The following is a 144,179-nucleotide window of genomic DNA, read 5'->3' as shown; positions in this document are numbered from 1 at the left end:
GAAGGAAAAGAAGTTGAACGCAGGCAGCTGTGGCGATAAATCTTCCTATCTGTTGTGGTTGTGAAGCAGGAAAATCTCAAGTTAGCTGTGCTGGTGAATCGTGCACATTCATTTCTAAGTGTTTAAATATCTTTTCCTTTGTTTATACAGGTCTGGCTTGTAATAAAGCTGCCATTGAACTCCAGTGTCAGAAAGCCACCGATGAGAACTCATTTTTTTAGCATTCATAATATTAACACAGATGCCAATTCAAGGCATGTAGTTCACCTTTCTCTGCACAAATATTAAAATAATATTTCTACTTGAAGTGCTTAAAATATTATTGCCTCCATCCAAACCCCATAAAAATAAATTAAGATGAGTTTTTTGATTATATGTGGAAATTTTTGAAACTTTTATTTGTCTAAAATGTATACTTATAGATAGACCTCACATATATAATTAAGTTCAAGAGAATCCACAGCTCAAGCCCACTGATGCAAAATCTTGTGGTGATTTAAAAATTCATAACCTTAGTCTCAAGTTATGTTTCTACTTTCACATGCAAAAAAGATGTCCCTGCTCTGAAACTGAGTTGTGTAATGCACAGGGAATTGAGCTGGGGCAAGAGTGTGGGGGAAGAGAAGAGGAGAAAACCATGGTGGTAAGACAGTAGACAATTGATATTCTTGACTAACAAAAGGAGTGCTCGCTTTCATCTTGAGTGTTCAGTGAGCATTTCCAAGAATTCTTTCACTAGATATGCCTGCAGAATTTAGGTCTGATCTTCTAAGAGAAACTTTTTGCTCCTGGAAAGTTTTTCATTCATCCATTCTTGATGAGTATGTAGCTAAATATATCAGTAGTACCATGATGAATTGTACTAAGATTTGTGTTCAGTCTGGTATGGTGGCACAGTCTTTAGTCCCAGAATTTGGGAGTCAGAGACAGGCAGATAGATACCTGTGAGGTCAACGTTGGCATGGTCTACATAGTTAGTTCCAGGCCAACTAGGGCTATATGGTTAGGCACTGTCTAACAAAAAATCTGTATTCAATCTATCATTATTTGAGTATAATTGACAAAAATATATCTGAAGTGTTATGGCCCAATCGTTTTATGTACATTCTGAATAATTGCAATAGTAAAGCTAATAGATAGATCCACTGCAACATTTTTAAGTATTTTTTATTTAAATTAGAAACATGCATGCTTCAAATGCCAATCCAGGCTCCCCCTTTCTCCCTCCACCAACCTCACCCCCACCCCCCACCCCCACCCATCCCCACATCATTCTCTAGGGAGGGTGATGCCCTCCTTGGGAGGATCTCCAGAGTCTGTCACTTCATCCAGAGCAGGACCTAGGCCCTTCCCCATGTGTCCAGGCTTAGAGACCATCCCTCAATGTGAAATGGGCTCCCAGAGTTCATTTGTATGCCATGGTGAACACTAACCTACTACTCAAGGCCCCAGAGATTTCTGAGGCCTCCCCACAGACACTATATTCATTGAGTCTGGTTCAGTCCCCTGTTGGCCTCTTAGTCATCAGTCTGGGGTTCAAGAGCTCCTCCTTGTCCAGTCAGCTGTCTTTGTCTTTGTGGGTTTCACCAGCACGGTCTTGACTGCTTTGCTCATCACTCCTCCATCTCTGTCACTGGGTTCCAGGGGGTCAGTTCAGTGTTTAGCTGTGAGTATCTGTCTCTGCTTCCATCAGTCCACTGCAACTTTTAACTGTAGTGATGCTATTTAAGGTATACCTTCTTGATGTACTTCAAAATATAATAGTGTTACTTTTATAGAAAGGGTTTTTTTACAACCCAGGCTGGCTTCAATTTGCTATGTAACTGAGAGACCTTGAATTCTTGATCTTCCTGTCTCCACCTTCCAAGTACTAAAACGATAGGTGTGAATCACATCACCCCACAACTGCCATGTTATACTCTAGACTTCCAGGACTTATTCATCCCACAAAACTGAAACTGTAGGCTTTGAACTACCTCCTCATTTTCTTTATCCCCCAGCCCTTATACATTATTATTCTACAAACTCCTATAAATTCAGCTTCTGTAGATTCCATATATAAATGAAATTATGCAGTATATGTCATCAGTTAGTTCATTATAATGCTCCATAAGGGTCATCGATATTGTCACAAGTAACAGGTTTTTCTTCTTCCTAAAGGCTGGCATTTTACTGTGTGTGTGTGTGTGTGTGTGTGTGTGTGTGTGTGTGTGTGTGTGTGTGTGTGTGTGTGCGTGCGCGCAATTTTTAGAACTAATTCATGGGCTTATGGACACTGAGTTAATTTTATATCTTTATTTTTAAATTATATACATATGTCTGTTTTGCCTGAATGTGTGTATTTGCACCATGTACATACTTGGTGCCAGCAAAGATCAGAAGAGGGCATTAGAGACGCTCATCTGGAATTACCGATGGTGTGAGCCTCCATGGGAGCACTGGAAACTGAAGCCAAGTTCACCCATAGAGCCAAAAAAGGCTCTTAACCATTGGGCCATCTCTCCAGCCTCCAATAGCATATCTTGACTATTGTGAATAATGTTGAATATTGAGTATAGTTATCTCTTTGATATACTGATTACCTTCCACTTGGATATGATACCCAGATGTGGCATTGCTGAATCATGTAGAAATTCTATTTTTAAATTGTTTGTGGATCTTCCATTCTGTTTTCCATAATGGTCATTCTAATTACATTCCTATCAATAGAGCACAAGGATTTTGTTTTCTCTGCATGCGTATAAGCACTTATTAGACAATGTTCTCTGTATTGACCATTGGTACTAATATTTAATTGTGGCACTGATTCAGACTTTTTAGTGATTTGTGATGTTGAAAATTTTTCATACACTGGTTAAACCTGTGTTAGATTTCTGAAAAGTGTCTATGCGGTTCGTTGCCTAATTTTAAAATGAAGTCATTTGTTTACTTCTTGATGAACTGTGTTGCTCATATATTTTGATGTTATACTATTACTAGATATACGATTTACACATATTTTCTTCCTTTTTGTAATTTTTTCCTCATAAAGCCAAGAGCAGTGGTTCATATCAGTAATCTAGAATTCTCCTAGGGCAAAATGGAAAATGGATGTCATGATATTTTTTGTGATCTTACAAATAAAGCTTGCCTTAAGATCAGAGTGCCAAGCTAGCCACACTAGTTAGCCATACAGGCCAGTCAGTGGTGGCACACAACTTTAATCCCGGCAGTCATGCTAGTTAGTCATTAGAAGGCAGGCAGTGGTGGTACATTCCTTTAATACCAGCAACCACACTAGTTAGACATAGAGGCCAGGTGGTGATACTGAGGACAGGATCGTCCTAGCCTTGGTAGAGGTAAGAAATCTCTAGTGGTTGGCTGCTTTGCTTTTCTAATCTTCACCTTGAACCCCAATATCTGTCTCTGGGTTTTTATTTTTAATGCTACAGGTGGAAACCGTAGAGATCCCCCCAGAAGCTCACATGTCATCTAGCCTGACATATGCAGCTTGATTAACACATAGACACCATCTCAGACAGATCGGAAGGAAAAGAACCACATACATACCATGCCACAAATGCCTAGACTTTCACATTGGAACACGCAATGCCAATGACATTGGGCTTTTATGTATGTTTACTTCTTCTGTGTTTTACCATCCCAGATCTTATGGTTATATCTATAATCAATTTTGAGTTGGTATTTTCTGATGTATTTAGTTTTTAAGATTTACTGTTTTATATATGTGTGTGTTTTGCCTACATGTATGTATGTGCTGCCTGCTGCCTAGGAAGGCAAGAAAAAGATGTTAGATGACCTCAACTGGAATTACAGAACTTTATGAACTGCCATATGCTGGGATTAGAACCTATGTCCTCTACACGAGCACCAAGTACTCTTAACCACTTGAGATTTTTTTCTGTATGTTCAGAGTCTCTACAAGCAAAAAATAATGGCACTGTAGTATATTTTGAAGTATGAATAGTATCACCACAGTTAAACAGTCAGTATATGGTGCAATGGCTCTTTCAATTTCATTCTGCTATGAATTTAAATTAATTTTTTCAATTTAATATTTATATTTATATTTAAGAGACTGTCTTTTCTTCACTATTTGTTCTTGGCACCTACATGAAACATCAATTGACTATAAATATGTGATTGGTTTCTAGACAGATTTTTTCTGTTTTATTAATCTATCTGTATGTGTGTGTGTGTGTGTGTGTGTGTGTGTGTGTGTGTGTGTGTGTGTGTGTGTGTGTGTGCCATGCTGGTATGACTCCTATAATATTGCAGTATATGTGGAATCAGGTATACGATGACTTCAGCTTTGTTCTTTTTGTTCATAACTGGTTTGGCTATTCAAGGCCTTTATACTTTCTTTCAAATTTTAGGGATTCCTTTTACAGTTCTGTTAAAAAAATATATAGATGATATTGTGGCAGGGATTGAATTGTATCTGTAGACCACTTTGGGCAGTATGGCATTTAAACCCTATAATTGTAGTTTATGAACATGGAATAGCTTCCATTTGTTTGTCTTAGATTTCTTTCAATAGCATTTACATTTTTCACCATGTATATGGTATGACTTTTCATGAGAATTCTACTTCTATTCACTCTGGGCAGAGAAAGCAATGATACACCATATACAGTTCTACACTTACTTGGTGAATCAGCGAATAATTTGGCCTATATACAGATGCATGAGTGAGGAGATCCTTCTAGGAACATGGGGTAGTTATGGGCGACCATGCCACCAAAGAAAAGTCTCCATCCTCCAGGAAGTTTTGACTGCTTATAATATCCAAAAGCAGCTTGAGGAAAAAGGATTTATTCCATCTAATACTTTGTACCCCATCATCCAGGGAAGTTAAGTAAGGTAGGACTTGGAGGCAGGAACTGTTGCAGAAGCCATGGAGGAGGGCTGATTATTGTCTTGCTCCTCATGGGTTCTTTGGCTTGATTTCTTGTAGGACCGAGGATCACCTGTCTAGGGATGGCACCACACCCAAGTGAGCTGGGTTCTCACAAATCAATCATCAATCAAGACGATACACCAAAAACGTCCACACAGGCCAGTGTGGTAGGGGAATTTTCTAAGTTGAGGTGACTTCTTCTAAAATGATTTTGGCTTGTGTCAAATTGACATAAAATTAGCCAACACAATTGATCCCTAGTCTACTTGACACATAAACATGTCACAGTTTAACCACAACACTTCTGTTTTTGTTGTCCTCAACATGTCATATTAATATCAATATAAAACATTCTAAACTTTTAAAGTCCTATGATGTTTAAATATTCAAACATTTTAAAAGTTCAGTCTCTTAAAAACATCCAACGTCTTCCACAATTCAGTTTCTCAACTGTGGGCTCCTGTAAATCAAAAGCAAGTTAAATACTTTTGTACGTCAATAAGGAAGAACCAGTTTACAGTCACAATCTGAGGAAAGCAAAATCAAACTGTATCAGTATAGACAAATCAGGGTTTAATACCTGGGATGCACTCATGATCTTCTGGACTTCTCCAAATGGTCTGAACCATTTCTCCAGTTTCATCTCCTGCAACACACAGCTTCCATCCTAACCTAAGCCCAATGCCCCAACTGCTGCTGTGATTGTCTATTGCCCTATGGTATTGGCATCTCCAAAATGTTGGGGTTTTCTGCTGAAACTGGGCTGCAGTTTCTTGGGCTCTCTTCAAGGACTCCAACTATGCTGCATAGTGCCATGCCTCAAATTCTGTCCATGATCCCTTCAATCCTAGGGCCTCAACTGCACAGAGGCTGAAACTTCACCAATGGCATCTTTCAGTGCCTCTTTAGGAACTCCAGACCTGCCATGCAGTACCAAGTCTCAGCTGCTCTCCATGACTTTCTGTGCCTCCAAATCCTGTACCACCAGGGAAACATACATTCCTCAGTTCTGCTGCTGACATGAGGTACATTCTGGACCACCTCTGAACCAGAGGTTTTGTATGATGGCACCAAGGAAACACTTCCCTGAAGATTCCACCACAATGATCCTGGTCTCTTCTTAATCACCACTAATTTTTCAGCTCCAGATGACCAGCATCAATTGTCCCAGAAAACAAAAGGTTTCACCTTAGTGGTTTTTATTTCAAAATATAAAAAACCCTAATAGAATTCTTAAGGAACTCAAACTTCCCTCTGAAACTTCATAAGCCAGGCCTCTATTGTATGATCTAAGCACCATTGTCTAAGTTCCCATGCCAACACCTCATTTATCTCTGATCACTCAGTGGCTTTTCCAGTCTGCAGTTCAGAAGTCCTTCTACAATCCTCCCCAAAATGCATGGTCAGGTATTTGAGAGTAATACCCCATGAACCTGGTACCAATTTCTGCCTTATTCCTGTGATGAAGACCATTAGCAAAGCAACTTAGGGAGGAAAGAGTTTCTTTTACTTTTCATTTTCAGGTCCACAACTGAGGAAAGTTAAAGTCAAAACTCAAGGCAGGACCTGGATGGAGGAGCTGAAGCAGAGATCATGGAGGGGTGCTGTTTACTGGCTTGCTCCCCATGGTTTGCTCAGACTGCTTTCTTAAAGAATCCAGGACCACCAGCCCAGGAATGACATGACTCACAATGATCTGGGCCCTCCCACATTAATCATAAATCAAGAAAATGCAACAGTCCAATCTCCTGGTGGCATTTACTCATTTAATGCTCCCTCTTCTAAAACAACTCTAATTCATGTCATTGTTACATAAAACCAGAAACAAGACCACACAATGTGAAATACTATAATCCCTAATGAAATAGACTCAGTCATCCAAAGTCTCTCAACCAAAAAAAAAGCCCAGGGCCAGATGACATCAGTCTAGAATTCTACCAGAAATTCAAAGAAGAGCTAACACCAATACTCCTCAAAATGTTCCACACAATAGAAGCAGAAGGATCATTGCCAAACTCTTTTTAGGAGACTACAATTACCTTGGTAGCCAAACCACACAAAGACACAACTAAGATAGAGAACTACAGATCATCTCCCTCGTGATCATTGATGCAAATACACTCAATAAAATACTGGTAAATCAAATCCAAGAACACATCAGAAAAATCATCCACAATGATCAAGTAGGCTTCATCCAAATGATGCAGGGATGATTTAACATAGGAAAATTTATGAATATAATACACCACATAAACAATCTGAAAAAGAAAAACCACATGATCATCTCACTAGATGCTGAAAAAGCCTTTGACAAAATCCAACACCCTTTCATGATAAAGATCTAGGAGAGATCAGGGATAGCAAGAACATAACTAAACATACTAAAAGCAATATACAGTAAACCAACAACCAACATCAAACTAAGTGGAGAGAAATTCAAGGCAATTCCTCTAAGATCAGGAACAAGACTAGATACACAGGGGAGGGTCTAGGCCTTGCCCCAAATGACTGGACAGATTTTGATGATTCCCTCATGGAAGGCCAGACCCTCCCTGGGGAGTGAATGGGAGATGGGATGAGGGTTTGGGTGGAGGACATGGAAGGATAGGAGGGAACTGGGATTGATAAGTAAAGTAAGATTGTTTCTAATTTAAACAAAAAAATTTAAAAACAGAAAATGTCGAGAAACACCGGAGACCTGGGGACTGAGCACAGTGGATCCAGATCCTACACCGATGGGATTCAGCCTGCCCAGGGACTGCCAGCTCCCAAGGCCATTCTCCACTCACAGGACAGGCAAGGCAAGGGTCTAGCCTACCCAGAGTTTACTAAGGTCCTGATACTAGGATGGCCTCCATCCATGAAAGAGGAAAGCCACCAGGGTATTGGACCTGTTCCCACCCACTGGAAAAGGGTCACATACCCACCAGGGGGAGGAAGAGACTCCTTCTGCACCCACAGGAAGAAATGATGGGAAGGAGACTATACAAAAAATAAAACCACCAACAGAAAAACCAATATGACACCACCAGAAACTAGAGAATCTACACACGCAAGACCTAAACAGTCCATTGCGGAAGAAGCAGATGAGAAAAACCTTAAACGCAACTTCATGAAAATGGCAAAGGCTCTCACAGATGATATGAGAAAATCCCTTAAAGACATGGAAGAAAAAACAAACCAAAAAATACAAGAATTGCAAGAAATGGAGGAAAATACAAAGCAAAAATTACAAGAAACAATTCAAAAAGTACAAGGCTTGAAAGCTGAAATAGAGACAATAAAAAAAACACAGTCTGAAGGAATGCTGGAAATAGAAGAGCTGGGCAAACGGTAAGGTACTACAGATACAAGTATAACCAACAAAATACAAGAGATGGAAGGCAGAATCTCAGGAGTTGAAGATACACTAGGGGAAATAGATTCATCGACCAAAGAAAATCCTAAGTCTGACAAATACCTAACACAAAATATCCAGGAAATATGGGACACTGTAAAAAGACCAAGCCTAAGAATAATAGGTATAGAAGAAGGAGAAATCCACCTCAAAGTGGCAGAAAACATATTCAACAAAATCAGAGAAGAAAACTTTCTCAACTTAAAGAAAGACATGCCAATGAAAGTACAAGCAGCCTACAGAACACCAAAAAGAGTGGACCACAAAAGGAAATCCCCTTGCCACATAATAGTAAAAACCCTGAATGTACAGAATAAAGAAAGAACATTAAGAGCAGCAAAGGAAAAAGGCCAAGTAACATACAAAGGCAAGCCTATCAGAATCACACCTGACTTCTTCATGGAAACTCTGAAAGCCAGAAGATCCTGGATCGATTTTCTACCAACACTAAGAAGCCATGGATGCCAGCCCAGACTGCTATACCCAGCAAAACTTTCTTTTCTTTCTTTCTTTCTTTCTTTCTTTTTTTTTTTTTTGGTTTTACGAGACAGGGCTTCTCTGTATTGTTTTGGAGGCTGTCGGTCCAGCCCGGCCTTGAACTCACAGAGATCTGCCTGCCTCTGCATCCTGAGTGCTGGGATTAAAGGCGTACGCCACCACCACCGGGCCCAGCAAAACTTTCAATCACTATAGATGGAGAAAACAACGTATTCCATGACAAAACTAGATTTAAACAACACATATCCACTAACCCAGCCCTATAGAAAGTTCTGGAAGGAAATACCCAGCCCAAGGAAGTTAACTACAACCAGAAACACATAGGCAATAGATAATCCCACTTTGCCAACAGCCAAAAGAGGTGGAAATCCACATATAATTCCACCACCATCAACTATTCCAAAACAAACAAGAATGAGCAATCAATGGTCATTAATATCCCTCAATATTAATGGTCTTAACTCCCTCATAAAGAGACACAGGCTAACAGAATGGATTCGAAGACAGAACCCATCCTTCTGGATACAAGAAACACACCTCAGCCTAAAAGACAGACATTACCTCAGAGTTGAATGTTGGCAAAATATTTTCCAATCAAATGGACCCAAGAAACAAGCAGGGGTAGCAATCCTAATATCTAACAAATTAGATTTCAAAATAAAACCATTCAAAAGAGATGAAGGAGGGCACTTCATACTCATCACAGGAGAGATCCACCAACATGAAGTTTAAGTTTTGAACATCTATGCCCCAAATACAAAGGCACACACATTCATAAAAGAAACATTACTAAAACTCAAATCACATATAAAGCCCGCACACTTATAGTGGGAGACTTCAAAATGCCACTCTCACCTCTAGACAGGACTACCAGACAAGAACTTAACAAAGAAGCAAAGAGGCTTTTTTATGACTCAATTTTGTTTAACAGACATCTATAGAACATTCCATCCAAATAAAAAAGAATATACCTTCTTCTCAGCACCACATGGAACCTTCTCAAAAATTGACCACATACTTGGCAACATATCAAATCTCAAGAGGTACAAAAAATTGGAATAACTCCATGCACCTTACCAGATCACCATGCGTTAAAATTAGAATTCAACAACAACACAAATTACAGAAGCCCTACAAAATCAAGGAAGTCGAATAATGCACAATTGCACCATCTCTGGGTCAATGAAGAAATAAAAAAGAAATTAAAGACTTCCTAGAATTTAATGAGAATGACTACACAACATACCCAAATTTATGGGACACTTTGAAAGCAGTGCTAAGAGGGAAATTCATAGCATTAAATGCCCACATGTAGAAACTGGAGGATAGTTACACAAGAGAATTAACAGCACAACATAAAGCTCTAGAACACAAAGAAGCAAATTCACCCAGGAGGAGTAGATGCCAGGAAATAATCAAATTGAGGGTTGAAATCAATAAAGAAGAGACTAGGAAAACAATATGAAAAAATCAACATAACAAAAAGTTGGTTCTTTGAGAAAATCTACAAGATAGACAAAAGTTTCTCCAAACTTACAAAATGACACAGTGTGAACATGCAAATTAACAAAATCAGAAACAAAAAGGGGGACATCACAATGGACACTGAGGAAATCCAGAGAATCATCATGTCATACTTTGAAAACCTGTACTCCACACAATTTGAAAATCTAAAGGAAATGAACAATTTTCTGGATAGATATCACTTGCCAAACTTAAATCAAGAGCAGATAAGCAATTTAAATAGACCTATAACCCCTATGGAAATAGAAGCAGTCATCAAAAGTCTCACAACTAAAAAAAGCCCAGGGCCAGATGGCCTCCGTGCAGAATTCTACCACAAATTCAAAGAACGGCTTATATCAATTCTTCTCAAAGTATTCCAAGCAATAGAAACAGAAGGGTCTTTGCCAAACTCTTTCTACGAGGCTTCAATAACCTTGATCCCCAAGCCACACAAAGACACAACTAAGAGAACTTCAGACCAATATCCATCATGAACATTGATGCAAAAATACTCAATAAAATACTGGCAAATTGGATCCAAGAATACATAAGAAAACGTATCAACCATGATCAAGTAGACTTCATCCTAGGCAGGCAGGGTTGGTTCATCATACGAAAATCCATCAATGTAATCCACCATATAAACATGATGAGAAACAAAAATCACAAGACCATCTCACTGGACACTGAAAAAGCCTTTGACAAAATCCAACACCACTTCATGATAAAGGTCTTGGAGAGATCTGGGATAACAGGAACTTACCTGAACATAATAAAAGCTATATACAGCAAACTAACAGCCAACATCAAACTAAATGGACAGAAATTCAACGCAATTCCGCTAAGATCAGGAACAAGACAAGGCTGTCCACTCTCTCCATATCTCTTCAATATTGTACTTCAAGTTCTAGTTAGAGCAATATGACAACAAAAGGATATCAGGGGGATACAAATTGGAAAAAAAGAGGTCAAACTTTCACTATTTGCAGATGATATGATAGTTTACATAAGTGATCCAAAAAAACTGCACCAGGGAAGTCCTGAAGCTGATAAATACTTTCAGCAATGTGGCAGGATATAAGAACTCAAGAAAATCAGTAGCTCTACTATATACAAACGATAAAAGGCTGAGAAAGAAATCAGAGAAACATCGCCCTTTACAATTGCCACAAACAACATAAAATACCTTGGGGGTAACACTAACCAAACAAGTGAAAGACCTGTATTGCATGAACTTTGAGTCTTTAAAGAAAGAAAGAAAGAAGACATCAGAAGTTGGAAAGAGCCCCCATGCTCTTGGATAGGTAGGATCAAAATAGTAAAAATGGCAATCTTACCGAAAGCAATATACAGATTTAATGCAATCCCTTTAAAACCCAAGCACAATTCTTCACACACCTTGAAAGAACAATAATCAATTTTGTATGGAAAAAGAAAAGACCCAGGATAGCCAAAACAACCTTCCTCAACAAAGCAATATCTGGAGGCATCACCGTCCCTGACTTCAAGCTTTATTATAGAGCTGTAGTCCTGAAAACAGCTTGGTATTGGCACAAAAATAGACAGGTATACCAATGGAATCGAATTGAACACCCTGATATTAACCCATACATGTATGAACATCTGCTTTTCGACAAAGAAGCTAAAAATATACAATGAAAAAAAAAGCATCTTCAACAAATGGTGCTGGCATGACTGGATGCTGGCATGTAGAAGAATGTGGATAGATCCATGTCTATCACCATGCACAAAACTTAAGTCTAAATGGATCAAAGACCTCAGCATAAATCCAGCCACACTGAACCTTTTAGAAGAGAACGTGGGAGGCACCGTTGAACGAATTGGTACAGGAGACTGCTTCCTGTACATAACTCCAGTAGCACAAACACTGAGATCAACTGATGTGGAAGGTCAATGCAATATGGAATATAATATATTTATTTACCAGAAAAAGAACTTACACACAAGCTGGGTAGTCAGAAGCTTGGAAGTCTTCCAATCGAGAAGAGAGAAGAGATTCGTTTCTCTTTCATTTCCTTTCATCTCCACCTGTCCTAAATTTCCTTATCCCTGCCCTTAGGGCAGAGAGCTTTGTGGGGCTCACTCCTACAATTGACCTCCTGAAATTGAGAAGCTTCTGTAAGGCAAAGGACACAGTCAGCTAGACAAAAAGGCACCCCACAGATTGGGAAAAGATATTCACTAACGCCACATCTGACAGAGGGCTGATGTCCAAAATTTACAAAGAACTCAAGAAGCAAGTCTCCAAAACACCAATGGATCCAATCAAAAAATGGGGTACAGAACTAAATAGATAATTCTCAACAGAGGAGACTAAAATGGCTGAGAGACATTTGAGAAAGTGCTCAACATTCCTAGCCATCAGGGAAATAAAAATCAAAACAACTCTGAGATACCATCTCACTCCCTTCAGAATGGCTAAAATCAAAAACACCAGTGACAGTTTATGCTGGAAAGGATATGGAGAAAGGGGAACACTCCTCCACTGCTGGTGGGAGTGTCAACTTGCACAGCCAGTTTGGAAATCAGTATGGAGATTCCTCAGAAAAATAGGAATAAACCTACCACAAGACCCAGCAATTCCACTCTTAGGCATATATCCAAAAGATGCCCATTCATACAACAAGAATGTCTGTTCCACTATGCTCGTAGCAGCATTATTTGTAATAGCCAGAACTTGGAAGCAACCTAGATGCCCCTCAACCAAAGAGTTGATAGAGAAAATGTGGCATATTGACACAATGGAGTACTATTCAGCAGAAAAAAAATGGAATCTTGAAATTCGCAGGTAAATGGATAGCACTGGAAGAAACCATTCGGAGTGAGGTAACCCAGTCACAAAAAGAGAAACATGGCATGTACTCTCTCATATATGGATTTTAGACATAGATCTGGGGAGTGCCTGTCTACAATCCCATGGCCAGAGAGTCTGGGAACCCGAACCTTTATTCAGTGGCTGATGGAAGCAGAGGCAGACTCCCACAACTAAACACTCAGCTGAACTTGAGAAATCCAGTGACTGAGAGGGAGGACTGATGAGCAAAGGGGTTAAGACTGGGCTGGTTTAACCCCCAGAAACAGCTGACCTGACAAGGGTTAGCTCTTGAATCCCAGAATGATAGCTGGGAATCCAGCATGGGACTGATCAAGACCCCCTGAATGTGGGTGTCAGTGAGGAGGCCTAGGTAATCTATGGGGCCTTGGGTAGTATTTATCCCTGGCGTACAAACAGACAGACGTTGAGTGACCCTGCCACAATATGGGAGACTCTCTCAGCCAGGACTCTTGGGGGAGGGCCTAGGCCCTGCCCTGGATGAAATGACAGTTACTGGAGATCCACCACGGAGTGCCTCACCCTCCTTGTGAATCAGACTGGAAATTGGGTGGGGGATTGGGGAACATGGTGGGGAGGGTGGGGAAGGAGGAGAGGGAGAGGGAGCTGGGATTGACATGTGAAACAAGATTGTTTCTAACCTAAATAAAAAAAAAGAAAATGTCGAGTCTGTCTTCTGAATAACAGTCTTCTGGTGTTCAGTGAATTAAGGATTTTTAAATATCTAGATTTCAATTTAAGATGTGGTCCTAATCTTGCTGCCATACTTTGAATGCTTCCACCAAGTTTATGTTAAATAGAATAATCATTGACAGTTTTAAGAGGTGGGACATCTTTGATGACAATTCTCAGTTTGAGGCCATGCTTGGTTACACAAGGTGGCCTGTTCAGGCTTTCCCATTACTAGAAATCTTTGCTGGGGTCTCACTCATAGATTCCATAGAGTTTCCATTGCACTAAGTTCCCACCTCAATCCTGAAATGACCCCCCCAAATATAGTCATTTTTTGCCAGTATTTTCTCCCTTCCTCCCCCGACCTGATCTATGCTTTTCCCAACCCCATCTGTCCTCGGTCCCTCTGAGAAATCTATCCTATTTCCCCTTCACAAGGAGACCTTGTGTTCCCACTTAAGCCCCAATTGCTCTGGGTCAGTGGATTATAGTATGATTATCCTTTACTTCAGAGCAAATATCCACTTATGAGTGAGTACATACCATTTTTGTTGTTCTGGGTTTGAATTGCCTCACTCAAGATGATTTTTTTCTAGTCCCATCCATTTGTTTGCAAATTTCATGATGTTGTTTTTATAATAATTTTTATGAAACTGTTTTACACATGCTACGCCCAGTTCCCTCTCCCTCCCCTCCTCCCCTACCACCCCAAATCCCTTAACCCCCACCCCATTTCCCCTCAGCTCCCCAGGGAGGGTAAGGCCTTGCATGAGGGATTTTCAGAGTCCTAGGTCCTCCTCCTTGTGTTCAGGCTGAGAGAGCATCCCTCCATGTGGAATGGGCTCCCAGAGTCTATTTGTATGCCTGGAGTAAATACTGATCTACTCTCCAAGGTCCCATAGATTGCCGAGGCCTCCTATCTGACACCCAGGTTTGGGAGGGGTCCGGATCAATCCCATGCTTGTGGGAACACCAGACCTTGAGCAGAGACCCACTTCCCCTTCTGCCTGGGAGTAGGCAGCTGTAAGACAATGTTTAGTAAAAACATGTTTACTAAAAACGATACAATAAGTTCCTGGCCACTTCCCCTTCTGCCTGGGAGTAGGCAGCTGTAAGACAATGTTTAGTAAAAACATGTTTACTAAAAACAATACAATAAGTTCCTGGGAAAGGCCTTCCCACGGAAACCGCCCTGACCTCGACCTTGTCAAAAGACTAACCGCACCTTCAAAAACCCACACACATCCACCTCTGGGGCAGAGCAGAACCAGCCAGGGGAGAGGAGAGAGCAGAAGCTTCTCTGGTGGGAGCTTTTCTTAGGAGGTTTTCTTGAACCTTTTTGGAGCCTGTTTAAAGTTTTCTTTATATCATTGAACGAGTCTCTGTGTTGTCAATCCCCGACACCCACTGCACGTTCTCGGACACAGGCTGCGCAGCAGACGTGACAATTGGAGGTCCCACTGAGATCGTGAAAGCGAGGTAAGTGGACGGGGTTAAGAAACTATGGGGAATAGTTCCGGGAAGCTAGAATCATTACAGTATCAACTAAAAAAGTTACTTAAAGAACATGGGACTGCAGTCAAGTCTAAAACCCTAGAAGGCTTTCTAAAATCGATCGAACGAGCCAGTCCATGGTTCATTACTGGGGGAAGCTTAAATATTCCAGATTGGGAGGAGGTTCGCCGTGATCTTCATAGACTTTTACGAAAAGAGGAATCTGAGTCCTTGCCCCCTACGACATTCTCCTTATGGAGATTAGTGAGGGGAGCACTTTTGACAGATAAGGTTCGTCACCGCCAGGTAGTTCAGGACACAAAAGAGGCTTTTTTAGAGTTACAAGAGACTGAGACTCAAGCCTCCTTGAGTTCAGGGGCAGAGAGTGATGATGAAGAGACCGTGCCTGAAACTAGAGGCTCCATTGTTAGTGAGGATGAGGGGGAGTCTCTTAGTAACAACAAAAAAATGGGTAGAGATCTCCGGGCATGACCCAAAAAGAAGGACTCCGGTAAGAATCGGTTATATCCTTCTCTATCAGACCTAGAAAATGGAAGTAGCTCAGACTCAGACTCATCACAGTCTGAAAAGGAACGGTTACTTGCTGAGATCGCGGCCCTTAAAAAAGAACTAAAAAAGATTCTAATTAAGGAAAGACAGGACAGGGAGAGAAACCCTTCCCCATACTCTGAAAAAAGGGACTCCTCCTATGAGATAACCCAGTCCTTCTCGGACCTGGAGGGAAGACCCAGAGGAGGGGTCCAATGCTGCCCGGTGGTGGCCCTAGTAATGGAAGTTCCAGATCCGAACAATTCTGGACAGGTCATTCGGCGTCATAACCCTTTAAATTTTAAGGATATAAAACAACTTAAAGAGGCAACTTTAAATTATGGAGCACAGGCTCCCTTTACACTTTCCTTAATGGAATCTTTTGCGTCTCTTAATTTGACACCTGGCAATTGGCAGCAGCTTTGCAAAGCAGCTCTGTCGGGGGGAGATTATTTGATTTGGAGAGGTGAGTTTCAGGAAAGATGCAGCCAGACAGCCCAAAGAAATGCACAGGCCGGACAGCCCCAGAGAAATGTGGAGATGCTTACCGGGAGTGGTCAATACGCCACCATTCAGCAACAAATACAATATGACATCGCAGTCTATGCCCAAGTGGCAGCAGTGGCCCAAGGGGCTTGGAAAGCATTGCCTTCCAAGGGAGGAGGGGATCATCTGTCCAAAGTCCTTCAAGGACCTTCCGAACCTTTTCAAGACTTCGTAGACCGTCTCACTCAGGTAGCAGAAAGAATATTTGGGGGCATTGGGCCTGCGATGCCAGTCATCAAGCAGATGGCATTTGAAAACGCAAATAAATATTGTAAGGAAGCCCTTCGCCCCTATCGCAATAAAAGTCTAAATGACTATATCCGGATCTGTAGGGACATTGATGGGAACTTCATCCAGGGCCAAGTGTTAGCTGCTGCTATTCGGCCCCAAGTGGGGAAAGAAAGACCTACTCTGGGAAGGAGAAAAACATGTTTCAGCTGCGGCAGGGAGGGACACTTCCGTAGAGAGTGCCCTCAAAATAGTACTACGGGTCTCAAGAGACCTGGTTTATGCCCCCGTTGTCGAAGGGGATATCATTGGGCCAAAGACTGCTACTCTAAAACTGAACGGGAGGGAAATTTCCTTCCTGCTAATAATAATCAGGGAAACGGGAGGAGGGCCCTGCCCCAGGGCCCCAAAACCAATGTGTACGGGGCAATGACCCCTGCTCCGGGCAGTGGCAGGACTCATTTTCTCCCCCAGAGCAAACCCTTCATACCATAGACCGTAATAATTTGTCTGCTATGGAGAGACATTGGAACAAACCCTCCCAGTCCTTGGGATGGGTCAGATGGAAGGATTTGATTACAGGAAAATGGCAGCCACCCACCCCCCTATTAGTTAGGGTCCGAGGGGCTGTTTGTGTTTTCCCTCCAAGAAGTGAGAAGCCTATTTGGGTCCCCGAACGGTGCATCAGGCATGTCGACCCCAATACTACTCCGGATACTAGGAATGCTCACCATGATAAAGATGATCCAACCATTGTTGAACACTCAGGTAAGGGAAATATGGGCGTTGGTGAGGATCCCCCCCCCCATGTTGATGCCAGATAGTCATTCCAGCTCCCTGTTCATCAAATTTTATAACACCAATAATACATTGGGAGCGGCTGCCGCCAATGAGATTAAAAAGTCAGAAACTAGACATTCTGAGTTTCCCCCTCCTAAGCCTGATACCAGGGTCAGGAAGTAGGGGAATCCAAGAGATTCCCAGCGGCATACGCCGTTAATCCCAACACACCTTTATGCAAGTTCCAGGACAGCCTCCAAACAATACAGAGAAACCCTGACTCAAAAAAAAAAAAACAAATTGGTAACAGTAAAGAGGTACTGGTAAAGAAAAAGAAAAGGACGAAGGTATATGGAATGAAAATTTTTGTTTACATTTAAGTTCTATTTTGTGAGTCATCTCTAAAAACTTTTGGCTAAAAGCCTGGCCTCTCCACCTTGCATCTACAGAATTACAAGGAGTATGTACAGCTGTACCCCATGACTATAGCTCAAATGGAGGAATGATAAAGAACATACAGGACTTTTAACCCTTTTAGTTCAAGGATTGGCTGGAGTTGTTCTTTTACATAGATTTCAATTAAGGGAGCTTCATTGCAACAGACTAATCATGACCTAGGGAAAAAGGATGACTGAAAGATGCATGTATGTTCTGAATGTATGGTGTGGCCACACCGGTATGTATGAAATGTGATTGAGAATGCGTGAGTGTGAACTGCTTATATGATTAAAAGGATACTTAAATCCCTTCAAAAATAGTTCAGAAGCTACCTAGATTGCTTTATATATAGCCAAAAGGAACATCCAGCCAGTCTGTTAATGTTTTAACAGAAAAATTTAAGATGCAAATGAGGCTTTGTCAGCTAGTGAGAGCTCTACAGGTTAGATTTGGAAAGACTGCTCACAGACTTCAAATAATTTTCAAAAGTTATTTAGACACAGTATAGTTTACAATCTTTGAATGATTTTCAGAAGTTTTTGGGAAATATTTAATGGATATGTCCTTTTTAATGGGCATCTACAAATAATCTAAGTAGTAATCCCAATTTACCTAGATAGTTAACCAAGGAGGGTAGACAAATCCTTCTACTGTTATGGTCCAGCTTCAACAGTTCAAAAAAACTTTTTTTTAGAAAATAAAAAAGGGGGAATAATGTCCCCAGTCCCCACATGACTCATCAAATAATACACTCCTCATTCAAAAATTTTATAATGTGAATGCCAGTGAGCTTCAGACAGATTCTGGCATGATGGAACTTGAGCAACCATTGCTCAGGTCAAATGGAGACATCCATATACTAAACAGTGGAGAAGACCCTAATTTGGGGTCGAGGGCATGTTTGTGTTTTCTTGCAGGAAAAGAATAAAGCTTCGGCAATTGTCAGACCATTTAGTGAGATGCATGGAGCAGAGAAAAACTGGACCTGAGACCATGGGAGCCTACCTAAGCCAGTTTGAGTGAGATCTCCTAAATCAATGTTCCTGATTCTTGATGTCATCGAATCTAGAGCCCAAGAAAGAAAGAAAACAGTCGGTTCGAGATTTCCAGTTTCTCAACAGACCTGCTGCATCAACCTTCCAGACCCATGAGTTTTCATCGTGAAGCCAACAGAGAAAAAAGGACCCATTTAAAGCATTTGGACATTGGTATGGACTATGATGAGTGGCAAAAGCCTCTTTTCAGTATTTGAACAGGACATGGTCACTTGAAATATCAGACTTGATGGTTCCTATTTCTGGAATCACGACTAGGCCAGTGTATTTTTCTGGAGAAATGCAACTTGTCCTAATGTGACAACTATTGTTCATATTTTTCGTTATGTTACATGTGTAACATCAATGATTGTACCTAATGTATCTGTGCAAGTGCACTTTCTAAATGCTTTCCTGAGCAGATCTTGGAACGATTGTAAACTTTATCAAATTGTAAATGTAAATCACATGCAGGTTACCCTTGTAACAGACGAAGGCTGGTAGAATGTTATGGCCCAGATCTGGTGATGGGTATGGTGATGGAGAGGCGCTATGTCAATGGGGGTCCTGGAAATGGTGGCAGTGGCGGTAGGCATTCTGGCTTTATGCCGAGCTCAAACGTGCCTTGTTCCAGAGACAAGAGATCCATAACCAAGTATTGCTTAGCTTAGCCCATGGCAATCCCGATAGCCATGAAGGTTGGTTACAGATGATTTAAGGTTGGGGTATCTCCGATGACGGGCAACCTGTGGGGAAGACCCCTCCCACCTAAAACAGGGGTTCAAGGTCCCCCAAAGACGGGAAATGGAGGGTGACCCTACTTGACCTAAGCCAGGAGTGCCTCATTTGAAAATAAAAAGGGGTGAATTGTGGGAACACCAGACCTTGAGCAGAGACCCACTTCCCCTTCTGCCTGGGAGTAGGCAGCTATAAGACAATGTTTAGTAAAAACATGTTTACTAAAAACGATACAATAAGTTCCTGGCCACTTCCCCTTCTGCCTGGGAGTAGGCAGCTGTAAGACAATGTTTAGTAAAAACATGTTTACTAAAAACGATACAATAAGTTCCTGGGAAAGGCCTTCCCACGGAAACCGCCCTGACCTCGACCTTGTCAAAAGACTAACCGCACCTTCAAAAACCCACACACATCCACCTCTGGGGCAGAGCAGAACCAGCCAGGGGAGAGGAGAGAGCAGAAGCTTCTCTGGTGGGAGCTTTTCTTAGGAGGTTTTCTTGAACCTTTTTGGAGCCTGTTTAAAGTTTTCTTTATATCATTGAACAAGTCTCTGTGTTGTCAATCCCCGACACCCACTGCACGTTCTCGGACACAGGCCGCGCAGCACACATGACACATGCTGTCCTCTCAGCCATCAGTCTGGGGTCCAAGATCTCCCCCTTGTTCAGGTCAGATGTTCCTGTGGGTTTCACCAGCCCAGTCTTGACCCCTTTGCTCATCACTCCTCCCTCTCTGCAACGGATTCCAGGAGTTCAGTTCAGTGTTTAGCTGTGGGTGTCTGCCTCTGCTTCTGTCAGCCACTGGATGAAGGTTCTAGGATGACATATAAGGTAGTCATCAATCTCATTATCAGGGGAGGGCATTTAAGGTAGCCTTAATGCCAGTTGGTGACATTCTTGTAGATCTCTGAAAATCTCACTAGTTCAAGATCTCTCCTCCAACCTATAATGGCTCCCTCTATTATGGTATCTCTTATACTGCTCTCCTCTATTCTGACCCGGACTCAACCTTCCTGCTCCCGTGTCCTCCTCTCCCCTCCTCTTATCCCCCTCTCTTTTCCCCATCTCCCTTTCCCATGCTCCCAATCCAATTAGGAGGTCTTGTCCCATTCCCTTTCTCCAGGTTACCATGTATATCTTTCTTAGGGTCCTCCCTGTTTCCCAGACTCTCGGGCAGTGATATTGTTTTTAACAACAGTAATAATTTATTGTATAAATGTACCATATTTTTCATTTGAGGGACATCTATGTTGTTTCCAGTTTGGGGCTCTTATGAATAAAATCTTCTGTGAAAATAGTTGAGCGAGTGTCATTGTGATAGAATGGGGTATCCTTTGGGCATATATCCAAGAGTGGTAGTTTCTGAGAAACTACCATATTGATTGCCACAGAATCTGTACAAGTTTGCACTCCCAAGAGCAGTGGGGAAGCATTCCTCTTGCTCCACATCCTCAGCAGAATGAGCTGTCACTTGTGTTTTTGATCTTAGCCATTATGACAAGTGTAAGATAGAATTTCAAAGGTGTTTTGATTTACATTTTCCTAATGGCTAAAGATGTTGAACATTTAAGTGTTCCTCAACCATTTGGAATTCTGCTATTGAGAATTCTCGGTTTAGATCTGTACCTCATTTTTAACTGGATAGTTTAGTTCACTAACATCTGGTTTCTTGAGTTCTATATTTACTTTGGATATTAGTCCTCTGTCAGTACATATTTTCCTAGTCTGTTTGCTGACATTTTGTCCAATTGAAGGTATTATTCTTTAAGATCAGTAAAGACCTGTGTTGGAATTCTGATAAGTTTGCCTTGAATCTGTTGATTGCTTTTGGTAGGATAGCCATCTTATTATGCTAATCCTGCCAAACCTAGTAATGGAAAACCCAGAGCCTAAACTTGCCATCCTCTGTAACCAGGCAAGACCTCAAGTGAAGGGATTTGAACACCAACCCTGCCACAAAGCCTTTGACTTACTGTTTTGTTTTTCCTGCCTACACAGTGTTCTGGGACAAGAGTCTAGCAGAATCATCATCAAAGAGAACAGAGAGACTTCATTCAGCAACTGATAGGAGCAGATGCAGAATCCTACATCCAAAAAATAGGTGGAACTCAGATAGTCCCTCAGAAGAGGGGAAGGAAGGATAGAAGGAACCAAAGAGGTTGGGGAGACCACAAGAACACAGTCCACAGAATCAACTGACGTGGACTCATGGGGGCTCACAGAGATTGGGGTGCCTGTAGGTGTCTGACTTAGATCCCCTGCATGTATGTTATGGCTCAATAGCTTGGTGTTCTTGTGGGGTTCCTAACAGTGGGAGCAGGGGCTGTCTATGACACTTTTGTTTACTTGTGTGACCCTTCTCCTCCTACTGGGTGCCTCGTCCAGCCTTTATGTGATGATATGTACTTGGTTTTATTGTAGCTTATTATTCCATGGTTAATGGATGTCCCTGGGAGGATTTCTCTTTTCTGAGGTGAGGCAGAGGGGATAGATCTGGGAGAGAGGTGAGATGAGGGGGAGAGTCTGGGAGAAGGGGAGAGGAAACTGCAATAGGGATGTAATATATGAGAGAGAAGACTAAGCATATAAATAGATCGATAGATAAATAAATAATAAATAAGAGGTGGAACCTCCCACTAAGTCCCTTCCTTTTCCAAGTGGGACTCTGAAAGATGGTTAAATAGGCCATGAGTGTCCTGTCCAAATGGATTAGTATATTAATGGCTTAAGGGTTTCATGAGCTATCTTTTGACAGTTGAATTTTTTGTTTTATTTTTTAAGACAGGGTTTCTCTGTGTAGGTTTGGAGCCTGTTCTGGAACTAACTAGGCTGGCTTTGAACTCACAGAGATTTACCTGCCTCTGTTTCTTGAGTGCTGGGATTAAAGGCATGTGCCACCGATACCTGACTTCCTTTTTTTTGGCAGTTGATTTTTTATTATTATTTATTACATTTTTTTAGATTAGAAACAAGCTTGCTTCACATGTCAATCCCAGCTCCCTCCCCCTCCCCTCCTCCCGCACTCCCCACCATCTCCCCAGCCTCCCACCCTATCCCCACTCCCTTCCACATAGGGGATATCTAGAGTCTGTCATTTCACTCAAGGCAGGGTCCAGGCCCTTCCCCAAGAGTCCAGGCTGAGAGAGCACCCCTCTTTGTGTTATGAACACACGAAGTCCATTTGTATGCCAGGGATAAATACTGATCTACTGCCCAGGACCCCATAAATTGCCTAGGCTTCTTCACTGACACTCACTTTCAGGGGGTCTGGATCAGTCCCATGCTGGCCTCCCAGCTGTTGTTCTGGGGTCCAAGAGCTCCCCCCTTGTTCAGGTCAACTACTTCTGTTGGTTTCACCTGCCCATTCTTCACCCCTTTGCTCATCACTCTTCCCTCTCTGTCACTGGGTTTCAGGGATTCAGTTCAGTGTTTAGCTGTGGGTAACACAATTCAGCTCTGTGTCTTCTATGTACTGTACTTTGCCATCTGATGCCCTTGATACCTTGAGACTCTTTAGAATCTCCACAAGCAAGGAGATATTTTCCAGGCTCCAGTGTTATAATACATAAATTTATTTCAGTTACAATTTACTCAGAATCAGGTGTTCTATCATGTCAACAGAAAATATATGAGGAGACATGCTGAGTTTTAAAACCTTTGGGATACTGAAGCTATTATCCTGGATTGGCCACTAAGGTTTCATCTGTGTTATGATCATGAGGTCACTGGTAGAATATCTTCACTTTTTAATGTGAACTGCTTTATACTCAGTTTTGGAAACAAATTTTGAATTCATAATTCTAGAAATTTCTGCAACTTGAATTTGGATACCAAATCTGTTTGATTTCTGTTCTGTATGTAGCAGATTCAAGTTTAGCATCAATTACATATAGTAGAGTAAAATGCTGGATGATTTTTTTAAGAAGGCAGGCAACTTACAGGCACAGTCTGTTAGAATCTCCAGGGGATAAAATCAGGGAAAATGGATAACAACTATCAGAAAAGCTGGATGATGTCACAAAATTTGTGCTCTGGATAACAAGGAAAATAGAGAACTTTACAAAGCAGAACAGGAGAGAAAGTCCAGAGTCCATCCTGGGGGGATTGGCATGTTAGGGGAGCTTTGGCCTCCTAAAGAGGGGAGTGAAACAACAGATGTTCAGACAGGGCTTGAAGTTTAAGAGAAAAGTCTTAGGAAATCTTCACTGTGCTTTCAATCACAGACATCTTAAGGAGCAGAAAAGGATAGACGAGGAGGAGATGGGAAAAACACTCTTTTCCAGGTTTGTCTGGCATAGGGTTGAGAAGCCATTTTTGTGAAAGACCCCTGTTGAGTCGGCAGATGGCCAGCCTAGATCTTCCCTGAATCACGTACTGTAGGAACAGGACTATTACACTGAAACCTGGGCAGCAGAGTATGTCTAGACAGTGGGGAAGAAACTTTGAGTCAGAACCAGGCAATATTTAGTGAGGTGGAAACCGGGTCAGAGCCAGCATCTGCAATGGAACACAGGCACAGGTTCCAAGGGCACTGGACATGAGACGGGACTGCCCAGGCGCATGACCAGCATGTGCAATCCAAACTGTGAAGGATCTCCCACTGAGGAGATCAACATCTGTGATTCAAATTTGGACACAGCTTTCCAGAAGCATGACCAGCGTTTCCAACCTCACAGGTATCAACAGCATCTGCTCCCAAACCAAAAAACTGGACCTGAGAGACTGAGAAGGAGCTCTAACCATGTTAAGACCTTGTATCGAATGCCCATTCATCACTCCCCCCTTCACTTTTCTTTCCCTTTCACTTAACCATGGTCAATTCAGTAGGCAAGAAAGTCCTAGTCCGTTCCTCTCTCCACTCTCCCATTTCTCTATTTGTTCCTCTCCCTACTCTTTCTTTTTCATTTTCTTCCTGGTAGGCTTTCCCAAGAAACATGGAATGGCATGGTTTCCTGGCATCCCTGCTTCAACTCCTGGGAGCTGATACTGATTTATATAATCAGTTTTCATTCTATCTTTAGAAAGAACTGCCTCGTCTTCCCCATGGTTACCCCTTCTGTTTAGTTTTCCTCATTCTGTGTCTTCTTTATTTTCAAACTTTATTATTATTGTGTGAATGCAAGCTTGTGCATGATATGTGACATGACATGGTGCGCATGTGGAAGTCAGAAAACAACTTTGTGGAGTTGGCTCTCTCCTTGCACCCTTACAGGAGTTCCAGGAATCAAACTCGGATCATTAGGTTTCATGGAAATTGCTTTTAACCACTCTTCACGCAACCATCTTTCTTGCTGCTTCTATGAACCAATCCTTTACAATAAAGGATCATCTGGGGGCATCACGATCCCTGACTTCAAGCTCTGCTCTACTATAGAGCTATAGTAATGAGAACAGCTTGGTACTGGCATCAAAACAGACAGGTAGACCAATGGAATCAAATTGAAGACCCTGATATCAACCCACATGCCTATGAACACCTAATTTTTGACAAAGAAGCTAAATATATACAATGGAAAAAAGAAAACATATTCAACAAATGGTGCTGGCACAACTGGCCGTCAGTGTGTAGAAGAATGCAAATAGACCCATATCTTTCACCACGTGCAAAACTCAAGTCCAAATGGATCAAAGCCCCCAACATAAATCCAGCCACACTGGTGTATATGTGTGACTTTATTTCTACTTTGTGCTTTTCTGTCCTCTCCCATATTGTCCTGATGTTTGGTTCAGTTCAGTTTGACTTGGTTCTGCTGATCTGTGTGTCTTTCCTTTAGCCTCTATACAGCAGCCTTTACTGTAGTTATACAGCCTATCTTTAACCAGCTCCCTTCTTTTTCTCCCCTTGTTTTTAAATTGTTTGAACTGGCTTACTTTGCATGTATTTCCATTTACATGTTATAGTAATCTTGATCACATCTACAAAAATGTCCTACTGTGAATTTTTATAGGAATTGTGTTAAATCAGTGTATCAATTCAGAAAATCTGACATCTTTTCTCTGCTGAGTACTCCATTCTATGAATATATGTATCTTCACATTTATTTTTTACTTTGGATTATTTGATCCATATTCAACAAAGTCATTCCAGTATTTTGTTAAATTTATGTCTAAGTCTGATGGCTAAGAGGCCAACAGGGGACTGATCCAGACTCCATGTATGTAGTGTCAGTGAGGAGGCCACAGAAATCACTGGGGCCTTGGGTAGTAGATCAGTGTTTACCATGGTGTATGAATGATCTTTGCGAGCCCATTCCAAATAGAGGGATGCTCTCTCAGCCTGGACACGTGGGGAAGGGCCTAGGTCCTACCCTGGATGAAATGACAGACTTTGGAGATCCCCCCATGGAGGGCCTCCCCCTGCCTGGGGAATGATGTGGGGATGGGGTGGGGGACTGGTGGAGGGACAAGGGAGGAGGGGTGGGAGAGGGAGCTGGGACTGACATGTGAAGCATTCATGTTTCTAATTTAAATAAAAACATATATTGTGGAAAAATTTTTATGTCAAAGTATATATTTTCTTTTGCTTTTTACATTTATTTATGGGGGACACTCATATGGAGTTCAGAGAACTGAACTGTGAGATTCAGTTTTCTTCTTCTACCTTTGGGTCCTGGAATCAAACCCAGGGAGTCAGGCTTGGAGTGGGCCCATGCTTGGCCATCTCACAGGTCCATATGTGTTTTCAACAACTGAAACAGTCTGTATTTTATGTTAACAAACATGTTTTGATTGGTAAGCTCATAAGAAATATGTTATTGTTTATTTTTATTTTGTGTGTATGAGTGGTTTGCCTGCATGGATGTAAGGTAACATGTGAACAGAAAAGGGCATCAGGACCCCTGGAACTGGAATTAGCGATACTTGTGAACCACTATGTGGGTAGTGGTAAACAAACCCAACTCTTGTGCAAGAGCAGTAAGTGCACTATTATTTTTATTAATTCCTTGGGATTGCCTACATAACTGACTCAATTATATTCAAGTAAGAACAGTTTTCTTTCATTCTGTCTGCTGTGTGCCTTGTATTTCCTTTTATAGTTTATGCTGTCTAAAGAGTTTCCAGAACTGTGTTGCATAAGAATGATTATCCTTGTCTTCTCCTTAATATTAGGGGAAAGTACTTAGTCTTTCAACACTAAGCATGTTAACTATTCTTTACTGAATTGGAGAAGTTATCATCTATTCCTATTTTCTGAGAGTTTTTATAATACATAGATGCTTAATTTTATCAAGTATTTTCTACATTGGTTAATGCAGTTGTGTCGTTTTTTTCCTTTTTCTGTTGAGTGTGCTAGATTAGAGTAGTTGATTCTCAAATATTAAACCAGACTTGCATCTCTGATACAAATCACATTTCATTGTGGTATGTTGACTGTATTCTGTGTGTTAATATTTTGCTAAGAATTTTTACTATGATTGGAGTGGGCCCATGTGTTCCATGAGGGACACTATGATCACACAGAGATATTCTTGATATGTTTGATTTATGGCACTGATAATATAAGCTTCTTTTTAAAATTGGAAAGTATTCCCTCCTCTTCTGTTTTCTGGGGAAAAAACTTGAAGAAGCAATATAAATATTTCCTTAAGTACTTGTCAGATTTCTCCACCGAAGCCATCTGGTGTAGGAAATTTATTTGGGAAGACTAAATGATAAATGCAATACCTTTAACAATTATAGGGCTGTACAAATTAATGCAGGAATATAGAGTCATGCATTATATTCCCTTCTGTTCTTCTTTTTGCATGTGTGTGTGTGTGTGTGTGTGTGTGTGTGTGTGTACTGTGCAAGCATATCTGTACATATGTTCTTTCATGTGTGTGGGTACACATGTATGTATGTATGTATGTTGATATCAAGTGTTTTATCTTAGTTCATTTCTACTTTAGATATTGAGGCAGTGTCTCTCACGGAACATAGTGCTTATCAATTTTGCTAGTTTTGCTAGGCAGGTTGCCCCAGGGATCCTCTGTCTCTACCTCCAAGAGCACTGGGATTACAAGCAGACCACCATCCCTGCCTGGATTTTTATATGGGTCTGATACATTGAGCTATTTATTTCCCCAGCCCTTATTGCTTAGATTGATGTTTGAGGATTCATGGTGATAGCAAATGTTTCTTCTTGATACTAGCAATATACCATGCCTCATTTTGTTAGTCATCAATGGTAAAAGTCTGCCAAACTTTTTGATGCTTACAAAGAAACTGCTTTTTGTCCAACTGATTTTTCTATTGTTTTCAGATTCCAAATCCATTGATCTCTCTTCTTTATTATTCTCTCTCTACTTAATGCTTAAGTAAGGTTCATATTGCTTTGTCTCTTTGCAAGTCTTTGCCATGAGAGCACAGAAAATAGACTGTAGACTTTTCATCTTCATAGGTTCATGAATTTAGTTCTATTAATTTCCCTCTCAGCATTGCTTTATCTTTCTCTCACAGATTTTGGCCTACCATATTTGCATGTCTATTCAGATTATTTTTTTAATTTCTCTTCATGTTATAAGTTATTTATCACTATTTTGCTTAATTTCAAATTGTGTATGCTTTTTTCTTGTAGTTCTGTGGCTAGATATGAATTTGATTCCACTTTGTCGGAGAACTACTGAATCTAGTTTCAAAGTTTAGGAATTATATATGCTTTTATTCTATAGCTTTTGGATGTGGCATTTTGGTATACATTTTGCAGTCACTTGTAAAAAATGTACATTTGCCTGAAAAATGATAGAGTGAGCCTGCAGATTCTTAAAAAGATTTAATTTATGTGTAAAAGTGTTGTGCCTGCATGTATGCATGGACACCACAAGCATGTATGGTACCCCAGAAGGCCAGAAAAGGGCATAAGCTCCTCTGGAACTGGAGTTGCAGATGGTTGTGAGCCACCATGTGTATACTGGGGATGAAACCCAGATCCTCTGCAAGAGCAGTAAGTGTACTTCACCACTGAGCCATCTCTCCAGCTCAGGTCTACCAATATTATTATATTTTATATCTTTGTAGTATTGTTAAATTTTATAGTGTGTGTGTGTGTGTGTGTGCTATAAATTGCTGAGAGGGGGTGTTGAAGGCTCCAAATGTAATTATGGACTTCTCTGTTTCACACATTATTCTATTAGTTTTTTTGCCCAAAGACATGACCACAGGACAGTCTCATAGAGATTTCTTAATTGAGGTTCACTATCCTCAAGTGTCTCTAGGTTGTGTTAAGCTGACCACAAGTAACAGGTACAAGGAACCATAGTTGGTTGTGGTGCTCTGCTCCTCTTACCAGATAGCCAATAGGATGACAATTTTAAGGGAAACCCAGAGTAGGAATAAGTCTTGCAACAAGTTCAAGTTTAAGTACATGCTCCCTGTCCTGGTGAACCCATGATGTAGTGAAACAAATTGTGTGAGAAGTATATGTGGCAAGGAGAAGATTATGGATTCCCAACACGTGAATCATGTCAGAGACATCTCGAGTTTGGAATTGGGCTACAGTTTCATTACTGTACAGAGTATTCTCCATTTCTATATCAGCTCCTGGTTTGTTGCTGCACTTAGTGCAAACTAAATATCTGACTATGGGTTGAAAATAACTATGTAACCTGAACTCCCCACATTGGGCTCTGTATTATTGAATATACATAATAAATCAATTGGATATGCACAGAATCAGTCACGAATAAAATGTAAATGGAGTATGTAAAACCATCCAAGACAAGTCCAGAAAGCATAAGAAATTGATATAATGAAGCCATCAGATTCATATTTGCTTGGCTGCCTCTTCCTTTCCTAAAATGTATGTCACTTCTAGTAATGCCTTCTAAGAAGTTATAAAAACAAAAATATTCATGGAACATGTTCAGGAGTGGGTCATCTCCTAAGGCAGTGGCACTATCAGTGGATAGGCATTAGAACCTGATTCAGTTTTGATGGAAAAGCAGAGGGAAATGAAAATTTGAGGGATGTCACGGTAACAGAATCACATGATCATTTCACAAGATGCTTAAAAAGCCTTTGACAAAATCCAACACGTCTTCATGATAAAGGTCTTGGAGATATCCAGGATAACAGGAATATACCTAAACATAAAAAGCTATATACAGCAAACCAACAGCCAGCATCAAACTAAATGGACAGAAACTCAATGTGATTTCGCTAAAATCAGGAACATGACAAGGCTGTTCATTCTCTCCATACCTCTTCAATATTGTACTTGAAGTTCTAGCTAGAGCAATAAGAAAACAAAAGGAGATCAGGGGGATACAAATTGGAAAGGAAGAGGTTAAACTTTCACTATTTGCCTATGATATGATAGTTTACATAAGTGACCCAAAGAACTCCACCAGGGAACTCCTACAGCTGATATATTAATACTTTCAGAAAAGTGGCAGGAAACAAGATCAACTCAAGAAAATCAGTAGCCCTACTATATACAGACGATAAAAAGGCTGAGAAAGAAATCAGAGAAACATCACCATTTACAGTTGCCACACACAACATAAAACACCTTGGAGTAATGCTAACCGAACAAGTGAAAGACCCGTATCTCAAGAACTTTGAGTCTTTAAAGAAAGAAATTAAAGAAGACACCAGAAAATGGAAAGATCTCCTATGCTCTTGGATAGGGAGGATAATGGAGTAAAAATGGCAATCCTGACAAAAGCAATCTACAGATTCAGTGCAATCACCATTAAAATACCAGCACAACTCTTCACAGACCAGCACAATTCTTCACAGACCTTGTGAGAACAATAATCAACATTATATGGAAAAAGACCCAGGATAGCCGAAACAACCCTGTTCAACAAAGTAACATCTGGAGGCATCACCATCCATGATTTCAAGCTCTATTACAGAGCTATAGCCCTGAAAACGGCTTGGTATTGGCACAAAAATAGACAGGTAGCCCAATGGAATCGAATTGAATACCCTGATATTAACCCATATCTGTATGAACATCTGATCTTCGACAAAGAAGCTAAAACTATACAATGGAAAAAAGAAAGCATGTTCAACAAATGGTGCTATCATAACTGGATTCTGCCATGTAGAAGACTGCAGATCCATATCTATTGCCACGTACAAAACTTAAGTCCAAATGGATCAAAGACCTCAACATAAATCCAGTCACACTGAACCTCTTAGAAGAGAAAGTGGGAGGTACCCTTAAATGAATTAGTACAGGAGACCGCTTCCTGAATATAACACCTGTAGCACAGACACTGAGGTTAACAATTAATAAAGGGGACCTCCTGAAACTGAGAAGCTTCTGTAAGGCAAAGGACACAGTCAACAAGACAAAAAGGCAGTTCACAGAATGGGAAAAGATATTCACTAACCCCACATCTGACAGAGGGCTGATCTCCAAAATTTACAAAGAACACAAGAAGCAAGTCTCCAATTAAAAAGTGGGCTACAGAACTAAATAGAAAATTCTCAATAGAGGAGGCTAAAATGGCTGAGAGGCACTTGAGAAAGTGTTCAACATCCTTAGCCATCAGGGAAATGCAAATCAAAACACCTCTGGGATACCATCTTACTCCTGTCAGAATGGCTAAAATCAAAAACACCAATGACAGTTTATGCTGGAGAGGATGTGGAGAAAGGGGAACACTCCTACACTGCTGGTGGGAGTGCCAACTCGTACAGCCACTGTGGAAAGCAGTATGGAGATTCCTCAGGAAAATGGGAATCAATCTACCCCAAGACCCAGCAACTCCACTCTTAGGCATATATCCAAAAGATGCACATTCATACAAGAAGGACATCTGTTCCATTATGTTCATAGCAGCATTATTTGTAATAGCCAGAACCTGGAAGCAACCTAGATGCCCCTCAACTGAAGAGTGGATAGAGAAAATGTGGTATATTTACTCAATGGAGTACTAGTCAGCAGAAAAATCCAATGGAATCTTGAAATTTGCAGGCAAATGGATGGCACTGGAAGAAACCATCCCGAGTGAGGTAACCCAGGGACAAAAAGACAAACATGGTATGTGCACTCATGTATGGATTTTAGACATGGATCAGGGGAGTACCAGCCTACAATCCCACTGCTAGAGAGTCTGGGAAACAGAACCTTCAACCAATGACTGATGGAAGCAGGGGCAGGTGGCCACAGCTAAACACTGAGCTGAACTCAAGGACCCCAGAGACAGAGAGGGAGGACTGATGAGCAAAGGGGTCAAGACCGGGCTTGTTTATCCCCCAGAAACAGCTGACCTGAACAAGGGGGGAGCTCTTGAACCCCAGACTGACGGCTGGGAATCCAGCATGAGACTGATCAAGATCCCCTGAATGTGGGTGTCAGTGAGGAGGCCTAGGCAATCTATGGGGCCTTGGGTAATAGATCAATATTTATCCCTGGCATACAAATGGACTTTGGGTGCCCATCCCACAATGAGAGATGCATTCTCAGCCTGGACTCTTGATGGTCTAGGCCCTGCCCTGGATGAAATGACAGACTATGGACATCCCCCATGGAGGGCCTCAAGCTCCCTGGGGAAAGGAGTGAGGATTGGGGAAGGGAGTGCGGGGGGTTGGTGGGAGGGCATGGGAGGAGGGGAGGTCAAGAGAGAGGGACCTGGAATTGACATGTGAAGCAACTTTGTTTCTAATTTAAATTTAAAAATAAAAAAGAAAAGTAAAAAAAAATGATCAAATACCTCCTCTGAGAAGGTTAATCTTATGACTAATACACTTGACCTCCCAGGGTTACATGAAAGGAACCAAATGGTCATCTCTAATATTATACCATTCTTCTGGGAACAAAACCATCATCTGGAGGCAAACTGACTCATTCGTATGGGCATGATATCTTCTCACATAATCAGATACATATTATGGATAAATATTTACTTTCACTGACAATAGGCTCCACTTTGTGTGATGTTAATTTCAGTTACCAACTTGACTGGATCTGGAGCAATTCTCTGCACACATCTGTGAGGTTTGTGTGTTTGTGTGTGTGAGAGAGAGAGGGGGGGGACAGAGAGAGAAGCAGAGAGAGACAGAGATACAGAGGGAGAGGGAGAGACAGAGAGACAGAAGGAGAGAGAGAGAGATTAGGTTAATTGAAGTGGGCAATAGTCCAATAGTCCCACCAAATGTGAATGCACCTTCCAATGGTAATGCAGGTGTGTAAATTCTAAGAGAAAATATTTTGCCTGCTTTCCTTCACATATTGCTGGTAAGTTCATCTATCCTGTTTGTGGGTTTGGTCATCCATCCCTGTTGCTGTTGTAATCTCTGATGAAATTGTTACTGTTGTCACTGCTGTTGTCATCCTTCACTGATATAGGAACCCAGATGCTTCTACCTTTCAATGGGAACTGAAGCCCAGCTTTGTCCATATTGGAATTTCTGACACATCCAGACTTGTGGACTGAGAAGCAGCCAGATTTGCTACCTCTCCAATGTGCAGACAATCACTGTTTGGCTATCCAGACTGTATCATGTGAGCTAATCTAACAATTCCATTTAATAAATACATTGTCATCTCTAAGAGAGAACCCTTAATAATACAGTATGATAACCTAAAACTACCTTGTTCATTGTGATACTTCATAAAATATCAGTTCTGATCAATGAACCTGTTTTATATAGAGAGAAGAATGACAATGGATGTAAATCCACAGAAGTCACTGCTCTTTTCCATTTGTTCCATTGCCTAAAGGACAGAATGGAGAATGAACTGCAAAAGGGTCAAGTCTAGTTCTAAAACAGCCTGTCAGATCAGTGTTCAACTATAAGACGCTGTGTATGCTGTAAGTCATATCTTCCCACAATGCTCACCTCAATATTGCATATATCTGCAGGTATATATACATATAATAAGTAATTTTTAACTTTTGGTCCTTATGTTTATTATCATTTTCTGTATGCATGAAGTGTGTGAGTGCAGGTGTACACATGCCACAGAATGCATGTGGAAGTCAGAAGACAAATTTCAGGAATCAGATTTCTCGTTCCATGGTGTGCACCATACATTGAACTCAGGTCATCAATCTTATAGGTGTCAAGAATTTTTAGCCACCTCATTACCCATCTTTATTTAATTTTGTATTTGATTGTTGCCCCATAATCCTTAGTCTTTATGGATTTGGAGATCCCCGTGCCTAAGAAAGTTATTCTTCAATAAGGGATGAAGATCATAACTAGGACAATTTGGGAACTGAAACTGTACTTTGACGAAGCAGGCTTATCTCATACTACACCAACAAGAAAGAAAAAGATATTTCTCTGTAGTCATGGTGACTGACTCAACTACTGAGGAGGAGAGGGGAAGAGATAGTCACTAATAACTAAGGCCAAAAAACTGTGTCTGGACCCTACAGAAATCATCAATATGTTTCGTAATATTTCTGTTTTCTGAGTGCATATTTGTTAAGAAGCTATGACCAGTCCATAAAGATATGACCACTAAGTTCTGAGATCCAGTTAAAATTAAAATTGAGATCTTTCTGAAATATAAAGGTAGAAATTATCGAGTCACAATAGGAACATCAGATGGGGTGAGAAAAAGGGAAACTAAAACTAATGGACACCATTTGGTCAGCAGCAAAACCTGCGATTATTGTAGCTATGCATTTTACTAAATTGCCTTGTTGTAGATATTTTAAGTACACAATTAGATAATATACGGATATTCATAATTATGAAATTATCTCCATAACTGAAACGAGGAATTTATCTTTTAGCATCCCCAAAGTTTCTATGAACCCTTTAGCAATTACTGCTCACTTTTCTTATTTGAATGTGGAGTGTCCCCCACAGGTTCCTGTGTTCCTGGGGGAGTGGGCCTTGAGGTTTATAGTCTATCCTCCTTCTTTCTCTCTGCTTTATGGCCTAGTGAGATGTGAGCAAGCAGTTGCTATGGAGCCAATTGCTGCCATGCTTTCCTCACCACAGTGAGCACTACCTTCTCAAACATGAGCCAAAAACATAGTTCTCTTCTTTTTGAGGAGTAGGGGGAAGTAGGGATTGCAGCAATGAAAGAATTAACCAATACACCTCTTTCCCTTGCTCCCTTTATCGCCTTAAACCTCCGGTCTTCCTCTAATGACACAGATTACTTGGAATTTCCCAGATCTTACATAAATGGAATGGTAGAGTATTAGTTCTTCCTGGTTTCTTTTTGTTTTGTTGTGTTTTGTTTTTGAGACAGGGTTTCTCTGTGTAACAGCCCTGGCTGTCCTGGAATTCACTCTGTAGACCATGCTGGCCTTGAACTCAGAGATCTGTCCACCTCTGCCTTCCAAGTGCTGCGATTAAAGGCACACACCACCACCCGGCTTCTCCTTGCCTTCTTAAAGTTACAAGTATAATCGTTTGGGGATTCATTTATGTTGCAACATACATTGATACTTCATTCATTTTGGAAAGCATTGCCTTGTATTGATTGAACTGTTTATCTGCTCACATTATGATGAACATTTGAATTGTTTACAGACTTGGACTATTACAAATAAAGTTGCTGTAAGGAAGCAAAAGGAGCTGATTTCCACTGTTACTACTCTGCCCACTACCTGCCTTACCTGCTAGCCCATAGAAGAGACTGGGCCCAAGGTCTCACCACCGCTGGCTCTGCTGCCATCAATGAGAAGAAGATCTGTGATCTGTACAGCTTGTGGCCCTGCCAGGCCTTATTGCTGTAGGGGGAGCAACTTCTTTGCTTATAGCACTAGAACAAAATTGTCTTATGTAGTAAGACCTGAGGTAATAAGCTACTATTGGACAGTGTCATCCTTGTACAGAAATAATTTTTCTCATACAAAGAGATGACATCATACTTGCCTCTCTACAGCGTCCCCCAACCCATAAAAAGTGATGAGATTTAGGGTTAGAGGTCAGAGTTCCCTTTCAAACTGATGATGAATCCTTCACTGTGTAGAATCTGTAGTCCAGTGCATGACTTAGAAAGATGCCATACAAGTCTCAAAGAAGTTCCTATCAGACTTAGACATTAGAGTCTCCAGTTCACAACTGGCCCTACCTACAGGATTTAGGTTTCAGTTCACAAAGCACAATCAAGAAACTGGATATTATTGTTGCAGCCTTGTCTGGCCGTTTAGACTCCCCTGAGAGACTCCACAATGAGTCCTACTTGCAGGACGTGAAGACAACTTTTAAGGAGGATGGAGCTCTCTGCTGCTAGGCTGTATGCCAGTGGCTGGCTGCACCTGCACTTCGTAAAGGAGATGCAGTCATTCTGAAAGTCACTATTCCCTGTGGTGAGATTTGTCAGTTGCATCATCCCAGAGCTGCACTGGTTCATGTGCTGCAGCAATGACCCATGTACCAAATTCCTGTTGCCCTAGAAGCAGCTTACAGACAATGGTGGAAGAGATGCAACAAATAAACTACAGCTCAACTCAAGCAAGCACCTAGCCAACTTTGTGCTGTCCAAGTTTGCCTGAAAGTCTCCAAATGATGTGAGCTGTGTCCAGATGCATGGCAAATACAACCCGGGACAGTGGACCAGGGAACCTCCAGGACTTGGGGCCATCTAGACTGAATAAGATCCATTTTAAGTTCTCATTCACCAAACAAGTGATAAATGTCCCAGAATACTGTCTGTGCTTTCCTGCTGGTCACTCTACTTTTGTTTACTATTCTCTCTGTGAGGTGATCCACTTGGAAGCCTATATCAGTTGTGTACAATGTTATTTCCATGCCTTCTGTTGTGAATTAGCAGGCAGGTGTATTTATAACATAATGAAAGAAAAAAAGAATCAGGTCCTGGGGCCTGAGGAGTGCAGGGACTGAAGCAGATGGATTCACTTGAGTTCAGGAGCTCAAACTCAGTCTAAGAAAATGTAATGTGGGGGGGGGGGACGGGTTGGAAGTGGGGGAGGAAGCTGATACAAATATTTATGTACAAATCACTGTCTGGATATGTATTTTGACTTTTCTTGGATGAGAGATGTGTAGAATGTCTGGATTATATGGCAAACAGATATTTAAAGTTTTAGAAACTGCTGGTTTTCCAAATCTTTGACATTTAACATTTCCACGGACAGTATATGAGGATTCCAGGTGGACCATATTGTTGCCAACCTTCGGTACAGTCACTTTTGTCAGTTTTAGCAGATGGAACTGGTGTGTGATAGAACACACACCCAATGTTTGTCATTTTCAATTCCCCAGTAAAGAATGAGTTTCAGCATATTTTTATATGCATAGTGCCTGCCATACAATGTCTTTGTGGGTAAAATGTCTATGCAAATAAATCCAATTTATATATTCTGGATATCCATATATCTGTGTGTGAAGCTTTATATAGTCAGGATATAAATCTTGTAACATCATATTATCTTTTTTTTCCAGCCTCTTGGCTGTGTGTCCTGCAAAAAAAGCTCATAGTTTTGATAAAGTTCGGTTAATCAGTTTTTTGTGGATTATGATTTTTATTACATCTAATAAATGGTTTTCCTAACCAAGATGGCAGAGGTTAATCCAATATTAACTTCCAGAATATTAAGAATGCTAGGTAATGGGGGGGAGGGAAAGTGAGCCAGGAAAAAGAGAGGGGAAGAAGAGGAAGGAAGAGGAGTACATGGGGTAGCAGGAAGGTTGAGTTGGGGAAGAGAGAAGAGCAGGATGAGAGATACCATAATAGACAGAGTCATTCTAGGTTTGGGGGGAGATCTGGCACTAGTGTGATTTCCAGAGATCTACAAGTATAACACCAACTGGGAAACTAAGCAGTAGTGGAGAGACTACTTTAAAAGCCTCTCCCTGATAAGGATTTTGACAACTATCTTACATACCATCCTAGAATCTCCATTCAGTGACAGACGGAAGCAGAAGCAGACACCCACAGCTAAACACTGAACTGAACTCCTGGAACGCAGTGGCAGAGAGGGAGGAGTGATGAGCAAAGAAGTCAAGACCTGGCTGGTGAAACCCACAGAGACAGATGACCTGCACAAGGGGAGCTCATAGACCCCAGACTGATGGCTAAGAAGCCAGCATGGGACTGATCCATACCCCCTGAATGTGGGTGTCAATGAGGAAACCTAGGCAATCTATGGGGCTTTGAGTAGTAAATCAGTATTTATCCCTGGCACACAAATGGACTTTGGGTGTCCATCCCACAATGAGGGATGCTTTCTCTATCTGGACACTTGGGGGTGGGCCTGGGACCTTCCCAGAACAAAATGACAGGCCTTACCCTCCCTGGGGAATAGAGTAGGGATTGGGTAGGGGGCTGGGGGCCTGGGGAGGAATGGGCATGGAGGGGAGGGAGAGGGAGCTGGGACTGACATGGGAAGCAAGCTTGTTTCTAATTTAAATATATAATAAAAAGTGTTTAAAAAAGAATGGTAGGTAATACTTTTAGTCTACAATAGGTAATTAATTTTACACAAGGTAAGATGTATACTGAAGCTCTTTTTACTGCATATGATTTTGTAATTATTTTGGCACAATTAGCCATTAAAGGTACCATTGGACATGGTATTTGACATTTTCAAAATTTGGATGTCAATATAAATATATGAAAGTAATTCCAAATTAGTTCCTCTTCCATTAATTCCTGTGGTTTATACAATATTAACATGTGCCTGGTGAAGGGACTCTGGCAAGCTTGAGCATGGCGAGTACAGCTCTGGCAGGCCTTACCTTTCTCCGCCATTCCCTTTGCCTTGCTAAAACTCATTAGAGTTCATTCATAAAGCCGGCCACCAAGGTCTAGTCCTTTATTTGACTACTTCCTCTTCCTGAGGCTGACTACCAAGGTCCAGTTATAAAATATTGAAGTCTCCAGCAATCAAAAGCCCCCTTTGGCTCATCTTGTTAACATGCCCAATTAAAATTAAACACCTCATCCTGGCATGGGGTTTCCCCTTGCATCTTTATAAACAGCAGTTTTCCTATGGGCCATACCTGTCTCCTCTCTATCCAGAGGCAGTCCTTTTTCATCCCCCCAACAAATATCCCTGTCCCTTTTCCCTTGTTCCCTTTCCCTTCTCCCTTGTCCTTTATCTTCTATCTTTGTCTCTGATTCTCTGTCCTCTGTACCTCGTGGGAAAATTAATTTCTTTTGTGGTATATTGCTCATGATCTAATAAAACTTGCCTGAGATCAGAATGCAAAGCTAGCCACATCCATAGATGCCAGGCCATGGTGGTACACACCTTTAATCCCAACAGCGATACTAGCTAGCCACAGAAGCTGGGAAGAGGTGGCGCATGCCTTTCATCGCAGTACCAGAGAGGAGTATAAGACAGGAGCAGAGTCCCAGAGCTGGCATTCAGGGTTGGGCAATTCCAGCCATGTTGAGGACAGGATCTCCCCAGCTTTGGTAGATGTAAGAGCTCTCTGATTGTTTGGCTGTTTTGCTTCTCTGATCCTCAGCTTGAACCCCAATATCTGTCTCTGGATTTTTATTATTCCTGCTATACCTTTGCACTGAGAACTTGGTCTTGGAGGCCCTTCTTTTCCTTTCACCTGGTGTCCCACAGAAGCCACTAGGGGGAATCAGATTCCCCTAGAGCTGGATTTATAGATGATTGTGAGGACCATGTATGTGATGGCTGGAAACCGAACTTGGGTCCTCTGTAAAGCAACAAATGCTTTACACCACTGAGCTATCTCTCCAGCTATCTCTGTTTTTCATTTTTTGAGCTTTCTTACTGAGTTCCACAGCAGATTTGCTAGTTTATATCCTTAAGAGCAGCGTGTGAAAATTCTTTTTTCCACATCCTCACCAGTATTTCACATAGTTGGGCTCTTTGTTTGCTGTGTAGCAGTTTCCGCTGAGATTGAAACATTCCATCCCCCAGGGAAGCTCCCTAAAACAGAAAGTAAACAAGTCAAAATAACTTCAGGAAGTTCCTGAAACTGACCAGATTCCCTAGGCCCCTTCTTCCCAAGAGTAAACAAGCCAAGCTGCCAAGAAGACCCTGAGAGCAGACCAGCCGCCTGGAAGAAACCAAAACCACAGAGCTGCCTGGAAGAGGTTTAGACCAACTGAGGCATCTGGAAAGGACACTCACCAACCTGTTGAGGGGACTTCAGGCTGTGCAGTGTGCTCCAGGTTCCCAACTTTATGAGCTGTCACATTCACTGGGGTGAACTTTGGTGATGCAGCTGTCTTTGAGTCATCTCTACTCCTGTAAGTGATCCCTCACCCATATTCCTGTAAGTAACTCCAATAAAACTCATAGGTCTACCAAGTTGGACTTAGGTGGTATCCATATCTGGGGTGAGTAGAATTGTATGTTGCATATCTCCAGGAAAATACTTAACACACAAAAATAGTTACAGTCATTCTGGGTGGGGAAGATAGACCTGCAATGCAGTTTTAATTTGCATTTCTCTGATGGTTAAGGATGTCTAACAGTTTTTGAAATATTTATTGGCCACTAGTGTTTAACTTATGTTTCACTCTTACAGGTTCAAAATTTCATATGAAAGTCTTGGTTCTACCCAATTAGATTCTGGACAATACTGTAAATGATCATAGGAATTCTGAACATTTTGACTTACAGTGATTTTGAAACAGAATCATTGTTTGGTGTCCTTTGTCTGTACACAATTTTTAGGTAATGTGAACAAATATGAATTTTCTTACTTGTCTTTATATCAAACTTACAGATTCAAGCACACAACATATACATAACCTCCACTGACTTTCTACAACGAAAGAAAACCATGCATTTCAGGTAAACTAAGTGCAGAATTTTCCCTCTGGCTTCAAAAGTGTACAATTAGGTGAATTATACTAATCCTCTTGTTATGGTGTGCTTACTGGAATACACTCAATCTATTCAGCACAGTGCTTTCTTCATAGAACTCTCTAGATGATCTCCATCTCTCAAATTCATGGTGCAATTCTCAGTGTTCATACAGTGTCCCATGCCTCATGCAGCTAGAAGAAGGAATAGCTAGGTGCTGCCCCATGGTCCTGCTCCCACAGACAGAACTCTGTCATCCAGCATTTCCTGTCATGGTAGACTAGAAATGCTCTGAAATGTTTAGCCAAAACCACCGTTGCTCTATCAAATTGACTTGTCAGATGGCTTCTCTGCAGTGAGGAAACATGATTAACCTGGGAAGAGGGTAAAACATAACCACTGCTATAATAAAAGTGGCCATGTCATCATTAGACTTCAGGAACTTATTCAAGGGCCTTTGAAAGAATCTGGAACTATGGTTTACAGAAGGCCCAGAATAAGACCATCCTAATGAGACATTCTGATATGAGCTCATGATATCAGAATGTCCATAAAAATGCAGACATCAAAAGCTCTGATCATGAGGGTTCGTGTGCATTTAAATATTCTTATTGAGAGTCAGTCGGAAGCATCCACATTACTTTCCGTCAGGGAATGTGCATCCATTCTCTGAAATGTTCACTGATGTGGAATTAAAAATAGCGGGATAGTTTATTGATTGGTGGAAATATTTTACAAATCATTACCCTTAAGGCTGTGACATTGTTATTGTTCATGGTTTTAGCAGAGTTTACAGTGATATTCAAGTGTAAAAATGTTGGGCATGAGAGATCCCATGCCTCGCCACACCTATCAATTCTTAAGGAGAGTGGGAGAAGTGTCCCTGAGGTCGTAAGGGCATAAGAGTAGGAGGGCAGCAGTCCCTGTCTCCCTGTTTCTGCCATCTGCAAAACTCAGGAAAGAAGACCTCGCCCCTCACCTGGGCAGCAAAATAGAGCTTCTGGAAGAGGTGTGTGAGAGAACTGCCCCCCATTAGTTATCTAACAGCAAGAATGGAAGACAGCTAGTCCTGAAGTCATAATGGTGAGAGAGCTGCCCCTGTCCACCAGCAGCTGAAACCCTATGCAGGGGACATACTGTACCTCCACTGGGCAGTACAATAAAGCCAATTCTTGGCAGAGCCATGTCTGTATCTGTCAGCATGGGAGAACTGTCCCTGTTACTCAACTATAACACGGTGGCTTGGGCAAAGGAGAAATACTCTTTACTTCTGTCTCAAACCCCCTATCCTGAGCCCATTAATTCCCCAGTAGAGCTGTCCTGCCCCTCATCATCTGCAGCACTCCAGAGACAGGCCCCTATACCACACCTGGACAACACGGTAGAGCTGCCGCTGCAGGTGTGGGTGTGGTGGATCTGACGCTGTGGACTTGAAAGTAGGAGAACTAGTCCTGTCTTCTGCTTATCACTGCAAGGGGTGAACTTGCCAGGACAACACAGGGAGATCACCATGGTGGTGAGGATAAGGGAGTGCTGGCAAGCTGAACAACCCAGTTGGCCCAACCCAGCATCCACCCCATTTTTGATCTACTGGGACAATTGAATGGACTGGTCCTGCAGACGCCAATATGCAGGATCTCCACAACACAGAGAAACAGCAGAATAATAAAGAGACTCTGAGTCCAGGGCCAAAGTGTGTTTCTTTGGCTCTGCTCAGGGTGTGTTTCTTTGGCTGGTTCTTTTTCCCTACACACTTGAAGCACCTAAATATATGTGCACACACATACAGACATACACACATACACATAATCAAAATTTTCAAATAAATCTTTCCAAAAATCAGAAAATGTAGACACCACAGAAAATGATAGGAAACTGGACAAAACTGCCAAGAATGACACTGTTTTGACATGACCAATGTCAACATTTGGACTTCCCCAAATGCACATACCTTCACAAGTATTATATCACACACACACACACACACACACACACACACACACACACACACAAGAAAATATATTGCCTGATTTAACATTCAAACATTTTCCCAGAGTAGTGGACAATAGTTAATGACTTTTAGCTCTGATGATTTCAGATAGATTTAATTCAATAGCTTTTTTCTCTTATGTATACACTATTTAAAAAATCACAATTAAGCATCCACTCAGCCAGATTCTACACATCCTTCTCCTGTTCTAGCTACATGTTCTAGCCTGGTGAGTGTTCAATCCTCCCCTGCAGAACCCTCCCCAAAACCCCAAAACCCCAAAACCCCAGATCTAGCCTGAGTACCATATCCAGTGCCCTGCCCTAGTCTCTTCACCACTGCCTGTGCCCCCAAAACTTCTAGGATTCCACTAGGGCCCTCCTTGCATGCACTATCCACAGACTAGTCTCATAATGTATTCAGCCTCTCCACCTAGCCATGTCTTATACATTGAACCAGGCGCCAGTTCAATGAGTTTACTTGGTCCTCTCTTCCACAAATCCTCCCCAACTCCCAGATCTACCCCTTACACTCCAGGCTTGGGTCAAGAAACGCATCCTGCACATCAGCTCAGTCCCCTGATTTCACATTGACCTCATTCCACCTAGGTCATTTCTAATCCAACCATCTCTGTTTATATCAGACACAAATGTAACAAAGGCATCTACATTTCCATATTTCATTGCAAAACTGCCAACTATATGATAGACCAAACCAGTATCTCCCCCTCCAAAATCAGCAGTTCTGTATAATACTAGCCAGTGAGAATTACCTAGATGAACTCCATGACACAGAATTTTAAATAATAGTAAAATTTATCAAAGTCAAAGAGTTTAAAGAAAACACAAGGAAACGGCTTAATGAAATTAAGGAGAATAAATGCTTGAGTGATGCCCAAGAAAACACAATCATAAGGCTGATGAAAATGACAAAGATAATCCAGGACTTGAGAACAGAATTCAATAAAACAGAAAAATTGAAGAGGATTTAAACTAAAATGAAGATGGAATTGAAAAACCCAATAATCTAACAACAACAAAAACTCATAGAAGAAAATAGACTACCAGGATTTGAATATAAAGTAGACAATCCAGACCAAATAAACAAAGAATATGAAAAAATTAAACCACAGGAAAAGAACATACAGGAAATGTGGGATGTCATGAAAGAAACAAACTTTCAAATTACAGACACAGAGGAGAGAGGAAAATTTCAAGTCAGACCAAATGTTCAACAACCATAGACGATAACTACTCCAAACTAAGGAAAGATGTATCAAATAGACAAAACCAGAAAATAAGCTATCCAGAACCTGGAAGCAACCTAGATGCTCCTCAACTGATGAATGGGTAAGGAAAATGAAATGTGGTATGTTTACACAATAGAGTACTACTGAGATGTAAAAAAAAAATGATCTCATGAAATTTTCAGGCAAATGAATGGAGCCAGAAAAAACATCCTGAGTGAGATACACCAGACTCAGAAATAAAAACTTTGTATGCACTCATAAGGGGATATTAGATGTAAAGCAAATGATAAGCATCCACAGTCACAGAGAAGATAGGTAACAAGAATCACCCTGGGAAGGGAAATTAGGTGAGATCTACTGGGTAAACTGGGGACTGTGGAGTGGTAAGGGAGAGGAGAGAGAGATGAGAATAGGAGGGAATGGGATGGTGGGGGGCATGTAGTGGAAGAGCAATGAAAGATATCTTAATAGAGAGAGGCACTATGGGGTTAGGGAGAAACCTGATGCTATGATAATTCCCAAGAATCCACAAGGATCACCCAAGCTAAAACTCCTAGCAGTAGTGGAGAAGATGCCCAAACTGATCTATCCCTGTAATCAGATTGGTGAATAATTCAACTACCATTATAGAGCCTTCATTCAATAACTGATGGAACCAGATGCAAAGATCCACAACCAAGCACCAGGTGAAGCTCCGGGAATCCAGTCAAAGAGAGGGAAGAGGGATCATGATGGAGAAATCTACAGAAACAGTTGAACCAAGCTCGTGGAAACTCATGAACTCTAGACCTACAACTATAAAGACTCCAAGGGACCAAACTAGGCCCTCCATATGTTGCAGACAGTTGTGAAGCTTGGTCTATCTGAGGGGCCCCTGAATGTAGGACCACAATACAAACCTGGTACATGAGCTAACTTGTTGGAGCCTATTCCACGCTTAGAGGCAGTAGGACCATGATATAATCCTGGTACATGAACTAGTTTGTTGGAGTGTGTTCCCTATGGTGGGATGCCATGCTCAGTCTTAATGCATGGGAGAAGGGCTTGGCCTTGCCCAACCTATTGTATCAGACTATGTTGACTCCTCATGGAAGCCGTTACCTGTGAGGAGGAGTGGACTGGGGATGGGCTGGGAGGGTGAGGGGGGAAAGGAGTGGTGGGAGTGAGAACTGTGATTAGAATTTAAAATAAAATTAGAAGAATAAATAAATTATTAAAAAAGAAAATAGAGAAGCATTATTTCTGGATGAAGAGAGGAGTGAGCATCGCAGAGTGACTGTGGAAAGAAATACAAAGCCATAATTATTAAAACACAAAAGAGGTGGTGGTACATACCTTTAATCCCAGCACTTGGGAGACAGAGGCAGGCAGATCTCTTTGAGCTCAAGGCTAGCCTGGTATATAAGAACTAGTTCCAGGACAGGGTCGAAAGCTACACAGAGAAACCCTGTCTCGAAAAACACTTAAAAATATCAAGGACAACAACAATGGACATGGCAAAATGGACAGGAGAAAGTCCATCACGTTATACATAACCCTGCCTAAAGGACTACAGGCAACTCAGGGATACTGAAAGGGGAGAAGTAGTTTTCCTCAGGGAAAAGCACAACTGATCATTCAATTACAAATTTACAACCTGAAAATACATGTACAATAACATTATACAATCTAAGCAGGTTATATTTCAGACTATATATGTATTTACATATGTGCATGCAATAACAACTCGTGAAAATAGAGGCCTTGAATTTGAAATAGCCAGGTGGGGTATACAGGAGGTTTTGGAAGAAGGAAAGGAAAGAAGACAATGTTAAATAGATGCAGTTATAAACTAGCTCAATTTCAATGTTCTATGTATGTATTTAGGAATACAACAAATAAACAACAACCAAAAAGAAGCAATGAATTTAAAAGAGAACAAGGTAAGAGTGGTACATAGGAGGTTTTGTAAGGAGGGAGGGAAGGGAAAATGGCATAATTATATTAATCTCAAAAATAAAAGAAAAAGTGTCCAATGTCCCACAAGTACCACTGAGACCGCAAACACCACCAAAAACCAACAACATAATGGCAATAATTAACATACACATTTAAATAATAGCTCTAAATATTAACAGCCTCAGTTCACCAGTCAAAAAACACAGATTGGCTAAATGGATCAAGAAGCCAAGTCCATCTATCTGTTGTCGACAAGAAATGTATCTTAGCTTTAAAGATTAGCATGATCTTAGAGTAAAGGGATGGAAAAATTTACAAAACAAATAATATCAGGAAACAAGAAAAATAACTATCCAAGTATCAGACAAAATAGACTTCAAACTAAATCTCATCAAAAGAGACAGAGTGACACTTCATTCCAATCAAGGAACAGTTAACCAAAAATACATTATTACCATAACATATATACTCCAACACTGGAGTATTCTATTTCATAAAAAATTCCACTACTGAATTATAAGACACAGATTAACATCAATTCATTAATAGTAGGTTATTTCAACACTCCACTTTCTCCAATAGACAGGGCAACTGAACAAAAGATAAGCAGAGAAACATCAGGATTAGTGTCAAATAGACTGAACAGATGTCTACAGAACATTTCATCTACCAAAGAGTACACATTCTGCTCAGCAACATCACATCATGGAACACAAAACAAATTTAAAAAGATTGAAATCACTCCTTGTATCCTATCCGACCACAGTGCAATTAAACTTAAAATTGATGGCAAACAAATCTCTAATAAATTCACACACAGTGTAATTTACCTCCATACGCTCAGGGAGTGGCACTATTAGGAAGAGTGGCTTTGTGGGAGTGGGTATTGCCTTGTTGGAGGAAGTGTGTCACTGTGGGGGTGGGCTTTGAGGTTTCCTATGCTCAAGTTACACCCAGTGCCACAGACCACTTCCTGTTGCTTGTGAGTCAAGATGTAAGACTCTCAGTTCCTTCTCCAGTACTATGTCTACCTGTGTGCCACCATGTTACACTATGACAATAATAGACTAAACCTCTGAACTGTAAGCCACTCCAGTTAAATGTTTTTCCATTATAAGAGTTGCTATTGTCATGGTGTCTCTTCACAGCAATAGAAGCCCTGAGACACTCCTAGACATTAAATGACTCATTGCTGAACAGTGAATGAGTCAAAAAAGAAATTTAATGTTTTTCATTGAAATAGACTAACTTCACTTTCCCTCCTCCTTTTCCTCTGAGCTGCCCTTCCAGGAATTCCTCTTACATCCCCCCAGTCTCAAGTTAGTAGCCTCCTTTTCTTTGATTTATTATTGCTATACACACACACACACACACACACACATGACTTAGTGAGTCCATTTTGTGTATATGGTTTCAGGGCCGACCTCTTTGCATTGAACAGCCAATAAGGGGGCTCATCCCTGGGAGAGTTGAATTCTCCTTCTCCCAAGAGTCATTGTCCTGATCTTATTTAAATAGTCATTTCTAGCACAGACTATTTCACAGAAGACTGTTGGGTATTCTTCTGCCTCTGACAAATCTTTCTGGCCCCTCTTCCTTGAGAAGTTCCCTGAATCATATATGCAGAAGCTGGGGTATATATCCATCTGTTGGGTGGGGATCCACATGATCTGTTGATCTCTATATGGTATTCAGTTGTACTTCTCTGTAACAGTGTCCATTTACTATAAAGAGAACTTCCTTTGATAAGTGCTGGTAGCTACGGTTATCTTACTAGTCATTGGAAGCTGGCTGTTTCCAGTACCAGTAATCACTTCCTTCCTATTGACCGGGCCTTAACACATGAGTACCATGGAAGCTGGCTGTTTCCAGTACCGGGAATAGCCGGGTGTTGGTGGTGCACACCTTTAATCCCAGCACTGGGAGGCAGAGGCAGGCGGATCTCTGTGAGTTCGAGGCCAGCCTAGTCTACAAAGCAAGTTCCAGGACAGCCTCCAAAACAATACAGAAAAACCCTGTCTTGAAAAAAAAAAGAAAAACCAGTACCAGGAATTACTTGCTTCCTATTGACGGGGCCTAACACATGAGTGCCATGGATAGCTTATCATGTGAGTAATTGTTGTGGTTAATAGGTGTTGCATCTGAATAGGTGTGTTTAATTGCTTCTCTCCCTCTCATCTTGCATAGTATTTTCTGGAAATGTGGAAGCTAGATGACAAAAGAGAGGTTTTCAGGTCAGATCCAGCTAGAATCATCTGAGTCCTGTGTCTTAACTGTGCAGTATGTTCAGCAACAGGGGTCCACCCTCTACCCATGAAAGGCAACTAGTGGCAACATTGACAATCTGTCTTTTAGGGTTTGGAGGTGGGTTTTTTTTTTTTGGAGAGGAACGTGGATTGCCCTGACCAATGATTCAAAAGGAGTTTATCGCTACAGCTAAAACTGATGGGGGATGTCCTTCTCTATGCTGTGAATATATGTTTCTCTTATTGGCTGTTTAATAAACCTGTTTTGGTTAAAAGTCAGGCAGGATGTAGCTGGGCAGGAAGTATAGGCAGGACTACCAGACTAGAAGAATTCTGGGAAGAGGAATGCAGAGAGTGAGACATCAGGGAGACACCACATAGCTACTGGGAAGATAGGCTGCCCAGGTATTCTCTGGTAAGATAAGACCATGTGGAAATACACAGATTAATAATTATGGGTTAATAATTAAGAGAGACCTAGTCAGTAAGAAACCTAAGCTCTTGGTCAAACTGTTTATAATTAATATAAGCTTCTGTATGTTTATTTGGGACTAAATGGCTGCAGGACCAGATGGGACAGAAACTTGCATCCACACATAAGGGAGAAGGCTAAGCAAGTATGTATAAAGGGACCTGGCTGTTCAGACCCATCTTGCGCCTCAGGTGGTCAGTTTGAAGCTCCATCCTGCCTCTGTGTGGGCTTGCTGTAAAGAAAGCCTCCTCTCAGCTCACGCCAAACTTCCCCCAAGGAGACGCTGCCCTGCAAAACACACACTCTCCAATTTTCCTGGTGAAATGAATGAAAGAACCTTTGGGGGAATGGAGTGATTTCTTTTTAGCTTCCCTTGTTTACTTTTCCATTAACTCCCAAGATGGCTTACATGTTAGCTGTTAATCACACCATCTGTTCAAACAGTGCCTCAGTAAATGATTCAATTCATACTTTTCCTCTACAAGAATCTTTCTGAGGACAACGTTTATGTCTCTGTTATCCTTCATTTGGCAATGTAGCGTGAGATGAGCTATTTTAACTTTTCTGTCATTGTAAACACATATTGAATTGCCCGTTTCTTCACTGCACAGAAAACAGGACAACTTCTCTGCATCCATTCCACTTGACTCCGGGCTTGGGTTGGGGGGAGTGTAACCAGGCAGAGATTCTATTTTAAAAATGAAAAGAAAAAAGATGAAGGCAAAGAGTTCCAGACAATATTTCCCCTGAAATCTTTAATTTTGTGATGAGTAGGTTCCAGCTGCACAAGACTGCTCAGGCCAGGCAAAGAGAACAGAGTGTCCTAGGTATTTGGAAAGAGGCAGCTATGCTGAGGGGCCTGGCTACTCTAACCTGTCTTGTCACTTTGGATGCAATGTTGTGGTTGTAAAGTCATGTGTGAGAATGAGAGCCTAGGTCTCTCAGTGAGTCAAGTCTTAGGGCTTGGGTGAGTCCAGGCCTGGAGTGGAAAATGGGGCTTGTAGGTAACAGGGAGTATGTCGCGTCTGCTGCGCGGCCTGTGTCCGAGAACGTGTGGAGGGTGTCGGGGATTGACAACACAGAGACTCGTTCAACGATGTAAAGAAAACTTTAAGCAGGCTCCAAAAAGGTTCAAGAAAACTTCCTAAGAAAGGCTCCCACCAGAGAAGCTTCTGCTCTCTCCTCTACCCTGGCTGGTTCTGCTCTGACCCCAGAAACTGATCTGGGCATGGCAGAAGGGGCGGTTAGTCTTTGGACAAGGTCGAGGTCAGGGTGGTTTCTGTAGGCAGGCCTTTTCCAGGAACTTAATGCCCCCAGGCATTGTATTGTTTTTAGCAAACATGTCTTTAGATTGTCTTACAGCTGCCAACTCCCAGGCAGAAGGGGAAGTGGGTCTCTGCTCAAGGTCTGGTGTTCCCACAATTCACCCCTTTTTATTTTTAAATGAGGCACTCCTGGCTTAGGTCAAGTAGGGTCACCCTCCCTTTCCCGTCATTGGGGGACCTTGAACCCCTGTCTTAGGCGGGAGGGGTCTTCCCCACAGGTGGCCCGTCATCAGAGCACCCCAACTTTAAATCATCTGTAACCAACCTTCATGGCTATCGGGATTGCCATGGGCTAGGCTAAGCAATACTTGGTTACGGATCTCTTGCCTCTGGGACAAGGCACGTTTGAGCCCGGCATAAAGCCAGAATGCCTACCGCCACTGCCACCATTTCCAGGACCCCCATTGACATAGCGCCTCTCCATCACCGTACCCATCACCAGATCTGGGCCATAACATTCTACCAGCCTTCGTCTGTTACAAGGGTAACCCACACGTGATTTACATTCTGTTACAAGGGTAACCCGCATGTGATTTACATTTACAATTTGATGAAGTTTACAATTGTTCCAAGATCTGCTCAGGAAAGCATTTAGAAAGTGCACTTGCACAGATACATTAGGTACAATCATTGATGTTACACATGTAGCATTATGAAAAATATGAACAATAGGCTTGTTGCACTATCCACAGAGCACCAATTTGTTCCTGTGGTGATGCAGTTTGTTGATTTAACGTCAGCTGATTATGCGACTTGAGTCAAAGTCTCCTTTTTGTCACATTAGGACAAGTTGCATTTCTCCAGAAAAATACACTGGCCTAGTCGTGATTCCAGAAACAGGAACCATCAAGTCTGATATTTCAAGTGACCATGTCCTGTTCAATTACTGAAAAGAGGCTTTTGCCCCTCATCACAGTCCATACGAATGTCCAAATGTTTTAAATGGGTCCTTTTTCTCTATTGGCTTCACGATGAAAACTCATGGGTCCGGAAGGTTGATGCAGCAGGTCTGTTGAGAAACTGGAAATCTCGAACCGACTATTTTCTTTCTTTCTTGGGCTCTAGATTCGATGACAGCAAGGGTCAGGAACACTGATTTAGGAGATCTCACTCAAACTGGCTTAGGTAGGCTCCCATGGTGTCAGGTCCAGTTTTTCTCTGCTCCATGCCGAAGCTTTTATTCTTTTCCTACAAGAAAACACAAACATGCCCTCGACCCCAAATTAGGGTCTTCTCCACTGTTTAGTGCATGGATGTCTCCATTTGACCTGAGCAATGGTTGCTCAAGTTCCATCATGCCAGAATCTGTCTGAAGCTCACTGGCATTCACATTATAAAATTTTTAAATGAGGAGTGCATTATTTGATGAGTCATATGGGGGCTGGGGACATTATTCCCCCTTTTTTATTTTCTAAAAAAATTTTTTTTTTGAACTGTTGAAGCTGGACCATAATAGTAGAAGGATTTGTTTACCCTCCTTGGTTGACTATCTAGATAAATTGGGGTTACTACTTAGATTTTTTGTAGATGCCCATTAAAAAGGACATATCCATTAAATATTTCCCAAAAACTTCTGAAAATCACTCAAAGATTGTAAACTATCCTGTGTCCAAATAACTTTTGAAAATTATTTGAAGTCTGTGAGCAGTCTTTCCCAATCTAACCTGTAGAGCTCTCACTAGCTGACAAGGCCTCATTTGCATCTTAAATTTTTCTGTAAAAACATTAACAGACTGGCTGGATGTTCCTTTTAGCTATATATAAAGCAATCTAGGTAGCTTCTGAACTATTTTTGAAGGGATTTAAGTATCCTTTTAATCATATAAGCAGTTCACACTCACGCATTCACAATCACATTTCATACATACCGGTGTGGCCACACCATACATTCAGAACATACATGCATCTTTCAGTCATCCTTTTTCCCTAGGTCATGATTAGTCTGTTGCAATGAAGCTACCTTAATTGAAATCTATGTAAAAGAACAACTCCTGCCAATCCTTGAACTAAAAGGTTAAAAAGTCCTGTATGTTCTTTATCATTCCTCCATTTGAGCTACAGTCATGGGGTACAGCTGTACCTACTCCTTGTAACTGTAGATGCAAGGTAGAGAGGCCAAGCTTTTGGCCAAAAGTTTTTAGAGATGACTCACAAAATAGAACTTAAAGGTAAACAAAATTTTTCATTCCTTATACCTTTGTCTTTTTCTTTACTTAATACCAGTACCTCTTTACTGTTACAAATTTTTTGTTTCACCCATTTTTTTTTAAATCAGGGTTTCTCTGTATTGTTTGAGGCTGTCAGTCCAGCCTGGTCTCAAACTCACAGAGATACGCCTGCCTCTGCCTCCCCCAAGTGCTGGGATTAAAGGTGTGTGCCACCACCGCCCAGCTTGTTACCAATTTTTTTTTCTGTATTATTTGGAGGCTGTCTTGGAACTTGCTCTGTGAACCAGGCTGGCCTTGAACTCAAGAGATCTGCCTGCCTGTGTCTCCCGAGTACTGGGATTAAAGGCGTGTGCTGCCAACGCCCGGCTATTCACCCATTTTCAATCCAACTTTCAACCCAGGATATTCCCTCATAAAGGTGTGTTGGGATTAAAGGCGTATGCCGCTGGTAGTAAAGGCGTATGCCGCTGGCAATCTCTTGGATTCCCCTACTTTCTGACCCTGGTATCAGGTTTAGGAGGGGGGAAACTCAGAATGTCTAGTTTCTGACTTTTCAATCTCATTGGCGTCAGCCGCTCCCAATGTATTATTGGTGTTATAAAATTTGATGAACAGGGAGCTGGAATGACTAACTGGCATCAACATGGGGGGAATCCTCACCAACGCCCATATTTCCCTTACCTGAGTGTTCAACAATGGTTGGATCATCTTTATCATGGTGAGCATTCCTAGTATCCGGAGTAGTATTGGGGTCGACATGCCTGATGCACCGTTCGGGGACCCAAATAGGCTTCTCACTTCCTGGAGGGAAAACACAAACAGCCCCTCGGACCCTAGCTAATAGGGGGGTGGGTGGCTGCCATTTTCCTGTAATTAAGTCCTTCCATCTGACCCATCCCAAGGACTGGGAGGGTTTGTTCCAATGTCTCTCCATAGCAGACAAATTATTATGGTCTATGGTCAAAAAATTTAAAATGTAAAGTATGGTGGATAACTGAATATTGGGGAGGTAACATACTCCCCTTTTTTATTTTCTTAAAATACTGTTTGAGAGTGGCATGGGTGCGCTCCACAATAGCCTGTCCCGTGGGGTTGTGAGGAATACCAAAAGAATGGACAATGTGATGTTCCCTGCAAAAGGCAGCAAAGCGATTGCTGGCATAGGCAGGGCCATTGTCCGTTTTTAGGGCATCGGGTACGCCCATGTAGGCAAAGGCCTGCAGGCAATGAGAAATAACATCTTTAATTTTCTCTCCTGAGTGGAGAGAGGCAAAAATCAGTTTAGAATATGTATCCACCGAAACATGCATGTATTTTAATTTCCCTGCCTGCGGCAGGTGAGTGACATCCATTTGCCAGAGATGGTTGGCCCTGAGGCCCCGGGGATTTACCCCTCATTGGGAAAATTATGATAAGGAGCACAATCAGGGCACTGAGAGGTAATCTGTGTCGCTATGGATAAGGGGCATCCAGTGTGAAATTTAATGGAGCGGGCATTTAGATGATACCGCTCATGGAGCTGGTGGGCAAGCTGCTCCTGAGTAAATAAGACCCTAGGGCGGGTCAAGGAGTCAGCAATTTGATTGCCCTGGGCAAGGGGTCCTGGAAGGTTAGTATGTGCACGAATAAATCCCACATAAGCAGGGTGGATGCGCTGCCAAATAAGATGTTGGAGCTGAACTAATAAGGAACGAACCTGGGAGGTTGGAAGAACATATGGAGAAGTTTCTAAAGGTCTAACAATGTTGGCAACATAAACACTGTCAGTATATAAATTAAAGGGCTCTCCCTCAAACATTTGGAAAGCCATCAAGCAAGCAAACAACTCAGCGGCTTGTGCTGACATCTGCCCTATGGGTACCCTCTTCTGCACCTGAGAAGAAACCACCACCGCGAAACCCTTGGAGGAGCCGTCTGTAAAGACTGAGCGAGCTCCAACTAGAGGGTTCTCCTTTAAAATCTTGGGAAGGATCACAGGGTGTTTTTTGAAAAAAGACATCAAGGGGCTGTTGGGATATTGGTTATCAAACTGAGCGCCTGTAGATGTAATAAACAGGGTCCATCCATCATGGAAGATCTGTAGATGTTCCACCTCCTCCTTACCATAAGGAAGGATAATTTTATCAGGACTCTTTCCAAAGGTTTGGATGCTAAACTTGTGCGCCTTCCACAACAATTGTAAAATGAGATCATAGTAAGGGGTCACTACCTTCTTAGGGGAGGCTGACAAATGTACCCAATAAATAGGACCAGTCTGCCAAAACACGGCAGTGGGCGAAAAGCTAGATGAAAGTACAACCAGAACAAGGGGCTGCCCATAATCTATACGCCGAAGGTGGGCTTGTTCTATACTTCTTAACAACAATTGTAGGGCCTCCCTGGCCTCTGGGGTAATCTGTCTAGGGGAAGTTGGAGCAGGATCCCCAGGAAGAATATCATAAAGCGCTTTAAGAGCCCCTGTTTTCATAGAAAGAGAAGGACGAAACCATTGCACCTCTCCCAAAAATCTCTGCCAATCATGAAGTGTTTTTAAATTTGAACAATCGATCTGGAGTCTTTGTGGCCGGAGGCCAGTTTGTTGAATTTGATGACCCAAATAAGTATAAGGGGGTCTCTTTTGGATCTTTTCCGGAGCCAAAATAAATCCTCGGGCCTCCAGAAGCTCCTGTAGCTCTGCAAAGGCTATGTAACATTGTCTTTCTTCGGCCGCGGCCAAAAGAATATCATCCATGTAGTGGATAATGTAAAGGTCAGGGAACTTACGTCTGAGGGGATCTAAACAGGCAGCTACATAAATCTGGCCTATAGTTGGACTATTAGCCATCCCTTGGGGGAGCACCACCCATTGGAAGCGAAGGGCAGGCTCCCTAAAGTTAATCGAAGGAAGGCTAAACGCAAACCGAGGACCATCTTGAGAATGCAAGGGAATAGAAAAGAAGCAATCCTTCAAATCAATAACAATCAAATGCCAGTCTTTAGGAATGGCCACAGGCACGGGCAAGCCAGGCTGCAGAGCCCCCATAGGCTGCATGGTCGCATTCACGGCCCTCAAATCTTGTAGTAACCTCCATTTCCCTGAAGATTTTTTATTACAAATATAGGGGTATTCCAAGGGGATGTGGAAGGAACCAAATGACCTGCCTCCAATTGTTCTTGAACTAGCTGGTGAGCCGCCCTTAGTTTCTCCGCTGGTAAGGGCCACTGTTCCACCCATACCGGATCATCTGATAGCCATGTGATGGGTATGGGGGCTGGCGGCGCAACAGTGACCCTCATCAAAAATGGCCAAAACCCTTCCTATCCCCTGGGGCCCTGTTCTCCAAAGGGAGGGATGCCACAGGGCAAACCTCTCCCTGTTCTAGTTTACCTAGTTCCCTCCCCGGGCTCCAGCCCCTCCCTTGCGTCATCTGGGGGCCCCTGCTTTTGCACTTGGGTGCCTGGGTGGTGAGGACCACTCCCATTTCTTGCATGAGGTCCCGTCCCCAGAGGTTAATAGGGAGGCCAGGCAAAACATATGGCTGGAAAAGCCCTGTGTGGCCCTCAGAGTCTTGTCACTTTAGGATTCTGAGGCTTTTTTGGGGCACAGCCTGTCCTATTCCCTGGAGGGTCACTGTCCCTTCCTCTTTCGGCCAAGCGGGGGGCCAGAATTTATCTGAGAGGACAGAGAAATCTGCCCCAGAATCTAAGACGCCCCTAAAGAACTTGCCTTCTATCTTTAATGTAAGCTGGGGGCGGTTCTCCATAGTGGCTACCCAAAATGCTGCTGGGCCGGTACTTCCAAAACCTTGGTTGCCCCTTTTCACTTTAATTTTTCTAGCCTCACAAGGAGCTGTAGGGAGAAGGAGTAACTGAGCAATCCGTTCTCCTGCAGGGATGGCAACAACCCCACTGCCCACTGATGTCATTATTTTAATCTCCCCCTCACTATCCTGGTCTATAACACCGGGGTGTACCTGGATGCCTCGAAGAATAGTACTGGACCGTCCCAAGAGTAGTCCTACCGTGCCTGGGGGCAATGGCCCATGCACCCCAGTAGGGAGGGCCTGGATCCCCATTTCCGGTGTTAGGATTGCCCGGGCAGAGGGAGCGAGGTCCAATCCTGCACTCCCGAGGTGGCTCTGAGGAGGTCTGAGATATGAAGGGGTTGCTCTGGGGGAGAAAATGAATCCTGCCACTGCCCGGAGCAGGGGTCATTGCCCCGTACACATTGGTTTTGGGGCCCTGGGGCGGGGCCCTCCTCCCGTTTCCCTGATTATTATTAGCAGGAAGGAAATTTCCCTCCCGGTCAGTTTTAGAGTAGCAGTCTTTGGCCCAATGATATCCCCTTCGGCAACGGGAGCATAAACCAGGTCGCTTGAGACCCATAGTACTATTTTGAGGGCACTCTCTACGGAAGTGTCCCTCCCTACCGCAGCTGAAACATGTTTTTCTCCCTCCTAGAGTAGGTCTTTCTTTCCCCACTTGGGGCCGAATGGCAGCAGCTAACACTTGGCCCTGGATGAAGTTCCCATCAATGTCCCTACAGATCCGGATATAGTCATTTAGACTTTTATTACGATAGGGGCGAAGGGCTTCCTTACAATACTTATTTGCATTTTCAAATGCCATCTGCTTGATGACCGGCATCGCAGGCCCAATGCCCCCAAATATTCTTTCTGCTACCTGACTGAGACGGTCTACGAAGTCTTGAAAAGGTTCAGAGGGTCCTTGAAGGACTTTGGACAGATGATCCCCTCCTTCCTTGGAAGGCAATGCTTTCCAAGCCCCTTGGGCCGCTGCTGCCACTTGGGCATAGACTGCGATGTCATATTGCATTTGTTGCTGAATGGTGGCATATTGACCACTCCCGGTAAGCATCTCCACATTTCTCTGGGGCTGTCCGGCCTGTGCATTTCTTTGGGCTGTCTGGCTGCATCTTTCCTGAAACTCACCTCTCCAAATCAAATAATCTCCCCTGATAGAGTCGCTCGGCAAAGCTGCTGCCAATCACTAGGTGTCAAGTTAAGAGACGCAAAAGATTCCATTAAGGAAAGTGTAAAGGGAGCCTGTGCTCCATAATTTAAAGTTGCCTCCTTAAGTTGTTTTATATCCTTAAAATTTAAAGGGTTATGATGCCGAATGACCTGTCCAGCATTGTTTGGGTCTGGAACTTCCATTACTGGGGCCACCACCGGGCAGCATTGGACCCCTCCTCTGGGTCTTCCCTCCAGGTCCGAGAAGGACTGAGTTATCTCATAGGAGCCCCTTTTTTCAGAGTATGGGGAAGGGTTTCTCTCCCTGTCCTGTCTTTCCTTAAATCGAATCTTTTTAGTTCTTTTTAAGGGCCGCGATCTCAGCAAGTAACCGTTCCTTTTCAGACTGTGACGAGTCTGAGTCTGAGCTACTTCCATTTTCTAGGTCTGATAGAGAAGGATATAACCGATTCTGACCGGAGTTCTTCTGTTTGGGTCGCGCCCGGAGATCTCTACCCGTTTTTTTGTTGTTACTAAGAGACTCCTCCTCATCCTCACTAACAATGGAGCCTCTAGTTTCAGTCATGGTCTCTTCATCATCACTCTCTGCCCCTGAACTCAAGGAGGCTTGAGTCTCAGTCTCTTGTAATTCTAAAAAAGCCTCTTTTGTGTCCTGAACTACCTGGCGGTGACGAACCTTATCTGTCAAAAGTGCTCCCCTCACTAATCTCCATAAGGAGAATGTCGTAGGGGGTAAGGACTCAGATCCCTCTTTTCGTAAAAGTCTGTGAAGATCACAGCGAACCTCCTCCCAATCTGGAATATTTAAGTTTCCCCCAGTAATGAACCATGGACTGGCTCGTTCGATCGATTTTAGAAAGCCTTCTAGGGTTTTAGACTTGACTGCAGTCCCATGTTCTTTAAGTAACTTTTTTAGTTGATACTGCAATGATTCTAGCTTCCCGGAACTATTCCCCATAGTTTCTTAACCCCGTCCACTTACCTCACTTTCACGATCTCGGTGGGACCTCCAATTGTCGCGTCTGCTGCGCGGCCTGTGTCCGAGAACGTGTGGAGGGTGTCGGGGATTGACAACACAGAGACTCGTTCAACGATGTAAAGAAAACTTTAAGCAGGCTCCAAAAAGGTTCAAGAAAACTTCCTAAGAAAGGCTCCCACCAGAGAAGCTTCTGCTCTCTCCTCTACCCTGGCTGGTTCTGCTCTGACCCCAGAAACTGATCTGGGCATGGCAGAAGGGGCGGTTAGTCTTTGGACAAGGTCGAGGTCAGGGTGGTTTCTGTAGGCAGGCCTTTTCCAGGAACTTAATGCCCCCAGGCATTGTATTGTTTTTAGCAAACATGTCTTTAGATTGTCTTACAGCTGCCAACTCCCAGGCAGAAGGGGAAGTGGGTCTCTGCTCAAGGTCTGGTGTTCCCACAGGAGTAGGAGGGTAAGCCTGAACTTATAGTTACAGATGTGTGCAGGACCTGCCTTGATGGCAGAATCTGGGTAAATTCAGCCAAGTATATACATTTGCTGGTCCAGGCTTATGCCATGTCCCCTCTGTTTGACAAGTCCCCTAGCTTCATGAAAGTTGCTACATTCTACAGTCATGTAGTAGAGAACCATATATGAGCTTGTGGTGGACGACTTGTTCTCCGTGTTGTCTCGTTTCTGTTTCAATGTTGTTTCATTCTTGAGAACTTCATACATGTGTACAGTGAATTCTGGTTATATCTACTCTTGCTTGCACTCAGCTCTTCCCAGTTCCCCTTCCAAGTTCATATCCTATTTTTGTATAACTCAGTCAGCAGTGTCTATATGTGCATGGATTTCAGGCTTTCCAATGGAGCATACATGGGCAATCTACCAGGGGTTTCTTTCACTAAAATAACCGAGTCTTCTTACCCCGGCATCTTTCAACAACCAAAGCTCCACAGCTAGGAGTGGGGCTTAGTGAGCTCCCCCCGTCTCTGGCTTCATCTTGAGCACAGTCTTCCACAGCAGCCAGAGCTTCTGTGAGTTCCTGGGGGCAATGGCCCTGATATGTCCAGAAGATACCTGTCTTTCAGGCAGAAGTCCCCAACTTCAGGCTCTCCTGACCTTTCTGTCTGTCCCTTCTCATATGATGGTCCCTGAGCCATGTGGGAAGGAATGTGATAGAAATGTCCCATTTAGGGAAAAACATTCCAAAGTTACTCATTCTCTGGACCAATTGTGGTTCTTCTTGTAGTGGATGGATATTAGCACAGAGAACACCAATTTGTCTATGCACCCAGAATAAGAGACTATGGGATGCTTATCCCTAAGTGGGCATCAAGGTATATGGATCGTCAAGGAATGGGGCAGAGGCAGAGCATTGTAAGGGTCAGAAGAAGTGCATGACTGCATCAAAACGGTGTTTTTAAGATACAACAGGGCAGTCGCACCAAAACCTCAGCATGTGGGACAGGAGATAGACATGAAGTCCCACCCCTAGCCAAGGAGCCATGGGCAACAGCTTCTTGGAGATAGAGTCAGTTTTCATTAAGGATTTGACTCCTAGTAGTTCAGCCATGCCTCAGTTGGAAGGCCACACATCTAAGGGTAGTTGGGCCTCACAAATTGGACTCCAGGAGTTTTTAAAAGGACAAAAAGTTGGGTGGAAAAGGAGATAGGGGAGTATCTTGGAGGATCATGTGAACATGGTCAAAATATACTGTATTAAATTCTCAAAGAACAAATAAATAATATTATTTTTTAAATGAAGTTTCTCTGGTGACAGTTGAGAGTTGCAGTAATCTGTGCTTATAATGCAATTTTGTACTGTATCTGTTTATCAAAATATTAGCAGTAGGTCCTTTCCTGGGCTTACGAACTCCCCAGCTACATAATTATTTTATCTCATATTTTCTGCGTAGATCTTTTTGAATTTTATGTGTATCTATGTAATCTCAATATGAAAGGATCATTACTTCAAAGTCATCCCCAGCTATACAGTAAGTTCAAGACCACTCTGCGCTGCATAAGATCCTGTCCCAGGAAACAAAAGAAGAAATAAATAACTAATTAACTCAAAGTTCTCATCAGGAAATAGTTATTGTTAATTTACCAACTCCTCAAATGGGACCCATGTAGCAATATTCTATTGCAAAATGAAAATGATACATAAGAACAGAACTGAATAAGTATAGAAGACATTAATAAACTATGTAAGATGACTCAAAGTCCCATTGTGTAACCCCTTTAGCAGATAATATTTTTCTGATTGTTTCTGAGGTTTTATTAGCACATATCATATTTATATAGCAGTATGTTTTGTTATGACATTTTCAGATATGTGTATAATGTGTTTTGACAAAATTCACACACACACACACACACACATATTATGCTCTCTTGTCCCTCTCTAGAAAAAGAGACATTCTAGAAGGACACTTCCCCTCCTTTTGGCTATCAGACTGTTGAAACAATAGAGGACAAAGAATTAAAATTTCCCAGGAGTCTCGTGCTGGGAAAGGGAAAGGCCCTGGTGTCAAGAAAACAGACTACACATAGTTTCAATAACAAATGGACATATTCATATTTTCTGGCTTTTGTTTCATCTTTTTAAGTTAGTTTTATTTAAATAAAAAACAATCTTATTTTACATACCAATCCCAGTTCCATCTCCCTCCAGTCCTCCCATTTCTCTCACCAACCCCCATTCCACCCCCCATCCACTCCTCAGGGAGGGTGAGGCCTTCCATGGGGTATCACCAAAGTCTGTCATATCATTTGGGGTAGGGCCTAGGCCCTCTCCCATGTACCTAGGCTGAGAGAGTATCCCTGTATGTGGAATGGGCTCCCAAAATTCATTGGTGCACTAGGGATAAATACTGATTCCAATGCCAGAGTCCCCAAAGACTGCCCAGGCCCCCTAACTGACACCCACATTCAGGGGGCCTGTTTGGGTCCTATGCTGGTTTCCCAGCTGCCAGACTGTGGTCTGTGAACTTCTACTTGCTCAGGTCAGCTGTTTCTGTGGGTTTCTCCAGTACGGTCTTGACGCCTTTGTTCATCACTCCTCCCTCTCTACAACTGGATTCCAGGAGTTTGACTCAATGCTTAGCTGTGAATCTTTGCTTCTGCTTTATGTGTGTGTGTGTGTGTGTGTGTGTATGAGTGTTTTGCCTACAAGTATGCCTGTGTACCACATGACTGTATTACCCACAGTGGCCAGAAGAGGGCACTGATCCTTTGGGACAGGTGTTACAGCCAGTTGTGAGCTGCCATGTATGTGCTATTAACTGAACCCAAGTCCTCTGGAACAGTGTTCTTAACCACTGAACCATCTCTCAGGCCCTGTTTCATCCTATCTATAACATGTGATACAGCAACAGTAAAGACAGGGGGAAAGTAGAAGTCTTTCTTTGCCCAGTTTGATCAAACTGTACATAAACCCATTTTTCTTTACTACTTTGTCTCTTCCTTCCTTTTAGGAAATGTGAATCTATAAGTCTAAGGACTCTCAGCCACAATAGTACATGTCTACTGCTTTCTCCTTGGTCCTCAAGAGGAAATTCCTGTATAAGCAGTTAGCAAAGGAAGCAGAGACTGGAACCTGTTTACATGGAGATATGTACCAGCACATGTAGAAGGATGATGCACTGTATCTTTACTTGGCAGGATTATCCTAGAGAGGCAGTAACCACATGGTACCTGGCCAGAATTCCAAGTAGTCATTTGATGGAGGAAAAGTTACAAAATATCTCATACCTTTAAGATCCATCAGTTCATCAGCTAGTGATTTGGGTAACTGGACGGGAAATCAGAATGGCCAGTTATTTGGAAAGTCATGAGTAGTGTGGCCTCTAATATGAGCAGATAATATTTCTTTGACCATGTGAGAGGCTTAAAGAAACACCGTGCATTACAAACATTTATGCACCGGTTACTTCCATTCTTGTTGTGATTGGAATCCTGAGACCATTTTCATGTGATGATGCTGAAATAACCACAGGCAAGAGGTCATGTGGGAGAGAAATGAGGTGTTTCTCCGTAAAGCCTGCCAGGCAATAGAGGATGAGGGGATTTTCAGAGATAAGCTAAGATAGTCCAAACTAGAAAAATCACTCAGACAGCCCAGAAAAAAATTAAAAAATAATATTGTAAGTATTGTTTTAAGACAGAAAAGGGAAACTATTTTGATCAACTCTGTGCATAGCAACTTGAAATTTTAAATTAAATTTTGAATCAAATTAAACTTGCCCTGTGCACCTCAGTAGAGATAGAAAGTCTAGTAGGTCAATTGCAAAGGAAATTTTTGAAAGTTTAGAAGAATATATCCCTCCATGAAGAGGTACCAAACTGGGTTTTATGAAGAACGCCTGTAGGGCCAAGCTCCATGGAAGGCTGAGGCAGGAGAATTTCTTACGTCCTGCAGTTTGATGCCATTCTGGACAGCCTCATGAGATCTCACTTGTAAAAGTAAGCACATGACACAAGACTAAAGATATTTGCAAATAACCTTCAACAATACTATTACGGTGCAAGTCAAACAATTCCATAGCATGTGAAAGAAATGAAGCTTGCAGATTTGTGTCATAAATATATCCAAAGGCCATTTCAACAGAAATGTTGTAGGAATAGCTGAAGTCATTCATTGCATTTTGTTCTGATGTCTTTTTGCCCTTCTTTAATTTGAATAAATTCTTCAAGTCTTTATTTTTCATGACCCCTCTGTAGCACAGATATTGGGGTTCAAGCTGAGTATCAGAAAAGAAAGCAGCCAACCACTAGAGAGTTTTTACCTCTACCAAGCAAGGCTCAAATGGAAAGGGGAGTGATCCTGTCCTCAGCTTGACTCAGACTGAATACACAGCAGTCCTGTCTATAGTCCTCTCTAGTGTTGGAATTAAAGGTGTGTGCCACCACTGCCCTGCTTCTATGGCTAACTAACGTGGCTGCTAGGATTAAAAGTGTATACCACCACTTCCTGGCTTTCATGGCTGACTAGTGTGTTTAACTTTGCACTCTGAACTTCAAGCAAGCTTTATTTGTTAGATCATAAACAAAATATCAACACAATTGCCCTTTTTTGTCTATTACAAAAGAGAAAGTTTTTACTAATATAATAAAAGCTATATACAATAAGTACAATAGCCATATATGATCTATACAGGCAATAAGTACATCAACAATGTTTAGTTCATTTGCATTTGACAAATTCAGGGAAAATACTCCATTATCTATCCTTTCTTGGTGACTCTATAAGGTTGTACCTAATTCACTTTCTACTCTAATTTGCATTATTAAATTATCTTTTTAAAACTTTAAGTTAGAAACAATCTTATGTTACATATCAATCCCAGTTCCCTCTCCCTCCCATCCTCCATGACCCCCACCGACCCCCCATCTCATCCCCCACGCACTCCCCAAGGAAGGTGAGGCCTCCCACGGAGGATCATCAAAATCTGTCAAGTCATCAAATTATCTTTTAATGTCTCAAACTTTTGCACTTTACACCTCTTTAGTGAGTTTGTTTTCTGAGTCTGGTAAAGAAGGAAAACTGTACACTAAATAGTCTTCTGGTAAACAAGGAAAACTATACACTACATAGTCTTCTGGTAAACAAGGAAAACTGTACACTAAATAGTCTTCTGGTAAACAAGGAAAACTGTACACTAAATAGTCTTCTGGTAAACAAGGAAAACTGTACACTAAATAGTCTTCTGCCAGGATCTCCTCTCGCCACTGGAGTTCATATATGGTTACCAGTCATTTTTGTCCCGTTTATTGCATAACATCAGAGCATGCATGGTTCGGTTTTGTCCCAATAGTAACAATGTCAACATTGAACACAGTTATCCACCATTCCTTCCTCTCTGATACAATTTCTCCTTCGTATGTTATGTATTGATATTACATCCAGAGGCATATTATTATTGCACACATATTTCATATTTTATTTGTTGGAGAAATCTCCATCAAATAATCCAAACATAATAATTTCATTTTACTAAGAATGATTAACTTTTTTCTTTTCTTTTTCTGAGACAGGGTTTCTTTGTGTAGCCGTGGATGATCTGGAGCCTGCTATATATAGACCAGGCTGGCTTTGAACTCACAGAAATTTACCTGCCTTTGCCTCCCAAATGCTGTAATTAAAGGCATGTGCTACCACCTACTGGCTGCATGATGAACTTCTAAAGACTTTTTGAACCTAAGAGAAAATTTTGAACCTAGAGAAAAATTACTTCAAGGAATTTTTCTAGACCCAGAATGGCTGTTGTACATATGAACATAGGAACTCACAGAGTGTGACAGCATGCACAATTGCTGCACAAGCTCAAGCCAGACAAAAATCCCAGAAAGAGGGGTATGCACAAAGTCCCAGCCCTGGTCAGGTAGCTGTTTGTAATTGACAGCGCGGGGAGAGGGAAAATCAGTTTCCTTTCATGGAGTCACACTGGGTGCATCGACCACCCCAGGGAAGGAGGAGTGAACCAACATAAACTGGATTCCATGGTTTGTTTGTTTGTTTGTTTGTTTGTTTGTTGTGTTGCCATTCTTGGTGTGTGTGTTTGGGTGCACATGTGCACACTTTTTTGTTACTTTAGAGAGAGAAAGCACGTGAGGTTGGGTGGTCAGGGAGGTGCGGGAGGATCTGGGAAGAGTTAGAGGAAGGGAAAGAATATGATTAAAAAACATTGTATAATATACCAAAATAATCATAAAAGCACTTCAAAAAGAAAAAATGAATGGGTAGCATGTTTCCTCCCACCCTTTACTATCTATTTGTGTTAGTAGTTTCTTTGTATAAGTTACATATCAATATGCATGTATATAGTTTCTGTGATACCTTTCTGACTCACTGACAGTAAGTTGCATATACAATACTTGGGTTTCTATTTTTAAAAGGCGAATTAATTATCTTTCATAATCAAATCATAATTATAAAGTCCAAGAAATTAAAATTAGCACAGCATAACTTACCTACAGACCTTATTCAAACACTAAAATTATATCAACCATGTCTTTTGTCAAAATTCAGGAATCTGGGTTATATTTATTAGTCATAGCCTTTTATTTAGTCTCTTTCAATTTAGAAAAGTTCATTAATTTCTTTTTCATTCATGATTTCCTTTTTTTTTTCTTTTTATGAGACAAAGTTTCACTGTGTAGCACTGGCTGGTCTTGAACTCACTATGTAAACCAAACTGGTTCTTGAGTACTGGAATTAAAGGCCTGTGCCACCACACCTGGCTCTTTCATGATCTTGATAATTCTGAGTGGATACTGGTTATTTTACAGAATGTTTGTCAATTTGGATTTGTCTGAAATTTCCTCATGATTTTATGCTATGCTTTTTTTATTTCAGACTATCATGGAAATTATTAGTTCCCGGAACATCATAGCAAGAGGCAAAAAATGACAACCTGTCCCACTGCTATTAATTTTATGGTTATTTTTATGAATGGGATGCTGTGTTTTTTCTACTATGAAATATGATTTTTCCTTTTTATATAGAATGGGCATCTTTTGGTAGATAGCTCTGCAAGTATGTAATTAATTACCTAGTCATCAAAGTTATTCTTAGATTTAGCATCCATTGTTCATTTTCATTCTTGTTTAATTTGCTTGTTGCTATGAGGGCTACCAAACAGTCATTTCTAACTCCATTATTCCTTCTGTGTCCTTTGTTCGTAAGCCACAGTAAGGAACAAATTTTTCTGTTTTACAATAATTTCAGCCTAATGGATTCTTGCTTTTGAATGCATTATGGCCTGTTACTACCATAATTTATACTTAAACTCAAATTGTACCTGATTTAGCCAATTGTGCACCCTCTGTCCCTTACCTTGTCTCTTGCCCAGTTGAGTTTTTTCGCAGAATATGATGTTCTGAGTTCATCGTGTACTTTCCGAGTTTGGGCTCCGAGGTCAGTCATTTCTCTGAAGAATTAGTTCTTTTTAGTGGAAAAGAGCCTTTTCAAGCTAAGAGCTGAGTGTTCCGTGAATTTGCTGTGACTTCGGTGAAACTGCTTCCAGTTGCTCTGAGTGATCAGGACTAGGAAATACACGTATGCACAGCGATGCATGCATTATTGTGTAGACTAATACACACGAACATCTCTTGCCAGATCTATTTATTATTAAGTTCTTCCATCTATCATCATGCTCATCACTTGTTCATAGTAATGCCTCCAACTCTAGTCTGCCAAAGAGTTCTTTACAGTAACTTACCTTTTTTACATTTGATTACCCTTTAAAGATAGAAGAGACCACAGTGCTTTTAGCCTCTGGAATAGGAAAACAAGAAAGGAATGCATTTTAAATTAATGCCTCCAGACACAATGGTCTCGTTGATTTGACCTGTTTCAGGCTGCTCTCCTCTGTAAATCTATGATAAGCCATTTGTGTTATTATTCTCTTTGTATATACTTAAATATCAATATGCATGTATATAGTTGTATGCTGCTTTTCTGTCACCCATTTGGGTTGCTGGGGATAGTAGCTCATGTCTGTCACCCTAGAACTCGAAAGGCTTAGGCAAGAGTATTGCTACAAGTTCTAGTCTTCTGTGGACACTAGATAGTAAGTTTGAGACCAGCTTGGATTACAGAGTATGACCTTGTCTTGTTCCAAGCCAATAGGTTGCTGGTGCTTTGTTACCTTACCAAAAGCAAATGTACATAGGAGTGTTCTTTTAGTTTCTTTACTGTCATTGTTTTGTCAAGGGTAAGAATTTCATCAATAGAGGAGCTTAGATTTCCTTTCCTCTTAAATTCAATAACTATGTTTTTACAGGATCAGTCAAGGGACTTAGACTTATTTAGAACATTCATAGTCCAAGGGCGCCCTCTGCTGTTTCTTTAGCAACATAATTCTACTTTTCATTTTTGAAAAAATGATCTGGGCCATTGGCCATTATTATCTATTTTATTTCCTGCTTTATTTTGCTTTACTTTGCTCTTTTAAAGCCCTGCATTTTCCCATTTTGCTTGATATATTCTTTACTACCCAGTATAAAAGGAATAATACTCACCTTTTTTTTCTACCAAAAGTCACGACCATTGAAGTCTTAACCCTAAATCAGAGATTTTTTTTTTCAAGACAGGGCTTCTCTTTGTAGCTTTGTGACCTGTCCTGGAAGTAGCTCTTCTAGACCAGGCTGGTCTTGAACTCACAGAGATCCACCTGCCTCTACTTCCCGAGTGCTGTGATTAAAGGCGTGTGCCACCAACGCCCGGTTAGGGGTTCATTTTAATTTCTTCCTTGTAGTAAATATTTGCTATTATAGGGCATTTCAGTATTGTCACACTTCTGTAGTGTTTCTGTTTTGTCCGTAAATTTTGAAACATTTTATAATTACATATTTACGTAGAATATATTGTGGTCTTATTCATCATGACTTTCTTATTCCTCTCCCACTTCTGCTGGATCCCTCCTTCCCAATAATCATCCTACCTATCTTCGTGTGTGTGTGTGTGTGTGTGTGTGTGTGTGTGTGTGTGTGTGTGTGTGTGTGTGTGTGTGTGTAAGTGTTATGACTTAGTCTGGCTAACAACTATTTCATTTTTTTTTTTTGGCCTTCAGTTAGGCTTATCTCCTGTCTCCATGCTATTTTCTCCAGGCGTCCCTTGCTCTATGTGAGGAGACGACAGGAGTACTTGAGATACTTGAGACAGCTCATTGGGATTTGTCAAAGATTCTACTTGCAAGTAAGTTCAGTAATGTGATGTTTAGACATTGTGTTCCTTCTAGCTCAGCTGTGGCTACTGATTTTGGTCATCTTAGTTTCTCATGACAATTCCTTGGAGTAAGAACTGCACCAACGGGTATTCTTCTGCATCTGCACACAATGAGCTTCTCTAGCTGCTGGTGGATTCTGGTCACTTCTCTGTCTGCCACTTGCTACCCCTGTCTTTCTTCCAACCAGTCTCTCGGTGCTCGATGATGAAGGAAAGTAGGAGGAGCCTTTGTGAAAGATGTTTGCTTTTCCAGTTACAGATTTTAAAGTTTGTACATTTCCTATCTTCTAGTTAGGCTGTGAATGTGGGTTTCTGTGTATTTATTTGCTTCCTTTCTGTGTGGATTTGAAGGGGGTGTTGAGAGATTTAATTTCTGGCACTTTTATTTCCTTGGATACCTACACACAAATCATTTTGCAAAAATCTATAACACTGATTCAAAGGACAGAACCAAACAAAAATTACCCACACCACTAAGTCAAAACACAATCCAACAGTTCCTACCCTGGCTCTGTGAAAAACATCTGCAATAACTGAATTGCAGAGGTTGAGACAGGAGGATCAGGAGTTTAAGGTCATCCTCAGCTATATAGTGAGTTCCAGGACAGCATTGAACACATGAGATCTAGTCTCAAAATTTAAAAAAAGGACTTCAGATCAAACTCAATATTGACACAAAGTTAAAAGAATGTTTGTTTTTAGGAAAAACACAACAACACAATAAAATTACATCATGATCACTTCACTCGTTGTTGAAAGAATGTCAAGGGCTTCATTTTGAGGAAATCCATTAAAATGAATATTTTCACATCAATAGAGCTTAACAGACATTTTTAATCCTTCTCATAAATGACCAGTCAATCACATCAACCAATAAGAGAAAAACATATATAGAAGAAACATATATACAGAAGGACATCCCCCATAACCTCCTTTTTTCTGTATAAATAAAAAGAAAAGTTTTAACTTTAACATAGTAAAGTTATATATAGAAAACAGCTATCAAGTAGGAACTACACTTACTTATCAATATTTAATCCATTAACATTTGGCAAAATTTCCTAGGCTCTGCCCTAGATGAAATGACAGACTCTGGAGATCCCCCTTGGAGGGCCTCACCCTCCCTGGGGAGTAGAGTGGGGATTGGGTGGGGGACTGGGGTCATTGGTTGGGGCGCAGGCGAGGAGGGGAGGGAGAGGGAACTGGGACTGACATGTGAAGCAGGCTATTTTCCAATTAAATTAAAAAACATTTGGCAAGATTAAAAAAATATTCTATCATTTATCCTATCTTTGTGAGTCTAAAGTTTTATGTGTAACTTGTCTTTTATCATAACTAAGGAAAACCATAACAATAGCTATCTATCTCCAACACCATCAGAGAACTCAGAAGGATAATGTATAAACTCTAGAATTGACTGAGACATCTTGCTGCGTGGACAGTCAACCAAAGTTCCTCTGTAATGTTGGGGCACTCATCTTCAGCCTATAGGCATAGAGTATCTGACAGACTTGTCAGCAAAGCAGAAAATTTGAAACTGTCCCACCTATATTGGCAATTTGTCAGTCATTTTTCTCTGTGTCCTGCAGAATTCTGGCAGACTCTTCCATGAAGCAGGAACCCTGCAGGATGTCACATCTTGTTTTGGCAAGTTCAGCAGTCACTTTTCTGTGGGTCCTGTATGTACAGTTTATACAGCTACAGTCAAACAGTCTAGGCAAGAGCAGTTTCTTGTCCAAATGGCTATTTCTGCCATGTTGAAGGCAAACTCCATGATGAGTTTCTTTGATGCCCATCTTCCACTCTAACATAATTGGTGTTGCCAGGAGCAGCTGTGTCTCATTATCATGAAAACCCTAATAAACCATTTTAAATGCTATATTCTGTTATTCTTTAAAAGGTTTTGAAGAGCTCTTTCCTGCTGTCCCCCTGGGGCAGACAGGACTTTTCCTGTCTCCCTCTTCTTTTCTGTCCTCTCTCTGTCTCTGTGTCTCTTTACCTCTTTTCTCTTTCTAATAAAACTTCTCATTTAAAAAAAACGGTTTTGAAGAATGCCTATCCATTTGAAATACATCTCTGTATATCTAGAAAATCTAACTAAGTTTTGATTATTATAGGTGAGTATAATCTGTATTTAATTATACATTACATTGTTAAAAGAGCTGTATATACACAATATCTAAACAGGAGTAAAAATATACCTATAACAAAATTGACCTTAAATTTGTATCAATAAAGCAAAATCCATACAAATGCAAAGTATTCATTTCTATGTTGTATTTCCATTTTTTAGGAAGGAGATTGACTATGATTATTAACCACTTATAATTAGTGCTGTTTAAATGAAAACAAATATTTATAAACAATATTTGGGAATTTGGGCAACATTCTCTTCAAACTGCTTCCTGCTGTTTGTGGGTACTGTCAATACCATGAGGATCCTGAGAAAACAAAGAAGTCTGACCAAATCCTGGCTGGAGTATCTGAGGTTATATCGTTTCAGCTGTTTGGGGTTTTGGATCACCTGGGTCACTGCTTCAGGGGGTCTTGCTTGATCAAGCCATATTAGCCTGGAAGGAATCTCCAGCTTTTCATCTTCTATGGAAACAAAAACAGAACCTCTTTTCCAAAGTAACATGTCTTTAGACATAAATTTTGAACTAAAGGCATTTTTAAAATATATAACTTGTGTTAATCTAGTAGTATTTATAATTAAATGTCTTTTATCCGCTGTTACTCCTTCCTCAGCAGTCTAATAATTTAAAGACAACACAATAATATACAGTATCCAGACTGTCCATGTATTTTCCATCTTTATGTGGCTCTTTTTTATTACTCTATTAACTTAATTTAATTTTTGGGCAGGGTTTCTCTATGTAACTTTGCCTATCCTGGAATTTACTTTGTACACCAGGCTGGCCTTGAAATCACAGAGATCTGCCTGCCTCTGCCACCAGAGTGCTGGGATTAAAGGCCTGTGCCACCACATCCAGGTACTCTATTTGTCTTTTAAGGACTTTATCCTTTTTCTTTTCTCTCCCAAGCCTACGTGTACTTTAAAACACACTGTAAACCTTGCATATGCTTTTCTTCATCTGAATCTATCTTTATTGTATATCTCTATCTTTTTTTGACCATATGAGTCTTATCTACTAAACAGCATAGCTAAAATTAAAGCGGTGACTAGCCCCGTTCAACTACTTGGCTTCTGAGAATCTAGGTTTATTTCTAGCTTCGTGCTTATTGCCACAACTCTGTGAAGTTTCTAGGTCCATGTCAACAACAAGAAGCATGCCACCTGCTGTTCATAAACACCACATAATTGTTTGGTAGGAGAGCCTCTAAAAAGAGCCCTGTGCTTTTTGCTGCTAATGCCGAGTCAAGAAGCCTCTCTTAGAGGAGCCACAAGCCTCTGCTTGCCTCTAGGAAACAGAGCCCACTTGAGAAAATGCTGCTATCAAGAAGCCATGCTTGCCTTTTCATGGTGTCCCATATTTCGTGGATATTTTGTGTTAGGGATTTGTTGGACTTAAGATTTTCTTTGGTCGATGAATGTATTTCTCCTAGTGTATCTTCAGCGCCTGAGATTCTCTCTCCCATCTCTTGTATTCTGTTGGTTATGCTTGCATCTGTAGTTCCTGATCTAATTCCAGCATTCCCTCAGACTGTGTTTTTTAACTGTGTCTATTTTAGCTTTCAAACTGTGCACTGTTTGAATTATTTCTTGCAATTTTTGGTTTGTCTTTTCCTCCATTTCTTGATTTTTTTTGTTTTTCTTCCATTTCTATTTTAGGGTCACTATCATCTTCATGAAGTTTTTTTAAAGGTCGTTCTCTTCTGCTTCATCTGTGCTGGGATGTTCAGATCTTGCTGGTGGAGAGTCCCTAGACTCTGGTGGCATCATATTTGTTTTTCTGTTGTTGAATGTGTTTTTATATTGTCGTCTTCCCATCCCTTCTTTCAGTGGGTACAGGTGGGGTCTCTTCCTCTCCTGGTGGGTATAGGTCCAGGGTTCTCTTCAGGTGGGTGCAAGCAGGTCCAATACCCTGATGGGTCTCTCGGTGGGTACAGGTGGGTCTAAGACACTCACTCTCCTGGTGGGTGGGGGTGGAAACTACCACTTCGATGTCAGCAGAATCTGGATGGCTTGATCCACCTGGGGAGAGTCGACCTGCCCGAAGTCCCCAGGCTGGGAGATCCCCGAGTTGTTCCTTTTAAATTTTATTTATTTTATCTTACATACCTGGTAACTTCATAGGATACAGAGCATCTGTTCTCATCGCTCCCATTTCATTGCAAACATACTTGCTTTTTCTCTGTTTTGTTTTCCCTAATTTTCTCACTAGAGATTTAACAAGATTTTTTGTATAAAAAAAGAGAAATGGGTTTTGCTTTCATTGCCTCTATTACTCCTATGCTCTTTTCTCACTCTTTCTGATCCAGTTTACCCAACATTCTCTTGTACCTGCTTGCTTTGCTTTGAGATATGGTTTTATTCTGATCCCATTAAGAACACTTTCCCTTTTGGCTTATACTTTGGCCTCTGTTCTGTTTCAGAACATGAGATTTTTGTCTCCGTACATGTTTTGTTGCCTGTTGCTGGATGCTGGAGATGTCTCACTAATGGAATTCCATTGTGATCAAAGAACATTCTTTGTATAGCAAGAATACTGCAGACAACTTGTGAGTTATCTGAAAGGCCCAGATATGGACTATCTTGGCTCTTATCTGGGTACTTGAGAAGAATACGTGTTCTTGATATACTAGACTGCATGTTCTATAAATACTGTTACTCCAAGTGCATTGTACTGTTCAACTCTTAAAAGTATTTACTAAGTTGGAGTCTTGAGACAGTATGCTACTGAAATTCCTAATGATAATCATGGATTTCTCCTCTTTGCAGGCTTTTTTGTTTAACATTTTAGCAAATATATATTTAAGATACCACTAAAAAATTAAAGGCATTGAGTACATTATATAAGACACAGGATTGTCAGGTTGGATAAAGAGTCAAACCATTCATCTCTACTTGCAAGTGTTCCTGGCCAGGAGTCATTGGTGTGGCTTGAGGCCTCTGGCTTCTGCTATACCACCAATAGTGGGCTGTCACTGGGGCTCCTCTTGGATATCCTGTTGTTGTCCTGTGTTGTGGAGATCCTGCCATTTTGGATCTCTAGGTTCATCTCCTTCATGTGATCCAACAGTTCATAGATGATGTAGATGTTGGGGTAGGCTTTCACATAACCCTGGGCCTGGGAGGTAGCTATGTTGGTCAGCCCACCAGCCCTCCCCCATCCTCACTACCCAGGTAAGCTCACCAGCACTGCCTCAGCTAGCTCCCCCAATGCAGTCTGCAGCAAAGAGCAGGGCCAGTTCTCAGGCTCTCAGGTCCTCAGATCTGACTCACCCACCCTCACACCACCAGGGCTAGCTCTACTATTTTTGCCCGGGTGAGATGAAGGGTACTCTCTCTGGATTGCTGTAGGTGGCATACGAGGAGAGCTTTCCTGCTCTCGTGGCCTCGGGGCTGGCTAACCTGTACCCTTCAACAACAGGATCAACTCTAGTGTGCTGCCCAGATGGTGTGCAGAGCCCTCTGTTCCAATTGCTGTATCCAGTGAGGCCCAGGGCCAGCCTCTCTTGTGACCCTGGGTCCAGGTCTCTCCCTCCACAGGTAATGGTGAGGGGAGGAAGACATTTTTCTCTCAACCATGCCACGTGGCAGACAAAGGTAAAATGGGTTGAGTCACCTGTGCCCCCATCCACAGAGTCAGCTCTTGTGTGCTCCCCAGGTGAGGTATATATCTGTGGTGAGGAGTGGAGGCATCTTTCTCCATTGCTGGGGTGGGGGAGCTCTCCCCTGAGGGAAGGGACCAACTCTCTTGCTTTAGTGTCCAGGGAGGTGCAGGACCAGCTATCCCAGGGCCAGTGAAGGGTAGGGTCAACTTAACACAGCATGGTTCCAATGATCTCCTGTGCTAACATGGGCCATGGAAATCATCACAGGTAGAACCCAGCTGCAGCAGTACCATGGAACCAGACATGGCCCTTGGCAGCAGCTTGGACCTTGACATCACCATGGTCTCAGTGGCAGCACAAGCCACCCAGATCAATATAACTCTGGTGGTAGCATAGCCCTTGGATACCAACATGTTCTCACATGGCTGACCAGACCCTGGGCATCTGCAGAGACCTTGGTAATAACAGGAGTCATGGACATCACTCCAGACCCCAACTGCTGCAGGACCATGGACCCAGACATGGCCTTAGGTAGTGGCCCAGGCCTGGACTTCTCCATGGCTCCAGGTGGCTGCACGGGTCACCCAGATCAGTACGGCTCCAGCAGCAGCATGATCCTGGAACTCCGACATAGTCTCAGATGGCCCACCAGACCCATTAACCTGCATGGTTCTTGGTATTAATAGGTGCTGCAGACATCAACTCAGAGCCTGACTGCTGTAGACCCATGGACCCAGACATGGTCCTCGGCAGCAGCCTTGGCCCAGATGATGCTGTGGCCCCAGATGACAGTGCTGGGCACTGAAATTGGCTTGATCCTGGTGTCAGCACAGCCCTTGGGCACAAAATGGCCTTCGATGGTATCTGGCACTATGAACATCAACACAGCCTGCAGTAAGGCCACAGGCCCAGACACGGCCTTTGCTAGCAACTCTGACCTAGATGATACCTTAGCCCCAGATGACAGTGCTGGTCACCCAAATCGACTTTGTCCCAGTGCTCACGTCAGGAGATAGTTCCTTGGTGATTTGGGTATTGACAAGATAATTATGCTGGTTTGCTCTTTGTGTCTTGGTAAGAAAGTCTTTTGCCTTCTCCCCTCTTTTGATGGGAGTATAAAAAAGACTACAATAAGCATAGGTGATTCAGTATTCACTGAATGCCCTCCTGGATATATCTCTTGTCTCTTGTCTATTCCTGTCCTCAATCGACACCCCCCCCCCTTCTCAGGTATAAACATGGGCAACCACAAACAGCACAGCCCTCGGATACCAGCATGGTCACAGTTGCGGCCTAGACGGTAGGCGTCTATGTGATCTTTGGTGCCAACATGGGCCAAGAACATCAACACAGACTCCGGCTATGGTAGAATCACATGGTCCTTGGCAGCAGTTCAGGTTGGAATCTCATCATGGCCGCAGGTGGCAGTATAGATCTCTCAGGCATGACACCTGTGTCAGCATGGCCCTTGGATAGCATCATGGTCCCCAGGTGACAGCCCAGCCCATAGGCCTCTGCACAGCCCTCAGTGGGAACAGTAGCCACAGACATCAACACAGGCCCTCTCATCTGCCTCAGGGCCTCAGACCAAGACCTGACCCCTGGCAATAGCCTAGGCTTGGACATCACCCTTGACTGGGGTGAATTAATGGCCTTGACCAGGCCATGAATGTCAGCCAATTCACTGCCCTCACCTCTTCAGATCTTCCTCTCTTCCCAGACCATGAACTGCTCTGCCTCTCTGTCTCTTCTACTTCCCTACCCTGTACCCGCTCACCACAGACTGCCCAGCGTGCCCGCCGGCTCCTGGTTGAGTCATCCATGACCCTTGGTTAAGTCCTGCCCACCCCATCTGCAAGGCACTGCGCAGAGCTGTTGCCTTTATTCTCCCGTACGCTGGGGCCTAGAAACCACTGGTGGCACTTGGTATGATGGTGCCTGACCACCCAGCGCCGGAGACTCATGGTTGATTGTGACCCCCTCCAAGAGGTCAGGGTGAGAGGCATCTCTGTCCTCCACCGGCTCAGGCCTGGAAAGTGCCCAGATTATGGGACTGACGTGCTGCCTCCTGTGCTAAGGAGGCAAATATGCCCGGATTTTAATTCTTACATATGTGTATATAATGTGTGTTTGTACGTTCATGAAGCTATATATGGGATCATGAGAGGTAAAAAAGAGGTCTTAAGGTTGGCATGTAGCTAGAGAGGGGACCTAAAGGAAGGGGAGAGAGGAGGGTACCAGAGTACAGGCGGCAGCAATGAAGACGGAGGTTCTAGTTGAGGAAGAATGGGGCACAGCAGGAAGGAGAGACGGGTTTGAGGGAGGCAAACGGAGGAAAAGGACCAACAAAAACAAACCATCTTTTAAGCAATTTTTATACTAAGAAAAATAAATGTATGGAAAGCACAGAATAAAAGTTTAAAGTTCAGGCGTGGTAGCATACACCTGCAGTTCTAACACTGAGCAGGCTAAGGCAAGAGGATCTTAGGTTTGAAGCTAGCCTCAGCTTTATACTGAATGAATGTCCATGCCAGCCTCCGCTACACGGTGAGATTTTAGTTAAATAATTTTTAAATTCATAAAAAAATAATTTTGAGGGGAGAAAAGATCCTACATCTTGTTAAGCATATCTGTATAGTTATAATTTGGTATTTGTTTTTGAGTAATACATACTGTCCATGTTAGCACGATAAGGATTAGAAAACCCAAATCTTCAGATCATATTCGTGAGTGGCATCCAAAGAATTATATTTCTAGTTGCTATTTAAGTTTTGTTTTATTGAGACAGGCTGTTATTGTGTAGTTCCTGCTGACTTTAAACTCATCACGTGTGCCTCTGCCTCCCCAGTGCTGAGACTGAAGGTGTGTGCCACCACTTCCAATTTAAATAAATAAATTACAATTGAAATAATAAATTACATCTTCTACATATATTTTAAATTTTTCTTTATTTTATGCACGTGAGGTTTTGCATGCATGCATGTGCGCCACACGCGTTTCTGGGTAACGGAGGCCATCCGATCCTCTGGAACTAGTGTTACATATGTTTCTGAACCACCATGTGGGTGCTGGAAGTTGAACCTGGGTCTCCTGTAAAAGCACAAGAACTCTTAACTGCTGAGCCATCTTTCCAGCCTCAATTTAAATGAGTTTTGGATCCATATAGAGACTGAATATTTGTTCCCAGAGACCCTAATCCTTTTAGTCAATATGCCAAACAATATATTGTTTGGGGCGGGAGACTGGAGAGATGGTTCAGTGGCTAATAGTGCTTACTGCTCTTGTAAAGGGCCTGAGATCTGTTTCCAGAACCCACATCTTGCAGTTAACAATGCTTATAACTCAAGCTGCAAGGGATCCAACGCCTCTGGCCTCATCCCCCACCTACACAGACACATACCCATATGCACATGTAATCAAAAGTAAGAGAGATACTTTCATAAAAAGAAAACTGTGTATTTCAGTTGTGCTGTTACCCATTTATACCCCCAGCACTCAGGAAGCTGAGACAGGTAGAATGCTGAGTTTGAGGCCAGCCTGAGCTACATAATAAGTTCCAAGCCAGCCTAGGCTACAGCATGATACTATCTTAAACAATACCAACAACAAAAGCAGCTTTTGCCAATGTTTCATTTTATGATGGGGAAGGATTCAGTTATCTTTAAGGGGCTGGCCACTCGGAGTTTGACAGCGCTCCAGTAAGTATATGGGCAACTCAAATTGGACTTAATTTTTTCTATTGGGGGTCACAAGGGTTGGAGGGTAGACCTGGGCGTAATGGGAATCTGGTGTGATCAGGGTGCATTGTATGAAATTCCCAAATAATCAATAAAAATATTACGTTGAAAAAGAATGCCATGATAATAATAAACTGCCCTGGAAACAGATAAAAATATGAAACATGAAAATAGATCCTATTTAAACATGAGCATATAGGAAGCTTAGTATAAATGTTTGTGTATGTGCTGAAGTAAATACCCAATACATTGAAACTGTGTTTGTATGTGGATGTTGAAACATCATGCAGATGTTCATCAGTGGTTTCCAACATGAGCTGTTTATGACGGTGATTACGCTACATCAGCAGCACACGGTTATCTTCTGAACTCTTAGCAGATACCGTGGCTGTTTCTGTAAAAGAAAATACTCTAAGACTATTCCCTCGGTAATGCGTTCCTACACCACGAAGTCGTTGACAGTCATAATAAAGCCATGAGAAAGGTGTGGGAACACCAGACCTTGAGCAGAGACCCACTTCCCCTTCTGCCTGGGAGTAGGCAGCTGTAAGACAATGTATACTAAAAACAATACAATGCCTGAGGGCATTAAGTTCCTGGAAAAGGCCTGCCCGCAGAAACCACCCTGAGCTCGACCTTGTCCAGAGACTAACCGCCTCTTCTGCCACGCCCAGATCAGTTTCTGGGGTCAGAGGAGAACCAGCCAGGGTAGAGGAGAGAGCAGAAGCTTCTCTGGTGGGAGCCTTTCTTAGGAAGTTTTCTTGAACCTTTTTGGAGCCTGCTTAAAGTTTTCTTTACATCGTTGAAAGAGTCTCTGTGTTGTCAATCCCCGACACCCTCCGCACGTTCTCGGACACAGGCCGCGGAGCAGACGCGACAGAAAGGCATGCCTCTGGTAAGGAAAGCACAAGGGTAAGTTTTTCCCACCCAGAATTTATCCATATTTGAGTATGTGTATCACTCTAAATGACACTGTACAAGTGGACGTCCTTTTTTCTTCTAATTTTAATGAAAAAAGTTATCAAAACCCCTTTCTCCTTAATACAGTGAATGTGCTCATAGCCAATAGATACATAACTTGGAGTTGTGGAGTCCCCCCCCCAACATACAGGTTTGATATTCTGGCCAGAATACATGCAGATTCCCTGGGGACTTTGGGAAGAGGACTAGTGATGCGTGGAGTAGCTGTTCTCCACCCCCTTAGCTGGAACCGTTTTCTTTTCCCTACTAGATTGGGGTCCCTGAAGTTTATCCTGTATATTCCAAGACAATTTGGTTCTATGAGAAAATGCTGAGTGAAGCCGGGGGTGGGGTGAGGGTTGAGGAGAGCTTGTAAAGATTGGTCAGGTGGAAATTGAATTCTTGAACTAGGCCTCTATTTGATTTTAGATGAAAGCCAGGAGGAAAGCCGCGATGCAAGCAGACTTTCTCAAACTGGGTTAAGACAAGGCAACCCAGTTTCTGGTGTTTGTCTCTTGGTCACGTTTTTTTCTCCTCCCAACACTGGAAGAGAGAAGCCTGTGGAGGAGACTGGCTCTATTTGATAGTTCTGGTCGCGACACCGCCACCGTGAGGGCATTTCTGGAAAATTCCCCAGAGCTTTCCCCGTCAGACTTTGAGCCATGCTCTCTGTTCCCAAGACCTCCCTATGGCCCACGTGTGTAGAGCTGGCCTATGGGGAAGTGCAGGCCGAGAGGCCCTGGGAAAGCAGGGCCAGGCTCTCCCGAGAGTAGGCGGGACCAGGGAGGCCACCTGCAGACAGCCCCTCTTCTAGCTCTTCCTTTCCTCCCTTCCCCCTTGGGGCACCGAGGAGACCAACACGTGGGACAATTCCTGGTACCTGGGAAGAGAACTTTATGTGCTTGCTGAAAGGTACTTCCATTTTGTTTTAGAGACTTGGGGAGGAGTGAAAGAACCCGGGTAAGCCAAGAGCAGTCCGAACTTCTAGGAAGCCGACCACGCCAAACGGACGGAGACCAAGGCCAGAGGACCGAAGACAAGCAGCCCAAAGGTCATCTGCTAGAGGTGATATAGCTTTACTTCGCTTTTTCCAAACACGACTCTTGCATGGTATGTTAAATCGAAGGCGGGATTGTTTCTAGAAAATACAAAAGCAGGGAGAATTTTTTTAAAGCAGCAGTATTCTAAAAATTACTAATATTTTAAAAGCAGTAAAATTACAAATCAGGAACCCTAATGATTTGATGCCCAAAGTACAAGGGAATTTAAAAAAGTATTTCCACATGCAAAGTGGAGCTATGAGAATGTGTGGCAAGACTGTTTTAGTTGCTTTTGTGATTAAGGTACCATTTGTAATATCTCAAAACTGGAGTACTTTGCCAGCAGCAGATTAACTTTTACCATTTCCTGAAATAGAAAGGGTCACTGGGGTAAATGACGAATAGTAGTAATAATTTAAGCACTCAGAAGTCTACAGTGATTTCCAAGGGGGCAAATGGTATGCATCTGGTTATGTTTAAGGAGAAGCATTGAGTTCATGGTTATATACAACCATTTCCTTGTAGATATTGTTTAAAGCGTTTTACTTTCAATCCTGGTCAGTGTTAGACTGGAATGACTGCTGTTCAACTTGGACATCTCCAGCCGCTGCTGTGTATTCATATCTGTATTGTATTTGTACATAGACCAAGCTGATAGATTACAGCCACATAAAAGGGTGTGAATGCGTCTGCTGGCCAGCTTTCTTAGCATATACACACGTGTTGCTAAATTTTGGAAATACCTGTTCCTTTTGTTTTTAAAGGAAACCTGCCTTTAAGGTCAAAACAACTACTGAATTCTGTGTGGTGACTAGTTTCTAAACTGATAGCTTTTTTTCTGCCCTTATTGAAATATGATATATGATTAATTAACACATTAAAATTGGGTTTATTCAGATATACAGTTACATATTTTTTCTGAAACAAGCACAATCAAGCTTGCCACAATTTCTTGTTTCTCGTATGTGGAGAGAATGCTTGAGGTCTACTGTTTGCAATTTGCAAGATGCCAATGTCAACCTTCGGTTGTTTGTTTTCTAGTGTTTAAAGACCTTTTTTGAGACGAAAATGTGGCTAGAGCCCCTATGTTTCTTAAGCTTTAATGTGTAGTACCTATTTTATTATCACATGGCAGGTTAGGTAAGGATGGCCTCGCTAATAAATTCTTTGAATGGTAATACTATAGTTATTTTATGTGCTATATAGAATTTTTATTATTAATGGAGAAACTAGTATTCCTTAATGAACAAGATCAATGAAGAAACACTTTGGAAGTCTTTTATTTATCTAAAATCCATGCCTTTCAAATGTTTCAGGATATTTTAATCTACCCAGAAATCAGAAATGCATGTTTGAAATTTAAAATGTGATGTGTGTGTAAATTCAATTTTGTTATAAATTTGTTGCAGTTTGTCGACCATAAATATATAATTACATAGGTGTACTGACAAATCGGGAGTAAACTTGCTGGGGAATATCAGTGTTTAATTCAAGAGCTTTCATTCCTGATCAAGATAGGGCAACTTTGTAAATTCTTTGCAAGCACTGTATCTTAGGAGTAAACACTGTAAGAATACTCGTAAGCCTTAACGAATCATGAGAAAGTCATGGGACCTATTAATGGTTTGTGGGTGAAGGAAATGTGTTTGTGCTCCATTCAATGAACCTGTGAGATAAACTCATGTCCCTTTTGGCTGGAATTTATAAAGCCGCTCCTGGAGAGACATAATACTATGCAATTGGATGTGCAGTTCCCCTGAAACTCCATTTACGGTTCCAGCCACGATGCTTCCTGCTGAACACAAAAGGCCTGGTGAGAAAATGGAGGATTCCTTGGGAATCTGCTCCTGAGACCTAAGTCACCTGACATGGCGCCTAAATTTGCATTTCTCTGGGAGCTAAATTCCAGAGTCCTCTTTGTTTTCTTAGTCTTGGATCTCTGAGGGATTCCTCACTGAAGCAAATGACTTGGGTGACCATAGGGATCCTTGACTGAATGGAGGGGCAGTTGTGTCAACTTTTGGAAGAGTGGAAATGGAAGTTTTGAAATAGCTGAGAAACTGGGTGCTACAGGCCTGTATGTTGTCCCTCATCAGAGCAAATGGGGAGGCAACTTTCTTTGTTTTTCAGCCAATGAATGGGAGTGGAAGTGGCAAGGCTAGTCAGATTTTGCAGAACAATACTACTACTCAGGAAGTTGTTTGCCAATTCCCTGTGGTGTCAATGAGATCTCCGGTAAGTCTAGTAGTTAGGAAAGGTTGGCTCTTTGGTAAAGTTAAATGGGCTTGGACCCTGAGAAGACATCTTTTAGTTTCAGAGTAGGAGTTTGATGGGATCCAATGGAAGACACTAATGGTGGGGGGCGGGGCAATGGATGCTTGAGGACCTGAGGACAACTATCAGCTAGGTCACTTACAGGAAGTCAGTCGTGTGGCTCCTAGCCAGTGAAATCAGGGCAGAAACAAAGCACTCAGATCTTTGGGGGGAAGCTCTGAGCATTTGTTCTCTGACTCCACTACTTTACTAATAGGGCAGTGGTCTGGTACAAGGTGTCCAAGCTGAAGTAGCTGATGTGCCTTCCCAAGTCTCAAAAGACACTCAGAATTGATCCTCCATTGTCAAGAGCAAGGAGAGCCTAAAGCAAAGTGTGTACCATGGCGCCACACCAGTTAATTCCATCGACAGGGATTTACACAATGAGAAGGTCCAAAAGTCTTCTCTATGGCTAATACACATGGGAACCCTGCCCTTTTCTGAAACAAAAGAAGGGGTGGATGGGGCTGGCAGAAGGGACGGACTGGGAGGAGGAGAAACTGATCGGCTGGGAGAAAATGATTAATAAAAACGGCAGGAATTGGGAAGGAGGTGAGGGTTGAATCTAAGAGGAGTCAAGGGGAGGAAAGGGGTATGAATGTGAAAATACATGGCATGAAAACTCTCATAAGTAATAGAAATATTGTATTAAAACAAGTCTTCTGGACTCGAGGAGACAGCTACAGTGGCTATTGCAGCTTTTCCCTGGGGACTAGTGGAAGGTGTACTCTAGAGTAGGTGACCCCCAACCATAAAATGATTTCCTTGATACTTCATGACTGTAATTTTGCTACTGTTAATGAATCATAATCTGTTTTCCGATGGTTTTAGGTAGCCCCTGTGGAAGGGTTGTTCAACCCCAAGGTAGTCTCAACCCACAGGTTGAGGAACTCTAGAAGGATTTGCTTGTACCTCAGTTTTCATAAGGGGTGAAACTTTGCTTATGTAAACCTGTTGTTATTCTAATAATAAAAATGAAACTCGTGATTCTGGGGACCTAACTGTTGATTCGTGTTAGCAGGTATTATTCAACTGCCTGCTGCTTCTTAGCATTTTTTTGATGGAGATTTGTTATAGGCCTACCAAGATATTCTCTTATGGGAATTTTAAGCACACCGGGAACCCTAGATCACTTGGTCACAGCCTAGTAAGAAATGGAATGTTTCATGGGATTCACGGTACACGAACTTCCTCTGTACCAATGATGGTGTTGGCAGTTGACCACTTACAAGGGAGGAAGGAACTGTATTCTGGTATACTGCTGTAATGTTTGCTCACCCACTTACCCACTGTTTACCCAGGGTGTTTCACCTCTGCTACTCAGCATTCATCCATGTCTACAAGGACAGAGAAGTTACTGAGGAAATTGGTGATGGGCCTGGCTGTCGTTGAGGCTGCTCCCGATTAAGGTAAGCCACAGGATGAGTGGAGACGTTGATGAACCAGCATCTTTCCATGGTCTTGAGTAATACATGGAAGTAATAAGGTGACCCATGTCTTTTTCAGCCCATTGCGGTTACGCAGGTAGTAGTGAGAAATGCTCTGCCAGCTAGGTTAAGCTGTGTGCTGTGAAGTAATAGCTTCCCCACATGCTAGACTAAGGAGGCTACATGTGTGAAGATGGTGTGCTGTTTCTGAAGTTAGACATGTGGACCACAGATAAGGTAGCCTGAAGCCCTAGAAATCCTCAGCTGTGAGAACTTTGTATTTGCCGGGTGATGGTGGCACATGCCCTTAATCCCAGTGCTTGGAAGGCAGAGGCAGGCGGATCTCTTAAGTTTGAGGCAACCTAGTCCACAGAGCCAGTTCCAGGACAGCCAGAACTCCACAGAGAAACCCTGGCTTGAAAAACCAAAAATCAAAACAAAATAAAAAGTTTTGTATTTACATACATTTAGTTTACATTAAGAGACTACATTTAGACAGAGGGTGAATGGAAGCCTAAAGCAATACTACCTTCCTGGATCCCAGGAATTCAAAAGTTTAGCCTACAAGTATGTTTGTGTGAGGGTGTCAGATCCCCTGGAACTGGAGTTGCAGACAGTTGTGAGCTGCCATGTGGGTGCTGGGAATTGAATCTGGGTCCTCTGGAAGAGCAGCCAGTGCTCCTAACCAGTGATCCATCTCCAGCCCCCTTAACAGAGTCTAAAATTCACCTCTGCTAAAGTAAGCCACAGTTCTACAATTACTCCTGTAATGCCCCCTCCCACGCTTTAAGTGAGCAAGAAAATGAAAGCGGAGTCACTGTGTGGAGATTTATAGAACTGCATAAACTAGCCAGAAAAGCAATGCTGTTCATTGATTCACCACTTCCAGTGCCAGTGGTTACATCAGTTAACCGTTGTCATAGACATCCCTTTGCCCAAAGGTTGTCTTTTGAAAGTGGTTGTGTAGTCACACTCCATAGAAAATACAGAGGTGGGCAGAAAGAGGATTGATGGGTTCCTTTTCCTTTTTTGAGAGTAGTAGTGGTGTAGGGAAGGGGGGAGTGTTTTCCTGGTTCCATATGCACGATTGTCTCTTTTTTTTCCCTTTGGTTTTTCAAGACAGGGTTTCTCTGTGTAAAAAGCCCTGTCTGTCCTGGAACTCCCACTGTAGACCAGGCTGGCCTTGAACTCACAGAGATCCATGCACCTGCCTCCCAAGTGCTGGGATTAAGACGTGCACCACTGTCCTCAGTCCCGTGCACTCACTATAGCCTTCTTAAGTCTTTGGAACAATTGAAAGTCATTATCGAAGTCGTCTTCAGGGGAGAGATATATGCCTTTGGTTTAGGAATGGAAAAGCAAATTGTTGGAATTTTAGCTTTTCTCTGTTGCTGTCATTGGAACTTTGGTATGAAGCTATTTTGGTTAGGGAGTACAAGAAAAAGGAGGTGTCTTTATTTATTACATACAGGTTTCAGTCAAGTTGACCACAGAAGCATGGATTCAGAAGGTGAGTAGGTACAGAGGAAGTATCTGGGAACCTTCAAACCAAAGAACTAATTGGAGTTATAGCTTCTGTGAGCTACCATGTGGGTGTTGGAAATAGAACCCAGGTCCTCTGGAAGAGCAACAAGTGTTTTTAACCACTGACTTATGTCTTCAGCCACAGCCTTGACGTTTTAACTTATTTTTGTGTTTAGACTTAAAATATTGAAATTAGAAAACAATGTTTTTTTCTGAGACAGGGTTTCTCTGTGTAGCCCTGGCTGTCCTGGAACTCCCGCTGTAGACCAGGCTGGCCTTGAACTCACTGAGACCTGCCTGCTTCTATCCCCTGAGTATTGAGACTAATGGTGTGTGCCACCACTGCCTGGCAACATGTAATATTTGAAATAATTACTAAAAAGGAAAAACCGAGTACCATTCAAAAATATAATTGGAAAATAACCATATCTTTTTCTCTAAAAGTAATCATATTTCTATGTAGGATTTAAAGATCTCTTGTTTTACTGGAATGTATTAACTGTATGAAGTAGTGACTTTGACTATGGCATTTTTCTTTTTTGTGGGAAGAGGACCAGGGCTTAAGGCTCAAATTCAGAATAGTCTGGAAATCATGATATAGTTCAGATTGTCCTTAAATTAGTGGCCATCCTCCTGTCAGTCAAGTGCTGGAATTAGGCATGATCCATTAAACCTGCTGGTTATGACATTTTCATGCAGATCTTTAGTATACCTTGATAATATGTCACACTTTTTCTTTCCCTCTTCAAAATCCCCATATTCCCAGTAGCCTCCAAAGGCCTCACACTCAAAAGACCTCACTCTTAATTTTTATGCTATCTTTCATTTCTACATGTAGTGACATGAGAAAAGTATAATAGAAGCAACTGAAGAGGCAAGGGTATTACTTATATCATACAAATCAAAATTCATACCAATGAGTCCTGTTAGCTTGCCCACACATGTTGTCTAATAAATACAACAGCAAAATGCAATGGATCAAAGATGAGACAGCTATAAAGAATTTTTAAGAGTATTTGCTCTACATACTGGTTTTTATTTTTGTGGGCTTTTGTTTTTGCCAAGATGCAAATGTATTTGCTCAACTACAAGGTAATACTATGATGGAACTAGAAATCTGACTCAGTGGTTAAGAGTACTGGCTGCAGCTGGACTGTGGTGGTGCACGCCTTTAGTCCCAGCACGTGGGATGCAGAGGCAGGTGAATCTCTGTGAGTTCAAGGCCAGCTTGGTCTACAAAGTGAGTTCCAGGACAGACTCCAAAGCTACACATAGAAACCCTGTCTTAAAGAAAACAAAAAACAAAAATCAAAACAAAAAAGCAAAAGCACTAGATACTCTTGTAGAGGATCAGGGTTCAATTTCCAGCACCCAGATTGTAGCTCACAGACTCCCATAACTCCAGTTTCAGGGAATCTGATACCCTCTTCTAACCTCCATGAGAACAAGACACACATGTGGGAGACATGCAAGCATTTCATTCCTATAATAAAAGTAAATAAAGATATTTTTCAAAAGGAAAATGTTATGAAAAAGTCATGTTTCCTGTCAATAGTTAATGGTGACTGTCCTGTGTTGAGTGAAGGATTCATGCACCATATCCCATGTATAGTGTAATAAAAAAGAAGAACATAGAAATGTTTTGTGTATGTTTTTAGGACTGTCTTACATAATGCAGGAATAACATAGCACTTGAGAGGTGCATCAAGAGTTCATGACCCGTGTCAGCTACAGAGCAGGCTTGAAGACAGCTTGGTCTGAAACCCTGTTTCTCTTATAGAGTTGCACATCACTTTTATAATATTTAACCTGGGGCTAGGAGTACAGCTCAGTGCCACAGCGTTTACCTAGCATGCACAAGGCTGTGGGTTCCATCCACGGTGATACATCTAAATAAATAAGCAGATGAAAAACTTAAAGATGTGCTACATCACTTAATAGTCTTCCTGGAAAACTCAATTTGGGGTGAATTGAACCTACTTGTATTAGAAGTTGTAGGGTCCAGCTAAACACTGAACTGAACTCCTGGAACCCAGTGACACAGATGAAGGAGTGATGAGCAAAGGGGTCAAGACCATGATGGTGAAACCCACAAAGACAGCTGACTGGATAAGGGATTGCTCTTGAACTCCAGACTGATGGCTGATCCAGACTCCACGAATGTAGTGTCAGTGAGGAGGCCTCAGAAATCTCTGGGGCCTTGGGTAGTAGATCAGTGTTTACCATGGTGTATGAATGAACTTTAGGAGCCCATTCCACATGGAGGGATGCTCTCTCAGCCTGGACACATGCGAAAGGGCCTAAGTCCTGCCCTAAAGGAAATGACAGACTCTAGAGATCCCCCAAGGAGGGCCTCACCCTCCCTGGGAATGATGTGGGATTGGGTCCAAAGATGACTTTCAGTTATAAAGAAATAATACATAAGGATTCTAAAAGGCTGGGGGATAGCTGGAGGGAATATAGTTGTTCAGTAAGCAGGGAGGCCCCGGAGCATGGCGGCACATGACTGTAACCCCAGCACAAGGTAGAGACAGGAAATGAGACACAAAAAACAAAACAAAACCAGGATTTTTTTTATTTAAATAAGAGACGGAGAAAAGTAAAGTTTAGTCTAGGAGCTTGTCACTGTTAGAGGCTGTAAATTAATCCTGGCATATAATATAAACGTGGCAGGAATCCTGTTATGTGTTGCATATAGTGATGATAACTCCGGGGCACTCCTCTTCAGGTTTTAGCCAAAAAGCTGCCAACAATTCAACACAGAAAATGGGGATTTACTTAAGAGAGATTCAGAGACAAACCAAAACAGGACATGGTTTGTTACCTAGAGGTACTTTTGATCTTGACATCCCACATTTTTATTTCTTCTTATTTTTAAAATTTAATTTAAATTTTTCTTAGGTTAGGATCTTTTTTCATAACTTGAAAAAATACTAGAGATATGATGTTCAGTGAACAAGAGCAGAGCTGTGAAAGCTAGCTGTGATATTTTTATTGGGTTGGGTTGTTTGTTTCTTTCATAAGACTGGCCAGGAACTCATAGATTCAGGGTATTCTCCTGAGTCAGCTGAGATCACAGGTAAAAAGCCATAAATGGAGGAAATAAAATTATTAGGCAGTTAATTAATTAGTTAATTAATTTTCAAGACAGGGTCTTTAAATAAAGCCCTGCACATACTGATTTTGTAGACCTGACTGGCCTGGAACTCATAGAGATTTGCCAGCCTCTGCCTCTCAAGTGCTAGGATTGAAAGTTCGTGCCACGTTGCCTGACCTAAAATTACTATTTTTTAATACTTGATAAGCATAATGATTTTCAGCCTCCGTTTAGTTTTAGGTGTAAAACAGACAGCGAATAAGATTTAAATTTTTCTAATGATCCTATTAGGTCATGCTTCCAGAAACTTGGATTGAAGATGACTTTTTTTCTTTTTTTTGGTTGCGATGGGTGGGGGCAGGGGAGAAGGGCTTGCTGTGTTTAGCGGAGCACTGTATGGAGCACGACTGCCATCTTGAGGCTGTAGTTTCAAATCAAATAGCGCAGTTATTGCATTATAGTGAGGACTTCCGGTTTATGCAAGTCCATTTCGTAAAGAAGCCCACCCGGCCCTAACTTTAAACTGGTCCACCTGTTTTCGTCTGAGATAGTCCAGGAATTCAGAGCAAAGGCTTGATTTTGACCTGAAAACAACTGTAGCCATGGTAATTAAGGCAGTAACAGCTCCCAGCGTTCCGGAAGTTATGGGGCGGGACTTTGTGCGGAAGCCTTGATCCGACAACTCCTTAAGCAGTCCGATGTCTCTTATTTCTCTTACCATTTTACCTTTTCCTGAAGCAGCATAACAGCATAGTAAACCGACTCATTGAAGTGTTACCCCACCACCAACTCCGTCGATTTGTTTTGTTTGTTCGTTTTGAGACAGCTTTCACAGAATCCAGGCTACCCAGGAACTTAATGAAGCCAAGCTCTTAATCCTGTTCTTTCTGCCTCCACCTCCCAGCTTCCAGGAACGTATCACCGTGCCTGTATGAAGGTGCTACTTTCCAGCTGCGTATGGGCTTGTTTAGGTATATGGACACAGCTTTGAGCAAGAGAGCGAATGGAGAAGTTCTAGAGGCCTTGCTGGATGACAAGAAAGCTGCTATCCCAGCTGCCTGAGACGTGTGTATATAGGAGGGTCACAAATTTAAGACCACCCTGAGCAACTTAATAAGACACCGTCGCAAGATGAAGATTTTAAGCTGGGATGCAGCTTTAGATGAGCGGCACAGTGCTTGCCCAGCGTGCACACAATCAGAGTTCATTCGTTCCCTCACTACGAAGAGTAGGTTTGGGGCAAGTAAATGCTAGATTACAAGGAAAGAAGCAGGGCTAATGTTAACATCAAACAAATGCACTTGAAGTTTTTATTTCAAGGATAACTACAACAGTAAAATATTGTAGCATCAAAGATCAACTGAAGTAAAATTCCTATCTTTAATATCTTTATGATCAAACTATCTTCCCATAGTTGAGCCTGGTACTTCCTAGGAATTTTTAAGGTGCTAACTGAAACTTGTCTTTTTTCTCTTGGTCTGTTGGTATTGTTGTACATATCATCTCCCTTTTTTTGTTTAGTTTAGTCTTGTTTTGTTTTGAGATAAGAGTTTATGTATCCTTGCCTGGCCTTGGTACTGGTTATGTTGGACAGGCTGGTCTCAGACTCAATGTGCCTCCATAGTGGAGTGCTGGGACCAAAGGCGTATACCACCATGCTCTGCTGTGCTAACTTTTTTGTAATTTATTTATTTTTTCATGTTTGTCAGTATATCGAAATATAGTTTGGTTTTATAGTTTGATGCTTACACAGTTTGATACATCATTATATTTGTAATTACATGACATCTAAGTTTTTAATAATACTAATGGTTTTACATCATTTGTCTGCTTTTGTTATCTTCAGGACTCTACTCAGAATTGTGAGATGAATTATTTATTCTTATTCACGGTGTTAGGAATTCTGATATTTTCCCACTCACCATTAAGTTAGATATAGGTTACTACAGTTAGATGTATATTAACTGTACAGAATAATAAGACTCATGACATTTCATTCACTCACGGCATGCGTGTATTGTGTTCATCCCCATTAGCCAAACTTACCATCTCTTCTCCTTTTCCCATTCTCTAGTCAACCCCATCTACTTTTGTGACCCTTGTACTGCTCTTTGTGAATGTGGATATGACTGACCGGTAAAGGACTGCTTGTTACTCATTTCAATAAGTATGAGGAAGCACTTGTGTTATGAGATGAAGCATGAGACAAAGTTACAGCAACTTGTGCTTGTGATTTACATATATTTGAGAACTTCACCGCTCAAAGTCCTCAAGGCTCCCCAGAAAGAAAGATATGTATCTGAGCACGCCTTCTAGGAATCCAAAGCAAATAGGTGCCTCCCTTTCATTTATTCTGCCCAGTAAGTAGATAAGGATTGATTTACAGCCTCTAATAGTGACAAGCTCCTGGAGCAAACTTTCCTTTTCTCAGTCTCTTATTTAAATAAAAAAAAATTCCCTGGTTTTGTTTTGTTTTATTTGTTGACACAGGAGTGTCTCATTTCCTGTCTCTACCTTGTGCTGGGGTTACAGTCATGTGCCGCCATGCTCCGGGGCTTCCCTGCTTACTGAACAACTATATTCCCTCCAGCTATCCCCCAGCGCTTCAGAACCCTTATGTATTATTTCTTTATAATTGAAAGTCATCTTTGGACATTCTACTTAGTTTGGCTACAGGAAGAATCTTGTTACTGTCCCATTAGCAAGACTCTCTCCCATGCATTGTGGCCAGACATTTTCCTTGTACTTACTACCCCTCTCCCCCATATTCAGCTCCTTGGCTCCCCTGTTGCCTTTGCCCTATTCAGGGTTGCCTGATTTATTTCTCCCCTGGTGAAAAATTCTTTGTTATTTTAAAAATAATGAAAGTAAATTTGTCATTAATATTAAGAATTCAAGTCAGGCCGGGCATTGGTGGCGCACGCCTTTAATCCTAGCACTCGGGAGGCAGAGGCAGGCGGATCTCTGTGAGTTCGAGGTCAGCCTGGTCTACAGAGTGAGTTCCAGGACAGCCTCCAAAACAATACAGAGAAACCCTGTCTCGAAAAACCAAAAAAAAAAAAAAAAAAAAAAAAATCAAGTCAGGATGCTTACAGATGGGCCATTGATTTTTCTGAATTTTGTTATTTCTTTTAGGCCAGGCTCGTGAAGATTTGCTCATAAAGCAATACATTGATAATTTGGGTTGCCAAAGATGAGACAAAGCAAAGACCGGTAGTATGTGATCCTAAGAAATTAACACGCTTGCTGAGAGTGGCGGTGAGACAGATAGTCCTCAGTTTGGTTTCAGACAAAAGCCATGAATTTACCGCGTGGGCTTGTCCGTACACTGCAAAGAAAGAACAGTGTCCATGTTTCCTCGTGCCTTTGTCTCTGCTTAGTATTTTTTTAAAACGAGAGAGGCGGGGGAGGAGTGGCATTTGTACACATACCTGGAGCTCTACTGCCATCTTGCGGAAATAGCTTCATTAAAAAATGTTGTCTGCTTTGGTGGCGCACCTAATGGCAGCAATTATTTAATCCCAACCCTTGAGAGACTGAATCTGGCGGATTTTGGTGATTTCTAGGCTGGCTTGGTCTACGTAGTGAGTTGCAGGCTGGCCAGGTCTGCATAGTGAGTCCCTATCTCAAAAAGTATGAGAATAGTGTTATGACAACTTCATCTCCGTGAGTGCAACAGTTTGAACAGTTAATCCTGCCTGTGGGGAGTTCCAAGAGGCTTGCACTTGGTCACTGGTCACTTTTATTTTCATGCAGATGGATCTGGACTTTGGCAGATTGTCCCTGTGGACCAACAGCTGTCAGGACATGCAGACAGGAAGTCAAGGGGTGGGATCTCCATTCCTCCAGTTTGGTTGTGACTTGTTTTCCTACAAGGAGTGTCACAGACAGGTGGGTTTTCTTTGGTGTTGCTCTGATCAGACCGCAAAACTGTAAAAAGCACTCCATTTTTGGCTGGCTTAAACAATTCACATCTGAAATATATAACAGATGCTTTCAAACAAAAATAGTTCTTGGGTCAGATAATACTTAGGGCCTTAGAAATATGCCTATGCCTGACAAAGTATGCCTAACACAGAATATGCCTATGCCTAAGGAAGTATGTCTAGGGCGGACTCCTGTGTTGGAACATAGCTAAGGTTCACAGCAAAGCCGCTGCTAATTGTATTGCATTCTTTGAAACTCTGGCCGCATGATGGCAGTAGTGCTCCAGATAGCGCCAGAACCGCCATCTTTGCCTTCTCTTCCCCCGCCCTTCTTCCTCTGAAAAAACAAAACCGCCACTCCGGAACAAAAAGTGCCAAGAAATTCAGGTGTCCTCCATTTTGCCTAAATCAGTGGAGCCCATTATTAGAGCGGCCATTTTACTTTTGTTTTCCTTCTCGAGCCAAATTAAGGTCTGAAACCGTATTTTTGTCGTTTCCCTAGGTAAAATCCGACTGGATTTTTGTCCACTAAAGTGTTTTATTTCACTTAATGGTACTTGTATAGTAAATTGGCCATTTCCTCTTTAATGCTGTAAATGTGGACAAAGGCAGAGAGAAAAAAGATTGCGTAAAACCAATGTGAAAAATCAAGTTCCGTTTTAGACAATACGTTTTTTAGGTCTGCCATTTGAGCCACGATCCGTGAGCCCAGCAGGCAAGCCACTTCCTAAAGCTTACACCGTAAGCCCTGAAGTATGCATATGTCCATATGTGATATTTGCTTCCATATATCGTACTGAAGATTGGACTGGAGACCTCAGGCAAGGTGGACAAGTAAATACTGTACCATGGGGCCACCGTGAAGACAATTTTCTTTTTTCTTTTGAAGCAGGGCCTCCCGGTGTTGCTTGGGCTGCCCAGGAACTTACTATGTGGACCAGGCTACTCTGAAACTTAAAACCCTTAGCCTCAGGAGTAGATGAAAGGACAAATCTTTCCCACCATATGTGCCCCACCCCCACCCCCAGTCAAGGTCTGCCTTTGTGATTCAGGCTTGTCTCCTAGTCTCAGTTTCCTGGACTGTCTGGGCTCTATCTGGGATAGAAGTCTCTTTTATCAAGCGAGACCCAAATAGTCACTAGCCTGGTTAATCCTAGACAAGCAGAAGTCCTTTTTAGTCTTGTATCAAAATATATCGGAAAGTTTGGCTTGAGCCATAGGAGAAGATGCATGACAGCTGTCATTCTGACATGCCAATCACATGCTATACTGCATACCTACCAATTTCTATCAGAGATTACTGAGTTCTGTCTCGTTTCCTCCCTTGAAAATTCCGTGTTTCTAATATTGTGAATGATGTTCCACTATTTCCTGTGATTTTATGGAGGACAGGTGCGTATGCAGAATTGCTAACTAAATCTTTTGTAGAGTACCTAGTAGGTTCTTTCATTAGTAAGATGATGCCTTCATAGCACTCCCAAATGATATCCTGGTCATAAACAAAAGTGGTATCAAAACTTGTTTCAAAACAAGTGATAACCTTTTAGAATATCTGTATACACATCATTTTATATCACGTATGTGCATATATATCTAGATTTTATTTCACAAAATACCTAAATCTATATTAAAGGTATATTATAGTTTGGATTGGATCAGTTTGTTTTTAAAAAAGATATGAGGAAAATGAGCTTTACATGAATGTCAAACTTGCTAATCAACAGTGGAGGCCTATAAAAGCAAAAGCTGAAAATACAATAAACAATGACTTTAGAAATGTAGACCCAGTGGGGTGCTTTGGTTTTAAGTTAGGGTCTCTAGTCCTGACTGGCCTGGACATTTGCAGTGATCTTCCTGCCTGAGATTATTATTGGTGTAAAACTACCACATCAGGCCTGTGAGATGTTTTGTCTGTGCTCAACCTTCCTAATGCTATGACCAACCCTTCAATACAGTTCCTCATGTTGTGGCGGCCTCCCCCAGCATAAACTTATTTCGTTGCTACTCCATAACTGTAATTTTGCTACTGTTACAAATTCTAATGTAAATATTTGACACACAGGATGTCTGGTATTTGACCGCATCAAAGGGCTCGAGCGTGAGGCAAAGGTTGAGAGCCACTGATTTAAACCAAGCTGTGGTTTGATTACCTGTATCCCAGAATTCGTGTGCTGTAAAGAGTCACCAAAAGTCTGTGTTAATGGTAACTGGAGAAGAGGCGTCTGGATGGTGAGTACGTCAGGAGGAATTTGCTTCCATGAATGGAGTTTTGAGAGGGGAGAATATTCTCCTTTTGAGAGGTAGTCTCTTATGAAGCCCTGGTTGCATTAGAGTATGTGAGACAGGCTGGCCTGGAAGTTTCTGTGAGACTCCTGTCTTTGTCCTTGGGAGTTCAAGGATTTCCAGGTGTATGCTCAGCTGACAGTAGATTTGTTAAACATGTGCTAAATCACACCAACACTTGGCAGTTGCATCCTAGACAGGATTTCCAGGCTTCAGAGTTTTCTTCTTTCTAGGCCTTCGTCTACCTAGTTTAGGCCTTGAAGCACAAGTAACTCCATGGGAAGTAACACAGGTCGTAATGGACGAAGTTCCATGGAAAATCCCCAGTAACTCAATGCTAGCCATCCACGTTCCTGGGCCTTTGTCTCTAGGTCCTGGTGTTATTGTCTTTTTTAGCCTTGGAGGATGGTAGAAAAGCGTTCTAGGAGGGGCCCTGTGGCCATGTGTGGAGCCATACTGCCATCAAATGGGAGTAGTTACAACACACAGCACCATTGCAGCTTTGTTCCCATGAGTGCCAGCAATGGGGAAAGAATTCCTGGTAGGATATGCATGGGTTAGACCTTGGGACCCAGTGCCTTTCCCTTAAGGCAAGAGGAGAAACTTGGGTACCAGTACTATCCTGGTGCTAATGTAGTGTGAGGGGCCACCAGAGGACCTGAAGGTGCTTAGACAAGCAGGGGAAGTTGTGGGGTGGAGTTTGGTTCCTTCTCTCTGGGGAGTGATAAAAATGCAGGCTCTTGGTGGGGACACCAGTCTGCTACTCCTTCTAGTATGAGTCAGCAGGGTTTGAAGTAATGCCATCTCACAGTCTAGCACAAGCTATCCTGGAACATTATGTAGCCGAAGCTCCCTCAACGTTCCATGTCTCAGTTGCTAAGGGAAAGTGTAAGACTGAAAGTAGAAAAACAATCCAGTATGGAAACAATCGTGTGAATGTAGTTAAGCTCTGAAACAGCGATAGGCCACTTCTGTGGGAAAATGCTTGCGCCCATTGCACCAGTGTGAAATGACGAAACACGGAAAGAGAAGACTGATCTCTAGTTGGAATTCTTAGTCATTTCCTAGCTCATGGCAGTGGTGTGAAAACAGCAAGGCCAGCCCAATACCAAGTCATGAGGCAGGAACACATCTCAAGAGTATCTGGTTTAGAGGTTTGGAAGGAGAAGAACGATGAAGTATGCCTTGTAGTTGTAGCACATGCACAAAAAAGATGAGGACCAAGGAATTTAGGGGTTAGGGGAAGACTGAGTTTGGGACTCACATGGTGTCATCCTGTCCAAAGAAGGAAAGAGAGGAGAAAGAACAATTGTTTTGTCTTTACTATAACATCAATGTGAAAAATACACTTAGGGTAATAAGTAAAGAGATGAGAGGGTAGTGAGTGCATTGAAAATGACCAAATATTGCCAAAGGTTTCAAGGTGACCTACATAACTAATAGAGACATTCTGTGTTCATGGGGTAGAGAGGTAAATATAGGTAGGTTGGCCATATTCCCTGAAGAGATGTGCATTTTGGTAGTAGGCCGCATTATTGTCATGATTGTTGTACCGTAATGAAATGTTTGATACTAAAATTCCTATGGAGTTTTGAGGAACCAAGAATCCAGAATGATCTTAACATAACCAATAGACAGCATGTGCATTTCACAACAGTATCAAAGTGGCATTCATCAAAGTCTACTTAAGAGCATGTAGACAAGTTAGTGAACTATCATTGCAAGTTCAGAAATACACTCGTACCGTAGGATCAATTGTTTTGACACAGACTCTCAGAATCTATCCCAAGCTACACTGGAACACATTATATAGGCCTAGCTCCTCTCAAAGTTCCATTTGTTTCCTGCCAAGAGAAGGTATAAGACTGAAAGTATAAACAACACAGCATAAAAACAACAATGTATACAGCTAAGCTGTGGGAAGCAGTACTAGGCCACTGATGTGGGAAAGTGCTTGTACCTATGCTCCAGTGTTACAGGGAAACCTTCAGAGGAAAACAGTGATCCATCCCGTTGGAATTCATAGGCATTTCAATATGTTTTTCCAAGTAGGCATTTGTAGAGCATTCAGTGTTTGCAGGTATATGGACCCTTTTTACACGGCCACTAAAGTCAGCCTCCCACTGGACACGCAAGGCCCATTTTCTAGATCTCCTATGGAGCATGATACCTAGGGAAGTTGCACTGTGAATCCAGATAACAATAGATTTGCTTTCCTTCCAGACTAGACTCGATAGCAGTTTCTTTTCCTACCTAGAACTGAAGGCTGAGATCTGTCACCCAAGACAAAAAAGACCAACAGCCACCCTTCGAAAGCACTGGAGACCACTGCTGGTGCAGACCAGGAGAAATGCAAGATTTGACCATTGCTAGGACACTAACTTCTTCAAAAGAGAACATGACAGAGGAAGGGAGGAGGTAGTGCCTCAGGTCTCCCTTTCATTTTTCTTCCCTTTTTGCTTTTTTCCCCCGAGGCAGGGTTTCTCTGTGGCTTTGGAGGCTGTCCTGGAACTCAGTCTTGTGGACCAGGCTGGCCTTGAACTCACAGAGATCTGCCTGCCTCTGCCTCCCAAGTACTGGGATTAAAGGTGTGCACCATCAGTGCCAGGCATCTTGTTTTGTTTTTATACTTATTTAGTTATTCATTTACATTTGTATCTATTAACTTATTTGGTTTTGTCTTTTGGTACTGGAGTTCCAACACAGGTCTAGATCTGTTAGATGTGGCATTGTTAAAAAATGAAAAAGGAAGAGTGCCACGTGCTTCCTAACAGGGAACAAAAAGGCAAGACCAAAGCAGTTACTGGACTGCTTCTATATTGGAGGTTTTTTTCAGACTCGAAAGGTGGGGTCAGAGAGACATGGCTTGCTCTGTGGCAACACTGCCATCTTGCGGAAAATGTTTCATAGATAACCTTTTCTGTGCACACACTTTAAAACAATTTGAGTCGATGAAGTTCGTGGGTATTTTTCTAGAATGGCCAAGCTTCCTTGACAGTTTTTTCTTTTTACTGTAGGCAGATTGGAATCACGGGACCTTTAAGAGTCTTAATGTAGGCCTTGTTGACTGAGACCCGGGTACAATAGCATAGCTGTGCTGAGGTCCAGGGGGGAGGGGCAGGACTTCGCTCAGCTTGCAGCATGAATCTCCTAGGGCAGGAGGCGCCTCACCCTCCAGGTGCAAACACTGCAGCCTCCTTTCTGTTGGGACCTGAGGAGAAGTCAAGGAACCCCAAATAAGTATGCACAGCACTTCCAGTTGTCAGTAACCGCCATCTTGTTCCATGACTAAGAATCATGGGAGGACACTCAGCAGCGCTGTGATTTTTTTGAAACTGCATCCGCATGATGGCGGTAGAGCTCCAGGAATGATCCTGTGAGTGCTTGTCTCCCGCCCTTCCTGTCTGAAAAAAACCGCTAACCATAGACAAAGGAACCAGGGAAGATGGCTGCCCTGAGTTTTGCCCAGATCTCAGTACTTTGAAAAGTTATTTTATTTTTTGTCTTATTTTGTATTTGAGTCCAATCTGAGTCCTAACTGTAGCCCATGTCATAGAACTCTTTCCCTTCTGTTATGAAAGACATTTCCCTTTTCATTTTTACTCTATCCAGATGCCAGCATTATTTAAAGTTTTGGTAGTATTAATTTTTATAGTTTTTACACAATAAGTATGTGGTATGAGAGTTAGTATCAAATAAATATGAAGTTCCAAATGCAGATCAAGACAGTATCTGAGAGTAGGTAACATTTGGGCCATATTTTCTCTGTCCTGGGTTTGTGCCCCAGCTTGGGGGATGGGGAGTTAACTCATTTGTAGGATACAGAACTGGGAATTTTGGAGTTCCTAATACTGTGAGAAATGCTCCTGACAGTAATCTTACCTGCAGTCCCTGTTTCTATGTGGACCTGAGGAGAAGTCAGGGAAGCCCAAATAAGCTTGCACAGTGGTTCCAGTTATTAGTAACCGCCATCTTGGGCCATGACTAAGAATCATGGGAAGGAGAGTCAGCGGTGCTGTGATTTTTTTGAAACTGCATCCGCATGATGGCAGTAGATCTCCAGGAATGATCCTGTTAGTGCTTGTCTCCCGCCCTTCCTGTCTGAAAAAAACCGCTAACCATCGACAAAGGAACCAAAAAAGATGGCTGCCCTGAGTTTTGCCTTTCTCTGAGCACTTTAAACACTGTTTTTGGTTTGGTTTGGTTTGGTTTGGTTTTGGTTTTGGTTTTTCGAGCCAGGGTTTCTCTGTATTGTTTTGGAGGCTGTCCTGGAACTCGCTTTGTAGACCAGGATGGCCTCGAACTAGAGATTCGCCTGCCTCTGCCTCCCGAGTGCTGGGATTAAAGGCGTGTGCCACCACCGCCCATCTTAAACAGTGTTTTTGTGTGTGTGTCTTGTTTACTACATTTAGCAACATGGAGATGAGAATTTAGTGTCTAAGTCTTACCTGCACTCCCTGTCTCTATTTGGACCTGAGGAGAAGTCAGGGAAGGTCGAGTACTATTGTCCAATTATCAGTAACCGCCATCTTGTGCCATAGCTAAGAATCATGGGAGGATACTTAGTGGCGCTGTGACTTTTTTTGAAACTGCATCCGCATGATGGCAGTAGATCTCCAGGAATGATCCTGTGAGTGCTTGTCTCCAGCCCTTCCTGTCTGAAAAAAACCGCTAACCATAGACAAAGGAACCAGAGAAGATGGCTGCCCTGAGTTTTGCCCAGATCTCAGTACTTTGAAAACCCGTTTTTTGTGTCTTGTTTTGTACATTCAGGCAAAGTGAGACCTAAATTCAGCAGAGGTGCTAGGACTTTCCTGTTAGGAGGGATTCCCTTCTTTATAACTCCTCATTATTACGCTTGCCAGGTACTTGCAGGGTTGTTAAAATTTTCATTTCATTGTTGTAGGTTTTACAAAGTTATGCTGGGAGTTTTAGAAGCAAAGGATTCTGTTAGTCCATACACTGCAATGGAAATAACTGACGGGTTCATTGCTTGCATAGCATGGAGGGGAGGGGTGGGGCGGGGCGGGGTTGGGCGGGAGTGAAGGTGCGGTGGGGGAGCTAAGGCATACATACTTTATACTGCTGGGGATTTCCCAGTTCCTAATATGGGGAGAAATATCCATGGCAGTACATCTAACTGATGGGGTTGGAACTGTAGAAAGAGAATTAATGCTAATAATGAGATCTATTTATTTTGCTGTAATTTTTTTTTTTTTTTTGGTTTTTTTCAAGACAGGGTTTCTCTATTGTTTTGGAGGCTGTCCTGGAACTCGTGCAGTAGACCAGGCTGGCCTCGAACTCGCAGAGATCCGCCTGCCTCTGCCTCCAGAGTGTTGGGATTAAAGGCGTGTGCCCGGTTGCCTGTGGTGTACTTCAGATTCCACAATTTCTAAAAGAAAAATTGCCCTTTCTTAAGCCTGCTCCTAGTTCCTGTACTAAAATATCCATGTTGCATTCACATATTATATACTAATAAACCAGGTACACTTCTGTAACTCCAGTGTCAGGTAGTTTTATATACTCTATGATCTCGTTAGAATACAAACATCTAGCCAGGTGTTGGTGACTACTCACACCTTTAATCCCAGTACTCAGAGGGCAGAGGCGGGGGATTTCTGTGAGTTTGCGGCCAGCCTGGTCTACAGAGTGAGTTCCAGGACAGCCTCCAAAGCTACACAGAGAAACCCTGTCAGAAGACAAAAAAAGAAAGGAAGGAAGAATGAAAGAAGAAAGAAAACATTTAAAATAAAGTAAAGCCAAATAAATTGAATTCTAACAAAGCAAACAAATAAGAAAAGGAACTAGTCAGTTTGAGATATTCATGCCTTTAATCCCAGCACTGGAGGCAGAGGCAGACAGATCTCTGTGAGTTCAAGGACACCCTGGTGTAAAAAGCAAATTCCAGGACAGCTAGGGTTATGACAGAGGTAAATCCTGTCTCAAAAGAACCTAAAAGAAAAGTAACAAGGAGCTAAAGAAACATTTATAGACACAGAGACATACATTTACACACATAGGACTCTCATAAAAACCGAAAACCAGAAACCAGACTATATATACAAAAAGGATGTGTAACATGTTCCTTTATTTTTGTTTTTTAAATGCCCTGACATTATGAGACAGAATCTTCAAAGATGTCATTGAGTTCATTTTGAGTTGGCCATCTACTGCTAGGCATGGGACCTGGTCTTCATCAGAGTGGTTTGTTTTCCCAGCGTGACCCCCTTGAAGAAAACTAACTTTGCATGTGAAAGTGGAGGACACTGGGAAATAGTTTGGGGTTAGGTTTGTTGCTGTGCCTCAACTTCTCCTTTTAGCTCCAGGAGCCCATCTGGAGCAGACCCATGAAGGCCTTGTGCTCACTGGGGTCTCTGAGCTGACACATGCTGTAGCCCTGTTGTGTCCAGAAGGCTTAATGGTTTCTTCTGTCCCCTCTGGCTCTCACACCCATTCAACCATCTTTTCTGAGAGGCCCCTATGCCCTGAAGGGAGGGATTTCATGTCAAGATTGTTTATTTTTTGGCAGGGGTAATTAAAGTATTTTCAATAATAGCTGAGTAATATTCCATTGTGTAAATGTACTACATTTTCATTATCCATTCATAACTTGATAGACATCTTGGTTAATTCTGATTCTGGCTGTTATGAATAGGGCAGCAGTGCTTATGGTTTAGTAAGTATCTCTGTAGTAGGAGGAAGCATACTCTGCCTCTGCCCGACAGCGGTATACCTAGCATCTCTGGGTATGTGTGTTGTAGCATGGTTATCTCCTACTTTACAGGAAATAACAACTTATGCACGATGAGTGAGTACATACCATGTTTGTCTTTCTGGCTCTGGGTTACCTCAGGATGATTTTTTTTTCTAGTTCCATCCATTTGCCTTCAAATTTCCTGATGTCATTGTTTGTAACAGCTGAGTAGTATTCCATTGTGTAAATATACTACATTTTATTTTATTTTTAAATTTAAATTAGAAACAAGGTTGCTTCACATGTCAATTCCAGGTCCTTCTCCGTTTCCCTCCCCTCCTCCCAGGCCATCCCACCCACACCACCCCCAATATCCCCTCATTTCCCCAGGGAGGGTGTGGCCCTCCATGGGGGTGTCCACAGTCTGTCATTTCATCCAGGGCAGGGCCTAGACCTGCCTCAAGAGTCCAGGGTTGAGACTACATTTTTTAATGCATTGTTTACTTGAGAGTAATTTGGTTGTTTTCAGGTTCTGGATATGACAAGTAAAGGTGGTATGAACATACTTGAGCAAGTGTCCTTGTACCCTGCTGTTTTAATTGCTACAGCTCTGTAGTAGAGCTTGAGATAAGGGATGGTGATAACCCCAGCAGTTCTTTGGATTGCACAGGATTGTTTTGGCTTTTTTTTGTTTTCATTTATGAAGCTGAGTATTGTTTTATCAAGGTCTGTAACAAACTGTGTTGGAATTTTGATGGGGTTTATATTGAATCTCTAGGTTGCTGTTGTTAGGATGTCCAATTTTTCTGTTAATCCTACTGATCCATGAGCATGGGAGACTTTCCATCTTTTGATACCTTCTTCAATTTCCTTCTTCAATGACTTGAAGTTTTTATTATACAGGTCTTTCACTTGCTGACTTTTCATTTCAGATATGATCCTCCAAACTGACTAGTAGCAAGTTCAAATGCTAGGTGACAGATAAGAACCGCACCCATTGATAACATGGAGGGCAGAATTTAACTCATGAGAAAATATTAAGAGTGGAGGTGGTAGGTTGAGGCCACAATTTGGTTTCACAGAGAACACCAGACCAAGAGAATAGCACTTCCAACTGTGCAAAATGCAAAGCAGCCATATTTCTTGTTGGTTTATTTTTCTTTCAAACAAGGAGGAACAAAACATCTCAAAATATTCCCACCATGAGGATGCAGTTTCCACACTGACAGCACCATTCTAGCCTCCTGCCTTCTCTTCCGAGTAAGGGCTTTAGAGCCCTGGAGAATATGGTACTATATATTGGGCGTCCTTGAATTGCTCTAAGACCCTAGACCTATAGGTATTATGATTAATGGAGGGCCTACATTTAATATTAAAATACTTTTGTACTGTTTTCCATAAGAATCTTTTAACTGGTCCTAAGTGCATAGTACGTCAATGAATGGTGGTATATGCCTTGAGATTGCTTATTTAGATATGACCTCTTCCCATTTTTTTTCTCAATCCTTGTATAAAAATATTTAAATTATCAGTTCAACCAGCAATGAAAGTGTAATTCGAGGCTGTCAGGGGGATTCTTAATCTCCTATCATTTTTTCCTCTTTGTACACAGACTGGAATCATGGTACTTTTATCAGAGTGTTTACATAGACTATGCATAGAATATGCATAGCATATTATAATTAAATGCAAATTTATTAAACATCTCCTGTTCTTCACAGTACAAAGATACAACTTTTTGATTGGAATTTGTAGTTCTTTCAATATAAGTGTCACTCCAAATGCTAGGAATTATTATATCCTGAGACCTAACTAGGTCATTGCAGGCAGGTAGTCAACCTCCAGCTGGACACCCAAGTACTGTTGCCTGGATCAGGTTGTGCGTATGGTTCCCAGGGACTCTGTGAAGTGAATCTGGCAGAGAACCAGGTTTCCTGGGTTCTAAATGTGATTGATTGGCAGCATTTTCTTCTTCTACCTAGAAGTAGAATCCAGATCTCCCCCTTCTTTCTCTTTCCCTCTTGTTTAGTGCCTCGCCCGCTGCACAGCCTGTGTCCCAGAATGTGGCCAGGGTGTCGGGATTGACTACACAGAGACCAGAAGGCTCTTCAAGAAGGCTCTCTCTTATTCCTACTCTGGCTGGTTATTATATACCCTGACACCAGAGGTGGGGGTGGGTGGTCTGAAGAGGCCCTTAGTATTTGGAAAAGGTCTAGGACAGGGTGTTTCCCATGGGCCAGCCCTTTTCAGGAACTTATTGCCCCGGGCATTGTATTGTTTTTAGTAAACAAGTTTTTAGTAAACATTGTCTTACAGCTGCCTACTCCCAGGCCAATGGGGAAGTGGGTCTCTGCTCAAGGTCTGGTGTCCTCACAATTTATAGGTCATCATTTCCATGTGCTTTCCTTATTGCGTTATTTGGATTTTTGTCTTTTGTGCTTTGATGGTGGACTCCGATGGAGGAGCAGATCCACTAGTTGTGGCATTCAGATAAAACTAAAATGGAGGCATTCAGATAAACTAAAATGGAGGCTACACTCACAGTAAATCCCTTTTCCTCCCTTTGCTGAAAGAAGGCAAGGCTGCCACAGTTGCTGCACTCTGCTGTTTTTTTTCAGACTGGAAAGGCGGGAGGAGAGAGACATTTCACTGGTGCCTTCATAGCTGTGGGACAACACTGCCATCATGCGGAACAGGATTCATGCACACCTTGCACATGCAGAGGCTGCTTGCCCAGAGCTCCTTCCAACGATTTTGGAAGGTGAGGGTCAGAGGCTTTCTTAAATGGCTGAGGTGGGCGCCTCCTACCAGGTTCTGTTACATTTTTATGTATTTAAACCTGAACAATGAGACCTGTTAGAGCTTTACTGTAGATGCTGTTGGCTGAGGACTCAGCTGTGCTGCGGTACAGAAACAGGAAGTAGAGGGGCGGGGCTTTGCAGTGCTAGGCTTGCCCTGGTGTCCTAGTACAGGAGGCGCCTCACTCTCCAGGTTCTGGTGAGAAAACTCTATAGTCTGTATTTCTCTGGAGGCCTTAGAAGTCAAGGAAGGCCATGTAGGCATCCACAGTTATTGTAGTTGTCTATAATCGCCATCTTCCCCAACAGCTAAGAATCATGGGAAGGAGACGCAGTGGCGCTGTGATTTTTTTGAAACTGCATCCGCATGATGGCAGTAGAGCTCCAGGAATGATCCTGTGAGTGCTTGTCTCCCGCCCTTCCTGTCTGAAAAAAACCCGCTAACCATAGACAAAGGAACCAGAGAAGATGGCTGCCCTGAGTTCTGCCTTCCTTTCAGTACTTTGAATATTGATTTTGGTGTGTGTCTTGTTTACTACATTTAGCAACATAGAGATCTGAATTTAGTGTCAGTAAGTCTTACCCGCAGTCCCTGTTTCTATTTGGACCTGAGGAGAAGTCAGGGGAGCCCAATCTGAGCCCTAACTGTAACCCATATCATAGAACTCTTTCCCTTCTGTTATGAAAGACATTTCCCTTTTCATTTTCACTCTATCCAGATGCCAGGGTTATTTAAAGTTTTGGTAGTATTGGTTTTTGTAGTTTTTACACAATAAGTATCTGGTATGACCTTTAGTAGCAAATAAATATGAATTTCCAAGACAGTATCTGAGAGTAGGTGAAGTCAGGGTGTAAGACCCCGAATTTATAGAAATAAAATATAAGCTTAAACAGGGAGGGTACCCCACTAGAGAACTTGGGAAGTGAACAAAGGACCCCATCCCAGGAACTGGCCATACCACAGAATGGAATGTATGGTTTAGAGACCTTAATTGCAGAAGGGCTGTAAATCGCCACAGAATGGAATGTATGGTTTAGCAACCTTAATTGCAGAAGGGCTGTAAATCCACAAAAAGCCAATTATGGGCTGCCACCTGTGAAGAACTGACCAGGGCAAACAAGACTAGTGGGAAACAAGGAGATAACACTATTTACTTAGGGAGAGATAAATTAACTCATGCCAAGGTTTGATGTGAAGGACATCTACTTCCCCTGGACAGGAGTCACGGACCCCCTTCCCCAGTCACGAGATAGGGACCCCTCCCAAAAGCTTGTGGTTTTTGTCTTTAAAAGCTGATTGTAACTGAACCTCGGGGCCAATTGGTCTAAAAGCTGACCGAGAGGCCCATCTGCAGATGCCTAATTAAAGCCTCTTGCATGTTGCATCAATTGGCGCGTGGACTCTTGATTCTTGGGGTGATGAATCCGGCTTGGGGACCCCTCCTCAATTCGGGGTACCCCAACAAGGGAAGCCCAAAGAAGCATGCACAGTGGTTGGTTCCAGTTTCCAGTAACCGCCATCTTGCGCCCTGACTAAGAATCATGGGAAGGAGAGTCAGCGGTGCTGTGATTTTTTTGAAACGGCACCCGCATGATGGCAGTAGAGCTCCAGGAATGATCCTGTGAGTGCTTGTCTCCCGCCCTTCCTGTCTGAAAAAACCTCTAACCATAGACAAAGGGACCAGAGAAGATGGCTGCCCTGAGTTTTGCCCAGATCTGAGTACTTTAAACAGTGTTTTTGGTGTGTGTCTTGTGTACTACAGCGACATGGAGATCTGAATTTACTGTCAGTAAGTGTTACCCGCAGTCCCTGTCTCTATTTGTACCTCAGGAATAGTCAGGGAAGCACCGAGTATGTACCCACAATTGTCTAGTTATCAGCAACCGCCATCTTGGTTAAGAATCATGGGAAGGAGACTCTGTGGCGCTGTGAGGTTTTTGAAACTGCGTCCGCATGATGGCGGTAGAGCTCCAGGAATGATCTTGTGAGTGCTTGTCTCCTGCCCTTCCTGTCTGAAAAAAACCGCTAATCATAGACAAAGGGACCAGAGAAGATGGCTGCCCTGAGTCTTGCCCAGGTCTCAGTACACTGAAAAGTTGTTTTATTTTTTGTCTTATTTTGCATTTGAAGCCAATCTGAGTCCTAACTGTAGCCCATGTCATAGAACTCTTTCCCTTCTGTTATGAAAGACATTTCCTTTTCATTCATTTTCACTCTATCCAGATGCCAGCATTATTTAAAGTTTTGGTAGTATTAATTTTTATAGTTTTTACACAATAAGTATGTGGTATGAGAGTTAGTATCAAATAAATATGAAGTTCCAAATGCAGATCAAGACAGTATCTGAGAGTAGGTAACATTTGGGCCATAAGTTCTCTGTCCTGGGTTTGTGCCCCAGCTTGGGGGATGGGGAGTTAACTAATTTGTAGGTTACAGAACTGGGAATTTTGCAGTTTCTAATACTGTGAGAAATGCTCCTGACAGTAATCTTACCTGCAGTCCCTGTTTCTATTTGGACCTGAGGAGAAGTCAGGGAAGCCCAAATAAGCTTGCACAGTGGTTCCAGTTATCAGTAACCGCCATCTTGTTCCATGACTAAGAATCATGGGAAGGAGACTCAGTGGCGCTGTGATTTTTTGAAACTGCATCCGCATGATGGCAGTAGAGCTCCAGGAATGATCCTGTGAGTGCTTGTCTCCCGCCCTTCCTGTCTGAAAAAAACCGCTAACCATAGACAAAGGAACCAGAGAAGATGGCTGCCCTGAAGCAAAGAAGATGGCCACCGAGTTTTGCCCTTCTCAGAGTTTTAGTGTATTTGGTGTGTGCCTTGTTTTCTACGTTTACCCTCATGGAGATGTAAATTTAGTGGAGGTATTAGGATTATTTTCATTCTGTCATGGAGAATATTTCCCATTTCTTTGGTAATTACTCTGTCTAGCTGCCTAGTTTTAATCAAATTGTGTAATTTTTTTTTCCTTTGGAATTATAGTAAAGTTGTGCTCTGAGATTTAGAAGCAAAGTGAAGTCAGCACATGCAGGTCAATGACTATAGCTGAGGGGTAAATGAGTACTCGTCCTGGTTTTGAGCCTCAATTTTGTGCCTGGGGAGCTAATGTATATATACACAGCAGTTATGTTCCTAGAAAGTTCCTAATGTGAATATTGTGAGGAATATCCATGTTGGAAATCTTAATTATAATATTCTCAGAATGGAAATTTAGGTATTGACTCATGAGATTAATAATGATGCCTGAGTATTGTGTTGAAATAATTTTATTACTATTGTTAGTAGTATATAGATATATATGTTTAAAATGGTATTGTTGGCAGGGTTTCTCTGTAGAGAGAAACTCCCTCTGTAAACCCTCAAAGCCACAGAGATCCTCTTGATCTGCTTCTGGAGTGCTGGGGAAAGGCGTGTGCCACCACCCTCTATATTATTGATCATTGTTTCACAATATCTTTTTACTTGTGTGTATTCTGGAGGCTGACAAAGTTCACTGACTAATAGAATATTTTTCAGTAACCTGGTATTGCCTTTTGACAGCAGATTGTTTAATTTCTCAAAATAATTGGCTTTCTGCATTCATTAATCTGTACTACAAACTCCATGTTGCATTTAAGCATATACTTCTATAACTCCAACTGGTGCACACACACATAAGCCCGTGAAAGTCACAAAGGAAGTGAACAATGCTGCCTCTTGTACTTGATGGCAACTAATGACAGGCCTACAACAGGTCAGTGTGCACAAGACGAGGCAGGAAGATTCTGAGAGCCTTAGGACAAGGGTGACATCCCGTAAATGGTGTTTTCCAGACACAACACGAACTGAGAGAGACTGGCGTTTTTATGTGTTGTATCTGTGTCTTATCTTCTTACATTCCGGATTATTATTTTTTTTTACTTTAAAGAGAGAAAGAAAGCCTAATGTGTTAGATGAGTGGGAAAGTCCAGGAATCTGAGAGGAGATTTGAAAGGAGAAGCCACGATCAAAGTATATTGTAGAGCTGACCTGGACAAGGGGGAGCTCATGGACCCCAGACTGATAGCTGAGAAACCAGCATAGGACTGACCCAGACCCCCTGAACTTGGGTTTCAGTTAGGAAGTCTTGGGCAATCTATGGGGCCTCTGGTGGATCAGTATTTATCCGTAGTATACGAATGGAATTTGGGAATCCATTACATGTAGAGGGATAGTCTCTCAGCCTGTACACATGGGGGAGAGCCTATGGCCTGTTCCAAAAGGTGTGACAGACTTCAAAGATGCCCCATAAAAGGCCTCACCCTCCCTAGGGAACAGAAAGGGGATGGGATAAGGGGTCCTTATGGGGCAGGGGAGGAGGGGAGGGAGAGGCAACTGGAATTGACATGTAAAACAAGATTGTTTCTAATTGAAATAAAAAATGAGAAGTATTGTATAAATAAATGAGTTTTCAATTAGCATAGCAAAGGCATGTGTTTTGTTTCCATTGTAAATAGAGTCCTGGAGGATGAGGAAGGCCTCTCTCCTAACGGAATTTCATCCCATAAGCCAGGACCTCAGCTAAAGCACTGACAAGGATGTGAGCTGTCTGTGCCACTTCTTTGGTGTTTAGACTAAGAGCTGCCAAAAAGAAATGGAGGCAACGTACAGGGTAGAATGTGACAGCAGCCAGGTATGTAGTTGAGTGTCAGCTGAATCTGTTCTTTTTTAGGTTTAATTAATTCATTTATTTTACATCCTTACCACAGTTTATACACCTTCTCCCATCCCTCCCTCCACTCCACTCTTCCTCTGTTTCTCTTCAGAAAGTGACGGGTCTCCCGTGGTTATCAACAAAGCATGGCATACCAAGTTCTAGTAAGTCTATGCACTTCCCTTTGTATTAAGGCTGGCCATGGCAACCCAGTATGAGGAATAGGTTCCTTAAAGCCAACCAAAGCCCCTGCTTCCACTTTTAGGAGTTCCAGAAGTACACCAAGCTACACAAACACTGTCACATATACATAGAAGTCCTAGGTTTATCCCATGCAGGTTCCCTGGTTGTTGGTTTAGACTCTGAGTACCTATGATCCAGGTTGTTTCTGTGGGCTTTCTTGTGATGTCCTTGACTAATCTGGCTCCTATAATCCTTCATCAAGATTCTCTTGAGCTTGGCCTAATGGTTGGATGTGGATCTCTGCACTTGTTTCCATCAGTTACTGAATATGAAGGTCTTCTAATGACAATTGGGTTAGTCACAGATCTGATCAGTGGAGATGGACAGTTAAGGTTTTGTATCCACTATTGCACAGATTCTTAGCTGGGGTCATTCTTGTAGATTTATTATTGGTTTCTACCTGATGCCAAAATGTCCCAGCTTTCCAGTCGTTTCTTTCAATACTCTTGCCCCACAGTGCAATCCCCCAACCTGGGCCCTCAAGTTTGCATCCCTATGTACCCCCAGTCCACCCAGGATGTCTTGTCTTCTCTATTTCCCTTGTCCAGGAAGATATGAGCAACCCCCTTGAACACTCCTCGTTACCCAGTCTCTCTGGATTTGTGTGTTGTAGCATGGTTATCCTATACTGTACAGTAAATATTCACTTATGAGTGAGTACATACCATGTTTGTCTTTCTGGGTTTGGGTTACCTCACTCAGGATGATTGTTTCTAGTTCCATCCATATGCCTGCAAATTTCCTGATGTAAATGTTTTTAACAGTTGAGTAATACTCCATTTTGTAAATGTACTACATTTTTAATGCATTCTTCTGTTGAGGGGCATGTAGGTTGTTCCTATTCAGTAGGCTACCATTTTATCCTAATTGACAGTATCCTTTGCCATACAGAAGCTTTTCAGTTTGATGAGGCCCCATTTATTCATTGTTGATCTTAGTGCCTGAACTATAGGTGCTCTCCTCAGAAAGTTGTCTCCTGCCCCTATGAATTCCAAGTTACTTCCCACTTTCTCTTGTATCAGGTGCAGTGTATCTGAATTTATGTTGAGGTCTTTAATCTGCTTGGACTTGAGTTTTATGCAGGGCTATAGATACGGATCTATTTACATTCTTCTACATGTTGACATCAGAGTTATACCAGCACCATTTGTTGAAGATGCTGTCTTTTCTCCACTGTATAATTTTGGCTTCTTTGTCAAATATCAGGTGTCCATAGGTGTCTGGATATATTATGTCTGGATCTTTGATTTGATTCCATTCATCCACCTGTTTTTATGCCAGTACCATGCTGTTTTTATTACTATAGTTTTGTAGTAGAGCTTGAGATCAGGGATGGTGGTATCCTCAGCAATTTTTTTTTGGATTATACAGAATTATTTTGACTATCCTGTTTTGTTTTGGTTTTTTTTTTGGCATATGAAGTTGAGTATTGTTTTATCAAGGTCTGTAACAAACTGTTGGAATTTCATTGGGATTATGTTGAATCTCTAGGTTACTGTTGTTAGATTGTCCATTTTTCCTATGTTAATCCTACTGATCCATGAGCATGGGAGACTTTCCATCTTTTGATATCTTCAATTTCCTTCTTCAATGACTTGAAGTTTTTATCATACAGGTCTTTCACTTGCTGACTTAGAATTACCTCAAGATATGAATAAGTTCTTTTTTTTCCAGACATGATTTCTCTTTATTGTTTTGAAGGCTGTCGTGGAACTTGCTCTGTAAACCAGGATGGCATTGAACTCATAGAGATCTACCTGCCTCTGCCTCCCAAGTGCTGGGATTAAAAGGCATGCACCACCAATGCCCAGCTGAATAAGTTCTTTTAAGGCCCAAATTTCACTTTTCATTTCAGACAGGATCCCCTGAACTGGCTACAGTAGTGAATTCAGTATCATTTGAAATGCTAGGTGATAAATACAAACAACACCCATTGACAACATGGAGGGCAGAATTTAACTCATGAGAAAATATTAAGAGTGGAGGTGGTAAGTTGAGGCCACAATTTGTTTTCACAGAGAACACCAGACCAAGAGAATAGCACTTCCAACTGTGCAAAATACAAAGCAGTTAGAATTCTTGTTGGTGTTTTTTTTTTTTTTTTTTTCCAAATAAGAAGGGCAGGACAAGATGTCTCAAAATGGCAGTTTCATAGTCATGCAGAACAATACTGCCACCATGAGGATGCAGTTTCCACACAGATAATGCCATTCTAGCTTCCTGCCCTCTCCCCAGAGTAAGGGCTGTGGAGGCCTGGAGGATCTGGTGCTATATACTGGGCTTCACTTCCTTGTATTCCTCTAAGAACCTCTAACCTAGGTATTAGATTTATGGAGCAGTCATATTTACTGTTAAAATAGTTTTGTGCTGTTTTCCATAATCTCTTAATTGGTCCTGAGTGCATAGTGCATTAAAATGAATAGTAGTAGATGCCTTGAGATTACATATTTTTATATGATTTTTTTTTTTAGGTTTTTTTGAGACAGGGTTTCTCTGTATTGTTTTGGAGGCTGTCCTGGTACTCTCTCTGTAGACCAGGCTGGCCTCGAACTCACAGAGATCCGCCTGCCTCTGCCTCCCGAGTGCTGGGATTAAAGGCGTGCGCCACCAACGCCAGGCTTTTATATGATTTCTTACTTTCCCCATTTGTCTTAAAAAAAACTGTCAAGTGGTAGAAAAAATATTTAAAATTATCAGTTCAACAAGCAAGGAAATTTGAGGCTGTGCAGTGAATTGTGTTCATGGGGTACTTGTAACATGATTGAGGACTTGTGTTTGATTCTATGCACTCCCTATTCAGTGGAGGTAGCCTGTAATCCCAGCACTAGAACATGAAGGCAGGAAGATCAGCAGTTTAAAGTCATGCTAGGCTACATTGGGTCTTTAGACCAGTGGGCTTAAGACCCTGTCTCATAAAATGAAAGAAAACCTAACCTGATAAGCATTCCATAGAAAATAGTTTAAAAATGTTGGAAATGGTTTGTGGAAATTTTTTTTTGCTGTTTTTTCAATAAATTTACAGTGTTAATGAAGAGTATATATTGATATCTATTCATCTATGAGGATTGTAGAGCTTAAAAATGGGATCCCTTACAAACCAGGCAAGATAGAATACACCTCAGAGACGAGATCAAATTCATAGATGCCTTCATCTCTAAGCACCGAAGTTTAATTCCAGGACATTCTTCTGTTTCTTTTGTATCTTGATAACAACGATTTGATGCATTGGCAAGTAGGGGGCATAGAGTGCTGGGAAGAAATGCCCAGATGAATGACTACTTTCCTTAGAGAAAGCATGCACACATGTCAGTTCTGAGAAATGAGTGCTTACACTGAAAGTGATCGATTTAGGATCATTTGGTTCCTGATAGAAAACAAAACAAAAATTAGACTCCTTGGCAGTTCTTCCCAAAAGTTCTAACTGTTGTGTTTCTTGGTATCTTATTCTCTCCGTGATGTTTTTCAGGTAGGAAGGGTAGGAGAAGAGCAATAAGATGACGCTTTCGACCAGAGCAAGTGCATTAGTGAAAATGCTTGGGATTCTGGAGCATCTTCTTTAGCAGTGACCATCCTCCTTACAGGCCACATTCCATTGCATACACAACGCCTATTATGTCCTTCACAATAGGAATATGAGAAAATGAGCCTGCCTGAAAACCAAGATTCCTGATAGCTAATTTGCTCTCATCCAGGCACTGAATTTTCTGGAGTTTCATTATTGACCTGCAACTGGATGCTGAGATCAAAACAGAATAGGGCACCAGGAGAAAGCACTAGAGGTGGAATTCTGCTGGATGAAGAAGGGGGAAATACAGGATGCATCCTTGACTAGGCTCTTCTTCAGGAGAGAAGATGCACAAGGAAAGTTCGTGCTCCAGACTGCACTTTCATCTTCTTGTTTGCTTGCTATTTTTTTCTTACGTGATTATTTTTTTCTTCTGTCTTTGGTGCTGGAGTTCTGGTGTAGGTCTTTATCCATCAGATTTGATATCAATATAAAATGGCGATATATGGGCTGTCAGGGGAAGAGACCTGAAGTGAGGTTTCTTTGCTCTTCTAGGGCAACACTGCCATCATGCAGAACATGTTTTCATACATGCCAGAAAACACAGGGTTTCCTCACTTCTCACCAATTTGAAGGTGAGGGAATTCTTAGATAATCAAGCCTGGCCTCCTACCAGTTTTTTCTTTCATTCTACACAGAAGAGAATCATGGGGCCTTTCAGAATGTTAACAAAGACCCAGTTGATGAAGGGACCTGTACCAAATACAATTCAAATGCAAATTTATTAAATGTTGAGTTTGTTCACAGTACAAAGTGACTGGAATTTATAGTCATTTCAGTATACATGGCACTCCAAATGCTAGGAAGCATTATATCCTGAGACCTACTTAGGTCATTGCAGGCGGGTAGTCAACCTCCAGCTGGACACCCAAGTCCTGTTGCCTGGATCAGGATGTGGGTATGGTGCCCAGGGTATCTGTGAAGTGAATCTGGCAGAGAACCAGGTTTCCTGGGTTCTAGATGTGATTGACTGACAGCATTTACTTCTTCTACCTAGAAGTGGAGCCCAAGATGTGGCCTGCAGAGACATTCCTGTACCAGGAGTGAGGTCTGGAGGTGGAGCCCTGCCTGGAGAAGAAGAAACTGCAGGCTCTGTCATCATCTGTCCAGGGACTTCCTCAAATAAGATGATGCCCGAGGAAGGTGGGTGCCTCGGGTCTCCCCCTTCTTTGTCTTCCCCTCTTGCTTAGGTCATAATTTCCTTGTGCTTTCCTTGTTGCGTTATTTGCATTTTTGTCGTTGTTGCTTTGATGATGGATTCCGATGGAGGAGCAGATCCACTAGTGGCATTCAGATAAATTAAAATGGAGGCATTCAGATAAACTAAAATGGAGGCTACACTCACAGTAAATCCCTTTTCCTCCCTTTGCTGAAAGAAGGCATGGCTGCCACAGTTGCTGCACTCTGCTGTTTTTTTCAGACTGGAAAGGCGGGAGGAGAGAGACATCTCACTGGTGCCTTCATAGCTGTGGGACTACACTGCCATCATGCGGAACAGGATTCATGCAAACCTTGCACATGCAGAGGCTGCTTGCCCAGAGCTCCTTCCAGCGATTTTGGAAGGTGATGGTCAGAGGCTTTCTTAAATGGCTGAGGTGGGCGCCTCCTACCAGTTTCTGTTACATTTTTATGTATTTAAACCGGAACAATGAGACCTGTTAGACCTTTACTGTAGATGCTGTTGGCTGAGGACTCAGTAGTAAGTACACAGCTGTGCTGCTGTGCAGAAACAGGAAGTGGAGGGGCGGGGCTTTGCAGTACTAGGCTTGCAGTATGCCCTGATGTCCTAGTGCAGGAGGCGCCTCACTTTCCGGATTCTGGTGAGAAAACTCTACAGTCTGTATTTCTCTGGGGGCCTTAGAAGTCAAGGAAGACCATGTAGGCCCACAGTTATTGTAGTTGTCTGTAATCTCCATCTTCCCCCACAGTTAAGAATCATGGGAGGAGACGCAGTGGCGCTGTGATTTTTTTGAAACTGCATCCGCATGATGGCAGTAGAGCTCCAGGAATGATCCTGTGAGTGCTTGTCTCCCGCCCTTCCTGTCTGAAAAAACCTCTAACCATAGACAAAGGGACCAGAGAAGATGGCTGCCCTGAGTTGTGCCCAGATCTCAGTACTTTGGAAAGTGTTTTGGTGTGTGTCTTATTTTCTACATTTAGCGACATGGAGATCTGAATTTAGAGTCAGTAAGTCTTACCTGCAGTCCCTGTCTCTATTTGGACCTTGGGAGAAGTCAGGGAAGCCCGAGTAAGCACCCACAATTGTCTAGTTGTCAGTAACCGCCATCTTGTTCCATGGCTAAGAATCATGAGAAGGAGATTCTGGCGCTGTGATTTTTTTTTGAAACTGCATCCGCATGATGGCGGTAGATCTCCAGGAATGATCCTGTGAGTGCTTGTCTCCCGCCCTTCCTGTCTGAAAAAAACCGCTAATCATAGACAAAGGAACCAGAGAAGATGGCTGCCCTGAGTTTTGCCCAGATCTGAGTACTTTAAACAGTGTTTTTAGTGTGTGTCTTGTTTACTACATTCAGTGACATGGAGATCTGAATTTGCTGTCAGTAAGTGTTACCCGCAGACCCTGTCTCTATTTGTACCTGAGGAATAGTCAGGGAAGCCCGAGTAAGCGCTCATAACTGTCCAGTTGTCAGTAACCGCCATCTTGTGCTATGACTAAGAATCATGGGAAGGAGACGCAGTGGCGCTGTTATTTTTTTTGTTTGAAACTGCATCCGCATGATGGTGGTAGAGCTCCAGGAATGATCCTGTGAGTGCTTGTCTCCCGCCCTTCCTGTCTGAAAAAAACCGCTAACCATAGACAAAGCCAGAGAAGATGGCTGCCCTGAGTCTTGCCCAGGTCTCAGTACACTGAAAAGTTGTTTTAATTTTTGTCTTATTTTGCATTTGAAGCCAATCTGAGTCCTAACTGTAGCCCATGTCATAGAACTCTTTCCCTTCTGTTATGAAAGACATTTCCCTTTTCATTTTCACTCTATTCAGATGCCAGCGTTATTTAAAGTTTTGGTAGTATTGATTTTTGTAGTTTTTACACAATAAGTATCTGGTATGAGATTTAGTAGCAAATAAATATGAATTTCCAAGACAGTATCCGAGAGTAGGTGAAGTCAGGGAAGCCCAAATAAGCATGCACAGTGGTTCCAGTTTTCAGTAACCACCATCTTGCGCCCTGACTAAGAATCACGGGAAGGAGAGTCAGCGGTGCTGTGATTTTTTTGAAACTACATCCGCATGATGGCAGTAGAACTCCAGGAATGATCCTGTGAGTGCTTGTCTCCCGCCCTTCGTGTCTGAAAAAACGCCATCCAGAGACAAAAGTTAGCTGCCTGGAATTTCCCCAGCTCTGAGTATTTTGACAAATTATTTTACTTTGAGTCCTAACAGTAGGCAATGCCAGAGGACTGTTTTCCTTTCGTTTTGAGGACATTTATTTCCCTGTTCATTTTCATTCTATGTCGCTGCCTAATGTTCTTTAGATTTTTGATAGTGTTAATTTTTGTAGCTTTTATACAATAAATAAGTGTATGAGCTTTAGTAGCAAATAAATATGTAGTTCCAAATGCAGACCAATGGCAGTAGCTGAGAGCATATAACATTTGGGTTACGTGGTCTTTGCCCATGCTTTTATTCCCGGTTTTGGTGGTGGGCAGTTAAGTCATTTGTAGGTTACAGGTATTGGGAACCAACAGCACTCAAGTGGCCCACATGCATTCCTGAGAGAAATCACTGCTACACGTAAATGTTAAAACTAAGTTAGTATCCATTGATGCTGTGTTTGTAGCTCAGTTAGTAAAGTCCTTTCCTGGCATACAGAAAGACGTAGGTTTCATCAGCAGCACATTGTAAATTGAATTCTAGACAATCAACCCTCGCCATCGCTACTATGTCAGAGAATATCTAAGAAAAAATCCTGAAGAATGTCTAATAAGTATATGATGTACTTGTGCTATAATAAATGACAAAATGTTGAAGTATGAACTGGTTAGGTATAATATTTATGTAGTGTAATCAGTGTCCTGTATTTGTTCATTTATGTGAAGACAAATACTGGGGCTGTTGAGTGACAGCGGTGCCTGCTTCCTAGCCTGAGCACCTGAATTCCATACCTGGAAATCTAATGGTGGAAGACAACAGTTCCTACAGGTTGTCCTCTGACATCTCCATCATCCAAACACATGAAATCAACACATACATGTACATCAATTTTTAAAGGCAAGTAGATAGTAATGAGACTTACAGATTGTTTAAATATATTCACTTCAAAATGTTGCTGCAATACACAGTTTCATTTTATAGCATACACATTTTACTGTAGGATATTTTCAGGGAACCTAAATATAAAAGTAATTTCATGTACATCGTACAACTGAATCAAACCAGCTAAAAATTGTCATTTGTCTACTAGGGCTGTATGGAGTAGTGATAACAGTGAGAAACTCTGTTTTCTAAACACACACAGACACACAAGAAAGTTAAAGAAGTTGAAAAATGCTTCATAACTTCCTCTTAGTAGATGGGAACCAATATAGAGACCCACATCTGGCTAGTGTGCCGAGAGTAGGAGACTTTGGAAGTCTTAAATGCAATGTCATCGTCTAATCTCTCTGCTCAGGGATGAGGGTGAGATGAAGAAAACAGTGTCTTTCAGACACACCAGGACTGACACACTTTAGAATTCCCAGAGACAGTGCTTGTCCGCATGTGTTGGGCCTGCACAGGTTGAAGCTACACATGGTCCCAACGCTGAAGTTGAAAGTGAACACAAATCCCTACTCTGTACCAAGAAGCTATCTTCAGTTGACCCCCACTTGGAAAGGAAGTTTTAGTTTTGTCTTCTGGAGGCTTGGTGGGTACACAAACCACTCTTAAGGGTTGGCCTCATACCTGGTAGGCAATCAGTCTCCATCTCAGAACAAACTCAATGGAATTTTCCTAGAATCTTTAGTCTCATATTGCTCTTTGGGCATATTTTCTAAATAACTGCTGTTTTGTTTGCATGTTATGGTTTCTGAGCTTCTCTTTATGTTTTGTGTGTGTGTGTGTGTGCGCGCGCGCGCGTGTGTGTGCGTTTTTGTGATTCTTACGTGCCTGTGATTGTTTGCCTTTCCTTTTATTGTGGTTTGTTTGTGCTTAGAGTCTGGGATAACATGTAGGGGGAAGCATGATCAAAATATATTGTATGAAAATTTTTTTCAATTAAATTCCATTCCACAGGATGAAAGAGTTCTCTGTCTCCTAGTGGAAGTGCATACCATGTGCAGGGCCACAGTCTCCAAAGCAGTGACTGATGTGAGCTGTCTCTGCCTGTTTGGTCCTTCTACAAAGAGTTGCCAACAATTCATCACGGAGTACGAAGAATGGAGGTGCGCTACAGGGTAGATGGTCAGGACAGCCAGGTGTGCAGTCAGTTGGTGCCTCTTCGTTTCACAGAACATCTGCCTAACTGGCTAAAGGAGAGGGTTCGATGTGATTTGAAATGCTTAGTGATAAATAACATGGAGGGGACAATTTAGCATATAAGAATATATTAATGTTCCCGGAGAACACCAGACTAAAATCACAGCACTTTGAGCTTGTTCCTTCCAACTCTCCAGAATGCAAGGCAGCCTTATTTCTGGTTAGTATTTCCTTTTTTCAAACAAGAAGGAGGGGATAATGGCGGTTTCATAGCCCTGTAGAACGATACTGCCGCAATGAGGATGCAGTTTCCACACAGCGCCATTCTTCTTCCTTCCCTCTCCTGAGAGCAAGGGATGCAGAGGCCTAGAGAATCTGGTGCTGTATGCTAGGCTTCATTGAGTTCCTCTAGGACCCTCGACCTAAGTGTTATAATTAATGGAGCAGTTACGTTTATTGTGAAATTACTGTTGTGTTATTTTCCATAAGAATCTATTAATTGGTCTTGAGTGTATCACAATGAATACTAGTAGGTGTTTTGAGATTGCTTATTTTGATATGATTCCCCCGAATCTCTGTATTTTCTCTTTAAATAGAACTTATTTTCTGACTCCATGTACAAAAAAATAATTAAAATGACAGGTGGTGGCGATGCATGCCTTTAATCCCAGCACTCAGGATGCAGGGTTCGAGGCTATCCTCTACAAAGCTAGTTCCAGGACAGCTAGGGCTGTGACACAGAGAAAAAAAGACAATGAATGTGTAGGCCAGGTAGTGGCAACACATGCCTTTAATCTCAGGAAGATATTAGTGAGGTTTGAAAGCAGCCTGGTCTGCAGAACAAGTTCCAGGACATCCAGAGCTCCACAGAGAAACCTTGTCTGGGGTGGTGGGAGACTTAATCTTGAGGCCATTCAGTGAAAGGAATTGCTAGAGGAGTTGCTCTCCTGCTGCTGCAGCGAGCTTGCTGCCATGCACAGGAGTAACTTCAAGAACGCTGTCAACTGATTGGAATTTATAGACAGTACAATATATTTATCACTCTAAATAAAATTACAATTATTCAGAATTGAGAAACACTTGTGTTCTCCTTCCAGGGTGACAGTGATCACCTTGCACTGCATAAGCAAGGCCTGCTACATCTGTCAGGAGAGCATGTCTGATGCCCATGTGAAGGCACTGGAGGTCAGATGTTGCTGGGTGCAGAATGGCAGAGATGCAGGATGTGATCACTGGCTGAATGCTGACTTCGTCAGAAGAGGAGCATGAGGAAGGTAACCGGTCCAGTGTCCTTCCTTCTTACATCATGGGCATTTTGGTCTGTTGTCTTTGGAGTCCCATCTCAGGATGCTATCCACTAGATTTGACAATGAATGAGAAAGGCAGGGAAACGAAGGAGTACATCACTCTTCCTCACTTCAGAAGCCGAGTCTGCCGCCATTACTGGACTCTCCACCTGTATTGGAAGTTTTTTCTGATCAGACAGGTGGGGCAGAGAGCTGCAGGCTGCTTGCTTTGTCTCTTCTAGATCTACACTGCTGTCATGCAGAAAGTATTTCATACATATGTGAACACTGATCTCGTCCTGCATACCCGGCCATAGATGTCTGCAGGAAAGCTGTGATCTGGGCGCTATTAAATGCCCATGTTTAGTTTCCCTATACAAAATATTTCATACATACTCAGGTCTAGACCTCTTCCTTAATGCTTCTTCTAGACATTTTGAAGATTAGGGTCTGGGAGTTTCATTTAAGCCAACTAGGAGCCCATGGTTCTAGCTGTCTGTAATCACCACCCCCTACTTCTGGTGTCTGTGTGTCTAGTCAACAGTGTGCACCTCATTATACAGGTTCGGCTCGGAAAGCTCTAGATCCTGTGTTTCTGTTTTGGGCCTAGAAGTCAAGGAAGACAGTATCACTATGTGCAGCCAGCTGTTGTCCACTCAGACGGGGTGCCTCACTCTCTAGGTTGCGATGAGAAAGCCCCTGTTGACTGAGAGATCCCTAACAAGTCACAGCTGTTCTGCGATTAGGAACCAGGAAGCAGAGGGGCAGGGTTAGCTCTGTCCAGCTTGCACTGTGATCCTACTAGCTGGTGGCCTAGGGCAGGAGGTGCCTGCCTATCCAGGTTCTGATGAGAAGACCTTGTAGTCTACAATCTGTTTGGACCTGAGGAGAAGTCAGGGAAGCCCGAGTAAGCACCCACAATTGTCCAGTTGTCATTAATGTTGTCTAGCGCCATGGCTAGGAATTATGGGAAGGAGACTTAGTGGCACTGTGGTTTTTTTGAAACTGCATCCGCATGATGGCGGTAGATCTCCAGGAATGATCCTGTGAGTGCTTGTCTCCCGCCCTTCCTGTGTGAAAAAAAAAACCGCTAACCATAGACAAAGGGACTAGAGAAGATGGCTGCCCTGAGGTTTGCTTTTCTCTGAGTACTTTTAACAGTGTTTCACTTTTATCTCATTTTGTGCCTGAAGCTAATCTGATGCCAAACTGTAGCCAATGTCATAGGACTGTTTTCCTTCTGTTTTGGAGCACATTTCCCTTTTCAGTCATTTTCACTCTGACCAGCTGCCTAGTATTACTTGAATGTTTTTCCATTTCCAGACTTTTAAGGCTTCCTTAAATGCAGTATTTATTTGTTCGGATTTTCAGGATGGAGCCCCATCCCCATCCACCAATGTTAAAGTACCCTGTTGACTGAGTGACCAGTGCATAGTTGGCCTTAGGTTCAGGAACAGGAAATAGGGGGGGCGGGATTTGTACTGCTCAGCTTGCTGCATGAATCTCCTAGGGCAGGAGGCGCCTCACCCTCCAGGTGCAAACACTGCAGCCTCCTTTCTGTTGGGACCTGAGGAGAAGTCAAGGAACCCCAAATAAGCATGCACAGAGCTTCCAGTTGTCAGTAACCGCCATCTTGTTCCATGACTAAGAATCATGGGAAGCAGACTCAGTCATGCTATGATTTTTTTGAAACTGCATCCGCATGATGGCAGTAGATCTCCAGGAATGATCCTGTGAGTGCTTGACTCCCGCCCTTCCTGTCTGAAAAAAACTGCTAACGATAGACTAAGGGACCACAGAAGATGGCTGCCCTGAGTTTTGCCCAGATCTCAGTACTTTAAACAGTGTTTTTGTTCTGTGTCTTGTTTTCTACATTTAGCTACGTGAAGATCTGAATTTAGTGTCAGTAAGTCTTACCTGCACTCCCTGTTTCTATTTGGACCTGAGGAGAAGTCAGGGAAGCCCGAGTACAATAATACAGTTGTCAGTACCCGCCTTCTTGTTCCATGACTAAGAATCATGGGAAGCAGACTCAGTGGCGCTATGATTTTTTTGAAACTGCATCCGCATGATGGCGGTAGAGCTCCAGGAATGATCCTGTGAGTGCTTGTCTCCCGCCCTTCCTGTCTGAAAAAAACCGCTAACCATGGACAAAGGAACCAGAGAAGATGGCTGCCCTGAGTTTTGCCTTTCTCTGAGTACTTTTAACAGTGTTTCACTTTTATCTCATTTTGTGCCTGAAGCTAATCTGATGCCAAAACATAGCCAATGTCATAGGACTGTTTTCCTTCTGTTTTGGAGCACATTTCCCTTTCCAGTCATTTTCACTCTGACCTAGTGTTACTTGAATGTTTTGGTAGTATTAATTTTTTTTTTTTTTTTTTTTTTTTTTGGTTTTTTTCGAGGCAGGGTTTCTCAGTAGCTTTGAAGGCTGTCCTGGAACTAACTATTGTAGACCAGGCTGGCCTCGAACTCACACAGCCTGCCTCTGCCTCCCGAGTGCTGGGATTAAAGGCGTGAGCCACCAACGCCAGTTGGTAGTATTAATTTTTGTACTTTTCACACAATAAATATGTGCTCTGAGATTTAGGAGCAAAGGAACAAGAAGTTACCACATGAATGACAATGTTTATAGCTGAATGATATTTTAATTTCTTTGTATTTATCTGCTCAGTTTTTTACCTTTTCCAGATTTTTAAGGTTTCCTTAAATGCAGTATTTATTTGTTTAGATTTTCATAAAATAAAGACATGCTATGAGAATTATAAGCAAGGTATGCTGATGTTAACCCATACAGGGCAGTGTACAGCTTACACCTCTTAATTTCTGTTGAGCTTACATTTTATGGTAGCTGAGTTCTCTGTCTTATTTAAGAAGAGTTTGTTTGGTTTGCAATGCCGGGGAAATATTTAGGGCCCTTTGCTGGATACACAAAGGTGTTCCCAATTTACATGTTGAAAAGCCAGGGATACAGATTGTTTTGAGGATGTCTCATCCTACCAAGTATTAGTGGCCCTGTATGAGATCTGAGAGCAGGTCATCCTGAAGACCTGAGTTTCATCTCTAGGACTGAAACAATGGAAGGCGTGTTCTCAGTCCTGCAAATTGTCCTCTGATTCCACATTTAGTATGCAGCCTTAGCCCCATCGACACACACCCAGGCAGACACACAGTATACAAAAAGCAGCTCAGAATAGCAGCATATTGGTGGCACACACCTTTCATCCCAGCACTTGGGAGGCAGAGGCTGGTGGATCTCTGTGAGTTCGGGGTCATCCTGGTCTACTGAACAAGTGCCAGGATAGGCTCCAAAGCTACACAGACATACCTTATCTTCAAAAATCAAAAAAGAAAAAAAAAACTAGAACAGGAGGAATCTACCCTCCAGCTGTGACAGAGGTGAGGAAGAAACTTGATAAGGCTCCTAATCTGAGTGGAAGTGTAGGTTAGGCATAATTCTAGGTTGGCATGGAAATACTGGGAGAACATTTCTATTGAAAGAGAAGGGGGAGAGAGAGAGAGAGAGAGAGAGAGACGGGGGGGGGTGGTGGAAGAAAAATCACAGCCACAGCAAAAAAAAAAAAAAAAAAAAAAGCAACCACAGTATAGACATTTTAAGAAAATGTCTATGAAAAATTGTTCCCTAAGGTCATGAAGGACTCCAGGCTCTTAAGGCAAGGACAGCACAGGGAAGTCTGCAAACTCATTTCAGGGGAGAGCAGCAGGACAAAGGGCCCTAAGACTGCAGGAGTGATTTGGTTCCTTTGGTTCTGTTCAGGATGGAGCCCCATCTCCATCCGCTGATGTGGCTATGTTAAAGTATCCTGTTGACTGAGAGACCAGTGCATAGTTGGCCTTAGGTTCAGGAACAGGAAATAGGGGGGGCCGGAATTGGACTGCTCAGCTTGCAGCATGAATCTCCTAGGGCAGGAGGCGCCTCACCCTCCAGGTGCAAACACTGCAGCCTCCTTTGAGAAGTCAGGGAACCCCAAATAAGCATGCACAGAGCTTCCAGTTGTCAGTAACCCCCATCTTGGGCCATGACTAAGAATCATGGAAGGAGACTCAGTCATGCTATGATTTTTTTGAAACTGCATCCGCATGATGGCAGTAGAGTTCCAGGAATGATCCTGTGAATGCTTGTCTCCCGCCCTTCCTGTCTGAAAAAAACCGCTAATCATAGACAAAGGGACCAGAGAAGATGGCTGCCCTGAGTTTTGCCTATCTCTGAGTACTTTAAACAGTGATTTTGGTGTGGTCTTGTTTACTACATTTAGCGACATGGAGATCTGAATTTAGTGTCAGTAAGTCTTACCTGCACTCCCATGCTCTTGGACCTGAGGAGAAGTCAGGGAAGCCCGAGTAAGTACCCACAATTGTCTAGTTGTCAGTAACCTCCTTCTTGCGCCATGACTAAGAATCATGGGAAGGAGAGTCAGCGGTGCTGTGATTTTTTTTGAAACTGCATCCGCATGATGGCAGTAGATCTCCAGGAATGATCCTGTGAGTGCTTGTCTCCAGCCCTTCCTGTCTGAAAAAAAAAACGGCTTACCATAGACAAAGGGACCAGAGAAGATGGCTGCCCTGAGTCTTGCCCAGATCTCAGTACTTTGAAAAGTTATTTTATTTTTTGTCTTATTTTGTATTTGAGTCCAATCTGAGTCCTAACTGTAGCCCATGTCATAGAACTCTTTCCCTTCTGTTATGAAAGACATTTCCTTTTTCATTCATTTTCACTCTATCCAGATGCCAGTGGTATTTAAAGTTTTGGTAGTATTAATTTTTATAGTTTTTACACAATAAGTATGTGGTATGAGAGTTAGTATCAAATAAATATGAAGTTCCAAATGCAGATCAAGACAGTATCTGAGAGTAGGTAACATTTGGGTCATAAGTTCTCTGTCCTGGGTTCGTGCCCCAGCTTGGGGGATGGGGAGTTAACTAATTTGTAGGTTACAGAACTGGGAATTTTGCAGTTTCTAATACTGTGAGAAATGCTCCTGACAGTAATCTTACCTGCAGTTCCTGTTTCTATTTGGACCTGAGGAGAAGTCAAGGAACCCCAAATAAACATGCACAGTGGTTCCAGTTTTCAATAACCGCCATCTTGCGCCATGACTAAGAATCATGGGAAGGAGACTCAGTGGCACTGTGAGGTTTTTGAAACTGCATCCGCATGATGGCAGTAGAGCTCCAGGAATGATCCTGTGAGTGCTTGTCTCCCGCTCTTCCTGTCTGAAAAAAACTAACCATAGACAAAGGAACCAGGGAAGATGGCTGCCCTGAGTTTTGCCTTTCTCTGAGTGTTTTGGAAAGTGTGTTTGGGTGGCTTGTTTACTACATTTAGCGACATGGAGATCTGAATTTAGTGTCTAAGTCTTACCTGCAGTCCCTGTTTCTATTTGGACCTGAGGAATAGTCAGGGAAGCCTGAGTAGGAGGCACCCACAATTGTCTATTTGATAGTAACTGCCATCTTGTGAAGGAGACTCTGTGGTGCTGTGATTTTTTTTTTTTTTTTGAATTTGCACCTTCATGATGGCAGTAGATCTCCAGGAATGATTTTGTGAGTGCTTGTCTTCCACCACCCAGAGAAAGAAACCAGAGAAGATGGCTGCCCTGAGTTTTGCCCTTCTGAGTACTTTGAAATGGTTTTTGTCTTATGTTTCAGATGATGCCAAACTGAGTCCTAAATCTAACAAATGTCATAGAACTCTTTCCCTTCTGTTAGGTAGCACATGGAAGTAAGAGCCAGAGCACCAGTGTACAGTAAGGTAAGCTTGTCTCTTCAAGCTGGGCAAACTGCTCGGCAGGCATATTTCTTGGTGCCTTTGTCCATGGTTGGCATTTTTCCACACAAGAAGGGTAGGAGAAGAACTCGCAGAAATGGCTCTTGCATACCTGGGTGGGAATCTATTGCCCCCATGAATAAATAGTTGCATTACTGACAGCTCCAAGAATAGGGTCCTGCCTATGCTTCAGGTAAGGCCTCTATGGAGGCCAGGGGCACATGTTGGGCTCCTTGCTTTGTTTAAGGCCCTAAGAGAACCTGTAACTTAGTATTCTGTAGATGTTGTAATCATTGAAGCAGTTATATTAACTGATTCAATAGTCTGGTGTTGCTTTCCATAAAAATCTTATAGTTTCTCACAACTGCATCAAAAGAAATAGGTATCTTGAGAGTTCATGACTGCCTATTTTAATATGATCCTTTCATTTTTAGTGTTTTCTTTTAAAAAACTGCATTATTTTACAAACCTACATACAAATGTATGTTTTAAACAGGCAACACAGTTTAACAAATAATGAAAGTGAAATTGTGGAGCCGGAGTGTTGAAATTAATGGGTAGCATATTTGCCTAACATGCACGACGTCTTGTGTGTGAGCCTAGGCACTCCATAAACAGTTGTGCCAGCCTGCACTCCTACCATTACATGGTGCGTGCGAGAACATTTCAAGTTTAATGTCATACTAGGCTACATGGGGCATGGAGGATTAAAGCAGCCTAGCCTGAGAAACTCCATCAAATTAAAAAAAAAAAAAGGTGTTCAAGAAGTAGAAAGTAATTTAATAGTATTGAAGTGTTCTGTTGTTCCTGTGTTTAGCAGTAAGTATGCACTTATTACTAAGAGTATAAATGGAAATCTATTAGACTGTGTTAGGTACTGTAAGGAGCAGTTGCAAACCCATCTGTAGGAATAGAGAACCCAGTAAGGCCTGCTAGTAGAGAACATTCTTTTCCTGCTTGATTTGGAGGATCTCTTCTTTTTCAACAACAGCAAGGTATGCGATGTAACTGCTGAGCAGAAATACACACATGAATACAAAGCCATCTGGAGAAATCATGGAGCATATGGAGTTTCTGGGAAATGAAGCATTTTTCTTTGACCCACCAGGACTCAGAAAGCTACAACAGGAGGACCATGAGTTCCATGTTAGACTCAGGCATAGATATACTATGGGGTTAGTTCCAGCTAGGCCTGGATTTACAAGGAGATTCTTCTAAAAATAAAGAGGAAGAAAGAGAAAAGGCAAACAAAAATATCTCACACGAACACCATACAGTGTGAAAATCACTAAAAGAACCAAGAGTAAAAATTTCATAGAATCTCTGACAAAAATTTGACCAGGGTCCATGCCCTTCTCTCCTCTTGTTGTATTTCTTTGCAGGACTTTGTCGTACGAAGTGCCCTTGCTCTGAGGCATGCTAAGCACTGCAGGCTGTTATGCTTCCCTTGGAACAGAACTGTTCAGTATACTACAACTGAGGCCATAAAGGCACCAGGCTCAGTGCAGGGACAGCACAGGAAAGCCTGCTAAGTCTGGAGAGCAGCAGGACACAAGGGTCCCAAAGACTGCACTCACAAGTTATTTGGTTGCTCTGTTCTGTCCATGATGGAGGCACATCCCCATTCTCTGATGTGGCTATGTCCAGGTGGCTTTTGGTCCACTCTGGGAGCCTTGTTATCTCCATTCTGATTCGAAAGTACCCCATTGACTGAGACTAAGGCCTATGTGTCTGAAGTCCAGGAACAGGAAGTAGAGGGGCGGGATTTACACTGCTAAGCTAGCAGTATGAATCTACTAGCTGGTGTCTTAGGGTAGGAAGGCTCCTCACTCTCCAAATTCTGGTGACAAAACACTACAGTCTGTATGTCTGTTGGGAACTGAGACGTCAAAGGAGCAGAAATAAGCACCCACAGTTATTGTACTAGTCTGTTATCGCCATCTTCCTTCTGCCATAGCTAAGAATCATGGGAAGAAAGCTTCGTTGTGCAGCGATTGTTCAGAAACTGCACCCGCATGATGGCAGTAGATCTCCAGGAATGATCCTGTGAGTGCTTGTCTCCCACCCTTCCTGTCTGAAAAAAAACCGCTAACCATAGACAAAAGGACCAGAGAAGATGGCTGCCCTGAGTTTTGCCTTTCAGTACTTTGAACAGTGATTTTGGTGTGTGTCTTGTTTACTACATTTAGCGACATGGAGATGAGAATTTAGTGTCTAAGTCTTACCCGCAGTCCCTGTTTCTATTTGGACCTGAGGAGAAGTCAGGGGAGCCCAATCTGAGCCCTAACTGTAACCCATATCATAGAACTCTCTCCCTTCTGTTATGAAAGACATTTCCCTTTTCATTCATTTTCACTCTATCCAGATGCCAGCGTTATTTAAAGTTTTGGTAGTATTGATTTTTGTAGTTTTTACACAATAAGTATCTGGTATGAGCTTTAGTAGCAAATAAATATGAATTTCCAAGACAGTATCTGAGAGTAGGTGAAGTCAGGGAAGCCCAAATAAGCATGCACAGTGGTTCCAGTTTTCAGTAACCACCATCTTGCGCCCTGACTAAGAATCATGGGAGGATACTTAGTGGCGCTGTGATTTTTTTGAAACTGCACCCGCATGATGGCAGTAGAGCTCCAGGAATGATCCTGTGAGTGCTTGTCTCCCGCCCTTTCTGTCTGAAAAAAACCGCTAACCATAGACCAAGGGACCAGAGAAGATGGCTGCCCTGAGTTTTGCCTTTCTTTCAGTACTTTGAACAGTGATTTTGGTGTGTGTCTTGTTTACTACATTTAGCGACATGTAGATGAGAATTTAGTGTCTAATTCTTACCCGCAGTCCCTGTTTCTATTTGGACCTGAGGAGAAGTCAGGGGAGCCCGAGTACAATAATCCAGTTGTCAGTAACCACCATCTTGTGCCATGACTAAGAATCATGGGAGGAGACTCAGGGCGCTATGATTTTTTTTGAAACTGCATCCTCATGATGGCAGTAGAGCTCCAGGAATGATCCTGTGAGTGCTTGTCTCCCGCCTTTCCTGTCTGAAAAAAACCGCTAACCATAGACAAAGGGACCAGAGAAGATGGCTGCCCTGAGTTTTGCCTGGCTTTGAGTATTCTGAAAAGTTATTTTAATTTTTGTCTTATTTTGTATTTGAATCCAATCTCAGGACTAACAGTAGTCGAGGTCATAGTACTCTTTCCCTTCTGTTATTTCCCATTTCCTTTCTTTTGAGTTTGTATTTTTACCCTTTGTAGATACTTACAGTGTTCTTAAAATTTTGGTTCCATTAATTTGTTGTAGGTTTGACACAATAAAGTTATGCTGGAAGATTTAGAAGCAAAGGATTCTGTTATCCAATTCAGTGCAATGGAACTAGCTGAGGGTTTACTGTTTGCAGCATAGTATGTCCTAGGCCCCTGGCTAATGCATAGGTAGTTAGTGCTACTGGGAATTCCTTAATCCTTAATGTTGTCAGAAACATCAATGACAGTAAATCTGACTTATGAGGATAGAATTTTAGAAACTAATTTTTAATAATAACATGGTAGGGCTTGTGGGTTGCACAGGCCTGATGGGGTGACACATGCCTAGGGAGGAATAGGTAGGTGGATCTCTGAGTCCTAGGCCAGCATGGTCTACAGAGTTCCAAGATGCCCAGAGTTACACAGAGAAACCCTGTCTCGGGAAAACAAAGCAACAACAGCACAAAACGGAGATCTGTTTACTTTTCTGTAATTATTTTAATAGTCACTTTGCTGAATTTTTTGTGTATGCGGCAATCTCTTCTCTTATGTTTTTTTTTGAGGTAGGGTTCCTCTGTGTAAGAGTCTCAGCTATTTTGGGATTCACTTTGTAGATAAGGTTGGCTTCAAACTTACAGAAATCTGCCTGCCCCTGCCTCCCATGTGCTAGGATTAAAGGACTACATGGCCATTGATGGATATCAAATCCAATCTTGAAACGAAAAAATTTAACTATAAACATGAAATACGTTTTCAGCGATTTGCTATTACCTACGTACTACATATTCTACAACTTATAAGAGAAAAATTGCCCTGTCTAAATCCTGCTCCTAGTATCTATATTGCATTCATATGTAATAATAAACTATATTTTATTTATTTATTGTGTATAAACTCTTCTGCCTGCATGCCAGCGGACGGCACCAGATCTCATTCAAGGTGGTTGTGAGCTACCATGTGGTTGCTGGGAATTGAACTCAGGACCTCTAGAAGAACAGTCAGTGTTCTTAACCTCTGAGCCATCTCTCCAGCCCTAAACTATACATTTTTATATCTCCAAATTGAGGTAGTTTTTTACTATAATATTTCACTAGAAAAGAATCATCTAAAGAATAGTAATACAATAAATACATACAATAAATGAACTGGAGTGTGACAAGACAACAGAACAAGAAAAGGAGTCAAAGAAAAACTTAGGACGCAGACACACATTTGCACACACAGAAATCCCATAAAACCCCAAACCCAAAGCAATTCTATATATTCAGAAAAGAATCTGTAAGGTTTTGTTTTTGTTTTGTACATTCCCTGACATAATTATGAGACAGAGAACCTCCGAAGGTATCATTAAGTTTGTTTTATGTTGGCCATGGGGCCTGGCTGGCGGGGAATGTACTTCTGTGTATATGTTTTACCTGGTCTTCAGAGTGGTTTGTTTTCCCAGTGTGACCCCCTTGAAGAAAACTAACTTTGCATGTGAAAGTGGAGGACACTGGGAAATAGTTTGGGGTTAGGTTTGTTGCTGTGCCTCAACTTCTCCTTTTAGCTCCAGGAGCCCATCTGGAGCAGACCCATGAAGGCCTTGTGCTCACTGGGGTCTCTGAGCTGACACATGCTGTAGTCCTGTTGTGTCCAGAAGGCTTAATGGTTTCTTCAGTCCCCTCTGGCTCTCACACCCATTCAGCCATCTTTTCTGAGAGGCCCCTATGCCCTGAGGGGAGGGATTTCATGGGGACACTTTCTTTCTTTCTTTCTTTCTTTCTTTCTTTCTTTCTTTCTTTCTTTCTTTCTTTCTTTCTTTCTTTCTTTCTTTCCTCTCTTTCTTCCATATTGGCTTGCTGTGGCTCTCTGTATTTCCTCCCAACTGGTGCAGGAAGAATCTTCCCCGATGATGACCCTACAAATCTGTAAGTGTAACACGATGGTCTCAGGAGTCATTTTATTGCTGTTTCCTTGGCAGAGCACAGTGTTTTCTTTCCCTAGGTCCCTGGCCTATGCAGTCTCTGGTTATTGGCTACCCAAGCAGTATTGGCTATGGGCTCCATCTCATGCAGTGGGCCTTACCTCAAAGCAGATGCTGGTAGTCTACTCACACAATCTTTGTGCCGCTATTGCACTGTTACAAGCCACTCGAGATTTAAGATGGGTTTTTACCTTTTTCCTTCCAGTACCATGAATATTAGTCCTTAGGAGTTGGCATCAGATTAACTTCCCCTTGTTCAATGAATTATGTAACTGTTTTCCTGTTGGGGTACCCCGAATTGAGGAGGGGTCCCCAAGCCAGATTCGTCACCCCAAGAATCAAGAGTCCACGTGCCAATTGATGCAACACGCAAGAGGTTTTAATTAGGCATCTGCAGATGGGCCTCTTTGTCAGCTTTTAGTCCGATTGGCCCCGAGGTTCAGTTACAATCAGCTTTTAAAGACAAAAACCACAAGCCTTTGGGAGGGGTCCTTATCTCGTGACGGGGGAAGGGGGTACATGACTACTGTCCAGGGGAAGTAGATGTCCTTCATATTGTAAATTCCTCAAACCTTGGCATGAGTTAATTATCTCTCCCTAAGTAAATAGTGTTATCTCCTTGTTTCCCACTAGTCTAGTTTGCCCTGGTCAGTTCTTCACAGACGGCAGCCCATAATTGGCCTTTTGTGGATTACAGACCTTCTGCAATTAAGGTCGCTAAACCATACATTCCATTCTGTGGTATGGCCGGTTCCTGGGATGGGGTCCTTTGTTCACTTCCCAAGTTCTCTAGTGGGGTGCCCTCCCTGTTTAAGCTTATATTTTATTTCTATAAATTCGGGGTCTTTCATTCCTTAGCAATAGGGCTTTACTGTTAGTTTGTGGACAGTCACCAATCCCTTTGGTAATAGCCTGGATTGTTTGGGGGACCACATGGGACTCCTGTGGCCAAAAACTCCGACAAAACCTTTTCCCAATACTGGAGGGTTCATTTGGTGATGAGAGATGTCCACTTGGGTCTCAGTCTTCCCCATTACTTTGTGATTTCACTTACATTGCTTTCATATATATATATATATATATATATATATATGTAGATTTGGATTTTAGTTTTGTATAGACTGGTAGATATATCATTTGCATTATTCCAAATTTAGCCGTAGAATTTGAACAGAATCATTTTCTTGCTTCTTAATAAAGCATAAAGTTTCTATAGGTGTATGGATTTGTGTCTGGGTCTTCAGTTCGATTCCATAGCTCCATTTGTTTGGTTCATACTGCTTGATCAGTCTTTCTGTGGTGACAGTGCCAGGACAGGTGCTCTTTATAGTTGAGGAGTGTTTTAACCCCCCACCCCCTACACACACACCCCAGGTCAGGGTCTCTGTAACAGCTCTGGCTGTCCTGGAACTTGCTCTGCAGACCAGGTTGGCCTTGAACTCACCGAGACCCACCTGCCTTTTGCTCTTGAGTGATGGGCTTAACGGTGCATGCTACCACAGCCTGACGTATGTGAGTGTGTGTGTGTGTGTGTGTGTGTGTGTGTGTGTGATTGTCCTTTCAAGGTATATGAAGAACTGTGTTGGAATTTTGATGGAGATTGCATCTATATTCTGCTTTCCATAAGATGGCCATTTCCTCTATATTAAACCTGATCCATGAACATATGAGATGTGATTGAATGGTGCCTTTTCTTCTACCTAGAAATGGAGCCCAAGATGCGACCTGCAGAGACATTCCTGTACCAGGAGTGAGGTCTGGAGGTGGAGCCCTGCCTGGAGAAGAAGAAACTGCAGGCTCTGTCATCATCTGTCCAGGGACTTCCTCAAATAAGATGATGCCCGAGGAAGGTGGGTGCCTCGGGTCTCCCCCTTCTTTGTCTTCCCCTCTTGCTTAGGTCATAATTTCCTTGTGCTTTCCTTGTTGCGTTATTTGCATTTTTGTCGTTGTTGCTTTGATGATGGATTCCGATGGAGGAGCAGATCCACTAGTGGCATTCAGATAAATTAAAATGGAGGCATTCAGATAAATTAAAATGGAGGCTACACTCTCAGTAAATCCCCTTTCCTCCCTTTGCTGGAAGAAGGCATGGCTGCCACAGTTGCTGCACAGTTGCAGACTGGAAAGGCGGGAGGAGAGAGAGACATCTCACTGGTGCCTTCATAGCTGTGGGACTACACTGCCATCATGCGGAACAGGATTCATGCACACCTTGCACATGCAGAGGCTGCTTGCCCAGAGCTCCTTCCAGCGATTTTGGAAGGTGACGGCCGGTCAGAGGCTTTCTTAAATGGCTGAGGTGGGCGCCTCCTACCAGTTTCTGTTACATTTTTATGTATTTTTAAACCGGCATAAAGAGACCTGTTAGAGCTTTACTGTAGATGCTGTTGGCTGAGGACTCAGTAGTAAGTACACAGCTGTGCTGCAGTACAGAAACAGGAAGTGGAGGGGCGGGGCTTTGCAGTACTAGGCTTGCAGTATGCCCTGATGTCCTAGTACAGGAGGCGCCTCACTCTCCAGGTTCTGGTGAGAAAACTCTACAGTCTGTATTTCTCTGGGGGCCTTAGAAGTCAAGGAAGACCATGTAGGCATCCACAGTTATTGTAGTTGTCTATAATCGCCATCTTCCCCAACAGCTAAGAATCATGGGAGGAGACTCAGTGGCGCTATGATTTTTTTGAAACTGCATCCGCATGATGGCAGGAGAGCTCCAGGAATGATCCTGTGAGTGCTTGTCTCCTGCCCTTCCTGTCTGAAAAAAACCGCTAACCATAGACAAAAGAACCAGAGAAGATGGCTGCCCTGTGTTTTGCCTTTCTTTCAGTACTTTGAACAGTGATTTTGGTGTGTCTTGTTTACTACATTTAGCGACATGTAGATCTGAATTTAGTGTCAGTCTTACCTGCACTCCCATGCTCTATTTGGACCTGAGCAGAAGTCAGGGAAGCCCGAGTAAGCACCCACAATTGTCTAGTTGTCAGTAACCGCCATCATGGGGCATAGCTAAGAATCATGGGAAGGAGACTCAGTGGTGCTGTGATTTTTTTGAAACTGCATCCGCATGATGGCAGTAGAGCTCCAGGAATGATCCTGTGAGTGCTTGTCTCCCGCCCTTCCTGTCTGAAAAAAACCGCTAACCATAGACAAAGGAACCAGAGAAGATGGCTGCCCTGAAGCAAAGAAGATGGCCACCGAATTTTGCCCTTCTCTGAGTTTTAGTGTATTTGGTGTATGTCTTGTTTTCTACGTTTAGCCTCATGGAGATGTAAATTTAGTGGAGGTATTAGGACTGTTTTCTTTCTGTTGTAGAGAATATTTCCCATTTCTTTGTTACTCTGTCTAGCTGCCTAGTGTTATTTAAGTTTTTGATTTTTTTTTTTGCAATTTTTATACAGTAACGATATGCTCTGAGATACAGAAGCAAAGCAATATGAAGTTAATAAATGCAGGTGAATTGCTACTGCTGAGGGTTGCAATGCTTGGCTTACATGCTATAGGCCCTGGTTTTAAGCCTCAATATATACAAGGAGCTGCTAGTGGCGCTTGCTTTTGGTAATGGTATTTACAATAACGTTTCCAGCTGCTGTTCATGGATGGGAATACTGGAAAGATGATTATAGAAGCTGCCTTTCAGTGTTTCTATGGACTCTGTCTGCAATGTCAGGACTCACACGGCTGGAAGATGCTGATAGTGCTGAGAATGAGGACAATTTGGACTACCCATATGGTGAGTTCTATGATGAGTTTTAAAATATTCTTAACTCTAGAATATGCCTCAGTGTTTTTCTGACCTCATGGTATTAAGCAATGTGTATTTAGTTAATGGATCATAAGAAATTTATTTTTTAAATATATGCGGATAAGTTTATTATTTCTTCATTTACATTTCTGTAATAAGTTCCGAGAAAGTTATAAAATGAGTCTATAATATTAATTCAATAAAATAAAATGTATTAATGTACACACACTATACATAATACACATACAATATAATCTGACAATCATATAATATGTTAATTGGCTGGTTTTGTGTGTCAACTTGACCCAAGCTAGAGTCATCAGAGGAGGGAATGCCTCCTTGAGATCGAGCTGTCAGACATTTTCTCATTTAGTGACTAATGGGGGAGCGGCCAACCCATAGGTGATGCCATCCCTGGGCTGTTGGTCATGAGTTCTATAAAGCAGGCTGAGCAAGCCATGGGAAGCAAGCCAGTAAGCAGCTCCCCTCCATGGCCTCTGCATCAGCTCCTGCCTCCATGACCCTGCCCTGTTTGAGTTCCTGTCCTGACTTCCATGTAAAGGTGCAACATAAAGATAGACAATGTATGACTATTTTGGGCACTAAACACAGCCTGAGATAAATTATAATTAGGCCCTGGACCTGCAACATTTCAACTTTACATCACTGTAGTTCTTATGAGTCAACCAGCTTTTGTAGGCACAACTTCGGTTCACAAGTTCTTGCTCACATCATGTAAACCCTGTCTCCTTAAAGCTTTGCAAACTATAGTTATGAGCTTTAAAACCTTAGAAGCTATTAACTTACATGCCCTAGATGCTAGCCCTGTCTTATGAAGGAAAATTGCTTAAAAGAGGCTGTAGTAGTCCATGTTTGCAGAGGCTGATGGACCGACTAGAAGTTCAGTACTGTGGAGAAACTGGAATTGTGTAGATTCGAGGCTAATCACGCTATCATGGGCTAGTCTCAGTCTTATGGGAAAGTCATTCTTTGCCTTACTTTGTAATCAAACTAATAACTCTCTGGTGTACTCACCAATGTATTTCATACTTGCCTTGATTTTATGATTTTGTTCTGTGAAACTGCTTCCACATTGGAACATAAGGGTTTGGAGTAAACTCACTCTATGTTCCCAAGCCATGGTCACTCTCTCTTTTTCTCTTTAAGATGGGGGCTGTGTCAACATAAAATCCACAATGTTGACACAGCCCCCATCTTAAATCCTCAATATCAAACCTGTTATCTCAGCACTGTGGAGGTTAAAACAGGAGGACCATTGTAAGTTTGAGGCTCCCGTGAACTACATAGGGAGAGCCTGTGTCAAATTACATGACTAAGTCCTAATGCTTGCCTGTTAACATAACCAAGCAGATGCTTGGCTCCAGTATCTCTCAGTTCATACCTGTTACAGGGTCCTCCTTGCTGGCATGCCCTGCCACCCCCTACCCTGAACCCTTCAGCCCAGGGGCTGGGATGCCTGTCCCCCAGCTGCTCTTGCCTATATAAACCAGACATTTTGGTCACATAGTTCATTTTCATCTCCTGGCTCTCTTGTCCTTTTATGCCCCATATCCCCTTCATGTTCTGTTGGCTGCCTATGTCCAGTCTGGACTTTTCCAGATGCCTCTGGCTATGCTCTCCCTCCTATCTACAGTAAACCTTCCCCATCATACCTAGGATCAATCATATCCTCCTTTTATTTCTTCTTTTATAATCACCAGTGTTCTTAGCAAATGAGTAGCTACAGACATTTATTACATCTTTGTCTTTGAACTATCTGTCTCGGGGCATCAAGCAACTTGCAAACAAATACCAATAATGGACAAGGGCGTGGGTGAACTATAGGACAGTATTTAACACATTATCTTATAGGTAACATTAGCTAGAGTGTTTTTATTGTGACATTAGATATTGCAACTTCATTTTTATGCTGAAATCTAATTGTACCATTTAAATGTGTAATTAAATAAATGTATTATTTATGTATTCATCATAACCTGTCTTATGCCTGGATAAATTCTCTCAATTTACTTGGTGGTATTTGTCCTAGGTGAAGGGAAAAGTGTGTGTATATGTATACATATAATACATTTATCTGCTTCAGAAGAAAAAAGGCTGGGTGTGTATTTCTGGTGGAGTACTTGATTGCTTTGCTAGAGACACTGGGCTCAATCCTCAGTATCAAAAAGGGAATAAACACACATAAATCAAGGGTTGGTGATATGACTCAGTGGTAAAACTTGAATGGAAAGACTGTTTCTCTAAATTAATTAAGGGCCTGGGTAAATGTTCAAACCTCAGTACTACCAATGGCTTGGTATGGCAGTGGGCACATGACAACCAGAAGTCACTGTACTTAAATACATACAGACATAAAGGAACAAGTATAAGGAGGCACTGTACTTAAATACATCCGGCCTTAAAGAACAAGTAAAAGCAATTGGATGTGTGATTTTTTACTAGAGATGTCCCGAGGGTTTAAGTGCTTTCCTTGTTTTTCCTTCATTTACTGGATAAATAGCACTGAGTAAATTACACCAGAATGCACACCATGCAGAGAGGATTTATCTAGGCAAAAGACAGGGGTTCTGTTGAGGTGGTTTTCGGTATTTGGCCTTAATTGGGAGAAACGAAAGTAAAATGGCGGCCTTGTAAACTAGATCCTAACTCTGGACAAAATGGAGGCAAACATTTCTTTCTCCCTCTTGTTTTTTTTTTTTTTTTCAGACACAAGGGGTGGGAGAAGAGGAGGCAAGATGGCGCTGCTGAGCTTCTGTAGGGCACTACTGCCCCGAAGAGGAATGAGTCTTAACAGATCAGTTCCTTTCCCATAAGCCCCAGCAATGGGCCACCAAACTGAAGCCCATTGTCTTCTAAGGCAGGAAGAGACACCAGGAAACAGGTATACCCTGGAAACTGGTGTAACTCCAAAGAACATGAACATCGAGGATCGTGAACTGTCCTCCAGCGGCTTGGGATACTGAAACTGTGTTTTACTCAGTTTAGACTTGAAACAGGAAACAACCCAAAGACAAATGCAAACTCTCCACAGTCAAGATGGCTCCTGGGCTATGGAGTGAGACTTGTCAATGAACTTAGGCAGTCCTGTGGGGTAGAGGCATGGTGCGGGAGGAAGGGAGTGGGGGTGGGGACAGCAGAGGATGGGCGTGCTTTGTATTATGGCTCTTGTCCCTCCAGTTAACAGAACTTCATGGAACATCAATGCACTGCAATTGTGGAACCCTCAGGGCAGCAATGTAAGACTAGTAAGACAAGCTGGTTGCAGGTGACAAAGTGTGGTTAGAAAAGGCCTAAGGTGTACCCTATTGCCTGTATCTGAAAGCATAATGATTTCACGAGAAAGCTCACATGTTGCTTCAAGGGAACTGAGCAGTAGACAAAGCCCCCCCCCCCGGCCCCCAAGGAACATGCATTTATCTCCAGGAGGACATCTTTGGTCTTTCCAAACTTGAGAATTCCAGTTGGTGGTCCTAATGCTTTCCTGTATCAGTATTTTTGTTCAAGGCTCTTCTTTTCAGGCCCCTCTCCCTTCATGGTCTAAACTGAAGCATCATTAGTGTCAGGCCTCTCCTAAATCCTTGGGGAATGACATGTTGGCCAAATGTGGAGCCCAATCATCTTCTAAGACCTTGAAGGCCAGTCCTTCCTTCAGGTGTCAGTACAGATCCAGACCATCCCTGAATCTGCATATTGAACACTCTTCCCTTCCTGTTTGGAAAAACATGGTCAAGAAAAGGAAGCCTGAACATGTAGTTACAGTTCATTTTGGCCTTGTTGGTAGGAATTACTTTAGGCAGAGTTATCAGTTAACTAGTGTGCTAGAGGATTGTTTTGTCTCCAACATAGGATTGATTTGGTGAAAAAAGGCAGAATGGGGGAAAGTGCTTAAAGCCCAGAGAACCTTTGTTTTTTGGTTTTCTTTTGAGACACAAAATCTAACTGTGTAACCCTGAGTAGCATCACCTCAGCCCCAGGCTTGGGGTAGTTTGTCAGTGTTTTAACACATCTCTAGCAGAAACCCCACAAATCCACATGTTCCTTTAATTACTGTTTGATACCAATATTCTTTCAGTATCTCCTGTCAAACCCAGTTTACCTGTGAGGAACTTTCCCTCACATCTGCATCTAGAAGAAGCATAGACCTTGTTCAACTCTCCAGACAATTGGGCATACCTGAGACTGTCCCAAACACACCTTCTCATCTTGTACGGCTTCTAGAACTGACCCGTGCTCGCTGTTTCTGCACTGTTGCAATAACTTAGCCATTGGGCTTAGCACAGAGACTTTAGTTAAAAGCCTGCTAACTCATGCTCCAAGGGGCAGAGCTGGAAAGAAGTGCCCATGTGAGCCCCAATTTGTCTTTTCCTGTGTTTTTGGCATCCTTGAAGTGAGAGGAACTGAGGCCCTCCATTGGGCTCTGTACACCCATTTTCCACACCAAGGTATAATTGGCATCTAGGCCTCTCTTAGGACATTGAGGAGGAGGCATGGGGGTCCTGATGTTAATTTTTTCAGGTTGTGTGCCTCCAGTTGCAGGCACATACTGTGAGGACAGACTTTCAAGTGACTGTTCACTGTTAAATAGGTTTGGCTGGAGTTTGACATTAGAAATTTTAATCTTACATCTATTAGCGCTATCCTCATCTTTACCATGCTTCATATAATCTACTTAGACCTGTGGTGATTTCAGTCTTCCCCTGAACATTTTTGTTTTTACTTTTACACAGGCTTTTTTTTTTGTTCTGTCTTCTGGTGCTCTGCCTAGGGCTTGTAATGCTGAGCTGTTAGAGAAAGTCACGCTTGCTCCTTGTAGGAGGGAATCATTCCCCTCCTTGGAGATCTGTAATTTCCCCTTTCCTTGACTCCCATTTTAAAGCTATCTATTTATATTTTATGACTGCGCATGTTTCATCTGTCTGCCTTCAGAAGCCAGTGTCAGATCCCTGAGTCTGGAGGTATACATAGTTATGAACTACCATGTGGGTGCTGGGAATCAAATCTCCTGGAGGCGCAGCCAATCCAATTCTCTTCACCACTAAGCCATCTCTACACCCCCCATTTCCCCAACTCCTCTTTTCCGTTGACCTCTTATTTCCAAGCTCCAGTGGAGGACTTTCTCATTATACTTGGCTAGTATACAAATGCATTCACTGATGAACTTTTGATGTCTCTTAGATAGATCCACTGAAAAGGTACCAAACCACCGCACCTAAAGCCCCAAAAATGATGTCAAAATCCTTTACCTGCCAATTAGAGTTATCCCATACAAAGAGAATGGTGAGACAGGAAATTGGAATTGGCTAGGTAATTTAGGGACAAGGACCATGAAAGGAACAGTTCCAGGAATGTCTTTGGTTTCCCAGGCAGAAATGTTTTATGTTGCCTCCTCCTACAAGAGCACCTACGCCTGGTGGAGAATACATGAAAGGGGGAGACAATGGTCCCTTATGGTGAGTGGCTTTAGAATTGGATCCCTAGATTTTCATGAAAAAAAAAAAAGGGTTGCATCAATTTCCCAATCTGGGCCTTCTCCTAAATGATATTAGAATTACCTCTTCAGAATGAACGATGTTATATTCCTCAGTGTGAGCATTGGTCTAGCTGGGCCACTCAGTTGTCTGATGGAGAGCAGCACTTAGGAAGGCTGATTTAGCCAGGCGTGGTGGAGCACGCCTTTAATCCCAGCACTCAGGAGGCAGAGGCAGGCGGATCTCTGTTAGTTTGAGGCCAGCCTGGTCTACAAAGTGAGTTCCAGCCTCCAAAGCCACAGAGAAACCCTGTCTCGGAAAAAAAAAGGAAGGCTGATTTATCAAATACCATGGTAAAGGGAGAGGAGTGCTTTATTTAGGTAGTGTGCGTTTCCTTCCTAGGAAGGCCACACGTGGTATAGTAGCTTTTGGAACCACACCTATCACCTGTCATTCGGCTCTGGACAGGGTCTGCCTGCATGATTCAGAAAAGCGCTCTCACTATCTGTCCTCTTATTCTCCCTTGTACATGGGTGTTTGTCCAACACATGGTGCCTTATAAGTAGCATGGCATGGCTTTTCTCTTTTTTCTCTATTCTCTATTTCAACTTCCTTCCCTGGGCAGCTGAGAGATTTATACCTTGACCATCCTGGGGACTTTTAAACTGATAAAATTGCTCAGGTCAAATGTCCTTCTGAGTCATTTCCTCAATTATCTTATTAATGAGACTAAGAACCTTAAGTGGGTATCCAAAGTTTCCCATAACAGAAAGACAACCACAGAACAGTTCAAAAGTCAATATCTCATGTTTGTATGTGTTTGTGTTCAGAGCGTAGAACTGTGGCCTCTGCATCAGCTCCTGCTTCCAGCTTCCTGCCCTGACTTCTTTTAAGGATGGAGTATGATGTAGAAGTTTAAGCCAAATAAAATAAGCTCTCTTCCTTCCTTGCTTTAGGTCATGGCATTTCTTCCCAGCAACAGAACCTCTTAAGACACTGACATGGTCTGAATCCTAGACCAACACTATTTAATGTGCTATTGAGAATACCCTGCATCTTCTTCACACAATCCCAATAAGTACAATTTAAAATTCTAAAAATTAAGGGGTCTGGAGAGATGGCTCAGTGGTTAGAGCCCTGGCTGCTCTTCCATAGGTTCAGAGTTCAATTCCCAGCGACCACATACATGGTGGCTCACAACCATCTGTAATGAAATCTGGTGGCCTCTTCTGGCCTGCAGACAGAACACTGTATACATAATAAATAAATTTTTAAAATTTTAAAGAAAAAAATGTGAAAGAAGAAATAGAAACGGGTTTTTGGATTACATGATGCTTTCCAGGCTTCAAGCCCCGCCTCCTTTCCAGTTTTCACTGAACATGTCCTATGAACAAAGCTGACTGCTTTGGAAAACAAATGGATAGGCTAGAAGAGTAGAGAATCACACTTGAATGTGAAGACCCCTATACAATTCACTTCCGGAAAGAAGAGAACTGACTTATGCTGAATTTAGGCCTTGTTTCCGTCCAGGGGGTGGGGTGGGGACTAAATAAGTAAATACTGTTGAACTCAGTTATTGGAGTAAACTCAAAGCAGCCACATTTCCTGGTGCCTTTGTCTCTGAGTGCCACTCCCCTGCCACCTCCCACATGAAAGGCTGAAGACAAGAGTTCTCAATGCACACATTTCTGGAACACTACTGCCATCATGAGGAATGAACTTCAAAACTCCTGCCACCCACAGAAATCTCTGGGGCCTTGGGTAGTAGATCAGTGTTCACCATGGCATACGAATGGACTTTGGGAGCCCATTTCACATGGAGGGATGCTCTCTCAGTCTGGACACATGGGCCTAGGTCCTGCCCTGGATGAAATGACAGACTCTGGAGATCCCCCAAGGAGGGACTCACCCTCCCTGGGGAGTGATGTGGGGATGGGGTGGGGGACTGGTGGAGGGACAAGGGAGGAGAGGTGGGAGAGGGAGCTGGGATTGATATGTGAAGCATTCGTGTTTCTAATTTAAATAAAAACATTGAGGAAAAAAACCTCCTGGCACCATTACGCTTCTTTCCCATGATTCCGAGCAACAGCAGAGGAACTACTGGAGCTTCTTACCTGGGCATTCTTGACTTCTCCTAAGGCCATACGAGATGTGCAGACTGTTGTTTCTGGTTTCAGACCTAGAGAGTGAGGTATGCAGAGTGGATGGGCTATTGCAGGGTCATAGTGGCACAGGAAGTTGTATGTCAGGACCCGCAGTCTTCCCACTGTGAACAAGCCCAGAGGAGCCCTGTTAAACATTCTGGGATCCCTGCTTCCGTTCCAGTCCCTGGGGAATAAAGGGCTTCCCTCTGGTTGCCACTATGCTAAGTGCTTTAATCCGCCCCTGTCCTCTGAGTGCACTGCATAGGGCTGCTGCAAAAGCAATGAAGTACGTTTGCTAACGTTGGAATTAGTAGGCATCCCATGAAGCAGTTCATTGAGAACACAGACCTAGAGCAGACAAACAGCTACAAGAAGAGAGGCCATAGAGCTTGTTCTTCATCTTTCCGTAACAAATTAAAAACTTCAATTTGTGGCTTTTGTTTTACTTGGGGTATACATGTGTGTCAGGGGGATGTGTGTGTGTGTGTGTGTGTGTGTGTGTGTGTGGCTATGTGCAGGTGAGTACAGGTGGCCATAGAAGCCAGAAGACGGCATTGGAACCTCTGAAGCTGTAGTCACAGGCAGTTGTGAGTTGCTGTATATGGGTGCGGAGAACTGAACTTGGGCTCAGGTCCTCTCAAAGATCAGTACACACTCTTAATGGCTCTCCAGTCCACCCCCCTTTGAAGCTCTGCCTTCCTTTGACTCCTGCTATTAGAAGGATAGTCAACACTATCCTGTCATTTCCTGTCCCTGAAGTCAGGAGAGCTGTGTCCTTGGTCTGGCCCCTGGATCACTAGCTGTACCATCAAGACACTGTGATGGTACTGGACTCCAGTTTCTCGGCAGAGGGAAGAGTGGTGTGGCCAGGCTTGGTTCTGGGCCCATTTGACCCCATCCAGATCCTGCCTTCCCCGAAGCTGCTAGGGTCAGCAGGAAGAAAACTCTTGGCTGAGGAAATTGTTATTATTATTATTATTACATCCTACCGCAGCTGTTGGTATTGTTGTTGTTATTATATCACACATATCCAGACCGCAGCTTTCCCTCCCCTCCCTCCTATCTACTCCTTCCGCTCCATTTCCCTTCAGAAAAGAGCAGGTCTCCTAGGGATATCAACTGACCATGGCATAACAAGTTGCAATAAGACAAGGCACAAGGAATTCATGAAACTATCTCGATACAATGGCTGTGTTGCCTTAGAAAAGCCAAGGGATTTTGTGCACTGGTGCGGTGTTTCTGCTCTTTCCTATTCGAAATCAAAATGCCGCTGGCAGCTACCCAGACTCCGGTAACTGGCTACCTTGTCTTTTTGCTCCTACTCTTCGAGTTTAGCTTTTGTTTCTGTTTGATAGTAATGGCAGATGTCCTGGACAAAGGCCAGCATTACTCTGGGACCACAGGAAAAGGAAAAAAAAAACCCAAAGCAAGTGAGCTGTAAGGCACTCACCTCCATCAGGCGCCATACTCTTTTAAAGAACTCACTAGCCTTATGGGTAGCTCTTCCGTTTGTCCCCTTCAGCCAACAGCATTCTCTCTGCAGAGCTTCCTCGTGATACTTTGCTGTCTTCTGAACGCAGGCCTAGAAAGGAAAAGAAAGTGCTGACACCTCAGGGCCTGGAGAACAGTGAGGCACACCAGCCACTCGATTCTCATGCAGTTTGTTAGTTCCCTGGACATCCTATTCAATGGTTGACTTTGACAGTAGACCATGTATGCCTGGGGGGGAAGCTGACTTCCAAGGTAACTCTCTGAATGCTGAAAGCTATACAATGCCCTACTTTGAGTTGCCCATGTATTGGGGAAAGCACAAAATTTTAACTTACGGCTGCATAATTTAACATTGGAACACAAGTATTTTCTTCTATTAGTATATCTCTGACTGCTTCCTATAGCTTTTGCTTAGGACTTTGTTACTGTTTCTCTTTGGAACTTAAGACTATTCTGCAAACTAGCAATGTGCTGATCCAGAGGAAAGAACATCCAAGAAACTTTATATGAAATGTGGTAACACTTTGCGTATTTGCTCTCACTCTTGGATGGCCTTAACACAGCTCTTTGTAGACAGTGAAGCACCACAGGAAATTTTGTATTTAACTTGGACTATTTTTTTTTGGTTTTTCAATACATGGTTTCTCTGTAGCTTTGGAGGCTGTCCTGGAACTCTCTCAGTAGACCAGGCTGGCCTCGAACTCACAGAGATCTGTCTGCCTCTGCCTCCCAAGTGCTGGGATTAAAGGCGTGAGCAATCACTTTTTTTTTTTGAGACAGGGTTTCTCTGTGTAGTCCTAACTGTCCTGGAACTAGCTGTGTAGACCAGGCTGCCTCTGCTGCCTGAGTGCTGGGATTAGAGGCGTGTGCCACTACCGCCTGGCCTTAAATTGGACTTTTAGACATGATGTTTGTCACAACTGACATTTTTCTGTTATTGTCTCTGAGAAATTTTTGGCAATATAAAAGAAATGTAAAATCTAAATTTCAGAAAATAAAACACCCACAATGAGCTAATTGATTAGCCCATTTTGAAAAAATAATCAGTTCTCAAAAATATTTCTTACTACTCAACTCTATTAGTGGAAATGGCAAATGGTTCCATGGGTAAAGTCACTGGGCACCATCCATGACGACCTGAGATCAAGCCCCAGGAACTGCATGATGGAAGGAGAGAACCAACCCCTAGCTCCGTGTTTTGAGCTGTGGTACTCACATACCTAATACACAAATGTTCAGTAAATACATGTAGGGGGCTAAGACAGGTGATTTAATAGTTAAGAGCATTCACTGCTCTTCCAAAGGAACCACGTTTGGGTCCCAGCACCCACATGGTGGACGCAACCCTTTGTAACTCCAGTTTCAGGAGATCGGATATTCTCTTCTGGCTTCCACAGTTACCAGGCAAGCACATGGTGCAGAGAGATATGCAGGCAAAACACCCATATACAAAAAGCAAAAAAATTAAAAACTTTTAAATAAGGAAATAAAAAGTAGGAAAATTCTATTCATCTTATAGAAAATATACTTATATAAATATGTTCATGCTTTGTAACATGAAAAGTAAATGACCCAGAGACTGATATTGGGGTTCAAACTTCAAGCTGAATATCAGAAAAGCAATGCAGCTGGCCAATAGGTCTTACTATTAGCTCAGGCGTAAAGGGCTGATGCACGAACGAGCTCTTCAGCAAGTCTCAAACTGCTGCCTCTCCTCAGCGTGGCAGGAGAAGGAAGGCCTCATACTGACTACTTGCTCCTGTCTTTTATATCCCTCTAGTGCTGGGATTAAAGTTGTGAGCTGTAATTTTCTTTTAGAGTGAATCGCTCTTGTTTAGATCTGGGTGACCTTGGACTCACAGAAATCTGTTTATCTCTTAATCCTGAGTCCCAGGATTAAGGTATATACTACTACCTCCTAGCTACTGTCTGCTACGATTAAAGGTGTGCGTCTGGCTTCTATGCTATGGCTTGTGGTTCTGAATCCTCAGGCAAGCTTTAATAAATCATAAATAATACATCACTACAATTCTTGTTACATAAAATATAAATTTCTATATATAATATACAATATAAATTCACATGCAATACATATTTATACTATAGAAAAATTAATTTTTATTTTCAAATTTGGGTTATAACTGTTTGTCTTAGTTGCAGTGGTGGCACAAGCCTTTAGTCCCAGAAGTTGGGAGACAGAGGCAGGCAGATCTCTATGAATTCAAGGCCAGCCTGGTCTACTGAGTGAG

The 144,179-nt window shown here is 42.3% G+C and overlaps 1 long non-coding RNA gene across 3 annotated transcripts; it reads left to right on the top strand.

Moving 5' to 3' along the window:
- The first annotated feature begins 78,730 nt into the window (after positions 1–78,730).
- Positions 78,731–139,238, top strand: LOC110342166. 3 transcript variants are annotated; one of them, XR_005876860.1, is made up of 12 exons: positions 78,731–78,851; positions 82,441–82,548; positions 90,944–91,078; positions 93,176–93,342; positions 107,372–107,547; positions 111,504–112,519; positions 116,609–116,757; positions 117,889–118,065; positions 123,808–123,850; positions 130,772–130,917; positions 132,648–132,794; positions 135,534–139,238. It is a non-coding gene; the product is annotated as an uncharacterized LOC110342166 (long non-coding RNA). The 3 variants fall into 3 exon arrangements; XR_002384173.2 differs by lacking the exon at positions 123,808–123,850; XR_002384174.2 differs by lacking the exons at positions 107,372–107,547; positions 123,808–123,850.
- The last annotated feature ends 4,941 nt before the right edge of the window (positions 139,239–144,179 follow it).

This window comes from Mesocricetus auratus, unplaced genomic scaffold (assembly GCF_017639785.1).
Source record: "Mesocricetus auratus isolate SY011 unplaced genomic scaffold, BCM_Maur_2.0 Super-Scaffold_100003, whole genome shotgun sequence".
Taxonomy (NCBI): domain Eukaryota; kingdom Metazoa; phylum Chordata; class Mammalia; order Rodentia; family Cricetidae; genus Mesocricetus; species Mesocricetus auratus.
This window is presented reverse-complemented; position numbering and strand designations above follow the sequence as displayed.